General features: G+C 47.2%; 5 protein-coding genes across 8 annotated transcripts in view; 3 read left to right on the forward strand and 2 right to left on the reverse strand.

The window, feature by feature from the left end:
- Positions 1–9939, reverse strand: part of LOC140715555 (EEF1A lysine methyltransferase 3-like) — a 13452-nt gene extending 3513 nt beyond the window's left edge. Inside the window, exons 1-3 of the mRNA XM_073027911.1 lie at positions 9855–9939; positions 7887–8021; positions 4980–5038 (exon numbers count right to left, since the gene is read on the reverse strand). Of these exons, the coding sequence (XP_072884012.1) occupies positions 4980–5038; positions 7887–8021; positions 9855–9939 (279 nt within the window). The remainder of the gene's footprint in view (positions 1–4979; positions 5039–7886; positions 8022–9854) is intronic.
- A 5277-nt stretch (positions 9940–15216) lies between these two features.
- On the forward strand, positions 15217–27209 carry LOC140715556 (EEF1A lysine methyltransferase 3-like). The gene is made up of 3 exons (XM_073027912.1): positions 15217–15372; positions 23576–23687; positions 26794–27209. The coding sequence occupies exons 1-3, from the start codon at positions 15217–15219 to the stop codon at positions 27207–27209; spliced, it is 684 nt and encodes a 227-aa protein (XP_072884013.1).
- A 10630-nt stretch (positions 27210–37839) lies between these two features.
- Positions 37840–64264, forward strand: ttyh1 (tweety family member 1). The gene is made up of 10 exons (XM_073027945.1): positions 37840–38014; positions 40344–40516; positions 45394–45505; positions 46799–47019; positions 53659–53754; positions 54869–54941; positions 57670–57762; positions 58905–58997; positions 60744–60889; positions 62446–64264. The coding sequence occupies exons 1-10, from the start codon at positions 37889–37891 to the stop codon at positions 62639–62641; spliced, it is 1329 nt and encodes a 442-aa protein (XP_072884046.1). The 5' UTR covers positions 37840–37888; the 3' UTR covers positions 62642–64264.
- A 5024-nt stretch (positions 64265–69288) lies between these two features.
- On the forward strand, positions 69289–104876 carry leng8 (leukocyte receptor cluster (LRC) member 8). Of its 4 annotated transcripts, XM_073028520.1 has the most exons (15): positions 69292–70060; positions 70823–70974; positions 73163–73304; positions 73997–74110; positions 79941–80036; positions 80355–80580; positions 81089–81212; positions 83258–83443; positions 85194–85340; positions 90397–90703; positions 93237–93338; positions 95549–95617; positions 99481–99610; positions 100044–100251; positions 103159–104876. In XM_073028520.1, exons 2-15 carry the CDS (start codon positions 70880–70882, stop codon positions 103319–103321), a joined length of 2109 nt encoding a protein of 702 aa, XP_072884621.1. In that variant the 5' UTR covers positions 69292–70060; positions 70823–70879; the 3' UTR covers positions 103322–104876. The 4 variants fall into 4 exon arrangements, with proteins under 4 accessions (XP_072884622.1, XP_072884619.1, XP_072884620.1 ...); XM_073028521.1 differs by lacking the exon at positions 103159–104876 and having other exon boundaries at positions 69289–70060; positions 81089–81197; positions 100044–102186; XM_073028518.1 differs by lacking the exon at positions 103159–104876 and having other exon boundaries at positions 69290–70060; positions 100044–102185.
- A 13998-nt stretch (positions 104877–118874) lies between these two features.
- Positions 118875–121595, reverse strand: cdc42ep5 (CDC42 effector protein (Rho GTPase binding) 5). Its single transcript, XM_073028522.1, has one exon. It carries the CDS (start codon positions 120428–120430, stop codon positions 119690–119692), a length of 741 nt encoding a protein of 246 aa, XP_072884623.1. The 5' UTR covers positions 120431–121595; the 3' UTR covers positions 118875–119689.
- Between the last annotated feature and the right edge of the window lie 8617 nt (positions 121596–130212).

Here is a 130212-nt window from a genome sequence, read left to right on the forward strand (position 1 = left end):
CAACGCACTTCTCGAACTTTTGCTGATCGGAGCATTAACAGTGCTCTTTCTGGGTCCCACCCTATCGCCCGTTTGAATCGGAGCCCACTACCACCGCAAACTGGAGTGAAAGAATGTGAGAGCTCCAAATTGCGCCCGCCCGTCTCGTTGCCAGGATGACGGCAGGCAGAGATCCCACGCTGCAAACGGGAATACTATGCCATTCATAAGAACATTAAGAAATGGGAGCAGGAGTAGGCCAATTAGTCCCTCGAGTCTGCTCCGCCATACAATAATTTCATTGCTGACAAGACTGTGGACCTAGCTTCACCAGTCGGCCTTTTCCCGATCATTCTTAATTCCCCTGCTGTGGAAATGTCTCTTCGTTATAGTAAATGAGACGGGGTCTACAGCTGCCGTGGGTAAATATTTCTACACGTTTACAAGATGTTGTCTGGTAAAAATGTTTCTCCTTAGCTGCGTCCTAAACCTTTCTTATTTAAAAAAACACTAAATTCTGGCAGAACTCAGCAGGCCAGACAGCATCCACGGGAGGAGGTAGTGACGACGTTTCGGGTCGAAACCCTTCATCAGGAATGAAGTAGCATGCGATGGTCGAGGGGGGATAAGAAGTGGGGGGAGGGATGAAGTAGCGAGCTGGGAAGTGATAGGCTGAAGGGAAATGGGCTAGGGGAAGGTGGGAATTATGGGAAATAAAAGAAAAAGAAAAGTAGGGCTGAGCGGGAGATTATAGTGAGGGGGGGGAAGAGAGAGAAGGAGAAGCAGACTAAAATTATAGATAGGGATGGGTTAAGGGGGGGCAGGGGTATCAACGGAGGTCTGTGAGTTGAATGTTCATGCCAGCAGGTAGGAGGCTACCTAGGCGAGAGGTAAAGTATTGCTCCATCAACCTGCGTGTAGCCTCATCTTGACAGTAGAGGAGGCCATGGACAGACATGTCGGAGTGGGAGTAGTCTGTGGAATTGAAGTGTGTGGCCACAGGGAGATCCCGCCACTGCTGGAGGACTGAGCGCCGGTGTTCGGCGAAACGGTCTCCCAGTCTGCGGCGGGTCTCCCCAATGTATAAATGGCCACATCGGGAGCACCGGATACAGTATATCACCTCAGTTGACTCGCAGGTGAAGTGGTGCCTCACCTGAAAGGACTGTCTGGGGCCTGGGATGGTGGTGAGGGAAGAAGTGTGGGGGCAGGTGTAGCACTTCTTCCGTTTGCAGGGATAAGTGCCTGGAGGGAGGTCGGTGGGGAGGGATGGGGGGGGAATAAATGGACAAGGTAGTCGCGTATGGAGTGATCCCTGCGGAGAGTGGGGGGGAGGGGAAGATGTGTCTGGTTGTGGGATCCCGTAGGAGGTGGCGGAAGTTACGGAGGATTATACATTGGATCTGTAGGCTGGTAGGGTAATAGGTGAGGACCAGGGGGACTCTATCCCTAGTGGGTTGGCGGGGGGATGGGGTGAGAGCAGAGGTGCGTGAAATACGGGAGACGCGATGGAGGGCAGAGTTAATAGTGGACGAAGGGAAGCCCCTTTCTTTAAAAAAGGAAGACATCTCCTTTGTCCTGGAATGAAAGGCCTCATCCTGAGAGCAGATGAGGCGGAGGCGGAGGAATTGAGAGAAAGGGATAGCATTTTTGCAGGAGACAGGGTGGGAGGAGGAATAGTCTAGTTAGCTGTGATAGTCTGTAGGTTTGTAGTAGATATCGGTGGATAGGCTGTCTCCAGAGATCGAAACAGAAAGATCTAGAAAGGGGAGGGAGGTGTCGGAAATAGACCAGGTGAATTTGAGGGCGGGGTGAAAGTTGGAGGCATAGTTAATGAAGTCGATGAACTCAGCATGTGTGCAGGAAGCAGCGCCGATGCAGTCGCCCGAAACGTCGTCACTACCTCCTCCCGTGGATGCTGTCTGGCCTGCTGAGTTCTGCCAGCATTTTGTGTTTTTGCTTATTTCCAGCATCTGCAGATTTGCTCGTGCTACCTTTCTTATTTATGTGTTTTATGACGTAATAGTCCTTTCAGTCCATCGATACAATAACTATCTCAGAACAATCGCCCATCACTCCCGCTGTCTCGGTTATATTGCCCGTAGCCCATTATATCCGCTGTCGTGCAGATGCTGTTCCGCGTCAGGGACAGCTGTCAGGTTCCATTTCACGTCACGAAGTGCATGACTTTGGGTTATGGGTGAAACCGGATGAAGCCCGCCCGGTACAGGGGCAACTTATTTCCGGGTACGCTATCTTCTGGCAACTATCAGAGTACTGGAGGTACAGAAACCTGAAGTCCCACACTACCAGGTTCAAAAGCATCTACTTGCCTTCAACCTTTTGGTTCTTGGACCAAGCGGAACAACAACATTCGTGACAGTTTAACAACACTCCGGCCACTTTGCATTAAGATTGAATTTCTTTTGTTTTGCTCCAATTCTGTTATTTCTTCTTTAAGGTGTGCATCATTTGTTTAATTTGTGCTTTTGTTGTGAATTTTTTATACCATGATATGTTGCTGAGAAGCCGCTGCGAGTATATTTTTCATTGCACTTTTGGATATGACAATAAATTCGAATTTGACTTTGACTTTGAATATGGGCAGGTGAAAGACGAGGTGCTGTTCCAAAAACTCATGCAGAGTCTAGTTATAGTAATAGACACAGATTGTACCCATCGTGTTCGCTATAGTACAGGAGCAATGTGGTCGCAATAAGTTTTAGAGGACATAGTTATGCTGCGAGTTTGGAGGGACTGGGTTTATTCTTAACAGAACGTCGGGAAATAATTGAATTGATTGAATTGAATTGAACTTCGGTTTATTGTCATTTAGAAACCACAACTGCAATGCAGTTAAAAAATGAAACAACGTTCCTCCAGAATGATATCACAAAAGCACGCGACAAAACAGACACCACCAGAAAATCCACATAACGTTTGTCAATCCCCAAATCCAGAGTCCGGAGAGGCTGCTGCATATTAAAATCACGCTACCATCTTAGCGCGTTCCCCAGAAAGGAGCTTCAAATCCACCAAACAAAACAAGACTACCCAGACACACCAAGTCAGGAGATCAACTCTACCACCCAACAAATCAAAAACTAAAGCTACAAGACCTACACAAAACCACATAGTTACAACATATAGTTACAACAATGCAAACAATACCATAAAGTGAATATACAAGGGTTTATAAAAATCTGAGGGGCATAATAAGGGCAGATAAGCAGAATCGTTTATTCGTTTCACAGATCTTTGAGTTGCAGTGCGCCGGGTTCAGAGGACGCGGAGAAATGCACAGGAGATCTGAAATTTTTTTGTACACAGGATGGAGGTTACTTGGAGCCGGAGGTGGCAGAGGTGTATACAATAACGTTTAAAATTCGGTTGAACAATTACTTAGTCAGGAAAGGAGTAGATGGGTGTGGACCTAATTCTGACAATTGAGATTCGAATGTATCGAAGAAGTGGTTGGCATGGATTGCGTGGCTGATGAAGCTAATTTCTGTGCTGTGCGAGTCCATCATAGATTCAAAGAGGAGACGGATCCATCATCATAGTGACGGGCGACAGGATGTGAGCACGCGTGCTCGGTGAAGGAATCAACCAAACGACGAGATGTAGAGGAGGCCGAAGCCGTGCACGATATAGAAAGAATTGCAAGTGAGTTCCTGCTTTATCCGAAAACACTGTTCGTGCCCCTGGATAATGATGACTAGGATGTCGAAGGTATTTGAATATGAGGCGCGATGAACACTGAGAGGCGGAATGGGGAAGAAAGCTTGTCTTCAAAGGCGAGGCATTGAATTTCGGCAGTGTGGCTTTATGATGCAGTTGGGCAAGCCATTGGTTAGTGAGCACTTGGAGTATTGTTTCAAGAAAACATATGATTAAACTGGAGAAGTGTAGCAAGATTTACAGATATGTTACCTGGACTGAGAGTCTTGCTGTCTAAGGAAAGGCCAGGAGTTTTATCCCAAGTGGAGTCAAAGAGGTTGAGGGGTGATATGGAGGTTTATAAAGACTGGAGAGTCGGTGTTTATTTTTAATAGAACGTGGAAATATGGAGGGTAAATTGGCAAGGGTTTATGAGACACATAACAAGGGCAGATAGGCGAATCGTTTATTCCGGACAGTACTCTTTCAGTTGGAATGCATTGGGTTTAGAAGTGAGGGGAGATATGCAACGGAGATTTCTTAACTTTTTCATACAGAGGGTGGACATTATCTGGAACAAGTTACCAGAGGAGGTGGTACAATTACGCTTCACACGTAACTGAACAAGTGGAATAATCGGTATGGGCGGGATTGGGAGGACCCGTAAGCATACTTGGCATGGATGACGTGGGTGGTGGGAGTTAATTTCTGTTCTTTGCGATAATATGATAGATTCAAAGTGGGAGACACAGTGACGGGCGACAGGGTGTGAGCACGCGTGCTTGGTGAACCGATTGGCCAGTTGGCGAGGTGGAGCCTGAAGACGGAATAGGCTGTGCGTGAGATAAAAAGCATTGCTAGTGAAACCCTACTTCGGCCGAAAAGACGGTTTGTGTCCCTACTTGGTGACATAGGAACAGTAGACAGAAAAGGTACGATTGTAAGAGAAAGCGCTGTAAAGCGGAAGTTATGGCAGCAGGTATCGGATGGGTGCTGGCGATAGAAGAGAAGACGGCAAGCGGATAGAACACGGATCAACGGGGCCGACTGCTACGCCATTTCCCCGTCGGCCAGTGGTTCCACGCGCGACACCCCGCTATCGAATGCAAGCGTCAGAACTCACGGTCGGCCAGACCACGGCTGGGATGTCGAGGTTTTTCAAGTGCTGAATGATTTTTAGGTCGTGGCCACAAAACGTGAAATGCCTTTCTTGATTTTGGAAGACCTCTTTGGTTTCAGGTCCTTTGGTCCCCTCGGTCGTTTGTTCCTCCTGCATTTTGGCCCGAGTTGCACGCGGTTCGATACCTTTCGCACTTCCAGTCGGTCCCCTGGCGACTTACTTCAACGGCCGCTGATACGAGTCTCAGACTCGGCGTTGCATGCAGGTTATCGCTCTGACCTACAGTGCACAGAAAACAATGAGAACATATGAGGGAGAAACACTCCGAAGAGGCTTTGGGTTCCTGCCTTTTTCTCCTTCCTTCAGTATGTCATTTTGAATACTAGGCGCGATGCACACAGAGAGACAGGGTAGGGAAGAAAGTTTGTCTTCAAAGTCAAGGGCAGTAAGATTCGGATTTAGGATACCGTGTTCCAGTGTGCAAGCCATTGGTTAGTGCGTACCTGGAGTATTGTTTGAGTCTCCTTGTCGCCAGTCTACAGAAGAGATACGATTAAACTGGCCAGGCTGCAGGAGAGATTTACAGAAATGTTGTCTAGCGCAGGCGCCTTGCGTTCTAAGGGTAGTCCAGGAGGGTTCCCTCACCCCACCTTGGAATCTATAAAGTTGATGGGTTATAGTATGGAGGTTTAGACAATTATGTTGGGCATGAATAGGGGTGATAGTCACAGTCTTTATCCCTGGGTGGGTAAGGATAAGGGGGAATTGATGGGCAATTTTCCCAGACAGGGACCGATGGGTCTATGGAATGTGCGGCCAGATTATGTTGTAGACTTTGGGGGAAATGCAACATTTAAAAGACATTTAGACGTGGATAGAAAAACAGTGCTCACAAACTGCTGGAGGAACTCATCAGTTCAGGCAGCATCTTTGGAGAGAAATAAAGATCCTGCGTTTCTTACCGAGACCCTTCATCAGGACAGGAAAGGAATGAATAAGAGGCCAAACTAAGAAGTTGGGGCGAGGATAGGAAAGGAGTACAAGCTAGTAGGCGACAGGTGAAAGGAGTTGAGGTGGAAGGTAGGTGGATGGGAGCGAGAGGATTAAGAGAGAAGCTGAGAAAGGATAGGTGAAAAGGGTAAAGGATGGAAGAAGAGTGAATCGGATAAGTAAGGTGGGCAGAAGGAACCCATATTGGGGAATGGAAAAAGAGAGGAGGGTGGGGGGGGGGAAGAAATTGCCGGAAGTTAAATAAATTGTTGCTCATCCCTTCAGGTTGGGTGCCACGCAGACAGAATATGCCATATTGTTCCTCCATCATTAAAGTGGCTGTGGAGACCATGGACCAACAAGTCGGAATAGGAATGGCAGTGGAATAAAATGGTAGGCTACCAGGAAATCCTACGTCTTGGAGAACTGTTCATGGATATGGAGGAATATGGGCCAAATTGTAAGTGGGTAGAGACGAGTTGAATCTCAACCCTTTTTTTTTGTGCTGCGCAACTCTATGAATCCCTGACTCTATTAGATAGTCTGGCTAACTGTAAAATGGAGAAAAATACCACAGTAGGTCGAGCGGCATCTGTGAAGAGGTAAGAATAATTAATTTAATCTTTAAAAAACTTCTTTTTGAATCTGGGGTCCAATTGTAAACCAGAATAGAACTCTGGCGATGAAGGAGGTGAATGGGCAGGTGTAGTACATTATTGTAAATCGTCTCTGCGCCATCTATACTTATAATCCTTCGTATAGTTTACCGACCAGAACAGCGTAAAAATAAGTGTAAGCGGGGCAATTAGAGGTAGTTGTTGCCCAGAGAACTCACCAGAATCCGGCGCTGCTCCCTAAGCTTCCGGTGGAGTGCTCCTGAGCTATCGACTTCCAGGGCGCTCTCTCCCATTAGAGCCCCGTCTCCAGTTATAACCAGCAGCAATCTCCTCACATTGCAACATCCTAACATTTTGTCCTACCAGTACACAGTTGTACGTTCTGCTGCCTGTGCGCTGCTACATGGACATCCTGTACCTTCTGTATCGAAAGGAGTGAAGATAACAAGGTTAGATACAGTGCGTGACGTACCCGAGCCCTTCTCAGTTTTATGCCCATTTTGAAATCTATTGTGCGCAGAGCAAATACACTGACAGATTTCTTCTATGGAATAAGTTTCATCAGAGCGCATTTTGTTCTGACAGTGATTCCTCCTGCTGCCTCAAATTTCTAACGATCGGAGTTCAATTCCAACCTCCGGCGCCACCCACTTGGAAGTTGTATGGTTTTCCGCAAAAAAAGGAACAATAGGTATTCAACTGGACCATAACCCCATAAGACATAGAAGCAGGATTAGACCATTCAGCTCTACTCCACTATTCAATCATGACGGATTTAATTTCTCTCGCAACCCCTTTCTCCTGCCTTCTTACCATAACCTTTGACCCCCTTACTAATTAAGAACCTTTCAATCTCTGCTTCAAATATACCCAATGCCTTAACCTCCAAAACCGTCTATGGCAATGGATTCAATAGATTCATCACCAGCTGGGAAAAAAATTCTCCTCATCTCTGTTCTGAAGGAACGTGTTTCCATTCTGGGGCTGTGCCCTCTGGTCCTAGACTCCACCATTGTAGGAAACATCTTCACGTCCACTCTATCTAGGCCTTCCAGTACTTCATAGGTTGCAATGACATCACCCTAGCCCTCTTATTCTTCTAAGCTCCAACAAGTATAGGCCCAAAGCCATCAAAAGCTTTTCATGAGTTAACCCTTTAATTCCCAGAATCATTCTTCTAAACCCTCTGTCGACCCTCTCCAATGCCAGCTCGTTCTTCCTTAGATAAATGGCTCCAAATTACTCACAATACTTCGAGTACTGTCTCACCAATGCTTTACAAAGCCTCAGCATTACTGGAGAAACAGCCCCTGAAAGGTGGAAGGAAGTTGTTAACTTTTCTTACAAAACCCCTGCATAAGGATTCCTTGCTCCCTCATCCCGCCTATAAATCTGCTCGACACACTAAGTGTGTGCTCCAGATTTCAACAGCTGAAGCTTCTTGCTTCTCAACCCACGATAAATTGTCTAACACAGTTCCCCTTTCGGTTAAATTCGTCTTACTCACAGTAATTACCTACTTAAGTCCATCACCCCTACAGGGTCATAGGCCGCCGGCAGTAATTCGCCGGAATCCTCTGTCCTGGACCAAACATTCACGTTGCCTCCAGGTGTGGTCGCTTCTAGGCGAAGATCCTTCCTCGTCCAGGAAGGCCCTGTAAGAGTTTACGTAGCACTGAGTTTTTACGTGATGGATTTGTTAGCCTCATGCCTAACCTTCCTCCTTTCGAATCCAATATTGAGACTGTCCATGGCGGAGTTGATTAAACTTATCAAGAGTGATTAAAATTTTATCGAATATTATCAGAGAGATTTATTAATTTATGAATGACAGATGTCGTGTTCTTGAGTCAGAACATTCGGTTATTTTTTTTCCGTAACCTTAAAGCGTATTAACGAGTACTGCCGTTGACATTCATGTCGGCAAACTGCCGCTAAGGGCGGATAATCACATTCAACATTCATGTTTTTGTTTTATCTAGACACTACCTTCTTACTTTAAAGACATTGTCACACCGCGGAGATAAAGGCGGAAAACACGTCCTTTAATTATACTCCATCCTGCAGTATTTCTAACAGTTTCAGCTCTGACACAGGAGCCCAATAGCGCCATACGATAATAATTTCAATCAAAAATATCTTGAATTTTTGGTCATTGTTGTCAGCATCTGCAGTCCCAAAGTGTCCCCCAGGGTGCTCGTGTTTCCACTCACATCCCAAAATTTGCAAATCGGCGATGAATTGGCCGCAGTAAGCTTTGTTCGAAGCTTAGAGATATGGATCTGCACCAAATATTCTAACTTCTACAGGTACACTACCGAAAGCACGCTGTCTGGATGCATCGCGACAGGGTGCGGCAATTTCAACGCACAAGAAAGCAAAAGGTTGTAGAGATACTGGACGCAGCCCTGTCCACCGAAGCCCTTGTACGGAAGAGCCTACAAAATGTAATGGGTATGGCCCAGTCCATCATGGGCAAAGCTCGCCCCACCATTGAGAAGATGTACACAGGACGTTATCGCAGGAGAAAAGCATCGATCATCAAAGACCACCAACATTAAGGCAGCGCTCTCTTCTTGTTGACACCATCGGGAAGAAGGATAAGGAGCCTTAGGAACTAGACCACTAGGTTCAGCAGCAGTTATTACCCTCACCTATCAGACTCTTTAACCAGTGGGGATAACTTCACTCAATTCACTCACTCCATCATTGAACTGGACACACGTTCAAGGACTCTTCATCTCAGGATCTCCAGAATCATTATTTGTTTATTGATTATTGATGTGCTTTCAGAGAGTTGTAAAGTTAGTTAGCTCCATCGTGAGCACGCGCCTCCATAATATCCAGGACATCTTCAAGAAGCGATGCCTCAAAAAGGCTGCATCCATCATTAAGTACACTCACCAGCCAGCTCATGCCCTGTTCTCCTTGTTACCATCAGGAAGGAGGTACAGAAGCGTGAAGGCACACATTTAACGATTCAGGAACGGTCTCCTCCCCATTAGGGTTATGTTGGCGCCGGAAAGGTAACGACACTTGCGGGCTACCCGCAGCACAATTATTTGATGCAAACAATGCATTTCTCTGTAGGTTTCAATATTTCGACATTTATGAGACAAATAAGGCGAATCTCGCTAATCTATTCTCCATTCTAAGAGCGATCCCTTCTAGCGAATCCCTTCTGTTCTCTCTTTAATGCTGCCATCCTGCCTGAAATTTGAGGCCAGAACTGTACACAATATTTCAACTCCAAAAAAACTTTAATGTCTGAGCCTCAAGGATTCGATGCACAATCAGATACATAAACTAAAGCTTTTTGCACGAGTTACTACATAGACCTTTTGAGCAAAATTGGAAATGCATGTTGTTTTGCTCTGGAAACTCGGGTGCACATTCTGTGCATTATTTGTTATTCAACTGCATGTAACTTCCCAGGCAAGTTGCACAATCAAATAACTTTTTGCAAAGTATTCAGGGCGAAGACCTACCTGAAAGAAAGTTGTTCAGAATAGGTTGGTTGCTGCAGGGGTAGTAACGTGGGACAAAGAAATGGTAGACGATCTGAATGAGCATTTTACATCAGTTCTCACTGTGGAAGACACCAGCAGTAGGTTGGAATTTCCTGAGTGTCAGGGGTCAGAAGTGTGTGAACTTGTCATTACTAGGGAGAAGGGTCTTGGGAAACTGAAAGGTCTGAATGTGGATAAGTCAACTGGATCAAATGGTGTCGGGTCCAGGGTTCTGAAGAAGATGTGGAGGTATTAGTAGTGGTCTTTCAAGAATCAGTAGATTCTAGAGAATTCATAGGAGGTTCATGAAGATGATTCTAGGATTGAACGGCTTATCACATGAAGAACGTGTGATGGTTCTGCCTCTATTCACTAGAATTCAGAAGAATGATGGGTAACCTAATTGAAACCTATCCAATGGTGAAAGGCCTTGCCGGAGTCGATGTGGAGAAAATGTTCCCTGTACTGGGAGAGTCAGACCAGAGGGCACAGCCTCATAATAGAGGGCTGTCTATTTAGAACGGAGGTGAGGAGGAATTCCTTCTGCCAGAGAGTGGTGAATCTGCGGAATTCGTTAACACAGACGGCTGTGGAGGCCATGTCTTAACGTATATTTAAGATTGATAGAATCTTCTTGACTGGTCACGGCATGAAGGGATACAAAGAGAATGCAGGAGATTGGGACTGAGAAAGAAAATGGATCAACCATAGAACATAGAATAGTCCGGCACATTACAGGCCCTTCGGCCCACAATGTTGTGCTGACCCTCAAACCCTGCCTCACATATAACCCCCCCTCCCACCTTAAATTCCTCCATATACTTGTCTAGTGGTCCCTTAAATTTCACTAGTGTATCTGCCTCCACCACTGACTCAGGCAGTGCATTCCACGCACCAACCACTTTCTGAGTGAAAAACCTTCCTCTAATATCCCCCTTGAACTTCCCTCCCCTTAACTTAAAGCCATGTCCTCATGTACTGAGCTGTGGTGCCCTGGGGAAGAGGCGCTGGTTGTCCACTCTGTCTATTCCTCTTAATATCTTGTACACCTCAATCATGTCTCCTCTCATCCTCCTTCTCTCCAAAGAGTAAAGCACTAGCTCCCTTAATCTCTGATCATAATCCATACTCTCTAAACCAGGCAGCTTCCTGGTAAATCTCCTCTGTACCCTTTTCAATGCTTCCACATCCTTCCTATAGTGAGGCGACCAGAATTGGACACAGTTCTCCAAGTGTGGCCTAACTAGAGTTTTATAGAGCTGCATCATTACATTGCGTCTCTTAAACTCTATCCCTCGACTTATGAAAGCTGACACCACAGAAGCTTCCTTAACTACCCTATCTACCTGTGAGGCAACTTTCAGGGATCTGTGGACATGTACCCCCAGATCCCTCTGCTCCTCCACACTACCAAGTATCCTGCCATTTACTTTGTACTCTGCCTTGGAGTTTGTCCTTCCAAAGTGTACCACCTCACACTTCTCCGGGTTGAACTCCATCTGCCACTGCTCAGCCCACTTCTGCATCCTATCAATGTCTCTCTGCAATCTTCGACAATCCTCTACACTATCTACAACACCACCAACCTTTGTTTCCTCTGCAAACTTGCCAACCCACCCTTCTACCCCCACATCCAGGTCGTTAATAAAAATCACGAACAGTAGAGGTCCCAGAACAGATCCTTGTGGAACAGCACTAGTCACAACCCTCCAATCTGAATGTACTCCCTCCACCACAACCCTCTGACTTCTGCAGGCAAGCCAATTCTGAATCCACCTGGCCAAACTTCCCTGGATCCCATGCCTTCTGACTTTCTGAATAAGCCTACCGTGTGGAATCTTGTCAAATGCCTTACTAAAATCCATGTAGATCACATCCACTGCACTTCCCCCATCTATATGCCTGGTCACCTCCTCAAAGAACTCTATCAGGCTTGTTAGGCACGATCTGCCCTTCACAAAGCCATGCTGACTGTCCCTGATCAGACCATGATTCTCTAAATGCCCATAGATCCTATCTCTAAGAATCTTTTCCAACAGCTTTCTCACCACAGACTTAAGGCTCACTGGTCTATAATTATCCGGACTATCCCTACTACCTTTTTTGAACAAGGGAACAACATTCGCCTCCCTCCAATCCTCCGGTACCATTCCTGTGGACAACGAGGACATAAAGATCTCAGCCAGAGGCTCAGCAATCTCTTCCTTCGCCTCGTGGAGCAGCCTGGGGAATATTCCATCAGGTCCCGGGGACATATCCGTCCTAATGTATTTTAACAACTCCAACACCTCCTCTTCCTTAATATCAACATGTTCCAAAACATCAACCTTACTCATATTGTCCTCACTGTCATCGTTCCCTCTCATTGGTGAATACCGAAGAGAAGTATTCATTGAGGACCTCGCTCACTTCCACAGCCTCCAGGCACGCACATCTTCCCACTTTTATCTCTAATCGGTCCTACCTTTACTCCTGTCATCCTTTTGTTCTTCACATAATTGAAGAATGCTTTGGGGTTTTCCTTTATCCTACTCGCCAAGGCCTTCACATGACCCCTTCTTGCTCTTCTCAGCCCCTTCTTAAGTTCCTTTCTTGCTATCCTATATTCCTCAATAGACCCATCTGATCGTTGCTTCCTAAACCTCATATATGCTGCCTTCTTCCACCTGACTAGATTTTCCACTTCACTTGTCACCCATGGTTCCTTCACTCTACCATTCTTTATCTTCCTCACCGGGACAAATTTATCCTGAACATCCTGCAAGATATCCCTAAACATCGACCACATGTCCATAGTACATTTCCCTGCAAAAACATCATCCCAATTCACACCCGCAAGTTCTACCCTTATAGCTTCATAATTTGCCCTTCCCCAATTTAAAATTTTCCTGTCCTCTCTGATTCTATCCTTTTCCATGATAATGCTAAAGGTCAGGTAGCTGTGATCACTGTCCCCCAGATGCTCACCCACTGAGAGGTCTGTGACATGACCCGGTTCGTTACCTAATACTAGATCTAGTATGGCATTCCCCCTAGTCGGCCTTTCAACATACTGTGACAGGAATTCATCCTGGACACACTTAACAAACTCTGCCCCATCTAAATCCTTGGAACTAATCAAGTGCCATTCAATATTATGGAAGTTAAATCACCCATGATAACAACCCTGTTATTTTTGCACCTTTCCAAAATCTGCCTCCCAATCTGCTCCTCGGTATCTCTGCTGCTACCAGGAGGCCTATAGAATATCCCCAGTAGAGTGACTGCTCCCTTCCTGTTCCTGACTTCCACCCATAATGACTCAAAAGAGCATCCTGCTACATTACCCACCCTTTCTGCAGCTGTAATAGTATCCCTGACCAGTAATGCCACCCCTCCTCCCCTCCCCCCCCCCCCCCCCATCCCCTTTAAAGCACTGAAATCCAGGATGAAATGCGGAGCATTTGACCTAATCCTACGCCATATCCTACGGTCTTAAGTTACCACGTAGAAGTTTTGAGGTAAGTTGCAATATATTAATTTTGATCCGGAAGCACTACATGCTCTTTTTGTTTTACACCTGCAGGTAACTTCGAAGATTTGAGCTGCACTTTCAAGTAATTGATTCCAAAAAACTCTACAGCATAACAAACCTAAAATAAAACTGTTTCACACAAATGGCCACCTTGTGTTTTGAGGACAGTGGAAATGTATGATCTTTGTTTTGCTCAGTGACTTAGATCGCCGTGCTGATACAGTGACAATCGTTACTGGATCCTGTCGCTGTCGAAATGCCATCTCCTCTGCATCTGACCTTGATAGCAAGCAAGTCATAGATAATACGTCAAAATAGATCTCGACTGACGCAAGTACTCTCCAAAAATGTAACACTCCTTGAACATCCAGATCCTGAGAGTGCAAAAAGTACAGGGAGTTGTTTCAAGACTTCAGAAGCCCGGAAATAAATGTCATGATGTTGCAATGTGAAGGAGTTGCGGCCGGTTAAAAGAGGAGACGACACTGATTGGCAGAACGCTGAAGACTCTGGAGTATCAGTTTCACCGGGTTACGGCGGGAGAGTAAGTTTCCGAACCGCTGTCTAATGTTGGCGGGTTCCTTCGGTCCACGTCCCTTGCCAACGCCTCATCCCGAGTGGCGACCCAGCATCAACGCTTCTACTTTCCTGCCTTCTGTATCCTCCCTCCCTTCGTCTGATCAGAAGGCAAGATCGGAAAGGCAAAAAGAGAGTGAGTGAGAGAGGGGGCCAACGTATTTATTTTATTTATTTATACTGAGCAGAACGCCCTTTCGGTTCAACCAGCCGCATCGCCCAGTAAGTCACCTATTTAACCCTAGACAAATCACAAGATAATTTTATAATTACCAATTAACCGGTAACTGGTATGCCTTTTAATTGTGGGGAGAAACCGGAATACGCGGAGAAAACTCGCGCGGTTCACGAGGAGAACGCACAAAACCCCTACCGAAGGCGCTGGAATTGAACTCCAACTCAGGAACGCCCCGAGCTGTAAAAGCTTCGCGCTGACTGCTGCACTGCCATGGCGCCCTTATAGGTGCAAACAGGACTAGGGTAGATCTTCATTGCAGGGGAAATGGCCAAAGAGCTTGTTTCTGCGCTGCACAGTTCCATGGTTCTCTGACTCAGGGCAGAGACATAGTTGTACACTATGAAGCAAAGGGTGAAAATGGAGTTAGTATCTCTCTCTCTCTCTCTCTCTCTCTCTCTCTCTCTCTCTCTCTCTCTCTCTCTCTCTCTCTCTCTCTCACTCTCACCCCCTCTTTCTCTCTGTGACACACACGCATGTGCACACACACACTACCGCTTTCTCACATACACATGCACACGTTCACTCCCTCTCTCACACACACACGCGTGCAGTCTTTATTTCTCTCTTGCACACACGTTGAACAGTTCCAACTCCCTCGATCACCTATTCTCTCCCCGTCTCACTCTATCCTTCCTTCTCTTTGCATCGTTCGCCCTCTTTCACGCTCGCACACACCGAATTTTCTCTCTACTAACTTACGCTGTCTGTCATTAGCTGTTTCTCACAGTCTCTCTCGCCCGCGCACAAAGTACTCACTCACTGTATTTCTCGTACGCACAGTCTCCATTTTGCGGCCGTTTCCTGCCACTTCCTCCTGTTGCGCCCCGATTCCTCCCAACCTAAGCAACCCCGCCAGAATCATCTCAGCACGGACTGCACAATGCCTATTCCTCTCCCCCTCCAGGACAAAGAAAATCGCGCTCCAATACCGACGAAAAGAGGGGTTGAAAAGGTGCGAGGAGAGACGCCTAGATATTGGAGAATTTTCATCGGGTCAGGAGAAGAATAAAGAAATGGAAAAGGGACAGGAGACGGGCGGCCCAACCGGATCCAACCCCAAGCAAAAAAGCAAAAACCGGACAGAGCATTACCAGTTCTGCGGACACGATTTGGCGATTACCCGGGACCTGACAAACGACATTGGTCTCTCTTCCTACATATGGGAATGTGTAAGTCCCGGCTTTTTCTGGTTGTTTGACAGAGCGAGCCCAAATCCCGAGACCCACGCTTCGACGGATAGCCGGCGCGGTTAGTGCAACGCTTTACATCGCCAGCAATCACAAGTCGGTGTTCAATTCCCGCGGCTGTCTGTAAGGAGACATTCCAAAGCATTGCGCTTAGGCATAGGGTTGGTGAGTTGTGCGTATGCTACGCTGTTGTCTGATGCGTTCCGACACTTGTGGGGTGTTCTCCGTTAGACATTGATCTACAAATGTGTTGATTGTTGACGCAAACGACGCATTTCATAGCAGTTGCAACTTGATGAAATTCTGGGTCGGGTACATCTGGCGTATTGCGTACTGTTCTGGTCGCAAATATAGGAAGTATGTTGAGGCTTTGGGGAAGGCGGGGAAGAGGTTTACCAAGATGCTGTCAGATTTAGAGGGCATGAAGTTGCATAAATTTGGAGTGTTTTCTCTGTAGTGCAGGAGGCTGAGGGAGTTCTCATAGAGGTTTAAAAGATCATGAATAACTGTTTCCCAGGGTTGAAATGTCTAATACCAGTGGCCATGCATTGAAGGTGATACGGTGTTAGGTTGAAGGGGATTGTAAAGGGTGTTTTCTTTACTCAGAGAGTCATGGATGCCTGGAATGCGCTTGCTGCTGTGGTAGTAGAGGCATATATATTAGAGGCTTTTGAAAGACGTTTCGATAGGCACATGGACGATAGGAAGATGGAGGGATAGGGACATGGTATAGATAGGAAGGACTAATCTTTGGGTGTTTTTGAATTAGCTTTGTAACTGGTTCAGCACAAAATTGTGGGCCAAATGGCCTGTCCCTGTGCTGAACTATTCTATGTTCTATGCTCTACATTGTACAACAAGAAGACCGCATAGGATAGATCTCTAGTTCCGGGGGGTATACATGACAACTTCTTCAAGGATATTATGTGGAAACATGCCGTGAACAGTATTATTTGATGTATTTCATGTTGTTGAGTGTTTCAAATCAATCACTTGATTGTGCAACTCGAACCTAACGTTACATGCAGCTGTATAGCAAAAATGGCACGTAAGCTAAGTCAGTGTTTCCAGAGTAAAAAGCATGCATCGCCACTTTCATAAAAAAAACACCATGTGAAAACTTGTTTTAAAAATCAGGAAGGGCACCATAAGGTTATTTTATTTTATTTTATTTTATTTAAAAATGCAGCATGGAACAGACCCTCTTCCAGCCCAAAGATCGACACTGCACAATAACCTACATATTTAAACCTAGCCTATTCACGGGCCAATTTACAATGACCAATTAACCTACTAACCGATACGTCTTTGGAATGTGCTGAACCCCGGAGGAAAGCCACGCATTCGCGGGGAGGACCGTAGAAGCTCCTTACAGAGGATGTTTCGACGCCCCAGTCTGTAATAGAGCCGCGCTAACCGCTACACTACCGTGGCACAGTAGTCATGGTTTATGCGAGTATGGAATTAGAAGGCACAACATCCAAAGCGCAAACGAGGGGAATATCTTAAAGGGCAACTGAGGGACAGAGACGAAGGAGCTGACTGAGGTAGATGGCAGAGACGGATAATTTTACGAATTTTGAAGGACACTTTAAAGGTATTTGTCATGAGGGATCCCAATCACCCAGGATATACCTTCATCTCATTGCTACAAGGAGGAGGTACGGGAACTGAAGAACACACCCTCGACGTTTAAACCTTACCAGTGTGTAGTAATGTATTTTGTGAAGTCAAATAGAGTGTAACATATTGAGTAAATGATGGTACACTAATGAATATTGATGAACAGTGAACCTTCGGCTGATTTGGAGCGGCAGAGCCTGAGGGATGACCTCGAGGAAGTTTATAAGATTATGACAGGCATGGTGGAAGAGGCGACTGGTATCCTTTCCCGCAGGGTCGAAACGGCTAACAGTAGAATTTAGGCACGAGAAGGGGTAGGTTCAAACGAGATGCGTGGGTAAAGTTACTTTACGCAAGGGGTAGTGGATGCCTGGAATACGTTGTCAAAGGTGGTGGTGGAAGCAGATACGATAAACGCATTTAGTATGCTCCGAGATGGACACCAGTGAATGGAGGGATGTGTACACTGTAAAGAGAGGGTTTAGACTAGTTAGGAGTTTAAATATTAGTTTAATTAGTTCAGCACAACATAATAGGCCGAAGGGCATATTCCTGTGTTGTACCTTTCTATGAAAGAAAGGGTGTAGAGGTAACCCAGGAAATTATAAACCAGTGAGTCTTAATTCAGTGGTGGGCAAGTTGTTGGAGAAGATCCTGAGAGGCAGGATTTTTTACTATTTGAATAGGCATAATCTGATTAAGGATAGTAGCATGGTTTTGTCCGGGGCAGGTTGTGCCTTGCGAGCCTGATTAAATTCTTTGAGGATGTAATAAAACACATTGATGAAGGCGGAGCAGTGGGTGTAGAGTATATGGATTTCAGTAAGGCATTTGATAAGTTTCCCTATGCAAGGCTTATTCAGAAAGTAACGAGGCATGGGATCCAAGGAGACCTTGCTTTGTGGATCCAGAATAGGCTTGCCTACAGAAGGCAAAAAGCGGTTGTAAACGGCTCATATTCTGCATAGAGGTCGGTGATCAGTGCGGTTCTGCAGGCATCTGTTCTGGGACCCCTCCTTTTTTTGATTTTTATAAATGACCTGAAGAAAAAGCAGAAGAGTGTGTTCGTAAGAATATAATATTAATGGTAAGACTCTTGGCAGTGTGAAGGATCAGAGAAATCTAGGGTCCATGTCCATAACACACAACGCTGCTGCGTAGGTTAACAATGCTGTACGGTGTGTTGGCTTTGATTAGCCGTAGGACTGAGTTCAGGAGCTAGGAGATAATGTTACAGCTATATAAGACCCTAGTCAGACCCCACTTGAAGTATTGTGTTCAGTGCTGTTCACCTCACTACAGGAAGGATGTGGAAAGGATGCAGAGGAGACTTACAAAGATGTTGCCTGGATTGGAGAGCGTGCCGTATGATGATAGGTTGAGTGAAGTTGCCTTTTCTCCTCGGAGCGACAGAGGATGAGAGGTGACCAGATATAGGTGTATAATATGATGAAAGTCATTGATTGTGTTGATAGCCAGAGACTTTTTCCTAGGGCTGAAATGGCTAAAACGAGGGGGCACAGTTTTAAGGTTCTTGGAAGTAGGTAAAGAGGGGCTGTCAGGGATACGTTTTTTCACACAGAGAGTGGTGGATGCGTGGAATGCACTGCCGGAGGATACAATAGAGTATTTTAAGAGACTCTTAGATAGGTACGCGGAGCTTAGAAAAATCGAGAGCTATGGGGCTGGGTAATTCTAGGAAGTTTCTAGAGTAGGTTGCACGGCCGGCAAAACATTGTGAACTGAAGGGCCTGTAATGTTCTGTAAATTTCCATGTTCTATGTTCAAATCCCCAGATCCCTGAAAATGCGAAGTAGATGGGGCGATGAATAAGGCACGTGCCACGCTTGCCTTCATAGTCGGAAGGTACAATATCAAAGCTGGGAAGTTATGTTGCAAATCTACAAAACACTGGCTGGACGGCACTTGAAGTATTGTGTGCATTTCTGAAATCCACACAGAGAGAGCTGAGGATGTTGCCTGGATTGGAGTGCTTCAGTGATGGGGAAGGATTGGACTGCTGGACTTGCTTCCGCCTGAAACGGGGTGAACTATGTACGATTATGAGGGGGATAGATAAATGCCTAGTCAGGAGTATTTTCCTGTGATAAAGTAATCAAATACAAAGGGGGCAGAGATTGAGGATGAGAGGCAGGAGCTTTAAAAATGAACTGCGGTGTGGTGGTAAGTTTCTTTTAGCACAGGCAGTCGTTGATATCTGGAATGTGCTGCCTCAGAAGGCGGTGGAATCAGATACTAACCTAAACACAAGAGATTCTTCAGATGTTGGAAATCCTGAAATGCAACTTTTATGAGACTTGTTTTTGAGATGACATTTTTTAAATGTTGCGATCTCAAGGTCGTAAGGTCGAGCACCAGTGTGTAGTGTCCTTGAGCAAGGCACTTAACCAGACATTGCTCCAGTCCACCCAGCTGAAAATGGGTAGCGGTAAAATGCTGGGGGTTAACCTTGCGATAGACTGGCGTCCTATCCGGGGGGGAGTCTCGTACCCTCAGTCGCTTCACGCCACGGAAACCGGCATGAGCACCTGCCTGATGAGCCTATAAAGCTCGGGACAGACTTTGACCTTAACTTTAAAAAAATACCTTCAGAGATTTACTGTTTGAAACAATGCCCGGTTTTCACCTCCTCAATCAAATGAGAGTATCTATTTCTGTTCTGCTTTAAGATGGCATTCCCTTTGTCCGTGATTTTAACTCTATCCAATAGATTGAGCAACCTGATAGTTTTGCTTCTCCATTTCAGCAGGTCAGGCAGCATCTATGGAAAGAAATAAACAGTCGACGTTTCGGACCGAAACACGTCATCAGTATAGGAAGGGAGGGGGAAAGAAGCCAGAGGAAGAAAAAAAGGGGAAGGGAAAGGAGTACAAGTTGGGAGGCGATTGGTGAAGCCAGGAGAGTGGGGGAGGGTGGGTGAAGTGAGAAACTAGGAGGTGACGGGTAAAAAAAGATAAAGAGCTGATAGGTGAGGAAAGTGTAGCATGGGAGAAAGAGAAAGAGGAGGAGAACTACGGTAGATGATCGACAGAGGAAGAAAGGGAAAAGGTAAACGGTGGGAAATATTACCGGAAGTTAGAAAAATCATTTTTCATGCTATCAGGTTGGAAGCTACCTAGAGGGAATACGAGGTGGCTAAAGAGATTGTGGAGGCGTTAGTAATGATCTTTCAAGAAGCAATAGATTTTGGCATGATTCCAGAGGACTGGAAAATTGAAAATGCCACTTTACTCTTTAAGAAGAGAGGGAGGCCAAGGAAATGAAGTTATAGGCGACTTATTCTGACAATGGTTGGGAAGATGTTGGACTTGAGTGTTAAGGATGTGGTACATGGAGGCACGTGATAAAGTAGGCCGTAGTCAGCATGGTTTCCTTATTGGAAAATATTGCCTGACAAATCAGTTGAGATTCTTTGAAGAGGGGTGGCATGGTGGCGTAGTGGTTAGCACAACACTTTCCAGTACAGGTGCTGGGTTCAATTCCTCCATTGCCTGTAAAGAGTATATATGTTCTCCACCAGATGTTCTGGTTTCCTCCCACAGTCCAAAGGGTCTTTAAATTGTTCCATGATTACGCTAGGAATCAATATGGAGATTGCTGGGCGGCATGGCTCAAAGGACAGGAATAGTCTATTATGCACTGCATCTGAACAAATTAAATAACCAAACAAACAAACAAACAAATAAAAGCAGGATAGACAAAGAAGAATCGCTGGATGTTGTGTACTTGGATTTTCACAAAGGTCTTTGACAAGTTGTCGGACATGAGGCTACATAACAAGATAAGAGCCCATGGTACTGTATTACAGGAAAGATACTCGCATGGATACAGTATTGGCTGACTGGCAAGAAGCAAGGAGTGGGAAGAAACAGAGCCTTTTCTGGTTAGCTGCCGGTGACTAGTACCGTTACACAGTACTGTGTTGAGACCACTTCTTACTACGTTATATGTTAATGATTTGAATGATGCAATTGATGGCTTTGTGGTCAAGTTTGTGGACGATATGAAGATAGGTGGAGGAACAGGTAACGTTGAAGAAGCAAAAGAGCATCAGGAGAACTTAGACAGCTTAGGAGAATGAGCAAATTAGGAGCAGATGTAATACAGTTTCGGGAAGTGTATCGTCATGCATTCCAAAAGAACAAATAAAAGTGTAGAGTATTTTCTAAAAGGAGAGAAAATTAAAAATCGGAGGTGCACAGGGACTCGTTTGCAGGTGAGCGCCTGGGTTGCGGCATAGCTCTTTCCAGTCCACTCTACCTCTGTGTGGATTCTGCAGGATTCTGTAACGGTTTAGTTACAGGTTGAGTCAGTGGTGACTTAGCCAACTTGATACTTTCCAAAAGCTCTAGCCCATTCTTTCTTTAATATCTACATGAACAAGATTTTCAGTCCGCTGTAGGTCATCTCTAAAATCGCCAAGATCCTTTTTCGTAGTGAATGCCTTGGGATTTTCTTTAATCCCGTCCGACCAAGCCTTTTCATGGCCCCTTCTGGCTCTCCCAATTTCATTCTTTAAAAAGTTCCTTCCTGCCAGCCTTATACTCTTCTAGACCTCCACCCTTACCTAGTTTTTTGAAATTTTAGTAAGCTTTTCTTTTCTTGACTAGATTTACAACAACCTATGTACACCATCGTACCCTACCATCCTTTCCCTGTCTCATTGGAACGTACTTATGCAGAACTCCACGCAAATATCCTCTGAACATTCGCCACATGTCTTCCGTACATTTCCCCGAGAACATTTGTTTCCAATTTATGCTTCCAAGTTCCTGTCTGATAGCCTCATATTTCCCCTTACCCCAATTAAACGCTTTCCTAACTTGTCTGTTCCTATCCCTCTCCGATGCCATAGTAAAGGAGGTAGAATTGTGATACCTATCTCCAAAATGCTCTCCCACTGAGAGATCTGACACCTGACCAGGTTCATTTCCCAATATCAGATCAAGTACAGCGTCTCCTCTTGTAGACTTATCTACATATTGTGTCAAGAAACCTTCCTGAACGCACCTAACAAAGTCCACCCCATCTAATCCCTTTGCTTTAAGGAGATGCCAATCGATATTTGGGAAATTAAAATCTCCCTCCGCGACAACACTGTTATTATCACATCTTTCCAGAATATGTCTCCCTATCTTCTCCACGATGTCCCTGTTACCACCGGGTGGTCTATAAAAACACCCAGTGGAGTTATTGACCCCTTCCTGCTCCTAACTTCCACCCACAGAGACGCAATAGAAAATCCCTCCATGACTTCCTCCTTTTCTGCTGCCGTGACATTATCTCTGATCAGCAGTGCCACGCCTCTTTTGCCTCCCTCCCTGTCCTTTCTGAAACATCTAAAGCCTGACACTCGAAGTAACCATTCATGCCCCTGAGCCATCCAGGTCTCCAACATCATAGCTCCAAGTACTGATCCACGCTCTAAGCTCATCTGCCTTGTTCATAATACTCCTTGCATTAAAATAGACACATCTCAAACAATCAGTCTGAGCGCATCCCTTCTCTTTCATCTGCCTATCCTCTCTCCCGCACTCTCTCCAAGTTTTCTCTATTTGTGAGGCAACCGCCTCTTCCTCCGTCTCTTCAGTTCGGTTCCCACTCCCCAGCAATTCTAGTTTAAACTCTCCCCAATAAGGAAGAAGTTTAAAGATTCGTGATTAGTCAGGGCATGAAGGGTTACATGGAAAAGGCAGGAGATTGGGCTGAGAGAGAAATAACTCACCTATGACGAAATGGTAGCGCAGACTCAATGGGCCAGATAATATAATTCCGCTCCTATGTGTTATGGTCTTATGGAGATTCGACATAGACTGTGGGTCGCTTCGTCGAGTACATTTGCTCCTTCCGTCGCACAAAAAAATCGGCTTTCCCGGTGGCCGTGCATTTTAATTCTATATCCCATTTCCATTCTGACATGTTGGTCCATAGCTTCTTCAAATGCCAGGATGAAGACTCTCTCAGATTGGTTGAGAAGTGCCTCATATTCCGTTTGTGTAGCCTCCAACATGATGGCATCAACATCCGTTTCGCTGATTTCCAGTAATTACTACCCCACCCCCATCTCATTTTCCATTCTGTGATCTAGCTCCATTCCTACCTCTTTTCCTCACCTGCCTATCGCTTCCCTCTTCCTTCCCTTTCCTTCATTTTCTGCCATGATACACTCTCCTCTCCTATTAGATTCCTTCTTCTTCAGCACTTTAAGTTGTCCCCTATCACCTTCCAGCGTCTTACCGCATCCCTCTCCCTCAGCTGTCCAGCCACCCCATCTCCTGTTTTCACCTTTCACATGCCATGTTGTGCTCCTCCCCCTCCCACCAACAGCCACACCCTACTATATTCAGGCTTCTTCCTTCTTTGAAGTACACCTGAAGGGAAGGCCTGATACGTTGACTGGTAATTTCCCTCCATAGATGCTGTCTGACCCGTCATGTCCCTCCAGCGTTTAGTGTCTGCCATTACTTTTCTCTCCTGCGCCTGTTCCGGAGATGCGTCGAAACCATGCAGCCAAGCTAATGCTCTGAATTTGATTTAACAGGCCGTCGTCTTCTGCCAGTATTTTGAGAAGGAGAAGACTAATTTCACTGGAAAGAAGATAATAGAACTGGGCTCCGGCACTGGGATAGTAGGAATTCTCGCCATCTTGCTGGGTAGGTATATTCTCAAAAAGAACAAACTCGCAGAATGTGTGGATCGCGAAATTCCGGCACTCGCGGGACTTTAGCAATTGGATACACTTTCTTCCGACGCACTTTCCCTTCTCTTGTCTTTGAAGTCACTTCTACATTTTTCCTGCCATCAGCGGTTCGTTTCCAGGTCAGGGGGCATTGGCCGTTCTAATGAAGGTTTTTTCTACCTGAAAACATCTTCTTTTTCTCTCTCTGTCTGTCTATCTATCTATCTATCTATCTCTATCTCTGGCTCTCTTTCATTCTCTCACATTCTCTCTCTCACATTCTTTCTCTCACTCTCACACACTCACACTCTCACACACTCACACACTCACACACTCACACTCACAGTGACAACCCACAGGGGGCGGTGAAGAAGGAATATGTAACGTAAATGCCCTGATAGATCGAGGCATGGAATATAAAACCCGAGCCAAGCAGAGATTGCAGATACTGACGTCTGTCTACAGCCTCCTCTACTGCCAAGTTGAAGCCAAGTGCAAATTATAGAAGCAACACCCTATATTCCTCCTTCGAAGTCTCTGGTTTCCCCTCCTCCTTCGCTTTACTCCATGGCCCTTTCCTATCAGCTTCATCCTTCAGACATCTGCCTTTTCCATCTTCCGTTTCCCAGCTAACATTTCCTTTTCAGACCCTCCACCCTCCTGCCTGCTGCCTCAGCTGGACTCACCAAACGTCTCCCAGCTCATGCTCCTCCCTTCTCACTCCCATCCTAAGCCTTTTTTCATTCTGACTTCTGCTTCCTTCCTTTTCAGTCCTGATGAAGAGTCTCATCCAGAGATATCGACGATTCATTTCCCTGCATAGACGCTGCCTGACCTGCTGGGTTCGGCCAACATCTTCTATGTGTTGCACCATTATATTGCATGTTTACGAAGAACTGATCGGGAGGCACTTCCAGGACATTCTGTAGTTATGATTGTCACGCTGTAGAAAGACTGGGGAGAGTGCAGAACAGGTCCTTCAAGGTGTTATCTGGTTTGTAGGGCCTTATTTATGGGGAGAGATTGAATACACTGGCCTTGTCTCAATGGTCCAAGATTTCGGATTGTCTAATGCCCTTTCCGGTACACAAGTGTGAAGGAGAACGAAATAGGTGTTGCTCTGGCTCCAATGCAGAATAAAAGGAAAAAGAAAACTCAAGAAAATGAAGAGTACAATAATAGAATAACACTATTAACATAAATACACTAGATAGCTTATATACATAGATTGGTTGTGTGTCCATAAGGTGACGATAGGAACCGTCTGGTAATCCTAATGCGGATCCTACATAGCCTCCTCCCTGATGGGAGTTGAGCAAACCGTCCATAGGCAGGGTGGGTGGGATCCTTCATGATGCCTTTTCCCGGTACCTCTCTGTATTTATATCCATGATGGTGCCAGTGATGCATCGGGTAGCTTTGACTACCTGTTGTAGGGCCTTCCTGTCTGGAACATGAGGATGAGGGTAACCGTAAGACCAGAAGACATTGGAGTAGAATTACGCCATTCGAGGCATCGAGTCTGCTCCACAATTTTATCATGGCTGATCCATTTCCTTATCAGACCCATTCTCCTGCCTTTTCAATATGAACGTATATAAAATTGTGCGAGGCATTATTTGAGGGTGCTGTCAAGGTTGGACATCTTGAATTATATGGAAAGACCGGACAGTCTGGGGCTGGTAGTTGTTTTCCAGTCCGAAAGGGGCTGGGGCGTGATCTTAAAGGGGTTTAAAACTCATGAGAAGCAAACATAAGGTAGATTATCACTGTCTATATTTTCTACTCGGGGTGAGAGGACCTAAAATTAAAGGTCGTGAGTTCGAGATGAGAAAGAAAATATTTCAAGCAGACCTGACGGTCAACTGTTTCATACAGAGTGTGGTAGGTATAAGCAGTATGTTCACGGGGTTGGAGCGTCTAAAATTAGAGGGCAGAAATTAAGACGAGGAGGGAATAATTGAAAGGGGACCCGAGGTGACAGGTTTTTCCAAACCGCTGTTGGTGGGTATGTGGAGAGAGCAGAGGAAGCGGTAGAAGTGGATACAATTACAAAGTTAAAATACATTTGGACGGGTATATGGATAGTACATGGACAAGGAAATGGGCTAAAGGGAAAACATGGGAGCTAGGGTAGTTTGGCACGGTAGTTCAGTGGTTAGAACAACGCTTTACACTACCAGCGACCCGGGTTCAATTCCTGCAGCCTCCTGTAAGGAATTAGTACGTTTTCCCCGTGGCTTTCTCCCGGATGCTCCGGTTTCCTCCTGCAGTGCAATGACATACTGGTTGGTGAGTTAATTGGTCATTGTAAATTGTCCGCTGATTAGGCTAAGATTAAATCAGGGAATTGCTCAGCTCGAAATGACCTGTTCCGCAGTACATCTCAATAAACAACAATTAACAAATAAATATTGGTCTCCCTGTCCAATACATGAGGGCACAGATTTTAAGGTGAGGGGAAGTGGGGAAGTGTGTGATTAACATCTGAAATTCCTTATTGGAGGAGGTGACGGTAAAGGATACAAATTCTGCGTAGAGACACGTGAGTAGTCGAGAAAGACTAACACATACAAAATGCTGGAGGAACTCAGCAGGTCAGGCAGCATCTATGGAGGGGAAGAAACAGTCAATATTTCGGGCTGAGACTTCCTCAGGAAGGAGAAGAAGCCCTCACCTGACTAAAACTTCCCTCTGCTGCCTCTCCTCCTCCCCTTTCTCCCATGGTCCACATCTCTCTCCTATCAGATTCCTTCTTCAGTCCTTTGCCTTTTCCACCTATCACCTCGTAGTTTCTCATTTCATGCCCACCCAGCTACCTTCTCTCTCATCTGATTTTACCTATCGTCTAGGTAAAATCCTCTACCCCCACCCGCCCACTTTCTCATTCTGACTTATTCGCCATTCTTTTCCAGTCCTGGTGTTAAGCTGAATGTCCAGAATCTGTTGTATTTAATGTTTAGAACATTACGGTCCTCGATGCAGGCAAACAGGGTGCCCGTAGATGTGCAACGTGGTCGATATGTTCATGGCGGAGTCGTTTCACTGCATCACCATCCCATCTGCCTTCTGCTTGTCAGGCGGAGATGTCACCCTGACCGACCTCCCTCCTGCACTGAGTCAGATCGAGCACAACGTCGTCAGCAACGTGCCCACGCCCGCGCAACCCCGCTCGAGGGTCGCCGCACTCTCGTGGGGCAAGGACCAGCTCCTGTTCCCCTCCGACTACGACGTCATCCTGGGCTCAGACATCACCTACGCGCACCGTGAATACCAGCTGCTGATCGACACACTCCTCCACCTGAGCAACCCGGGCACCATCATATACCTCAGCAGCAAGATGCGCGAGCATATGGCGGCGATAGACTTCCACAATAAGCTTGTCCTGGAACATTTCAACTCAGAAGTTGTTCATCGAGTGCCCGAGAAAAGCATCAACGTGTTCAAACTTACCAAGAAATATTCTATGGAAGGTTATGTAGGAGGGAAGGGTTAATTTGATCTTAGTGTAGGTTAAAGGTCGGCACAATATCGTGGGCTGAAGGGTCTGTACTGTGCTGTAATGTTTCATCTTCTGTGTACTATGATCTATGTTCTATATTCTATGGAGTGACGGTTGGCGTGTTGTGATAGGCGGGGATGAAAATGGTGTGTGGGGGTGGTAGACTGAATTTAGTGTGCATGGTATTATGAACATTATCATTGTATGAAAAAGAGACCATAGGCTACTATACAAAAAAAAAAGCAAGATAAATACAGGGTCACTTTCTGGACGAGAGGCCAGGCCAGATGTGTGCTACGGGGATTGGTGCCAGAGTACCAGGTGTTGAAATTATGCATCACTCTTTTGGATGAAGCGATTCTGTGCAATGCATAATGTTCATGAATGATAGAGCTAGACGCCCGTGGAGTGTGAGGAGGATACTGAGAGCTAAAGGGGAATATGGGAAGGGTGTATGCAAGGGCATATGGCAGAAGGAATATAATCTGAAAACGAGGTCGTTAACGTTGGTTTCAAAGATAAAGACATTTTATTCTTTAAAATGGTGAGGGGTTCAAAGATAGTATATATTATACATGTATTTGGTATAAGTATATATACCAAATATACATACACTAATATATATTGTATATGCACTAAATACAGTCATAGAAACGTACAGCAGAGAAGAGGGCCCTTTGGCCCATCTAGCCCGAGCCGACACACTTTAACTGCCTACTCCCATCAACCTGCACCCCGACCATAGCCGTCCATACTCCACGTACCTATCCAAACCTCTCTTAAACGTTGAAATCGAGCTCCCATGCACCTATTGTGCTGGCAAATCGTTCCAGACCCTCACGACCCTCTGAGTCTCAGCCAACCTGATTGCAAAAAGCCTGCTTGCACTTACACAAGCTATACCCCTCATAGTATATAGTGTGTGCATTTCTAACTGTATATATATATATATATATATATATATACACACACATATACATATATATACACATATACACAGAGAGAGAGAGAGAGAGAGAGAGAGAGAGAGAGAGAGAGAGAGAGAGAGAGAGAGAGAGAGAGAGAGAGAGAGAGAGAGAGAGAGAGAGAGGGAGGGAAATTAACTTGTATTTCTGTATTTACACAGTTTTGTCTTCCTTTGGTTGTTTGTCGGTGTCCGTGGGTAGGTTTTCATTGATTTGATTGTAGTTCTTTGTTCTGCCGTGAATGCCTACAAAATGAATCTAAATGTAACACATCGCAAAACACTGCATACGTACTTCGATAATAAAGTTACTTTGAACTTTAAAAAATAGGTTATATTGGCACCATAGAATCACACATGACGAAGACCTGTGTGTGATAAACATCAACGCAATCAACAGAAATGACGGGGGGGGGGGTGTATTTCGGCTCAACGTGTCTCTCCCAACCAACAAGCAGAAACAGTGTCCTTGGAAATGGGCAGAAACCTGGAGAAGATAGAGTCAGAGATCCATAGGGCACAGAAGCAGGTCTTTCGGCCCAAATGATCCATGTCATTCAAAGTGTCTATCCAAGCTTGTCCTACATAGATAGACAGTGCGAAAGTAGAATAGCGAGATGGTGTTCATAGTTCCACGGACAATTTACAAATCTGATGGCGGATGGGAAGAAGCTGTTCCTAAAACTTTGATCCTTAGTCTTCCGCCTTTTATGCCTCCTCCCCGATGGTAGTATTGATGTGAGGGCACTCCCCAGGCGGCACCTTCCTGAGACATCGCCTTTCGAAGATTAAAGTACAAACTTTATATTGAATGAATGAGCCTGATGCAAGCTTCGACGAGCTTTTTACCTCCACAATCCTGCTTGAGCCGCTGAGTTATTGCATTGTCAATGTGATCATAAAAGAGACTGCAGATACAGATGCTCAGCACCCCGTACTACCATCGGGAAAGAGGTACAGGAGCCTGAAGACCCACACTAAAAGTTTTAAGAGCAGCCTCTGTCTATCTGTCTGTCTACCAAGCTAGCTATCTGTCTACTTTTGTGGGGTTTTGTGGAGCCGACTCGATGGCCGAATGGCCTACTTCTGCTCCTATATCTGATGGTTTACTTGGATGGTCGGTGAGCAACGATGGGCCACTTTGAACTATTTATTTGTTTATTCTAGATCCTAGTCTCGGATACTCCAGCACTTGGGTACTAACCATCCTCGCCTAGGTCTCTCGTAACAGACTTAATGAGTTCGTCTAGTGTTGTGTCCGTGTCATATCGTCCGCTCTCCGTGCAACTGTGTATTCCAAGTTACCGTTCATTCCTTTGTCGTAGCTTGGCGTAGATCCTATTCAGATCCCCGAGCATCCGCTATAATCCAATATGCATTCGTTTATCTCTACTCCAGTTAACTGTAGAGTCTGAACGCAATACAGCACAGATGTATTTAGTGCATGGAACGAACTGGTGAAAATATGGAACAGACTTGTGAGAGCTCGCTTCATATACACATCAGCTTCAGCGTTACCCCTCAAATCCCGTTTATATCTTGCTCCTCTCACTGTGCACCCAAGTTCTGGACTACCAGATGCTGGAGAAAATACTGTTGCCACACGCCTTATCTAAACATTTAAACACTTCTGTAAGGTTGCCCTTCGTCTTCCTACGCTCCCAGGAAACAGATCTATCCTTGCTAATGTCGCCTTATACGTTATCTACTTCTCTGCTATAATAGGATGACCAAAATTGTACAAAGTGCTCTAGGAGCATCTTTGCTAACGACTTGTGCAAATGCAACTTAATGTCTCAGCTCCCATACTCAACGCTCTAATCTAGGTAGATGTTTCTACTATAAGTGACTTTTAAGCAACCTCTACTATTCGCCAACTTCCAAATCGTCCCTTTCTAATTTGCGTGACACAGATTACAAATTTTCCCCGTTTTCCAGTAATTCCCAGAGATTCCTTCTTCATTATTTGGTGGCGACGGGACGACGTGAATTACCACTGTCAGCAGTGAAACATCGTTCGATCAGCAATTAACATTCTGATCTCAGGCAGTATCTATGGACACGGTCAAAAAGAATTAGAAATTACATCTTGCGTCAAGTATCGCATGTTCTCGTTACTGTATAGCGTTCCTTTGAATGGGAAGCAAAATTTTAAAGTACAAGCTTCATATAGGATGAGTGAGCCTGATGCAAGGCCTCGACAAGCTTTTTACCTCCACGATCCTGCTTGAGCCGATGAGATATTTCATTGTCAATGTAAACATGAAAGAGACTGCAAATGCAGATGCTCGGCCCCCCGTGCTTTTCTCATTACTACTGTCATGGAGGAGGTACAGGAGCCTGAAGACCCACACTGAAAGTTTTAGGAACAGTCTTTGTCTATCTGTCTGTCTACCAAGCTAGCTATCTGTCTACTTTTGTGGGATTTTGCGGAGCAGATTCGATGGGCCGAATGGCCTACTTCTGCTCCTATATCTTATGGTTTACTTGGATGGTCGCTGAGCAACAATGGTCCACTTTGAACTATTTATTTGTTTATTCACTTACTTACTTGTCCTCACCAACCACCTCATGAGCCTTTGCATCCAACACATGATTCTCTCCACTTTCCACAGGGATCACTCCCTCCATGATTCTCTTGTCCATTCAACCCTCCTCACTAATCTCCCTCCCGGCACTTATCCCAGCAAGTGGACAAAAGTGCTATACCGGCTCATTCACCTCTTCCCTCGCCTTTGATTCAGGGCCCCATACACTCCTTCCAGATGAGGCATGCTTCACCTGCAAATCTGCCCGGCTCGTCTCTTATGGCGGGTGCTTACGATGCGAACTCCTGCACAATGGTGAGACTCGTCATAAATTAGGAGACCCCTTCGTCGAGCACCTCTGCTCCATCTGCCAGAGGCGGAACTTCCCAATTCCCAAACATTTTAATTCTGATTCCCATTCCAACATGTCAGTCCATGGCCTCCTCTAATGCCGCGATGAGGCCACGTGTGGAGGTGCAAACACCTTATTTCCCATTTAGGTAGCCTCCAACTTGATGGCATGAATATCGACCTTTCCTTCCCTACCTCTCCCCTCTTCTTCTATTCCCTGCTCTGACCTCTTACCTCTTCTCTACAGCCTATCTCTTCCCCACTGGTGCCCCTCCACCTTCCTCTTCCCCTTTGGTCCACTGTCCTCTCTTAACAGATTTCTTCCTCTCCAGTACTTTACCTCTCCTCCCCACCTAGCTTCACCTATCACGTTTCTGTCTCCTTCCTCTGCCCCCCCCCCTCCCACGGTATTATGGATGCTGCCTGATCTGAGGCACTGATGAAATGTCTCGGCCCAAAACGTTGATTACTTTTTCATTACCATTGATGCTGCCCGACCCGCGTGTGTCACTTTGGATTTCCAGCATCTGCAGAACTCCTCGTTTTTATTACTTACTTATTTGTCTCTTTGCGAATGTGTTCATTTATCCATCTATTTGTTTACTTACTTTCTTATTTATTCCTTTACTTGTTTATATATTTATTTACCTACTTCTTGCGTATTTATACAAACATTTGTTTATCTGTTTGCTGATCTATCTACATTTATACCTAGCAAGATAGATAGATGAATAGATTGATAGATAGGTAGATGAATAGATGGACAAATAGATAGATGTATTCATGGTAGATGCTTAGGTGGACAGACAGACAGGCAAGGTAGATATTTCGACAGATAGATAGATATGTGCGTAAGTATGTTTACCAACTTTTTATGAGCAAAGATTCAGAGATTCCAAGATTCAAAGTGCATGTATTATTAAAGAATAAATGCAGTATACAACCCTGATATTCGTCTTCCCATAGACAGCCACGAAACGACACAAAAAAATATGGAACCCGTTCAAAGAAAAACATCAAATCTCCATTGCGCAATAAAAGACCATAACACGCAAACGGCAAAAAAACGAGCGAAAAACATAATATAAAAGATCAAACCACAAAGACACTGAAATAGTCCAGATGTGCTTAGTTTAAGTTAGTTCCGTTCAATTTAGCGCTGTGTCGACACAGCGCTAAATTGAACGTTCGTTGACTGCAGTCTGCAGAGTCAGTTCGTCCCGATCAAAATCGCACAAAGTAGCAATAAAAAGGTGTGACCAGAAACACATCATAGCATGAATTACAGCGTTCATTTCTTACTTGCTTTTTGTAACATAGTAGTTTCTGTCTTGCTTTGTGACGCTGCCACAAAACTGCAGATTTCACGCTATATGGCTGTGATAATAGTCCTGATTCCGATTCCGATTCTGAACTCTAGATTCTGGAGCAACATTCCGGAGGTATTTGGCAGGTTACGTACCCGGGTGACGGCAGGAGGCGCCGCACTGTAGTATATCCAGCTGCCAGGAGCTGGAGCTGCAGTCGGACGCCCGCAAGGGCCGCTGCACTGGAAGTACAAGGCAACACACACAAACTGCTGGAGGAACTCAGCAGTTCAGACAGCATATATGGAGCAGAATAAACAGTCGACTATTCGGGCCGAGACCCTTCATCAGGACATCTTGGAAGTACATCTTGGATACCGACAGTGCAATGTGTTGGCGACTGGTGACGCCACGGTGTAGTTATACCTGGCTGCCAGCAGGTGGTGATAAAGTCGAATTCGTAGTCATCAGCACAAATACATGTATATATAGGAGCAATAAAAAACTGTCAGTAGTATCACAGACACATAGCATCAGAGACACCGCATTCACAAGAAGAACAAAATTTTTTTAAATATGGACATAATTTTCACAGTAAAATACAAATGCGATTTCTAACTAGACACTGAACCCATGAACGCCACCTCACTATTTCATTTATTTTTGCACTACTTATTTTAATTAAATTAACTATTTAATAGACTATATATAATATATATATATTCAAGGTTATTTCTCTATATTTCTTTATTATGTGCATCATTGCACTTCGGCTGCAAAATTCACGTCACAACATATGCCAGTAATATTAAATCAGAATTAGGACAAAACCAGCGTCCATTTCTAGGCAAAGGGGTCATAGATTTCCAAAACTTTAGAGATAAGTGTTTGGTGAGTTGAAAGGTCTTCGGCTAAATCGTCGACTGCTATTTTCCCTCCGTAGATACTGCCGTAATAAGTTGGGCAGAGCCCACTGTTCTCTGTAACTTCTTAATGTCATACACATTTGAATTGCGGCACAGACCACGGTGCAAATACTCAAGATAGATTTCAACACTGGATCCTTGGAGTGTTATTGCAGAAAGTGCGTCGAGGTTGTTATCTAATGGAGGATCGGAGAGGGGACTAGGACAGAGCGAGTATGATAGAGGGAGATAGGGTTGAGAGCGGTGGAAAAGAATAGAGAAAAATGGGAGACGGTGCTAATAGAGGGGCGATGACAGAGGATCGGGGGGGGGGGAGGTAAAGCCAACAAAGGAAGGTAACGCTGAGAGGAAGCAGTGCACAAGAGAGATGAGGCACGGCGGAAAAGAGCCCAGGCTGAGACAGGATTCGGAAGATATAACATGGTAGATGGAGTTCGCAAAAAGAGTCAGGCACGGAAGGCGAGTAGGCGCGCCTTCTTGGGGTTTCAGGAAAGCAGATTCCATTATCAAGGACCTCCACCATCCAGAAAATGCTCTCTTCTCGTTGCTGCTTCATCGGGAAGGGTGTATAGGAGCCTTAGATCTCACAACACTAGGGTCCGGAAGTAATTCCCCTTCAACCATTAGGCTCCTGAACCAACATGGACAATTTCACTTAACTCAACATTGATCTGATGCCACAACCTATGAACACGCTTTCACGGACTCTACAATTCTTGTTCACAGTATGTTACCACGGTTCTAATATGGCCCAAGTGCAGAGTGAGAGACACTGAAACAGGTGTTCAAATGAACGGTGTTAAAGAGAAAATAAAACAATAAACGCTGAACTGCGGCTGAAAAGAACATCTAAACATTAAATGAATACCGCTAGTCTTCAGAGGCAGTTGATTTGGAAGTCCAGTATCTCAAGGAAAGACCGAACGCAAAACAGCAGTGAAGCATTGCTATACTCTGTCCAAATCTCGACAAGCACTACGACGACAAGTATGGAGTTAAATACTGTCACAATTAATTAATAATTACCTGACACGTGCAAATTCACAAGCGCAATTTCCGTGTCTACTGCGCTGCCGAATCCGTGGTTGTGACACGGTATTTATTTTATTTGTTTGTTTTGAACAGTTTGTCTTCGTTTGTATATTCGTCGTTTGTCGTTTGTGTATTTTTTTCATTGTTTCCATTGTATTTCTTTGACCTACTGTGAATGCAAGAAAATGAATCTCTGGGTAATTTATGTTACCATCTGTGTACTTTGATAATATTCTTTTGAACTTTGAACTTCAGAATCCTGGGTCAGATAAGGCAAGGTGAGGAAAGGTTCAGAGCTGGTGAGGGACTGAGTATAAGGGGTAAGACAAGGCCCAGGAGCGAGAGCGAGCAGCCAAGAGGGGAGAAGGGAGAGGCAGGAGGCAGAGAGGTGTCGGGACACCACGGTAGCGTAGTGGTTAGCACAACTCTATTAAAGCTCAGGGCGTCGAAGTTCAGAGTGGAATTCCGTTCTCCTCTGAAAGAATGTTAGTACGTTCTTCCCGTGTGCGTGTGGATTACATCCGGGTGACCCGGTTTCCTCCCACAGCCCTCCCAAGGGCGTTCCATTTAGTTAGCTAATTGGTCGTTGTAAATTGTCCTTTGATTGGGCTAGGGTAAAATCGGTGAGTTGCTGGGCTGCGACGACGATGGAAATAGCCTGTTCCGCGCTGTATCTCTAAATAAAGAAAATAATAGAGAGGCGGTGAAGTGAGAGACGAGGGGGAGAGTTCAGAGGTGATGTAGGGAATTGAAGCATATGAGAGGGAAAGAAGGAAAAATGTGAGAGAGGGCTCAAAAGAGAGGAAGACCAGGGCCAGACAGTGGAATCAAGGATGAGTGCCGACACGGATGAGAGAGAAGGGAAGATAGGGTGCAAGAGGCGAGAGAGGGACATGGTGCAAGAGGGGATTCGATATTCAGAGAGTGGTCGGGATAAGAGAAGATCAGGAAAAGAGAGGGCTCGGGTGAGCGACACTGTATGAGGGAGGGATCGGATTGGGAGAATGAGAGGGAATTCGGGGTTGCACAAGGTGGTCGGGGTGCAAGAGTTGTCGAGGGATAAAGGGAATATGCGGCTGAAAGGCGGGTCAGGGGGGGCAGGGTCCAGAAAGCGCGTCAGAGTTAGGACAGAGGCTCAGGGGTAAAAGGGGAGGTGAAAGGTGAGAGAGGGTTAAAGTCTGAGAAGGATATTTGGACAAGTATATGGATTGGAATAATTTAGAACACAGAACAAGTGTTACGACACAAAAAAAAACTGTAATATCCAGGGCTTTAATTTCTTTGGAGCCAACAGAATTAAAACCTGACTTGAGAGAGAGAGACAGAGACACAGAGAGAGAGAGAAGATGATAAGAAGTATGGTTAGAGTTGACGTCCCGTTCCTTTTTTCCAGGGCAGCAATGGCTGATATAGGAGGGCATAATTTTAAAGTAATTCGACGAAAATATAGGGGATAGGAGATGTCAGAGGTACGGTATTGTACAAAAGTCTTTGTCATATATATTTAGCTACGGTGCCACAGTATTATATTTGTCAACGTGGAGCGGAGAGCGAGATTGTAAATCTGGATGGTGGAAATAGCGAGAGGTATGGGACAGTGGACAGAGAAGAGATGCTAGGGGGAGAGGGTGGCGCGGGTGCTGACACACGCGGGCCTAAGACACCGGGCAAGGCCACTTGATTCAAAACAATTGGTTTATTGATCATTACAGATGTTGCTGTGGTGCTTCCCACTCCCTCCCCTCTCCCTTCCCTTTTTACAAAACATGATTCCCCCACCCCCACCCCCACCCCATGCCTCCTTCACACTCTCGGTCCACAATAGACACCCATATCTGGTTTATCATCGCTCACATATTTCCTGAAATGTGTTTCTTTCTTTTTTAGCAGCAGCAGCATAACAGTGCGTCACAGAAAATTACGACAGTACTGTGCAAAAGGCTTAGGCTCCCTAGCTATACATATGCGCTTATGACCTGTGAACAGTACTGTGGGTGTTTTACACAGAGAGTTGTAGGTGCGTAGAACTCGTTGCCAGAGGTGCTCGTGGAAGCAAATATATTAGGGACACACGCAAAATGTCGGAACAAGTCATCAGGTCAGGAAAATCTATGGAAATGAATAGACAGTCGAGCCGAGACCCTTCTTCAGCACTGGAAAGGAATGGGGAAGACGCCGGAATAAAAAGGTGGGGAGAAGTAGAAGGATAGCTAGAAGGTGATAGGTAAAGTCAGGTGGGTGGGAAAGTTAAAGGGCTGGAGAAGAAGGAATCTGATAGGAGGGGAGAGTGGACCTTAGGAGAAGAGGAAGGAGGAGAGACGCCGGGGGATGTGATTGGCAAGTGAAAAGTGATCAGAGGCCAGAGTGGAGAACAGAAGAGCATAGGAGCAGGGGATTTTTTTTTACCGGAAGGAATAATCGCTATTCATGCCCTCAGTCTGGGGGCTTCCCAGGCGGAATATAAGGCGTGCTCCTCCGCCTTAAGGGCGACCTCGTGGTGACACATGAGAAGGCTATGGGGCAACATGTCGGGACGGGAATAGGAATCAAAAATAAGATGTCGGGCTACCACTTTTGGCAGATGAAGCGAAGGCGCTCGATATTTAAGAGACCTCTTAGATGGGCACGTGGATGAAAGAAAAATGGAGGTTTATGTGGGAAGAAGTCATCTGATTGATTGGTGTAGGGATAAAGGTCGCCACAACATCGTGAGGGAAAGGGCCTGTACTGTACTGTGCTGTATTGTTCTATGTTCCACGTACAAGGATTGGAAGGGTTTAGAGGTATATGGGCCAAGTGTAGCTTAGATGGGAATTATGGTCAGCAAGGACAAATTGGTGGCATGTTAGCATAGCGATTAGCGCACCGATTTACAGCATCAGCTACCTGGGTTTGTTTGCCGCCGCTATCTGTAAGGGGTTTGGATATTTGCCCTGTGATCTCGTGCGTTTCCTCAGGGTGCACCAACAATCATGTCTGCGTGCTTTTTGAGTTGCTGCCGCATTATTGTCTGATAAGATATTTGCATTAACAAGCAGGTGTACAGGTGTACCTAATAAATTGGCGACTGAGTACATGTCAGCCATGATGAAATGGCGGTGCAGGCTCGATGGACAGAGTGGCCGAATTCCGCTCCTGTGTCTTATGGTCTTATTTTTGTGCTTTGATCTCTTTTTTCTGAAGGTGCGATTGCATGAAGGCGATGGGTAGAATGGACACAAGGGCAAAACGAGAGGAAGAAGGGAATGCCCTCACAATTCGGGTCCTTCGTTAGGTGTTGTGCTCCCTTCAGCAGCACCCCCTCCCACCATCCCACTCCTCTGGAGCAGTTCCAGCCTCCTTTCTGTGTGGAGCAATTCGCCAAGACTCGAAAACAACTGGGGCTTTGTCAAAAACGGTGACAGCCGGCGCGCTGTCTCGGGGGGGAAGAGACAGAGAGAGGGAGGTTGGCGGGGGTGGGGTGGAGTTGGTGTGGTAGAATGCGTATCAATAGGATACAGGGAGGTACTGAGATTTTGGTCGCCCCCATCCTCAGGCGGTGTCTCCTCTGCGCTCCGCTGGAGCCATGGACGGGGAGCTGGTTTATTCGCCCTCTCACTGGGCTCTCGCCCTCCACCAGCTGCCGCGTTATAACCTGCGGCTGCAGCGAGTCGACGGGCTCTTCGCTCCTCGTGACTGGGAATACCAGCAGGTAGGAAAATGGAAAGGAGGAAGCGATGGGGTGAGGGGTGAATGACATCCCCTCATCCCGAGATGGAGGAGGAGGAGGGGGCTGGGAGGGAGGTGCTCCGACTGAGTCCTTCACTCTATTCGACATTCCACCACACTCCTCATCGCCTCTAATCCTGCCCCTCCTCTCTCCCCCGTTAACCTACTCCCACCCTCTCCTACAAACTCCTTCAGCTCCACTCGATACACATCCCCAACCCCTCCATTCCTCTCCGCTCCCGGAGCACTCCCTTCCCCATCCTTCCACACTCCTCCACCCTCCAGTCCGCCCCTTCCTCACACCCACTGACTTACCACCCGCTCCATCCACAGCTCCTCCACACTACTCTCCCTTCTAACCGCCTCACCCTCCCCTGCCCTCCCCAACCCCTCTGTTTCCCCTCCCATCCGGATTCCCCTAATCACTTCACTCCTCTCTCCGACAACTCCTTTTCATACCCCTCCATCTTGCTCCTCAACTCCGCTCCCCTCCAGCCTCCTCACCCACTGATCCTTCCACAAACTTCCCTCCTTCTTTGACCCTTCTAGCCCCGGCCCCCACTTTCTCCTCCCAGCAAACGAGGGAGCAGCATCTAAACCAACAACAGCCAGAAACCACGGGGGAGAAATGAAATGCGGATCGGTGGCGCCGTTAGCTACGGGGTCAAATAGGGGGAATCCTAGGCCATTGGAATCTCCGTGAATAATACCACCAGGGTAGAGGGGGTACTGGGACGACCAGGGGAAATCCCAGCAGGGTACAGGGCTGTTGGGACTCTTGGGGATAATCCCAGCAGGCTGGATACTCGAGATGATTTCAGCAGGATACAGGGAGACTGGAATGTCCGGAAAAAATCCCAGCAGGCGATAGGGCTACTGAGATTTCTGGAAGTAATCCCCGCAGGGTACATGGAGACTGGAAACTCTTAGAATGTTCCCATGAAGACGAGATATAATCCCAGCAGTATATATGGGGACTGGAATCTTCAGCAATAATCCCAACGGTGTACCAGTAAATTGGGATCTCCGGGAATAATCCCACAGATTATAAAGAGAATGGGGTCTTCGGGAATAGGTCTGGCAGAGAACGGGGAAACGGGGTTCTTCGGAAATAATCCCGTCAAGGTACGAGCATCTCTAGAAATAACACTAACAGCTACAAGGACACAGATATCTCCGGATAGACCGTTCCCTGGGCTAGGTCATTCCCCTCCGCCTGTTGCAGCCCCGGACGCTCATCCCGGAACGAAGGGGTCACAGGGCGAATTTCCAAACTCCTTACAGTATCGGACAGTAGTGTACTCTCCAGAGAAGTCCGCACTCTCCCACACGGATCCCTATCTGGCGGAGATCAGAATGAGCCGTTGGGTTTGGAAGGTGCAGCGTGAGCGGCCGGCAGGGGGTGCACTTTCTACGTCTTTCACTCTCTCCCACGCTCCACCACTCCCGTCGCATGCCACACTCTCCCGTCTTCCGTTGCTCATCCCCTACACTCCCTGTCCACTCCACACAACTCACCCTCCTTATTCTGCCCTCCTCATGTCTACAACCTCCTTCATCTGTGTCCCTCTACAATTCATCACACCCGCCTTTACACAACCCTGTCCTTCATCCGTCCAACTCCAGACGCCTCCTTCCTTCCCTCCCCTCCACACTCCCTCGTCCCTTCCACCTTCGTCATCTCTTCCCCTCGACCTCTACCCTCCATAACGCTCCCTATTCCCCTCCCCCCTGCATCTACTTTCTCCAGACCCCTCCCTCCACACTCCCAAATTCCGTCATCCTCCAGGACCGTCTCCTGCGCTCGTCTCCACATTTCTCAGTCCTCCACTACCACTCCACTGCCCACTCTCTCCAAATATGCCTCCATGCACTCTGCCCCTCCACACTCACCCTTCCTCCTTGTCCACCACCTACCCTCCCACTCCCTCCCCTTCCCCGTTTACTCCTCTCTCTGTCTCTCCCTCACGCTCTCTTGTGTTTCCCAATTCCTTCCCTCCCTCTCGCTCTGTGTCTCACAATCTGACTCACTCCCTCTCACAGGCGCTCGTCTCTAATCCTCTCGCATTCTCTGCTTTCCTCTCCTTTCTTGCGCTCCCTCGCTCTCCATTGCTTTACTTTCCCTCCCTTGCTCTATTCTTGTCTCCCGCTCCCACTCTCTCTCCTTCCCTGTCCCTCACATTCTTTCACACCCTTGTTTTCCCTCCCTCTCTCTCTTTCCCTCAACTCACCGCTTTGATCTCGCACCTTCTCTCGTTAATTCAGTTCATCTCTACATCCTTCCCTGCTCTTCCCACCTCTGAACCCCGCAGACCTTCGTGGTGCTGGCCGCGGTGACTGCCCTGGGCCTGGCCCTGAACCTACTGTGGCTACTGCTTGTCGTTTCACGCCGCTGCCGTCGAGTCCCGAGAGAGGAGGAGGACTCTCGCCCTGGCGAGCTCTGTTGTCCGTCATGGGGATGCGTCACAGCCGTCGTCGTCTGCTGGTGAGTGAGACGGACCCGGCCCCGGCCTGTGTTTCCTCCAACCCCTCCTCTCCCCCCACCCACCACTCACAATCACCCACATACCTACACACTGATGCACACAATCACACACAAAGACACCCACAGACAGTCACTGTCTCACACAGTCCCACTTATAGTCACACTGCACCCTGAGACACAAGTACACATCTGGCATACACAGAGTGACACCTATACACCCACAGACAGACGCAGAGACAGGCACACACCTAATCACATATGTACGTACACACACACACACACACACACACACACACACACACACACACACACACACACACACACACACACACACACACACACACACACACACACACACACACACACACACACACACACCAGATGCATACCACTAGTCAAGTCAAGTCACTATTGTCATTTCGACCATAACTTCTGGTACAGTACACAGTAAAAACGAGACATCATTTTTCAGGACCAAGGTGCTACAAGAAACAATACAAAAACTACAATGAACTACATAAAACAACACAAAAAACTACACTAGACTACAGACCTACCCAGGACTGCATAAAGTGCACAAAACAGTGCAGACATTACAATAAATAATAAACAAGACAATAGGCACAGTAGAGGCAGTAAGTTGGTGTCAGTCCAGACTCTGGGTATTGAGGAGTCTGATAGCTTGGGGGAAGAAACTGTTACATAGTCTGGTCGTGAGAGCCCGAATGCTTCGATGCCTTTTCCCAGATGGCAGGAGGGAGAAGAGTCTGTATGAGGGGTGCGTGGAGTCCTTCATAATGCTGTTTGCTTTGCAGATGCAGCGTGAGGTGTAAATAACCAGCATAACCAAATACCCATTGTAAATCACTTGCAAATAACCAGAAAAGGTCACTTTTATCCCTATTCTTTGCCTCCTGCCAATCAGCTATTGTATCTTTCCTGTAATACCACGTGCTCTTATCTTGTCAAGCAGCCTCGTGTGTGACATTTTGTCAAGGGCTTTCTGAAAATCCAAGTAAAACAGTATCCACAAAATCTGCTCTATCTATCCTGTCTGGTATTCCCTCAAAGAATTCCTCTTAAGGAAACCATGCTGATTTCCGCTATTTTATCATGTACCCTGAAAGCTCATCCTGAAGTATAGGTTCCAGCACCTTACCAACTACTGACATCAGGCTAACTGCTCTATAATTTCCTGTCTTTTGCCTCCCTCCGTTCTTAAGAGTGGAGGCACATTTGCGATATTCCAGTCTTCGGGAATCATTCTAGAATTTCTCGATTCTTGAAAGACCACAATCTCTTCAGCTACCTCTTTTAAAACCTTGGGGTGTGGTCCATCTGATCCAGTCTACCTTCAGACCTTTCAGCTTCCCAAGCACCTTCTCCTTAGTTCACACATTTCTGCCCCTGACATTCTCGAATTTTGATGTATTGCTAGTGTCCTCCACATTGAAGACACTGGGGCAAATGTTTATTAAGTTCGTCCATCATTTATTTGACCCATTACTACATTTCCAGCATCATTTTCCAATGGCCTCTTGTCCACTTCTGCCTCTTTTTCACACTTTGCATATCTGAGTGTGTGAGTGTTGGTTGTCTATCATTTTCCGACAATGACGTAAACCTGTGTAGGAGGAGTTTTATGGTGAAATAGCCACAGCACTGAGACAGTCCCCCCTCTTGGCCTCAAAAATCTTTGTCCAATGGTACGAAAAATTGTCACGACTGGAGACTTCCACTTCTGCGATGGATAGCCATGACGCCTTCATGCCCTTCACTGTCCACGAAGCGTTGCAGCACCGCCTTCTTGGCTGTTGGATGTTGCAGTTAATCTCATCCGCCAGTCTGCTGAAACAGGCTTTGCATGCTGGGGTAGGCATAGCCCTATCTCACCAGGGCTGAAGGTTCACGGCTACTCTCACCTGGTTTAGCCTGCCTGTTGGAGCGGTGTGCCAAGGTGTGGCCACTGTCGCATGCAAACAGTTACTCAGAGCCTCAAGTGAGAGCTGGGTAGCAGGTGGGGGGCAAAGGTGGACAAGGTGGACGGAGCAAGACAAGCCAGCCCTCCCTGGATACCCAATTTCCGAATAAATGTGTAATATCCTCTATTATATTATTGCCTAGCTTACATTCATAATTCATATTTTATCTCCTTTTTATTCAAAGTTCAAAGTAAATGTATTACGAATATACATATATGTCACCATATACGACCCTGAGCTTCATTTTCTGGCAGACATATGCAATAAATCCAATAACTATAATAGTATCACTGAAAGACCATGACAACAGGGCGGGTTACAAAAGACAGCAGACTGCAGAAAAACAAAAAGAAAGATTAAAATAAATAATAATTAATAAATAGCAATAAAATTCGAGCACATGAGGTGAAGAGTCCTTGAAAGTGAGTCCACTGGTTGAGAACAGCTCAATGATGGGACAAGTGAAGTTGAGTGAAGTTATCCCATTTGGTTCAAGAGCCTGGTCGTTGAGGGGTAGTGACTGTTCCTGAACCTACTGGTGTGAGGGCTGAAGCTGCTGTACCTTCTTCCTGATGGCAGCAGCTAGAAGAGAGGATGACCTGGGTGGCAGTGGGGGTGTGCAAGGTCCATGATGATGAATGCTGCTTTCCTGCGACAATGTTCTGTGTAAATATGCTCAATGGTGTTGAGGGTTTACCCATGACGGACAGGAAAATCCTTGTAGGATGATCCATTCAAGGGCATTGGTGTTTCCATGCCAGGCTCTGATGGAGCCAGTCAATATACTCCCCACTATACATCTATAGAAGATTGCAAAGTTTAAGATGCAAAGCTGAATCTTCACAAACTCCTATGGAAGTAGCTTTCTTCGAAATTGCACTAACGTGGTGAGCCTAGGATAGATGCTCTGAAATGATGACACTGAGGAATTTTAAGTTGCAGACCCTCCCTGCCTCCGATCCTCTGATGCAGACTGGCTCATGGAACTCTGGGTTCCTCCTCCTGAGCTGACGCTGAGTAAGATGTTGCTTTGTGGCACCATTTGGCTGGATTTTCAATCTCCCTATGTACTGATACATTACCATCTTTCAGCCTGCATCAGTGGTGTAGTCAGCAAACTTAGGCATGACATTAGAACTGTGCTTAGCCACACATTCCTAAGTGTAGCGAGTAGAGCACATAGCCTTGTGGTGCATCTGTGCTGATGGAGATTGTGGAGGAGATATCGTTGCCAATCCAAAATGACTGGGGTCTGCAAGTGAGGAGATCAAGGATCCATTTACACAAGGAGGTATTGAGACCAAGGTCCTGAAGTTAATTGATTAATCTTCAGGTTGATAGTATTAAATGCAGAAATATATTTTGATAAACAGCATCCTGATGTATGCACCTTTGTTGTCCAGATGTTCCAGGGTTAAGTGAAGAGCCAATGAAATGGCTTCTGCTGTGGACCTGGTGTGCCAGTAGTCAAACTGGAGCAATTCCAAGTTGCTTCTCAAGCAGATATGCTTCATTACTAACTTCTCAAAACACTTCATCACTGTGGATGTAAGTGCTACTGGATGATAGTCATTGAGGCAGGTGAATACTCCAGCCAATTGGCAAGCACAGGTCTTTCGTAGTCAACCAGGTACCCCATCCAAACAGAATGCTTTTTGTGGGTTCATCCTCGTGAAGGCTGCTCACACGTCTGCCTCAGAGACAGAGATCACAGGATCATTGGGGGCTGTGAGAGTTTGTGATGGTTCATCCATGTTTTGATAAGTCAAAGTGGGCACAGAAGGCATTGAGCTAATCTGGAAAAGAAAGACTGTTGTCGCCTATTTTGCATCATTTAACTTTATAAGAGGGGACATGATTCAGGCCCTGCCACAGCTGTTGACCATCCTTCGTTGATTCAAGTTTAGTCTGGAATTTCCACTTTGCCCATGAGATGGTTTTCCGGAGATCATACCTGAGCCTTATGTAACTTTCTTGGTCATCAGACCTGAACATTTCTCATTACATCAGATTGTGGAACTCATGGTTCACCCAGGGCTTCCGGATGGGGAAGACTGAATAATTTTCTCTTTTGTTTGTTTTTAAAGCCTTCCCAAACCTCTGGCTTCCTGTTCGATTTTTGTTGTGCTCTATGCCCTCTCCCGTGTTGTATGCTGTCTTTCACTTCCCTTGTCAACCATGGTTGTCTCATTCTCCCTTTAGAATACTCCTTCAGTGAGATGAACCGATCCTGCATCTTTTGACTTACTCCCAGAAACTTCAGCCATTGCGAGGAAGAACACAATGAAAACAAAAGCCCACTGTAGTGCAAAGTGGCCTCAGGGTTGTTATACTGAGGTAGAGATTGGAGTTGTGCCGGTTGGTTCAAGAGCTGAATGGTTGATGTTCCTGAAGCTGTTGGCATGGGAACACGGGCTTCTGTACGTCCTGCTTCTGAACATGCCTTCAAAACCATGACATGGCCCTGATGGCGCAGGTCTCTGATGGTGGATGTTGCATGTTTGGGACAATGTCTCCAGTATGTACTCTCTGTAATGTCCACGGGAGGCAGCGTCTGTGGTAGTATTTACAGAAGATGTAACCTCAGGGTGGTGGGAAGAGATGTAGTTGCAGTGTAGTGGGCAGAGTCTGCTACTCTCTGCAGTTTCTTATGATCAGACTATGATAGAACTGGACAGGGTACTTTCAATCATACTTCAGTATCATTGCCCGAAGACTCATCTGGACCAAACTCCTAAACATTGTAGTTAGAACACAAGAGTTGGCATGAAGGTTGGGATTACGTAGCAACATCCACTGTGCGACCCAAACCACACTTCCACTACCCGCAAAGTGCAAAAATCAGATCCCCAAACTGCGTGCTCCTCTGAAGAAAATCCCCATTGTGCCTTCCAGCACCGGCATTGGGATTGGCTTCTATGGGAATGGCGAGATCAACGATGGGATGGGCCAGGCCACGCGATCACTGGTGGCGGTGAACCACACCTTGGCAAACATGGAGCTCCTGGTGAGAGTGACAAACAACCCACTGCGGGTGACATCTCTGCGTGAGGGAAGAAGAGTTTTATTTATGGGGGTAGATGGGAAGAAGGGTGTGGACAGTAGGGTCAGAGATAGGAAAAGGGTGGGTGGGTAGGGTTGGTGACAGGGAGGTGAGGTGGTCAGAGACACAGATGGAGAGTGGGGTCATAGATGGGACGTCACAAACAAAAGAGCGTCGGGCCACAGGGAGAGGGCAGGGTCACATAGATCAGGGAGGGACACAGTGAGTGCTGGGACAGTCAGGGTCACCAGGAGGACAGAGGAGGCTGGATCAGAATAAAGTGCATCAGAGAGAGAGAGAAGGGTGGGATTACATAGGGAGGGGTCGCAGAGAGAGCGATATGGGCTATAAAGTTGCTGAATGGGGGTGTGGGCAAAAGTGTAGAGGGGGGGCTCAGAGAGATGGCAGGGTCACGTAGATACGGAAGAGCCACATAGACAGTGAGAGAAGGTCACAAAGTAAGAGACCGAGGTCAGAGAGGGCAGGGGTCGGGGGTCACACAGAGAGGGTGCAGTCAAAGAGAACGGGGTCGGAATTCAAGAGATTGATGTCACAGAGTGCAGACGGGCCCACAGAGCGTAATATCACAGAGGGATAGATTCAGTTCAAAGTGAGGGCGGGGTCAGGAGGAGATTGATGTCACAGCAAAAGAGGCTGGAGTCACACAGGAGGGGGTCCCGGGAAGAGAGAGCAGTCTGCTTACAGGAGTTTTTGTCACACAGAGAGGGCATGGCACAGAAGAGAAAGTGGCGTGGTTAACAGTGCATAGTCAGAGGGGAAATGTGCAAGGTCTCAGATAGAGGGAGCGAGACGAAAGAGAGTGGGGTCGGAATTAAAGAAATTGATATCACAGTGGGTGGAGTCACAGAAAGATTAATATCATACTGAGAGGGCAGGTTCACAGGGAGAGATTGCTGTCGCAAAGTGGGCACTGTGACGGAGATGGGAGGGAACGAGAAGTGAGTGAAGTCGTGGCCAGAGAGAGAGTTTGAGTCCCGTGTTGGAGTGCAGCGAGAGGGCAATAAACAGATGGGTCGGGAGGACAGATAAGGGTGTGGGACATGTAAATGCTGAGGGTCCTGGAAAAGGTGGCGGGAATGGGGCTGTGGATACAGGGAAAGGCTGACTGGAATCCTGGGAGAGATATCCATTCGTCCAGGAATCGCAGTACCATCACTAACTCTAACTCTCCCTATCTCTGTCTCCCTTCCTCTCCCCGATATCCAATACCCCATCCCACCCATTCGCCTTCACTAGGTGTCCAACTCTTCGGCCACCCTCAGCCAAGTGGTGCGGGAGGACCTGACCCATCTGGAAGAGATATTTTCCGAGAAGCCGGAGTTCCTCCTGCCGACCCGCAACAGCCGGAGGCAGGTCGAGGCCCTGCTCGCCCACCTCCATAGCCTGGTCTTCTGGAAAGATCTGGGCTTCCGTCTCCTGGAACTGGCCGAGTGGGGTGACCGTGTCGAGAGAGCCAGGTAGGGGAGTCTGGTGGTCATGCACACCAAAGTGGGCCCTTCGACCCAACTCATCCATACCGACTGAGAATCCCGCCTGATCTAGTCCTATTTGCCTGCTCTTTGGACAATATCCCTCTAAGCTCATCTTCTCCATGCATCTGTCCAAATGCTGCTAATGTGCCTGCCTCAACAATTTCCTCTGGAAACTCATTCCACATACCTACTACCCTCCAAGAGGGAAAAACTTAATCCCCGTTTAACTCTTTGCCTTCTCATCTTTAACGTGATCCCTCCAGTTTTCTACTCCCCTACCCTGGGGAGAATGTCTGTGACCATCCACTTCATCAAATCCCTTTGTGGCTTTGTAAACTTCTTTCATGTCACTCTTTAGGCTTCAGAAAAAAAGTTCCGTCCCAATCCATTGTGAACTAACATCTCCAGTTCTCCATACATTGCCCATAAATCTTTTCTGCTCCATCTCCAAGTATCATGACTTTGTGACATCCTGGCTGCAGCTGGGCAGCCTCACCAATGTCTTGTACATCTGTGGCATCATGTCCCACCCACGGCACTCAAGGTCATGTTCACGTTCAAGTGTACTGCCGTTCTGCCGTACACATGTATATAGCTAAATCGAACAACGTTCTTCTGGGACCAATGTGCTAGACAAGGTAAATATATCACATACAGCACATAAGGTAATATTAACACAATAATATTGAAAATTTTATTGTCAATACCAATGGCAGACAAAAAATATTCTGTAGATGTGCAAGTTGACATAATAATGACATATAGTTAAATATACAACCATATAGGAAGGCTGACACCTCAAGTCAATAATTGGCTGTATATCTGCACCTAAAGGACAAGGGACACTTCTTTGATGATAACAATGAGCACATTTTGGACAGGGAGGACAGGTGGTTTGAAGGAAGGGTTAAAGGAGCCATCCTTATCAAACTGCAAAACCCATCCCTGAACAGAGAAGGTAGGGTATGACACCACCCGTCAGCTACTTACAATGTAGTCCTAACCTCTCTACCCTGGTGTCTCCACCCCTCCATCCATGCAAAGGTTAGACTAATGAACCTGTCATTACCTCTACAACTCTTATCGGCCTTCGACTGATTGTTATACCATTAAACAACTCAAGAGTTTATAAGCAGGAAAACAACCCACCATGCATTTGAACTGAAGTAGCCGCTCTTTTGAGTGGGCAAACATCTTCCAGACAACACAGCAAGTCCATTTGCCTTGATTTACTATTGCTTCATATACAATGACCTAGATGACTGGGAACGTTCATGGACATAGAAACTTATAACTACTACCAGCATTGTTATAAATAATGTGTACTGGTTGGAGGCTGGGTGTTCAAAAGTCTCATAGCTCAGCAATCTCAGAAGCTCAGTGCCATGAAGCATGAAGGCAAGGATGCCAAAGGCCTTCTTCCCCACCTTGTCTACCCATGTCACCACTTTCAGGGATCGCCCTCCAGCCCAACACTCTTTCTGCTGAGAGAAAACAAGTGCGTCTGTTGGAGGGTATTTCCGTGTGTCGGCCGGTTATAAGACAACGCACTTCACACAAAACATGCAACAGCTGTGGCAGCATCTAAGAAGAGAGAGAGATAGAGGGAGCGAGAGAGAGAGAGAGAAAGGGAGGGAGGGAGAGGGAGAGAGAAAAACAATTGATGCTTCAAGTGGATGGGCCTTCGCCAGAACATCAAACCAGAAAGCAAATTAATCTTGTCAGCAGGGTTGCATTGAAGCATGTGACCCTGATATACAACACAGAAAATAGAACAATACAGCCCAATAGTCATCCCTCACTGTCAACATTCAAGCTACATTTATTATCAAAGTATGTATACTATATGCAACCTTGAGATTCGTCTCCTTGTAGACAGCCCAAAACAAAGGAACACAATACATCCCATTAAAAATAAGACCATCAAACACCCAATGTGTGGGTGGGGGGGGGGGGGGGGGATGGGGAAGAAATCGTGCAAACAATAAAAGTAAGCAAATGACATTCAGAACTGAAATTCACGAAAGTGAGCCCACAACCACGAAGCCAATTATCACTGAAGCGGATCCAGGAGTCCGTTAATTACAGAGACAGGTAAAGCTCCTGGAGGAGTGGGCCGAACACTCGCCTCCGTCCATTGCCTCCAATATTACTTGTTATTGTCAGGTAACATCCCAGTGAATCTCCTCTGCGCTCTATGGTGTAACGTCAGGAACCGCACACAATACTCCAAATACCATCTACCTAATGTCAGAATCAGGTTTTATTAATACAGATATATGGCATAAAGCAAATTAATCTGAAGTCACGGAGTTGTAGCGTATAATCTTTATATATACTCAGTGGGCACTTCATTAGGTACACATGTACATCAGCTTGTTAAAAGAAATATCTCATCAGCCAGTCATGCGGCAGCAACTCAGTGCATTAAGTCACGCAGACGTGGTCTGGCGGTTCTGCTGTTGAAACACGAATATGCGGAAGAAATGTGATTTGAGTGACTTTGATTGTGAAACGATGCTTGATGCTAGACAGGGTGGTTTGAATATCTCAGAAACTGCTGATTTCCTGCTGTTTTCATGCACTACAGTCTCTGGAGACCACAAGGAGTGGTGCGGGGAAAACAAAAACAAAATCCAGTGAGAGACGTCAGAGACCAGACTGATTCAAGCTCACAGGGGAGAGTAATTCAAATAATCGTGCACTACAACAACGGTGTGCAAAAGAGCATCTGAAAATGCACAACACGTTGAACCTTGAAGTGGGGGGGCAGAAGACCACAAGTATACACTTAATGACCACTTGATTAGATACAGGGCATACCTAATAATCTGGCTGCTGCAGAACACAGAACATAGAACAGTACAGCTCACGATTGAGCCCTTCATCCCCCTCCAGCACTAAAGGCCTCCAAAGCAGATAACATCTCAGTGAATCTCTTCTGCATTCCATCCACAATACTTGAAGTGCCGTCTAGCCAATGTCAGGATCTGATCCGATTATCACTGGCATTTGCCGCAAAATGGGTTGCTTTGCAGCGGCAGTACCGTGTAATATATAAAGTACTATAAATTGTAATTGGAAGTACATTAAAAATAAGTTAGTGCAAAATAGAGAGCAAAATTTGTGAGGCAATGTTCATGAGTTCATTGTCCGTTCACAGAAATGTAATGGCGGAGGGAAAGAAGCTGTACCTAAAGCATTATGTGCATGCCTTCACGCCCCTCTACCTCCTCACTGATGGTAGTCAAGAGAAGAGGACATGTCCTGATCAGTGGGGGGACTTAATGAAGGACGCCACCTTTTTGAGGCATTGCATTGTGATGGTGTGCTCCATGCAGGAGAGGCTAATGCACGTCACAAACAAGAGAAAATCCACAGGTGCTGGAAATCCGAGCAGCTCACTCAAAATGCTGGAAGAACTCAGCAGGCCAGGCGGCATCTATGGGAAAAAGTACAGTCGACGTTTCGGGCCAAAACCCCGAGTGTACATTTTTTCCATAGGTGCCGCCCAGCCTGAGTTTTTCCAGCATTTTGTGTGTGTTGCTAGGTGAATCCACTTGATGGAGCTGGCTGAGTTCACAACCCTCTGCTGTTTGTTCTTGATCCTGTGCAGTGGACCCTCCATATAAAACGGAGATGGAACCAGTTAGAATGCTCTCCACAGCACGTCTGTAAAAAATTGTCTTTGTAAGTTTCTCAGCTCTGATATTTTCTGTTCCAATGTAGGGTGGCAAGCATGCAATGTGCCTTCCTCACTACCCCATCTACTCGTGTTCATTTTTTCAGGGAACTATGGACTTGAACACAGAATATACAGCGCAAGAACAGGCCCTTCAGCCCACAATGTTGTCCCAAGCTAAATTAGTAACAAAATATCCAACTCAACGAATCTCCTTCCATCTCCTGCATATCCAGAGCTGTTTCAATGCCTCCATCATCTACCTCCACTGCCACCCAAGGCATCAATCCAAGCAGCAACCCCAAACCCTGCCAACTCTCCATGAAAAAGAGTTCCTTTCATCAGGCCTTCATTCATGAAACGCCAACTGTTTATTTCTGACTATAGATGCTGCCTGGCTTGCTGAGTTCCTCCAACTCCATGTGTGTGTGTGTGTGTGTGTGTGTGTGTGTGTGTGTGTGTGTGTGTGTGTGTGTGTGTGTGTGTGTGTGTGTGTGTGTGTGTGTGTGTGTGTGTGTGTGTGTGTGTGTGTGTGTGTGTGTGTGTGTGTGTGTGTGTGTGTGTGTGTGTGTGTGTTCTAGATGCTCAAAATCTGCAGAAGCTCTTGTGTTTAGAATTTGCTGCACATTTCCTTTGATATTACCCCCTTTGGTAATGGGCTTTTCAACCCTGATAGGATAAGATACCGACTGTCTACTCTATCCATGTCTCGTGTAATCTTATAATCCTCTATCGTGTCTCCCCTCAGCCTCTGCCTCTAAAGAGAAAGCTGCTCACGTGTGTCAAATCTTTTCTTATAGAGATTCATAAAGATACAACATAATAAATTTCCCAACCCCTGAACACGGTTGGTGCATGGTGTGCACCTTCTTTGTCACCCTGTCGACCTGGGCAGCCACGTCCAGTTAGATCAATAGAGTTGTAGAAAAGTACAGCAGAGAAACAGGCTCTTCAGCCCATCTTGTCTGTGCAACCTTTTAAAATGCCTAGTCTCATCGATATGCACCCGGACCATAGCCCTCCATAGTTGTAAGAGCAACTCTTCTGCGGAGTGTGGACTGGTTTCCTCGTGAGTTCCTGGTGTTGATGGAGTCGACTAGTTAATAATAAATGGGGCCAGTGGGAAAGAGAGAGATGCCTTGAAAGAGACAGGCACATAGAGAGAGCAGTGAGAGACAAAGAGCGGGACAGATGGAAAGGGAGAGATGGGTGTGGAGGGGGAGAAAAGTACAGAGAGGGAAAGGGACAGACAGGGAGTGGGGAAGGGTGAAAGAGAGATAGTGAAAGAGAGCTAGAGGGAGAATAGAGATGCAGGCAGAGAAAGACATAGAGGGAGAGCAAAGAGAGCAGGGTGAGGAAGAGGGAAGTAGGGAGAGGAAGGGGAGAAAAACAAAAAGAGGGAAAGGACAGGGAGAAGCAAGGAGTGAGGGGGAGAATTGAGAGGTAGAGCAAGAGAGGCAGAGAGAAAGAGAGAGAGTGCCAGAGAAAGTCGAGGAGGGAGAAAGAGACAGACAAATGGACAGCAGAGAGGGCCAGAGGGGAAAGCCAAACAGAGTGAAAGAGAGAGAAAGAGAAAACGAGGGACACAGAGAGAGAACAGCAAAGGGAAAGAGAGAGGAGAGGGAGGAAAAGAGAGAGACAGACAGAGACAGAGAATGAGAGAATTTCAGATGGTCAAGTATCACAGAAAGAGCCACAGAAAGATGGAAACAGGAGTTATCTGACATTGGACAATTGGATCAATTCTAACACCGTGCCCAGTGGGGAGATGTTATATTCTATATTCTTTATTGGGCCTTTTTATACTGAAGGCCATGGGCATTGAGATCATTGGGGGAAGGGAATCAGGATTAAAGTGACAGGAAACAGTATGTACGGAACACGGATACACTGCAAAGTGAGCAGAGACTGACAAGATTCTGCAGATACTGTACACCTAGAGCAATACACAAAATCACATGGAAAATGCTGGAGGAACACAGCAGGTCAGGCAGGAAGGAAAATGGTTGGCATTTCAGCTGAAGGCAAGATAAGAAGGTGAGTGAGGGAGGAGTATAACCAGACAGGAGATAGGATTGACTGGATGGGTAGAGGGCCCCTTATTTTGGCCTCCGGTCTTTGTCCCGTCCTTTCCAGCCCTGATGAAGGGTCCCGGCGTGAAACACCGACAGTTTATTTCCCTCCTGGCCTGCTGCATTCCACCAGCATTTTGTGTGCACTGGAAAGAGTGATCACCCAGCCCCGTGTCTGGTTTTCCCCGGTGTCGGGGAGGCCACACAGTGAACACTGAATCTGGACGCAGTAGAGGGGAATCACTGGGTCACCTGGAAAAGCTGTTCAGGTTCCGGGATGGTGGGAAGGGAGGAGGTGAAGAGACAGGTGATGCATCACCCTCTCTGCCCAATACTGACTCCCTCCTAATCTTATTTCCCCTCCCCGCATGTCTCACCGCAACCCACCCTCCTCTCTATCCCCACTCTCCTCCTCAACCTCTCCTCTCTGCTCTGTCTCTCTCTCTCTCCTTCTCCCTTACCTCATCTTATACCTCTTCCCGTTCACCATTCACTCTCTCCTTTCCATCCACTCTGCCCTCTGCTGCCTCACTCTCTACACCTCTCTCTTTGCCCCCCTCCCTCTTTCTCTCTCTCTCTCTGTTGGTCTTGCCCTCCCCGATCCACTCACCTCTCTCCCTCCACACTCTCACCTCTCCCGAGCCCCTCTCTCTCTCCGATCCTTTCTCACTCAGCCCTTCTCTCCTCCATTCCCCTCCGTCTCTGCCCTTCTCTCCTCCACTCCCCACCTTTCCCCTCTCTCATCCATCTTTCTCTCCTCCTCTTTCTCCGCCCTGTCACTCCCTTCCCGTCCTTCTCCCCTGACATCACTGCCTCAGGTTCTCACCGTCCCTTGTTCTCTCTCTCTCCCCCACCCCCCCTCCCACTCAGATGGGCCTCCTACCTCGTGATCCTGCTCTACGAAGCCCTCCTATGCCTTGGAATACTGTTGGCCCTCGCCAGTCTCACCCGCTGCCCGCTGATCTGGTGAGTGTAAACCCGGGGGCATCGTCTGAGCAGGCTGGGGGCTTGAGAGAAGCTTGGCCTCAGAAGTGAGTGGGGGTGGTGAATCATGGAGCAATGGACAGCCAGGGCCCAAATGAAGTCACAACCATCGCCTCTCTCCCACACATCCCTCCCTCTTTATCTTCCTCTCTACCTTCTCTCCCGCTGTCCCCGTCTCACCTTCCTGTATCCCACTATTCATCCCTCTCTCTGTCCCTTTCTGTCCTTGCCTTCCCACCATTTTTCTTTCTCTCACACACATTCCCATCCTCTCTTATTTTTGTCCTTCTCCCGCTCACACACACACATTTCCCTCTCTCTCTTTATCTCTCCCCTATTTCTCTGCCCTCCCTCTCCCACTCACTCCATCTCACTCTCTCTGACTTGCCTATCTCATTCCTTTCTCTTTCTCTGTCCTCCTTCTCCCTGTCTCGATCTGTCCATCTTTCTGTCTCTCTCTGCCTCGCTGCATTTCCCGCTCTCTGTCTATCACTCGCTCTTTCTCTCCCGATCTATATTTATCCCTCTCTGTTGCCATCTCTCTCCTGTCCTCTTTCTCCTTCTCTCTCTATTTCTCTCCCTCACTCTCTTCATTCCTCTCTCCCTCTCTTTCTCCATCCTTTTATTCCTCTCTATCTCCCACACTCTCCTCTCTCTTTCTCCATCCCTCTATCCCACTCTCTATCTCTCACTCTTTTCTCTCCCTTTCTGCCTCCCTCTCTCTTTTTTCTCAAGTCAAGTCGTCACTTTCTATTGTCATTTCGACCATAACTACTGGTACAGTACATAGTAAAAATGAGACGTTTTTCAGGACCATGGTGTTACATGACACAGTACAAAAAACTAGACTGAACTACGTAAAAAAAAACACAGAAAAAAACTACACTAGACTACGCTTACCCAGATCCGAACTCTGACTCTATCTCCTCTCCCTTGTTCTCTCTCTCACGTCCCGATGTCCGATTCTCTCTCTCTCTCTCTCTCTCACCCTCACCCTCATTCTAATCTTCTCTCTCACCTGTCATACTCTATCCACCCTCCAAGACTCTCGGACTGACGGCGGACATGACCCGCTGACTCGATCTTTTCTCCCCAGGCTCACCGTTCTGGCCGTGATGGCCCTGCTCCTGAGCTGGCTGGGCCTCGGTGTGGACTTCGCCGCTGCTCTGGTGAGTGTCTCTGAGCCCAGCACACATCGCAGGACAACGGGCTCTGGTCTCCAACCCCACCACCCACCCACCCACCTTACCCATCCTGTCGCCGCCAGGCCCTCTTGTGCCCAGTAATGGAGCGGGCACAGACATGATCCCGACGGGTTCCAGAGTTGACGGGATGGTGTGGATCGTAGACGGGACAATCCGCCTCTGCCCCCTCACCCCCCCCCCCATGCGTGCTCCCACTCATTGCTAATCGCCTTCCTCGGCACCATCTTCTTACACTGCCAACTCTTCTGATTCAGTCGCGTAAACCTCCAATAATTCCCTAACCGGTACACTAGCCCGTTTCCAGTTCCATTTAAACCTACCGGGGTCCATTTTCTCGCTGTCTATAAACTTGTCGAGGCGAATGTTCTCACTGCCTTGGCACTTCCATTTCCAACTCCCTTTAAACTCACCGCCCACACACACACACACACACACACACACACACACACACACACACACACACACACACACACACACACACACACACACACACACACACACACACACACACACACACACACACACACACACACACACACCCTTACCTCACTTACATGCAGACAGAACGAGAGTTTTTCAGCTTCAGTCCCGGCCTGTGTTTCTCCAAAAGTGTGTATTCCTGGCTAGGTAACGAGCCGCCTCGTGGGAGGTGGGTAGTTTAGTCTCGTTCCTCAGGCTGAAGAGGGTTTGGTCTCCGTTCACCCTTCACTCCGAGACCTCACTTCACTCTGTCCCACAGGCACTGAGTGACCTCTGCGTTCAACCCGAGGTATACATCCTCAACACCAGTCAGTGGGAGCAGGTCCTGAGCTCAGGTGAGGGGAGGGGAGGGGTCGGGTGGAGCAGGGTCGGGGGAGGATGGTGAGAGAGCGGAGGAGGGAGAGTAGTGGGAAGGGGAAATGGTAGAACAGGAGAGAGAGGGACGGAGGAGGCGCGGAAGTGCAACTGAGTGGGATGGCCGTAGAGGGAGGACTGGTGTTAATGGGGAAGAAAGTGGAAGGGGAGGGAGGAGATTAAGGAATGAAAGTGAAGCATGGCACGGCATGGTTATTGGGAAGATGGAGGGGAATAAAGGGGAAGGGTGTGGAAGCAAAAGGAGCAAAAGAGAGTGGGAGAGGAGGGATGCGATGTATTCAATGCCCTCCCCTACCCAGCCAAGCACCTTACCATATAAATACCAGAGATTCTGTAGATGCTGGGAATGTTGAGTAACACACACAAAATGCTGGAGGAACTCAGCAGGTCAAGCTGTATCGATGGAAGTGAATAAGCAGTCGACGTTTTGGCCTGAGATCTTTCATTGGGACCTTATCTTGTTGTGTCTTTCCTCACCCACCACCCACCCACTGTCATATGTTCCCAACCCTATGCCTTCCTCTCTGCATCCCCTTGTCTGATCAAATCTCGGAGAGCCTGCATACCTACCACCTCTGCCACCTCTCTCTCTCTCTCTCTCTCTCTCTGCATCTCCCCCTCTCTTTCTCCCTCCCTATCTCTCTTCCTACCCCTCTCCATCTCTTTGGCTATCCCTCCCTCCCTACCTCTCTCACTATCTGCCCACGCTCTCTCTGTCAATGCTGACTGACCTGTTGAGTGGCTCCGTTTACTTTTTTATTGTTTGAGTTTCCTGGTATTGGGGGAACAGGAAAAACCACTTCTGTGTTTATTTGCAGATATCCTGGAATATTATGTCAGCTGTGATGGAAAAACTCTGAACCCCTTTCAGCAGGTCTGTCGCCTGAACTCCCCCACCCCCCACTCATCCCATCTATCGGGTCACCTAAATCCTGACCCTCCCAGGCTACTGAATCGCATGAGCCCCTTCTCACCCAACCTATTGGGCCTCCTTCCAAAGCCGCCTCCTCCGCCCCTCTGCATCCTCACCTAACCTTGCTTCTCACACTACCATAAAACTCAGACACAGGAGCATAATTTGGCCATTCGGTTCATCGACTCTGCTCCAATTTTCGATCATGGCTAATTTATTTTCCTTCTCATTGCTCTTCCCTACCTTCACCCCATAACACTTGGCACCCTTACTAACCAAGAACTTATCAACCTCCATTTTAAATATACCCAATGACTTGGTTGTCTGTGGCAATGAATTTCCCAACCCATCCCTCGCACCCCAATAATTTCTCATTTAACCTGTCTGCTCGCACCCTACTAAGTCAATTCATCCACCCTCCCCACTCCATTAAATCTCTGCTTAATTCCACCCCTACCATCCTATTGGGTCCATGGGATTCCCACTTAACTACACCTCTTTCACCCCACTGGATTCCTGTCTCTCCCATCGGATTGGGGCTCCACCTCTCCAGCTCCATTCAGTCCCCATCTCACCCCACCTCTCCCGTATCGTCAGATCTGCACCTACACCTACTTCTTCAACCCTTTTGGATACTCTCCTCTTCCACTACATTGGACGCTCTTCCAACCCCACATCTCTAATCGGGTCCCCATCTCACTGCCTGTATCTCATCTCATTGGCTCTCCACCTACCCATTCCCCTGGAGGATCTAGGATCCCAGCTCCCCCACCTAAGCCATACCCCCATCCATGGGCAATCCCTTATACCTATCTCTTCTGGCTCATCCCCTCAACCTGATCCTTTGTCTGGCTAACTGATCCCACCCCTCGCACCCCATTGTTTTGGCCATCGACCACATATATTCTTGTCCAACCAATGCAGAGCCTGACACTGTCTCAGAGGGCAATGAGTGACATTCACCAGAAGCTCCTGTCCCTACTGCGAGGGTCTGCGACTGAGCTGCCGTCCGCACAGGTAAGAGCTTGTGGGATCTGGACCAAGGACACTTGAGATGGTACACTGTGCAATGGACCAACCATAGAGGACACTGGATCACAGAAGCTGGACACAGGAGCAAGGGTAACAGAGACTGGACCAATTACATTGGGCACTGAGCAGAAAAAGGATACTAGAGACTGGATAATGAGTCTAGGAACCTAACCAAGGATATGCAGCACTGGACACTAGGCAATGGACCGAGGACATTTGACTTCAGAAAATGGGCATTGGTCAAATCAGTCAGGACACTAGATCCTGGATACTGCACCATGGATACTGGGCACTGGACCAAGGGTACTGGACACTAAATGACAAAGAGTACAAATATGCACTGGACACTGGGCACTGGGTACTGGGTACCGGACCAAGGACAATGGACACTGGACCATGGAGGCTGGACGCTGAGCTGGACTGATTTCACTGGGCACTGAACACCGAATAAGGTGTCCTGGGACCAGACCAAGGACATGGATACTAGGGATTGGATCAGACACCGGACCAAGGACATTGTACCATGGATGCTGGGCACTGGGTACTAGGACAATAACATTGGACCAATTACACGAGACCAAGGACACCAGGGTGAGGACACTGGACACTGGGTCAAGATCATGGAACCAAGAACACTGGATACTGGATCATTGGACTATGGACACTGGGCAGTAGGCTAATGGTACACCACCAAGGACACTGGACACCAGAACAAAGACACTGGGCCAACAACACTGGATAATAGATGCTAGGCATTGGACACTGGAGCAAGGAGAATGCACACTTGCCCAAGGACACTGGAGCAAAAAACATTGTACACCAGACTACAGACTTAAGGCAAAAGACAAAGGACACAGGGTCTGGAAGGGGGACGGTTGGAGGTTTCAAGTGTCAGGTGTCATTCACTCCCTCACTTCTTCAGCCATTCCTTCCTTCACTCCTCCCTCCCCCTCCCTCTCCCTCTCCCTCTCTCACTCAAATACTTGGTCCTTTGCTCCGTCCCTCCCTCAGTCACAGTGTTGGGGTGTTGGTGAGCCAGTGGTCGGGTCATGCCTTTGATTCTGGAGCTTTGACGGTCAGGACAGTCACCACGCCCCTCACCCTATGCTGACCCTCTCCACCCACAGCCCAGGCTGCTCTCCGTCCTCCAGGCCCTTAACGCCAGCGAGGGGATGTTCCACCACCTCACCGTCCGCCTCCACTGCCTCGGCCTGCACAAGGTGAGAGGAGACGGGGGAAGGGTGGGATCAGGGTCTGGCCGGGGTCGGGGTTGCAAAGGTGGCAGAAAATGTCAGGGGTCAGAGAGGTGAAAGACAGTGCCATTTATAGTGTGGTGTCTGGAGCCAGAGAGGTTGGAGACAGACTCAGGGGTCAGAGAGGTGGGAGATGGGGTCAGGATTCATGGAGATGGCGGGTGGTATCAGGGGTCAGGAAGCTGGTAGACAGGTCAGGGTTGTGAAAGGAGGAGTCAGGTTTCTGATTTGTGGGTTGAGAGATAAGGGCAAGAGTCATGGGATGGAGGGGAGACGGAGTTAGGGGTCATGTAGGGGTAGGGACAAGGATCAGGGATTGAGGAGCTGGGAAAGGTCAGGGAGGTTGGAGATGGGGTGAGGTCAGATGTCCGAGTGTGGGAGTCAAGGTAAAGAGTCAGGAGGTGGGAGGGAGTGTCATGTTCCATGTGATGCCAAGCGCTGGGGGGGTGGAAGACAGTGTCATGGAGCTGGCGGGCTCAGACATCAAGGGTTGGGATGGTGGGGGATGGAGTCATGTACCGAGTGGGATCAAGATTCAGGGGTTGGGTTTAGAGGTCAGGGAGGAAGGTAATGGGGTCAGGGTTCACGGATCACGTGGTGGGCGACAGGGGTCATGTATCTGGCAGAGTTAGGGATCAGGGGACAGGAATGTGGGAGATGGGGCTAGGTACAGGGTGGGGCCAGGAATCGGCAGGTTTATGTCAGAGTCAGGTGTCAGGGAGGTGGGACCAGGTACAAAGTAGGTGAGGGGTCATGAGGTCAGATATGGGGTCAAGGGTCAGGAGGTGGGAGTTGAGTTCAGGGATCCAGGTCAAGTCAGAGTGGGTTTGGGGGTGTGGATGGGCCAGGGTTGGTGGTGTGATACCAAGGAACGATACCTGCTGTGTGTCTGTCAGGCACTGGGGCAGGTTGGGATTGAGAGGAGTGGGAAGATTCAGTTGGGTTGGGAGAAAGTAGGGGGTTGTGGGAAGTGTGTGGGGTAACGAAACCCAATTTCCCTCGGGATCAATAACGTATGTCTGATGGTCTGTCTGGAGGTGGTGTGCCTGGGATCAAGACTCATGTAGAGTGGTGGGGATATGATTCAGAGGGAGTCAGGGGTCAGGGGAGTGGGAAACAAGATTCAAGGATATGTCCTTACCAAATCATCCCCCTTTTCTCGTGACTCTCTCTCTTTCCTCCCATCCAACTCTCTTGCCCCTCCTCTCACCACTTCTCTCTCTCCTCCTCTTCTCTCTGACCCCTCCTCTCCTACCCTTCCACTTGTATCCTCTGCTTCTCCCTCTCCTTCCCTCTGCTCTCACTTCTCTTACCTCCCATTCTCTCTCATCCTCATTTCTCTCCCCCCTTGCTCCATCTCTCCACCCCTCTCCCTCTCTCAACTTCTTTCCACCCCTGTGCTCTGCCCTCCTCTCTCTGCTCCCCCTCTTACCCCGATTTCTTCCCCTCCTCCCATCTCTCTCTATCCTCTCCCTCTCTCCTTCTGATCTCTTCCCCATCTCTACTCACTTGCTCCTTCACCTCCATTCTCTGCCTCTCTCACCACCCTCATTCCAAACCCTCTCTTACCCCCTTCCCCAATCTCATCCCTTCCTGCCGCCCCTCTCTCTGTTTCCTCACACTTCCCCTCTTCCCTCTCCTTCCCGTCTCTTCCTCGTCCCTCTTCCCCCCCAAAACCTTTCTCTCTCCCCCCCTTCACCCCCTACCCTGCAGCATCTCCAGGACCTGTGGACTGGTTTGTGCTGGGATGGACTGGAGGGGGCCCTGGGGCTCTCTGTCCTCTCCCTCCTCAGCGTCGCCACCTTCTCCTCCCTGGCTGCCTGCCTGCCTCAAGTCTGGGCACTTTCCGTGGGCACCCGGTGAGTCCAGAGTCTGCTGAAGGTGCAGATGAGGTGGGGGGAGGTGGTAAGAGAGATAAGGAGGGGATAGGGAAAGATGGGACGATGGGAAGTACTGGTGGGGGCGAGGGAGTCGGTGCAGGGAAGTTAGAGAGAAAGGAGACTCGGAGGAGAGAGAACAGAGGGGCAGGGAGAACGGGGGAGAAGTTGGGGAGATAGGCAGTGGGGTGGGGAGGGAAGGCTTTGCTAGGTGAGGAGTGCAGAAAAAGGTGGAGGGAAGTGAGGGAGACAGGATAGAGGGGTGGCCAGGGCTGAGGAGAGAGAGAGAGAGGGAGGCAACAGAAACATCGGAGTGGAGATTTGAGGGTGGGAGGGTTAGGAAGGAGGAACAATGGAATGGGAGAGGAGAGGGAGGACACAGGGCAACAATGGTTGAGGGAGGACATTGAGTTTAGAGGCAGATAAGTTGGAGGGATGGAGAGAAAGGGATGAGCAAAGAAGGGGTAGAGGGTAGGGATGGAGGGAGAAGGTAGGAGAGTGGGGAGGAAGTGAGGAAGATTGAAGGGAGTTGAGGGTTGGGGAGGGAGGGAGTGGTTAAGGTTTGAAGTATGGAGGGGAGGGTTGGAGAGGAGTAGAGAAGGGGAGAGAGTTTGGAAGGATGGAGTAGGGGAGGGAAGGGGAGGCAGAGGAGAGGAAGGGATGGGTGAGAGCTTGGAGGGATGGAGGGAAGGTTCAGGGAGGGACGGGTGGGTGTGATGAGAGAATATGGAGGGAGAGTCACAGAGGGAGGGAAGGGTTGGGTTGAAGTGGACGGTCATGGAGGGACGGGAGGGTGTGTGGAGAGAATTTGAAGAGAGGGTCAGGGAGTGAGGAGAGAGGTAGGGGAGGGGATGTTTGGGGAAGAAGGGGAAGCTGAGGTAGAAGGAACGGAGCAGTCGTGGAACGGTGGATAGGGTGGGAAGGGGTGTGAAGATTGAAGAGCAGAGCTGAGGGGAGGGTCAGTGAGGTAGCAGGAGGGTATGAGGAAAGAGGCTGGAGGGAGGGAGGGGAGAATCTAGGAGAGTCGGGTGTGGTCAGGAGAGAGGCGAGGTTTGGACAGGAGGAGGAAGCTCTTGGGATGGTGGAGGATTGTGTAGAGGGAAATGGAGATGATCCAGTGTGGATCATGTCTCTAGTGGGTGGGGAGCGGGAATGTGCCAGTATGGAGCAGCTAACCCTCCCTCCCCCACAAACTTTCCACCTTTCCCTTCCTCCCTATTTTTCCCTCCTCCTCTTTCCCTCCCCTTTCCACCCCCACTTTTTGTCCCCCATTGCCTTCCTCTTTCTTTTCCTCCCCACCTTTTCTCTTTTTCCCTTCCTCCCCCTTTTTTTCCTCCTTTTCCTTCCCTTCTTCCCCCTTTTCCTTCCCTTCTTCCCTCCCCAATTCCCTTCCTCCAACTTTCCCTCCCCTATCTTTCCCATCCTCTCTCCCTTCAACTGCTTTCCCCCTTTGCTCCCCCTTTCCTGCCCCATCTTTCTCACCCTCCCCACCCACCCCCAACCATCTTGCCTTTCCCTCCCCTCTTCCTGTCCCCCAGGGACTCTGCGACGGAGGAGGAGCCGGAGGAGCCCGAGGAGCTGGAGGGCGAGGACGTATTCAGGCCTCCGGAGTGGAAACAGTTACCGCGCTACCTCAGCCGGCCCCGCCTCCACACCTTCTCCAGTTATGGCCGGCCTAGCCTCAGGGCCCCGACGCCCACCCGTCCATGGACACCGACCCTCTACTACATGTAGCTCCTGGCCCGGAGAAGGGGAGAGGGGGGTGCCATTGCTGGGAAGAAGCGATGGGGCCTTCCCCACTCATCCCAGGACCAGGAGACAGGCCGACTTTTGTAAGCGGGACCTTCCAAATCCCCAAATCAGGCTCAAGGCAACACTGCAGGAACATGATCATCCCCGGCTGTTCCTGTTCCTTTGTCGGGCTTTTCTACGCGTGCACACACGCGCACGCGCACATGCACATGAACACAGATGGACATAGTCACACGTACACAGTCAGAATGACACGGATGCAACACACACATAGTAGAACTACACTAACATGGTTAATGTGATGCTTTTACAGCTCAGGGTATCAGAGAATGGAGTTCAATTCTGGCGCCCTCTGTAAAAAAGTTTGTACGTTCTTCGTGTGACCCCATGAGTTTCCTCTGGGTGCTCTGGCTTCCTGCCACAGTTCGAAGAGTTATCTGTTAGTAGGTTAATTGGCCATTTTAAATTGTCCTGTGTCTGCATAACTAAATAAACACAATCATAATTGTGCACGCACAGGGACATACACTGATACGGTCATGCACAGACATTCACACATTCAAACACACACACACACACACACACACACACACACACACACACACACACACACACACACACACACACACACACACACACACACACACACACACACACACACACACACACACACACACACACACACACCCCTCGAGACAGACGTGAACCGGTTTGGGTCCCACCGAGCAGCAAGACTCACTGCCCAGATGTCTGGGCAACGTGCCATTGATCTGCCGGTAGCTCCTGCGAAGCATCCCCACGACAAAATGGTGAGGTGGGCTCGTTGTCCAACCTCCTGTACTTGCAATTTTCCTGAGCCCAAAACCGTGGACAGCCAATGGAATGCAGAGCTGGGTGCAGGATAGTAGGGTGGGCAGTCAGTGATGGATGAAGGAAGTCACTGAGGCAGTTGCTTTTGGCTTTTGTTAGTGACTGAGCATCAGTTCGCCATCCCGGAGCGGAGCACCACGTTAGTCTAGGCCAGCACCACAGCCCATCCCATAACACAGTGCTCTCTTTTCACTAAACTTCCCGCCTCACTGCCCCTCCTCTCCACCACCACAGCACTCCTTCCTCACTGCCCCTCCCATAGCACTCTCCCCTCTGTATTCTCCCACAATGCTCTCTCCTCACCGCCCTTTCCACTGCACTCTCTCCTCATCGCCCCTCCCACAGCACTACCTCCTCTCCACCCCTCACACAGAACTACTTCCTCACTGCCCCTCCCACAGCTTGCCCTCCAGACAGATCTTACCGTCCATCAGGGTATTGAAACTCCAAGAGAACGCTGAGCTGTATTTGCAGGGAAAGTGCCATTGAAGTCATCAATAAGCTGCAAGGGCCATAGGTTGAGAGATCAAGTGTCCATCTTTGATGTACAAGAGATCTGTTCGAGGGCTTGGTAACAGCAGGATAGAAGCTGTCTCTGAGCCTGGTGGTACATGGTCCCAACCTTTGACCTGCAGAATCAGAATCAGCTTTAATATCACCATCAAATGTTGTGAAATTTGCTTGCTTTGCAGCAGCAATACATTGCATATGTAATAATAAAATACTATAAATCACAATAAGACATAAGTTGTGCAAAGGAATATTGAGGTAGTGTTCACAAGTTTATTGTCCATTCAGAAATCTAATGGCGATGGGGAAGAAGCTGTTCCTAAAGTGTTGAATGTATGTGTTCAGGTTTCTGTACCTCCTCCCTGATGGTAGCAATGAGAAGAGAGCATGTCCTGGGTGCTGGGGGTCCTAAATGCCACTGTTTTTGAACCATCACTTTTTGAAATCTCCTCGACGCTGGGGAGGCAAGTGCCCATGATGGGGCTGGCTGAGTTTGCAAGTTGCTGCAGCCTTTACCAGTCCTGAGCAGTGGCCCCTCCACACCCTCCATCTCCTGGGATTACCCCACCCCTCCACCCCCTTCACCACCCATGGTTGCTCTAGTTTCTTCCCACGTTCACGATGACGCACGGGATCAGTGGGTTTACTCACTGTTGCGAGTTGTATGGGCACGTGGGTGTAATCTGGGGGGAAGATGGGTAAAAAAGCCCTGCGGCGCTGTCACTCTAAACTGAGTCACACAGAGACAGTAGCTGGGAGAGATGAAAGGTTTTGGGCCCCTTATCTAAGAAAAGATGTGCTGTCTTGCAGGGGGTCCAGATGTGGTTCACGTGAACTATTCCAAGAATTAACGGGTTAATGTATGAGGACCATTTGATGGCCCTGTACTTGCTGGAGTTTAGAAGAATGAAGGGCAGTGGTCTCATTGAAAACTTTGGATATTGAAAGGCCTGGATGAGTGAATGTGGAGGCGATGCTTCCTATCATGGATGAGTCCAGGCCTTGGAATAGAGGGTTTCTCATTAGGAGAGAGTTGAGGACGAATGTCTTTACCCAGATGGTGGTGAATCAGTAGAATTCACTGCCACAGATGGTTGCGGAGGCTAAATCATGGGGTATTCAAAGTGGAGGTTGAGAGGTTCTGGTTTAGTAAGGGAGTCAAAGGTTACGGGGAGAAGACACAACAATGGGGTTGAAAGGATAATAAATCTGCCATGATGGAGTGGCAGAGAAGACTCAAATGGCCTAATTATGCTCCTGTATCTTATGATTTTATGGTCTAATTCAACACAACAGATCGCCTGGAGAATGGATTTCTCTTCTCCCCTCACTCTATAGGGGTGGTTTGTACTTGTTAAACACAAAGGCAACAATAAACTGTTGACTAGAGTTTCACTTTCTGTAATTACCTGCTTTGGGAAGATGGGGCTCATCAGCCGTGGTTGGCAACTCCCCTGGGAAAATGAAAGCTCTGATCTCAAACCTCCGCTGCCTTGTGGCTGTACCGTCACATGGGTGGGGGCGGGGGGGCAGTTTCAAGGGTAAACCCTGAGGGAAAAATCCAGAGCTGAATTTCCTAAGGCGGTGCTACATTGAGTTTAACGCTGACTAGCATAACCCGCGACGCCAAACTGTATCAGTCTCTGCTCTTCCTTTGGACTCCTCAGCTGCATGGAGAGGGGGAGCCGGCTACATGGGCAACAGCCTGGCCTCCATATCGTACTGCCCAGGCTTGCCCATGGACAGCTGGAATACAACATTACTGGTCGACCCTGACCAACAGACAGCCTCATCTCAATTACCTGCTTCAACACTGTCAGATGACAATGCAAAATTATATCCTTGTTATGTATCCCGTAATGGGTTAAAAAGGACCAGCAGAAATGACACACCTGGGGTCCGAGTCTTCCGTTATGAACACTTTTTGATTAGTAACTACATGATAAAGTAATATAAAACCAGATAAGGCAAACGAGTTAACAGAGTATATGCATATATAAGTGAGTAAATAAAGTTCCCAAACTTCTGGCAGCTCAGGTGATAAATGATAGAGTCTCACGATGGTATAGGTATGAAGTCAGTTCAGTTCTGGATATTGAATTGAGTAGATTGAAGAGAGAGGGAGAGAGTGAGAGATGTTTTGTCTTCCCAGTGCCGATGCCGTCGAATCTTCCCCATCGTCCTCCTGCTCCCAAAACTTACTAAAATCACCGACTGTGACCACACAAAAGAGGATGCCATTTTCACGTGGTACAGCTATCAACCCCGGCGAGGGTTACAGACACCGATAGCTTTCCACCCGTCACTCCTTTGTCCACACTGTGAGCAAAAACCCCACCTTTGTCGTGGGCACACAGATCTCAACCAGTGTCAGAGTCTTCCATGTCTCTGGCGTGTCTGATTACAAACCCAGTTGACCTTGTATGGATTCCACAAGTGCTGAACTCCAGCTGTCCATCATATAGCTCCGCCTTGCCGTTTCCAAGGCAACTCACATGTTTTTGTTGCTCCTCTTTTTAAAGGAACAGTCCAAGTCAAGTCAAGTCACTTTTATTGTCATTTCGACCATAACTGCTGGTACAGTACATAGTAAAAATGAGAGAACGTTTTTCAGGACCATGGTGTTACATGACACAGTACTGAACTACCCAGGACAGCATAAAGTGCACAAAATAGTGCAGGCATTACAATAAATAATAAACAGGACAATAGGGCAGTCAGGTGTCAGTTCAGGCTCTGGGTATTGAGGAGTCTGATAGCTTGGGGGAAGGAACCGTTACATAGTCTGGTCATGAGAGCCCGAATGCTTCGGTGCCTTTTCCCAGACGGCAGGAGGGAGAAGAGATTGTATGAGGGGTGCGTGGGGTCCTTCATAATGCTGTTTGCTTTGCGAATGCAGCGTGAAGTGTAAATGTCCGTGATGGCGGGAAGAGAGGCCCCGATGATCTTTTCAGCTGATGTTCTCAGTCAATATGTAATAATCCTTCAGATCTTGTCACATCCTTATAATGCAGAAATATTCCTATAAATGTTCAATTCATAGATTCATACAGCACAGAAACAGGCCCTTTGGCACATTTGCTTCATAGGATTTATACACAGTTTTTCATAAATTCTAGTAAATTTCACTATTTTCCTGTATATGCATGCAAGAAAATGATTCTCATGTTGGTGTATGGTAACATATTTGATGATAAATTTTACTTTCCTTTTATTTTCTAGGCCATGCCCAACTGATCTGCCTTGACCCATTAGCCTGTACCTGAACCATAGCCCTCCAAACCTCTGTCACCCATGTACCTCTGCAAACTTCTCTTAAAGGTTACTATTAAGAGAATTGTCCACCACTTCTGCTGGCAGTTCTTTCCACACGTATCACCCTTTGAGTGAAGAAGCTCCCTCTCAGGGTCCTCTTGAATATTTCTTCTTTAACCCACAAACTCTAGTTCTGTTCTCACCCAATATCAGCAGAAAAAAGCCCACCGACATTTACACTATTAATACACCTCATAATCTTGCGTGGCTTATCAAATCTCCCCTCATCTAAAGCTTTGACAAACTTCTAGAGATGTGTGGTGGAGAGTATATTGACTGGTTGCATCACAGCCCGGTGTGGAAACACCAATCCCCTTAAATAGAAAATCCTACAAAAAGTAGTGGATACGGCTCAGTCCTTCCCACCAGTGAGCGCATTTACCTGGAAAGTTGTAGCAGGAAAAGCAGCATCCATCATCAGGATCATCTCTTTTCTCGCTGCTGCCATCAGGAAGAATGCACAGGAGCCCCTGGACTCACACCACCAGTTTCAGACACAGTTACTACCCTTCAACATCAGGCTCTTGAACTAGAGGGGATAACTTCACGTGCCACATCCTTGAAATTTTCCCACAAATTATGGACTCACTTTCAAGCACTTTTCATTTCAGGTTTCCGATAATTATTGCTTATTTATTTATTACTATTATTTCTTCTTGTATTTGCACATTGGTTGAACACTCAAGTTGGTGGGGCCTTTCAATGACTTTATTATAGTGATGGTCCTGTGATAGATTGAGTGAGTAAGCCGACAAGAAACTGAATCTCAGGATTATGTATGGTGACATACAGTATGTGTACTTTGATAATAAATTAACTTTGAATTTTGAAAACACGCACAACATGCTGGAAGAACTTGGTGGTGGTGGGGGGGGGGGGGGGTGTCTGGCAGCATCTGTGGAGGGAAATGAACAGGCAACATCTCAGACTGAAATCCCTTTGCCAGGACAATGATTCATGAGTCCTCCTGCAGCGTCTTGACCCGAAATGTCGACTGTTCATTTTTCTCCGTAGATTCTGCCCGATCTGCTGAATTCCGCCAGCATTTTGTGCATCACCCCTGCCCCAAATGCCTCGTTGATCCTCACTAGAGATCTCATCGCTGGGAGTTCGCGGATTGCTGTTCATCTGTGCTGTTGTCTACAGGTATTTCTGAATCACATTTTAATAATTTATTTATGTTAGTATTTGTTTTATATGCAGTGTGTGATATATAGCTTATGAGTGCACCGTGGTCCGGAGGAACATTGTTTCGTTTGTTTGTTTATATGTACGCTCAGACAACGATAAACTTGAACTTCAACATGCAGCCTCTTGGTTTGGTGCCGGTGGATAAGTCCACGTTTCTCCGTACAACACTTTGTCCTCATGGCCCCTCACAACTGTCCTCTAGCCCAGCTACGTTTCGTCCCGCCTAACATCCTGCCCATCAGTGCCCTGGCCCTCCCGATCTTCCCACGGCCATTCCCTCCGGGGGTTAGTCCCTCCATCGACTCAGCCCTGACTCCCATTGGTGGAGCACTGAGGACGCAGAGCGCCATTGGTGGTAGAGGAGGATTGGTCCAATGGATCACCAAAGTACGGGGTTAGGGACTCTCATTGGTCGGAGGAAGGACGCGCGGACGTGAAATTCTGTCTCTTATTGGTTCGATGTTTGGAGGAATGCGCCTCTCATTGGACTGCTGGTGACTGGTGCTGGTGAGAAAGGAGACATTCCGAATTCAGGGTTGGTGCCGGTTTTCCATTGGACGGTGGTGAGCTCGCGCATGCGCCAGACCGGGGGCAATCGTTCATTGGATGAGTTAAGTACCTCGTCGCGACTCTGCTCCAATTAGAGGCATCATCATGTGAAGCGTCCTCATGATTGACGGAGTGTGGCGAGCTTCCATTGGTTGTTGATGGGTACTTCCGCCGTTAGGGGACGGGACGGGAGGAGGGGGCGGTGCTTCCTCTTTGGCTGCTGCGCCGCCATTTTGTCAATCGCCAGGAGAGTAAACGGCCGGAGAGAGGGAAGGAAAAAAGGGAAAAGGAAAAAAGGAGAGGGAAAACAGAACAGGGAGATAAGGAAGGAAGACCGGCAGTTATAGAAAGAGAGAAGTGAAAAGGGAAGGAGGGCAAATCAAGAACGGAAAGAGAGTGGAAAAAGGAAGGAAAAGTGGGGGAGGGTAAAGGGGATTGGAAGAGAAAGGGGTGAAGATTGAAAAGGGGAGAGGGTTAGAGAGAGTAAGGAGGGTGATAGGTGGTGAGGACGAGGGGGAAGCGAAAGAGGGGTAGTGAAAAGAATAGGGAGAAAAAGAGCGAGAAGAGAGGGGGAAAAGCTGAGGCACAGAGAGGGAGAAGGTTGGGAGGGGTGGAGCCCCGCGTAAAAGAGGGAAAAGGAAAGAAGCGTCCGGGGAGGTAGTGGAAGGGGTGGTGCAAGATCAGGGAGAGTTAGGGCAGAGACAGTGGGAGAGAAAAGAGGGGCCCGCAAGGAAATAGAGAGAACAGGGAGAGGGAGAAAAGAGAGGCTAGCTGGGAGAGGGAGGAAGGAGGGGCTACCAGGGAGAGAGCAGAGAGAGAGAAAAGGGGCTAACAGGGAGGTTAGCAAGGCTCACGGGGCTGGAAGGCTGTGAGTGATACTGGTCAGAGGGAGGAGGAGTTATCTAGAAGTAAAATCTCAAGGGTAGGGTGGTGAGACACGGCGACGGTTTGAGTTTCTCGTCACAGGTGAGCAAAAGGGTCGGGAGAGAGGAAGTGTAGGGGTTTACAACAGTGGGGTTGGAGGTTAATTGCACCTACATGTTGGTGAGAGAGTGCTATCCTGGGGATTTGGATTGCCTTTGGGGCAGGGAAGTGAGTTATTGCAATCCAGGTTATCATTGACATGAAATTTGTTGTATGACAGCAGTACAGTTCAAAAACTAAGTTGAAATGAATAATAGATAGATAGATAGATACTTTATTCATCCCCATGGGGAAATTCAACATTTTTAATATTTTTAATATGCATAAGAAGTGGAAATAAACTGCAAAATAGTTAGGTAGTGTTCATGGATTCATGGACCGTTCAGAAATCTGATGGCAGAAGAGAAGAAGCTGTACCTGGAATATTGAATATGGGTCCTGTGCCTCCTCTGAGATGGTAGTAATAAGAAGAGAGCGTAAACTGGATGATGAGGTTCTGATCGATGGCTTGGAGGGGGGTGTAGATGATGTGTTGGTGCTGAGAAAGGATCAGGACTCCCTGGAACTGGGGTTTGTTTCGGGAAGGGTGTCTGTGACAGCACGGTGGGGGATATTTTGCCTACTTGATTGTAAGGGAGGGTCAACACTGCCTTGGGAGTGGAGTTGGCATTGGGGCAATGGGAGAGGTTGGGATGGGGAAGACTTGGAGGTGTGGGATCGGGCTGGAAGTGCATACGTACCAATGAGACTAGTGTTAACGTTGATTCCTCTTTTCCTTCTCGCATATGCCCCCCCACCCTTCAGGTGTCAGTGGGGGTGCTGCCTCCAGAGGCTGCGGACGGGAGCCCACAGCCCGGAGATATGGCGGCTCTCCCGCAGCAACAGCAGCAGCAGCAGCAGCAATCTGGTCAGAGCCAAGCATGGATTGGGACCCAGGCAGCACAGGCTGCCCAGTGGTAAGAACCCTGCACCCTTCTCCCACAGTAGCGTAGTATTAGCACAATGCCAGCAACCTGGGTTCAGTTCCTGCTGCTGCCTGTAAGGAGTTTGTACTTTCTCCCCGTGGGTTTCCTCCAGGTATCCCGGTTTCTCCCCACAATCCACAGATGTATTGGTTGGGGCGGCACAGTACCGTAGTGATTAGCACGACGCTTTCCAGTACCAGGGATCTGGGTTCAATTCCTGCCGCTGCCTGTAAGGAGTTTGTACGAAGCTCTTACCCAGTCTGGTAGTCCTCATCTTGATGCTTCTGTAACTCTTTCCTGACAATAGTGGGTCAAGGAGATTGTGGAAGGGACCCTCAGCAATGCAGTTTTTACTATCCTCTGTACAGTCTTGTATTCTGATGCCTTGCAGGTCCTCTGCCACACAATGATGTGCCAGGCACGGTGCTCCTGTGGAATGTTGTTAGAATGAGGCAGTGAATCTTGCATGCCTCAGTCTCCTCAGAAAGTGTAGACGCTGCTGTGTCTTGCCTGGTAAGGAGATGTGGGTCCAGGTTAGATCGTCTCTTATATGTACAGGTGAATTGGGTCAAAGGTAGAAAAACCTGAAAGCATGGGCCACTGGGCTCTATCTAACAGCTTCTATCCCGCTGTTAAAAGTATGAGCGATCAGTATCCAGTTTACTATCACTAGCGTTTATTTATTTATTGAGGTATGACACAGAACAGGCTCTTTGAGCTGTGCTGCAATCCCCCAATTTACTCGTGGCCTAATCACAGGGCATTTTACAATGACCAATTAACATACCAACTAAATAAATGTATTTGGACTGTGGGAGGAAGCCCACAGGAAGATCGTACAAACTCCTTACAGACAGTGGCGGGAATTGAACTCAGGTCACCAGTACTGTAAAGGTGTTGTGCTAACCGCTACATTACCGTGCCGACGTGTGTTGTGAAATTTGTTGTTTATCTGTGGCAGTGCAGTATTTAAATTATATGAAAAAAATATATAGTGGAAAAGACAAATACTGAGGTAATATTCATGGATTATTGAAAGATCTGATGGCAGAGGGCTACAAGCTGATCCTCAGTCTTTGAGTGTGAGTCTTCAGGCTCCTGTACCTTCCCCACCCTGATAGTATTAACAAGAAGCGGGCATCTTACATGAAGCAAAGCAAATTGGATCTGCTCAGAATGGGTCCCAGATGCCCTCCCCACCTCAGCAGGAAGATTTGGGAGGTTTGGTAACATCATTTGGAAGCTAGGGTGCAGAGTTGGCGTTTTAATCCAGAGATGTGTAATGATTTGGAGATGAAAGTCAACAAGCCATCTTGCGGTCCTGAGGGAAGATCTCAGCCCAGAACATCAAATGTTCATTCTCCTCCATCGATGCTGTCTGACCTACTGAGTTTCTTCAGCATCTTATTTCTGGTGCTCAAGATATCCAGCAGCCGCAGACTCACTTGTCACAGCACGGATATTGTCCTGGATATATTCATAAATCAATCCAGCACAGATTCATGCCCGTCAGTCCAACCAGTCCTTAACATCGCATTTGCCGTCCTCACCATTGACTCAACAAACCAATCCTGCACCAGGACTCCTCTAAGTCCCTTTGCACCTCAGATTTTTGAACTTCCTCTCTGTTTAGAAAATATGTCTTTCCATATTAGCCACTTCCCAGAACAGAAATACACGAGGAAACTATGGGAGGGGGCGAGGGGGTGATGTCAGTGGTAGTTATTTTACACAGTTGTGGGTGGTAGAGGCAGATATAACATCCGTTAGTCTCATGAGACCATGGATTTGCTCCGTGGAAGGTCGCAGAGCGATATATTGTTAAGTGCCTTGTTCAAGGACACAACATGCTGCGTCAGCTGAGGCTCGAACCAGTGACCTTCAGATCACTAGACCGATGCCTTATCTACTAGGCCACACGCCAACACAGATAGAGGCAGATACATTCGGAACATCTAAGATTCTTTGATGGACATGTGAATGTAAGAAAAATAGAGAGCTATGTAGGAGGGAAGGGTTGGATTGATCTTGGAGTAGGTTAAAATGTAAAATGCCTCTACTGTGCATATCCAACCTGAGCCTTCCGGGGTGGGGGGGGGGGGGGTGTTGTAAAAGACAGTGACTGTGTTGTTCCCTTTGCTTTGTCGCCCTCTCCCTGACACTGCTCCCGTTTCACCAGGGCTCAGCAGTACAGCACCGGTGGTGCTGCCGAGGGTTCAGTCAAGCAGGAGAATCCGGAGTGGGAGAAGGCCAGGCAGGCCCTGGCCAACATTCACAAAGCCAGCACTTCCTCAACCTCCGGGGCGCAGGCCACCAGCCAGGTAATGGACCGGGTGTGGGGGCGAAGGGGTGGTAAGAGTAGTGGCGTCAGGGGAGGAAGATGAGGGTTGGGGACAGCTTCAGCGTAACAGTTAGCTGCAGAAGACCTGTGATGTGGGGCAAGAGCCAAGTGCGGAGGGTGGCGTGAGTGTTTAAGGTGGGGATTAGGAAGGGGTATCAAAGTAATAGGGGTGGGGGAGTAAGAAAAGAGGGTGGCTCGAGTTGGAGGGACGGGGTGGCAGCAGTGGTAGGAATGGGGTGTTGGGGAAAGGATTAGAGAGGCAGATGGACAGTTGGAGAGCGGGAGGGTGGGGTGGTTACAGATGGGTGAAGGATATGGGGGCTTGGAGACGGACAGAGAGGGTGACGGGTTGGAGGGGGGACAGGGGCGCAGGAGTTTGGAGAAGGCAATGGACTATGGGGTGTGTTTTGGAGAGGAGGCTGATGGGCAGGAGGAATGGTGAGGTGGGGTTGCAAGGGGTAGGGAAGGAGCTGTTAGATGTAGGAAAACAGACATTACAGGGAGAGCAGAAGAGACACAGATTGCAGGAAGAGAGGAAGAGGTTAAGTGCTGAGTGGCTGACAGGTATCAACTCTTCACCCGACCCTCCCTCACTGTTACTACACTCTCCTTTCTCCCTCCTGTCTGTGACCTTGACGAACCTACTGATCTGTTCCTCTCCTCTGGTCCTAGAGCTCTCAGTATCTCCAGCAGAGCGACAGCGCCGCAGTGCAGCAGTATTATCAGCAATGGTACCAACAGTACAACTACAATTACTCCTACCCTTACTACAGCCCCTACCAAATGGTGAGTTCCTTTGCACCTGGCCCCCGCTGGTGCTCTGTCAGTCGGGTCACTTACCGATTTATTGTTCTCAACTGTACCGAGGTACAGGCGAGCTTTCATTAATCAGTTTACTTTTATCAAATGTACCAAGGTACAGTGAAAAGTTCGTTTTGTACCTATGAAGGTTGGGGTTGAACAGAAGGAAACGGGTATTCTATGTGGGTATAATGGTTGGCAGAGAAAGTGCAGTGTCGGCTTCTGGGAAAAGGCCACAACGAGATGGGTGGTGAGATCAGAAGGTCACCTTTAACATGCAAGGGTTTGATTCCAGAGTCATGAAATAGTGAGGTAAATGCGGACCTTGAGCCGGTGATGTGTGTTGTCTGGTTTCTGTATCTTCTTGCCCAGTGGCCAGGAGGAGAGAGAATTGGTATTTCTATTGGTTTACAGTATAAAGCTTGCCTTGCATACTATTTATGCAGTTCAAATCATTACACGATGCTTGAGCTGGAACGTAGAATAATAACAATGCGGACTAAAGCAAATAAGTACAGTGCAAGATCATAACAAGGTAGATTGTGAGGGCAAGAGTCCATCTTATTGTACAAGAGGTATTTTGAAGAATCTGCTGGCTGGGATAGAAACTGGGGTATCTCACTTTACTGAGAACTGGGGGGGTGAACAGAGAAGCAGATCAGTATATTTATCGAGGTCACGAGCAGGAGGGGGGAAGTGGTGGGGGCAAGTGAGGGTCTGAAATATGCCATTTGATTTTTTGTGTTGTATATTCTGCATTTTCATTTGTTTTAATTTGTTGCAGTTTTTTTTTTAGAGTGGCAGGAGGTTTTGATATTTTGCGTTAAAGGGGTTGATTCCATAGTCTTTGGTGACTGTCTGTGGGAAGATAAATTTCAGGATTGTATGCTGCATAGGTGTTTCAAGTTGATGCTTACAAAAGCCTGAAAGCACATTACACCAGGCTCAAGGACTATCCCACTTGACTATCCTCAAGTGTGACAGTCATTGAGGCTGGTGGGACGTGCTTTCAGGCTTTTGTATCTTCTGCTTAATGGGAGAGAGGAGAAGAGAGAATGTCTGGGATGGATAGGGTCTTTGATTATGCTGGCTGCTTTACAGAGGCAATGAGAAGTATAGTCAGTCCACACAGGAGAGGCAGGTCCCTGTGATGTACTGAGCTGTGTTTCTTGCATTCACGAGCAAAGCAGTTGCCATACCAAGCTGTTATGCATTCAGAGAGAATGCTTTCACTGGTTTCATCACTAAAAATTGGTAAGATTCAACGGGGATGTGGAAAATTTATTTAGCCTCCAGAGGAAGAAGAGGCATTGATGCCCGTATGCACAAGTATAAATCAGCCTTAAGGAAAATACAGGGAGTTAGAGTAGGGCTAAATGTCTGGGGTACAAGTGGTCCTCAGTTACATTGTCTGCTTTCCTGTGGTAGCAGGAAGATCCGACAGAACCAATTGGGGGGGGGGGGGGTTCTTTTTGCAATATTTTTATTCAGAAGAAAAAAAACAAGTGTTAACACTTACCCAACAGGCTGGTATATGTCTAGGGGAAAAGGAGATCCAGCCACACACCAACCCCGCCTCCCATACACGCAGGTGCTGTGAGAATCGAGTTTATGCCTCGCGCCCGCCCACAATATCAAGCCCACAATATCAAACCCACAACAAATACCATTATGAAATGCACTTTAAAGAGTTTACTAAAATTAAAAGAGTATTAGGCAATACAATATATTTGCAAGGAAAAAAAACAAACGGCGCCAACTTAACAAAGTTTAGTCAGTTTAGTGCACATCGTTGGAGCTCAACCATCGAACCATCCGACTCCTCGTCGCTTGCCTCCGACCTCCACGTCTTCCACCTAGGACTCCCCGGTGGTCTTCCGAGCAGTGCAGCGCACGTCCACCTTTCTCGGCGTCTTCCTCCCGACTCCCCACCAAAAGCCCGCGAAAACCCCTTCCCCACATGCCCAGCCTCACAAGACAAAATAACATTCCCCATTGATTAACAAATGAATACAATTACCATATCAGCAAGTATAAAGCAAAACAACTGCGAGAGAAACACTTATCAGACAAAGAAGCATTCCTACTCTTAACAAACCAAAACCATTTTGAGTAACATACACAGGACATTGTACACAAGATTTATAGAGTGCAACACATAGATACATCTGAACATAAATTGTGTACATATATTGTAATAAAATTGATCAGAATGTTATAGTATAACACATAAAGGTATACCTCTCTGTAATCAAAAATTTAAAGATAGGTCATACATCATAAAAGCAATTTTTTATATAAAAAGTCAACCCCCTACCAACTACCAAAGAAAAAAGCTGATGGATGATAATGGATAATTAGGGGGAAAAAACATATTCGCTTAAGAAGAGAAGATAAAAATATACATAAAAGTCTGTGCACTGTTCAACTTTATAAATTGGATAAGTAGTTTAGGAAAGGTCCCCAGATATCATAAAAAGATTGTTTCGAATTTAAGACTGAGCAGCAGATCTTTTCTAAATTTAAATAAGACATAATATCACGTAGCTATTGAAGATGTGTAGGAGGGGTAGACTCCTTCCATTTAAGCAAGATTGCTCTTCTTGCTAAGAGAGAGGTAAAAACTAAAACCTGTAGGTTAGAAGTATTTAAAGTTATATCTTCATTTGCAATAATACCAAACAAGGCAGTAAGGGGATTTGGGTCAAATTGGACCCTAAAAAGTTGTGAGAAGGTATGGAATACTTCCCGCCAAAACTTTTCAATTTTAGGGCAAAACCAAAACATATGAATTAAAGAGGCATCAGCAGAGTTGCATTTATTACAAAGTGGAGAAACATTCGGATAAAAACTGGACAGCTTCTGTTTAGAAATGTAAGCTATATGAACCACTTTAAATTGTAGAAGAGAATGAGGAGCACAGAAAGATGATTTATTAACCCATTTAAGAATTTTATTCTATCTATCATCAGAAATCTGACAATTTAGGTCATCCTCCCAAGCTTTTTTTATTTTATATAAAAAGTCTTGTCTAGAATCAATCAACAAGTTATAGATACCGGTAATAGAACCATTAACAAAAGGTTTTAAATTTAAAAGATCGTCCAGTAAATTTTTATCAGGACCTACAGGAAAAGTAGTTAATTGGAAACGTAAGAAATCTCTAATTTGAAGGTATCTGTAAAAATGTGTTTTTGGGAGTGCAAATTTAGTTGACAGTTGGTCAAATGAAGCAAGAGATCCTGAGATAAACAGGTCCCAAAAACACTTAATACCTAGTTCATCCCAATCTTTAAAGACTTTATCAGTCATGGAAGGGATAAAAAAATAATTAAAGAGAATGGGAGATGATAATGAAAAATTCGCTAAACCAAAAAATTTCCTAAATTGAGACCAAATCCTTAAAGTTTGCTTAACAATTAAGTTATCTGTTACTTGCTGAAAAAGAAGAGTATGATCCAAGAAGAGAGACAATAGAGGAATTTTTTACAGAATTAACTTCTAAGGAGACCCATGATGAGCAATCTTTATGATAAATATGATAGGACCAGAAAGTAATATTCCTTATATTGGCAGCCGAAGTAGTAAAACCTAAAATTGGGTAGGGCTAATCCACCCATCTCTTTATTTCTTTGTAGGTAAACTTTACTTAAACGAGCTTGTTTAATCCAAATATAAGATGTTAAAATTGAATCTAAAGAATCAAAGTAGGTCTTAGGAATAAAAATAGGTAAGTCCTGAAAAAGATACAAAAATTTAGGAAGAATCTTCATTTTAATCGAATTAAACCCCCTTATTGAATTATGTGGAAAAAGATCCTTTCTAAATGGTCTCCTCTTTCTTTATCCCTAATTGGGGGGGGGGGGGGCGGGATTGGTTTAGATGCACGAATCAGTGATGCCTTGCTCAGATCCGCACATCATTCCCCACCCCAAGTGCAGGCTGCGGTTCCAGAGCGGACTGTTTTCCGCCTCCAGTTTGGTCCTCTACAATAGCTCCCAGTGCAGGCCTAGAATTCTCCAGCTGAAATCTGGTGCAGGCCGGCCCAGCTCCACCCCATTCAGTCAGAATCTGAATCACGTTTATTGTCGCTGACATATTGAACTCGAAAGCACAGTACAGGCCCTTTTGGCCCACGATGTTGTGCCGACCTTATAACCTGCTTCAATATCAATATAACCCTTCACTCCCTCATAGGCAGATAGATGAAAGAAAAACTGAGCTATCTAAGAGTCTCTTAAATGTTTACGACCAGCCCCTGCAGTGCTTTCCATGCACTTACCAGCCTCTACAAAAAAAAAATTCTACCTCTGTATCCTTCACTTCAATCACCTTAAAAAGTACGTTCTTTCATATTAGCCATTGCCGCTCTGGAAAAAAAAGGAGCTATGTCGTGAAATTTGTTGTTCTGTGACAGCAGTACTGTTAAGATAATACTGTGTGTTACAAAAAGTAAATGAGTAAATGGTGTAAAAGAAGAATAGCTGGGTAGTGGACTCTTAAGAAATACAATAGAGAATTTCTGATGGCGTCACATTTCTGAGGGGTACATGAAGTGAGGAATGCTTCATCTTCTCTCTTTGATTTCTCCTGTGTTCCACTCTTGTCAGATTCCTGCTTCTCAAGCACTTTACCTTTCCCACCCACCTGGCTCCACCTATCATCATCTAGCCAGCAACCTTCCCCTCACACCCACCTCTTTATTCTGGCATCATCCCCCTTCCTTCTCAGTCCTGAAGAAAGGTCTTAGCCCAAAATGTCAGCATTCATGTCCATAGATTCTTCCTGACCTGCAAAGTTCCTCCAGCATTTTGTGTATGTTACCTTGTTAAAGAGTCCTAGAAAAGTACAGCACAGAAACAGGTCCTTTGGCCCATCTAGTCCATGCCAAGCTATTTAAAAGGCCGCCTCCCATCAACCTGCTTCGTACCCCTATCATCCATTACTTACTGCCCATTCTGCCGCTGCTATTAAGGGTAGCAGCGAAGGTCCTGATTCTCTGTGTCTCCATGGCCACTGAGATGCAGAAGGATTCTTCATTGCTGTTTCCATAACAGTTTTGTTTTAACTGTCAGGGTTGTTAGCCCTGAGCTAAACAGATGAACCTAGAGGGTTGGTGGACCATGTCTAGCCTATCCTCTACCCTTTGACAGGTTTGGCATGGGTGTCTCTACCAAGAGCCAAAGCACAAAGCCCTGACTCCAGCCAACACAGCTATCCGGATCATTGGGGCAAGCAGGCTTCCAAACCCTACAAAGAGGTTGTGGCCCTCTTGGAAGCCTACTACCCATATACCTCTTCAAACTACTCAAATGTTGAAATTGAGCTGACTTGCACCTGCAGCTTGTTGCACACTCACAACTTGTGAGAGTTGCCCCTTAAATTTTTCAGCTTTCACCATGACCTCTAATTGCAGTCTCACCCAACCTCTGGAAAAAAAGCCTGCTTGCATTTACCCTATCTAAACACTTCATAATTTTGTATACCTCTACCAAATCTCCCCTCAATCTTCTATGTTCTAAGGAACAAAGTCCTCCATTACTTTGTTCATTTGTGCTATTTATTTAGCTTTGTAATTCAAAGTAAATACACACTTCTATGACTGCTTGTTCATGCAGGTATCTAATCAGACAATCATTCGGCAGCCACAGAGGCCTCTTGTGCTAAGGCTGCCATAATGGATGGGCAGTGGACAAATGCTGGTCTTGGTCGCAAACAGCAGCCTGTGATGGCGAAGTTTGGGGGCTCGGAGGGGGCAGTTGGGTGGGGAGGGTTATGTGGAATATTTCACCTTTTGCTGTCCTTTTTCTCCCAGAATGTTTACCAGGGGTACCAGGGTCAGTATAGTGTGCCAGGCTACCAGGTGGCCCAAGGGCAGCAGAGCTCCCAGCACGGCGGCAATCATGCCCAGGTGAGACTACTGGTTGGGTGGGGAGACTCGGAGTGAACTGGTGTCTGAGGGAACAGTGAGGTTCCCCTTGTTATCTCTCCCTTCTGTGGTTCCCACTGCCAGTCAGTTCCTTCCCTCCCAATGCCCTCCACAGTCACCTCCCTCTCCTTCCCCTCTCACCTCTGTTCTCCCCCCCCCCCCCCCCCGCCCCTCTCCACCACGGTCTCCTCAATCTCCCTGTCGCCCCCATCAACTTTCCCCACAGTGCCTTCGGTCTCCTCCCTCTCCTCTGGTGTCCCCAGTCTGACTGACACCCTTTCCCCTCCCATCTCCCTGCAGCCTCCTGTGCCTGGCCTGGAGGACAGTGGCTCCTACACCAGCGCCCCAGCTCAGGAACCGTCGGGCCCCCAGAGCCAACAGGGACCCAAGCACGGCAGCTCCACGCAGGCCCAGGTCCCAGCCTCACAGCAGCAGAGTCAGGCCCAGGCGGGGGGCCAGGGCACCTGCTACACTGACAGTGGCAGCAAGGCCAAGAAAGGACAGCCGCTGTGGCACCGCATGAAGCGTGAGTCCATTGTACTGGTGGCGTGGGGGGGGGGGGGGGGTGGGCATGAGGGTGTAAGGCTGATGCATCAGGTGGAACAGGAAAGGAAGGGGAGGCAAGACGTGGGTTACGAGAGGTAGTTTGGGTGAGCAATGAGACTGGGTAGTAGGGAGTTGAGATAGCAGGGGAGGTGTGGGTGGAAGAGGGACAACAGTGGCTGTGGTACAGGTAATTCTGGTGCATGGGTGGGGGTGGTGAAGCAGAAGGGGGAGTTAGGGGTAGCTAGGGTGAGAGATGAAACAGGGAGGGTGACAGCTGCTGTGGCACCAGAGGTAGTTCGTTTGGCAGGTTAGGAGGTTGGTGGGATGGGTTGGTGGGTTCTCTGACCCTATGTGATATGTCTGACATATTCTGTCTGTCTCTCTGCTGCTCTCTTGCTTTCTCTTTTTCTCTCTCTTCCTATCTCACTCTCTTTATTTCTCTCTTTCCCTGTCTGGTTGTTCTTCCTTCTGCCTCTTTCTCATTGCAGAAGCCCCTGGCTCCGGGGCGGTGAAGTTCAACCTGTCGCCTCGTCCGTACGTGGTGAGTGGGCAGAGCCTGTCCGGTGCTGAGCAGAAGAGCCACAAGTTCCCCGAGAGGTACCAGAGTCCCAGGTACCAAGGGAGGATGGCGAATGGTTGTGGAGGGAGGCTGGAGTGGCAGAATCCTGTGTCAGGAGGGGAGGTGGGTTGTGGAACTTTGGGTCCCTGGATGGAAAGGGGTGATGTGGAGGCCAAGGAGTAGATCCCCTGAAGGAGGGAGCAGCAGGTGTCTATGGGTCACTGCTTCCTGCCATTCGTATCCAACCCCATGTCCCTGAACGTCTACCCACAGCGCCATGCACCAGCTGCCTACCCTACTGACATCACATATCCATTTATTCTGTCTAACCGCTGACACTCCTCCCTCTAACCCATCCCCTCTCTCCCTTACTGTTGACCCCTATCACGACTTCCCCTCTCACGCTCACCTCTGACCCATGTTCCTGGCACCCATTGGTCATCCCTCTCCCTGTCTTCCCCCCCATCCCAGCACTAATCCCTCCCTCCTTCTGTGCTAATTGCCCTCTTTGATGACACAAAGCTGGGTGGCAGTGTGAAATGTCAGAAAGATGTTATGAGAATGCAGGGTGACTTGAACAGGTTGGGTGAGTGGGCAAATGTATGGCAGATGCAGTTTAATGTGAATAAATGTGAGGTTATTCACTTTGGTGGCAAGAACAGCTTACTAAATTAGCAGATTACTATCTAAATGGAGTCAAGTTAGGAAAAGGGGAAGCACAACAAGATCTAGGTGTTCTTGTATATCAGTCAATGAAAGCAAGCATGCAGGTACAGCAGGCAGTGAAGAAAGCTAATGGCATGCTGGCCTTTATAACAAGAGGAATTGAGTATAGGAGTAAAGAGGTCCTTCTGCAGCTGTACAGGGCCCTGGTGAGACCCCACCTGGAGTATTGTGTGCAGTTTTGGTCTCCAAATTTGAGGAAGGACATTCTTGCTATTGAGGGAGTGCAGCGTAGGTTCACAAGATTAATTCCCGGAATGGCGGGACTGTCATATGTTGAAAGATTGAAGCAACTGGGCTTGTATACACTGGAATTTAGAAGGATGAGAGGGTATCTGATTGAGACATATAAGATTATTAAGGGATTGGACACGCTGGAGGCAGGAAGCATGTGATGGGACTGATGGGTGAGTCCAGAACTAGAGGCCACAGTTTAAGAATAAGGGGTAGGCCATTTAGAACTGAGATGCGGAAAAACTTTTTCACGCAGAGTGGTGGATATGTGAAATGCTCTGCCCCAGAAGGCAGTGCAGGCCAAGTCTCTGGATGCATTCAAGAGAGAGTTAGATAGAGCTCTTACAGATAGTGTCGTGGTTTCTCGTGCCCCACAAACGACCAGGAGACACAGAAGATTCTTCAAGAAGTATTAAACTTTAATTTGCAAATCAAAGCTGAGACAGTCATTGAGCTAGTCGCTGATTGCCCACTGATCCTTGTACATAGCATTTTTTATAGCACTCTCCTGGTTTAGTTGCATTAGCATAGCATATTAATAGTGGATGTATCACAAGTACATCCGCCACTATTGTTTCTACCCATTGACTTAATCATGTTCTAATCTACATCTCTTAGCTACCTCATTAACACACCATTGCCTTCTACATTCTTAAGATTTCATTCTCCTAAATTGGATATATGCATAGCAAATAGCAAGTTCAAAGCTGACTACATAGTTTTGGTTACACAGCAAACTAAATTGGATACATGCATAGCAAATAGCAAACTCAGACTACATAATCTGCATCTCTTAGCTACCTCTCATTAACACACCATTGTCTTCTACATTCTTAAGATTTCATTCTCCTACTAAATTGGATACATGCATAGCAAATAGCAAGTTCAAAGCTGACTACATAGTTTTGGTTACACAGCAAACAATGCAACTTTTATACTCCAATAATAGCGGGGTCAAGGGATATGGGAAGAGGGCAGGAACGGGGTACTGATTGTGTATGATCAGCCATGATCACACTGAATGGCGGTGCTGGCTAGAAGGGCCGAATGGCCTACTCCTGCACCTATTGTCTATTGTCTCTCCCTTCCCCCGAGCTGACTGCCCCTTCCTCCCAGCACTGACTCTCCTCTCTCCACCCAGTGCCTCCCCCACAAAGCCAGATGACTGGCCCCAGGCCATGAAGGAGTACGTGCAGCGCTGCTTCACGGCCTGTGAGACCGAGGCTGACAAAGACCGCACTGAGAAGCTGCTCAAGGATGTACTGCAGGCCCGGCTCCAGGACGGCTCCGCCTACACCATCGACTGGAGCAGCGAGCCCCTCCCTGAGTGAGTCCTAGCCTGGGGTGGGGAAAGGGAGGGGTTGGGTGAAGGTATTCAAGCCCCCAGCGTGGGGAATGAAAGGGAGATGGACCTTCGCAGGGGGGAATTGAGCCTTTCATGTCAGGGAACAGAGCAGATTGCACCTTTTGAATGGGGGAAGTTTACGGCAATGGATCTTCACGGGAGGGAAATGGGGTCCTTTGAATCACGTGACTGGAGGAAATAGAACTTTGAGGGGGAACGGAGGGGGTGCGGGCCCTTTGGAGAGGGCGGGAGGGAGGTGTGCCCTTTGTGAGGGAGACAAGCCCTTTGTGTGAAGGGAATTATGAAGGAGATGGATGCTTTGAATCGGGTAAATGGGAGGGGATCAACGCTTTGAGTCAGGAAGAATGGGAGGGATTAATGCTTGAGACACAATTGGGATCAAGTCGGGAACGGGAAGGTGGACACTTCAAGACAGAGGAATGAGAGGCAGATGGGCACTTTGTCGCATGTTTGGTGGGGAGTGTTGACCTTTGTCATGGAAGGGGTGGGGGTAACCTTTTAGCCTGTGTCGAGGAAGTGAGAGGCGAAGGACCACTAGCCGATGGGGGCTGGTATGGGACAGAAGCTTCCGGTCTGTGTTAAGGGAACAGGAGTTAGATGGTACTTCGAACCAGTGCTGGGGAGGCAGTGAGGGGGGATAGGGACCTTTCAGTCAGTGTCGTGGTCAAATAAAGGGGTGGACCTTCGTGTCCATGTCAAAAGAGTGAGGGGTTCACCTGGGAATGGGGACACTAGTGGGGGAATAGGTGCAAGAGGCAGGAACTGGTGGAGAGGGCAGAATTGGAAAAGGTTGGGGTGTTGGAAGAGAGGGGGAAGAAAGGTGGAGGTAAGATGTTAGCTAGGAAGACAAGGTGAGGAGGGGGGATGAGAACATCAATGGGGATTGTGGTGGGACTGGAGCGGGGGTTTGGCGGCGAATAAGGAAGAGTAGATAGGGAGATGGAAGGGAGGGAGGGTAGGTTTTGGGAGGAGGAGGGACAGGAATGGTCAAAAGAGAAAAACAAGGATTGTGGTGGTTGGGGTTGAAGAAGGGAGTGGATGGGGTGGGAGTGAGGGGGTAGAAGGAGGTGGAGAGCAGATTGGAGGAGGATTGGGGAGGGGTCAGGAAGGAGAAAAGATTGTCAAGTAGAGAGGGGGAAAGGGACAGGATAGGGCTGTCTCCAGTGGTGAAATATCAGGGGTCCTCTGTTGCCTGGGGAGGGGTGATCTTGTATGCTTTTCTGCTCACCCCGCCCCCTATTTCTCAGCCTCTCCAAGGAGGAGACCAAGAGCCCATCGAAGAAGAACAGGTGGGAGCTGGGAGGGTCCGCACCCCATCGGGGAGGCCTGTCCTCCAGCCCGTCCCAACGAGGTAACACCGGGGCCCCATCCCCCGTCCCTGGGAGTCAGCGCAGCGGAGGAGGTGGGGGAGGACAGAGGTCACGGGGGCAGCAGCCACCCCACCCGCTTCGGCTATCGCAACGTCTTCACACGGGACTCCAGCTCCTCATCCAGCGCCGGCTCCCGCTCTGGCTCCTCCAGCCGCTCTCGATCTGTATCCCGGTCTCCGCATCGGAGGCATCGTAGGAGGTGAGGCTCGCCAGACATCCTCCCTCCCTTGCTCCGTCCCACCTTCCCCCACACCCCTCCCTTGCCTAATGCATTTCTCTCTCTCACTCCCTTCCCGGTGCGTCCCTCATCCTCAACCTCTGTCTCTCTCTGCCTCCGCCAGCGGCAGTGGTTCCAGCTCAGACTCGGGGAGCAGCTCGTACTCAAGCAGTGAGAACCGGGTCGGGGGCCGCAGGCCCCTTTCCAAGGGCCGGGGACGGGGGCGGACGGACCGGGCTCGGGGACGTGGCCGGATGCAGCGGAACCGCAGGTGAGCGTCCTAGCTGGAGTTGTGGGCGGTGACTATCAGGGGAAACTCCTGGTCAGCGAGTGCAATCACAGGGCAAAACTTCGGATCCGATAGCTCCAACACCAAATTACGTGCCTCCCTTTCCCCCGTCAATTTCCCCTGAGCATCTCATCTGTTCCCCTCTAGGAGATAAAGGAGGTATATATATTTATTTATAAGATGCAGTGCAGAATCAGTGCTTCAGGCCATGCTGGCCAACAACCCTTGATTTATCCATAGCCTGAATCATAATCAGGTTTGATACCACCGGTATGCATCGTAAAATTTGTGGCAGCAGTACACCAGAATACAGAATAATAAAATGAACTACAGGAAATATATTTATATATTAAATAAGTGCAAAAATAGAAATTTAAAAAGTGTGAGATAGTGTTCTTGAGTTTAATCTCCATTCAGTAATCTGATGGCAAGGTGGAAGAAGCTGTTCCTGAATCATTGAGTGTATGCTTTTAGGGTTTCTGTGCCTCCTTCCTGATGGTAGCAATGAGAAGAGGGCATGACCTGGGCGATGGGGGGCCTTAATGATATATCCCACAGTTTTGAGGCATCGCTCCTTGAAGATGTCCTGGATACTGCAGAAGCTAGTGCCCATGATGGAGCCAAGTTAACTCCTCTGCTGCTTATTTCAATTCTGTGCAGTAGCCTCCCCCACCACACTGTGATGGCAACCAGTTAGATTGCTTTCCACAGGACACCAATTAACCTACTATGCAGTATGTCTTTAGACCATGGGAGGAAACCGGAGCACCCAGAGAAAACCTATGCATAGTCTCCTTACGGGTGATGTTGGAATTGAACTCTGGACACCTTGAACTGTAATAGTGTCAGGCTAATCGCTACACTAGCTTTTTAGTCAAGACACTGAATTCAGGAGTCAGAAAGTTATGTTGCAGCTTTATAAAAAGTTTGCTTTGGTGCATCTGGAGCATCGCTTCCGTTGTGGGAAGGATTTGGGGCTTTGGAAAGGATGCAGAAGAGACTCGCCAGGATGCTTCTTGGATTAGAGAGTATAAGCTCTAAGGAAAGATGGTAAAGCATGCTCTCCTTTATGAGGGATTGAGTTCAAGAGTCAGCAGGTTATGTTACAACTTAAACTGGTTAAGCTACATTTAGTGCGTTGCATTCCCTTCTGTTCACCTCATTTTCGGAAAGGTGTGAGGGCTTTGCAGAACTTTCAAAAAGTGAGGAATTGGGGATATAAAATTTTTTTTGAAACTATGTAACCTCTGGTTAAAAGAATAATTGGACTGGATAGGTATTTTTGAACTGAAGTAAACTCTGCCTTCAGCAGTCTGCTAAGACAGGCTCATACCAATTCTCCCCGGCATAGAGAGAGACATTGAGAGATTGCTAACATTGTACATTGTGATCTCGTTTGAGTAGGGGGAGGAGGGCTCACCGAAAAGGACAGGAATGAAATGTCCATCTGTAACTAAGTTGGGGCCTAGCAAAGGGAATAATTGATAAGGACTGGACAGCATATACATCTGTAATTAAGCCTTGATCTAGCGGACTCTCTTATCTGTAACTAAGTTTTGCACAAACAGACTTGGTGGGTGTACCAGTTCAAATAACATCTTACAACAGTAATGTATGGGGCTCACTATGTATAAATATACGGCTGTAACCTGAGGGAGAAGGTCCACTTGTCGGATGGTGGCAGTACTTACTTGCCTTCCCTTTGACAATTGGGTCTCAAGCTCCTACAGGAGGGTGCGCAATAAACTGTGGTAACTGTAAGAAGCTGGTCTCCCACATTTTATTCAGATTCAACTTTTAACATTTGGCATGAAAAACAGGATCCCAATAAAGGGAGTGCCAAGTATACGGGCTGAGTAAGCGACTGGACCACTCTGGGGATTGTTGAGACCAACTGGGCACCCAATAGGTATTTTACCTTTTGTCGCTCTCCGTTAGTTCCCTTAGAGGCACGGTCTCTCACCCAAGGCTGATTGCATAACCTTGATGGGATCGGGAAAGAATCTGCTGACAGACTCGTTTAAGATAGGCAACTTTTATTAATTGGGCAGGAGGCTTTGTGCCGGGTAAATTACTTAGAGAACATGGCTCAATTGCAGTAGATTGATACGAGTGGGCCAGGAACAGCCCTACACAATATGTGTGAGAGTGTCCCAGACAAAGAAACGGATTTGCGAATGTTGAGTGCAGCGCTGAATAAGAAATTGGGGAACAAAATGTGACCACTAGGGGGACCTTGGGATAGTTCTTCATGTGAACAAGCAGTAAATTTGATGTGGAAATTGTTGATAAAGGAATGGAAGGAAAAGGCAGATGTGAAGTGGAACATTATTAACAAGTTGGAAGCGTAATGCATGTGATAAAGGGATACTGCAGAAGCCAAAAATTTGGGAGACACTAAAGGCGGAGTGTGAGTGGGTGGATGGGCGCCAAAAGCGAGAGCAGGAAAAACAACATAAGCAAACCAAGGCTGACCTAGATAGGAGAGAGCGGGAGGGACGTCAGTTTAGAGATCAGGCTAATAAGGAAACAAGGGATCCCAAACCCTTACTGACCCTGTTTGAGGACAGTGACCGCGATGAGGATTGAACACCCGTTGTACCCCCTCCCCACCTTACCAGGGGCCAAGTACTCCCGAACCCCAATCCTCCCTGTATTTAGATACAGTGGCCGCTTGGGTAAAACAGCGGCGGCAGGGAAGGAGAGGCCCCCTATACCCTGAAATCCATAAAGGGAATACCTAGGATTTTTCTGGGACAGGGAGGGAAGAATCCAATAAAACCCCAGAGTTAACGGATCCACCAAGACAATTGCCCACCTGAATGCTGCCCTATCCATGAGCATCGGAGTAGTAAATGCCACCTGTTACTGTGACTTCAAGGAGGAGGAGATGCATTTATTCTGGGAAATAGCAGCTGTACCACCTGTACCACTGCAGACCCTCCCCGACCAGTAAATGGCACCCACTGGGTGTGTGGAAATTAGGCCTATATATATGGCTCCCAAGGGAAACTGGGAGATGGGACCTGCAAAGTCCCAGCAAAGGGTGGACTGGCAGTTGTTACCTGGCATATTTAGTACCCCACCTGAAAGTCACCCCCATTGGAAGAGGCAGTAGAGAGGTATAACTGAGACTGAGTGATTTTGGATGATCACTTGTCCCTCCTAAGGAGTAGCCAGTAATTCACAAGAGAGAATCAATTTGGCTGCAGCACTTGAGGAGCTGGCCAATACTGAAGGGGCTCTGACAGAAACAGAGACCCAAGTAACAGAAATATCCACTGAAATGATTGCAATCTGCCAAACTGTCCTACAGAACCGGATGGCCCTTGATTTCATTCTGGCAGAAAAAGGAGGAACGTGCGCCATTATAGGGAAAGAATGCTGTACCTACATACCCAATGAATCCAGTAACATACCGTCCCTGTCTGAGCATATAACCCAGGATATAACAAAAGATTCATAACGTAGGGCGGAGGTCGCATGGTTTTGGCAGTGGGACAGGATGGTGGTCGTTTGGAAGCTTTTCCGGGAATATCGGTGGCATTATGGAAGGATTGTACTTACTGTAATTGCTGTCATTCTTGTGTTGCGATGCTTGTGGTCACTGGTGGCTAGCTGCTTCAGCCATGGGATCGAATTGTAACGCTTGGGTCCTGAGAGTTACCATGAAATGATAAAAAGGAGGGAATGAGGAAGTGGGGATATAAAAATTATTTTGAACCCATGTAACCTCTGGCTAAAAGAACAATTGGACTGGATAGGTATTTTTGAACTGAAGTAAACTCTGCCTTCAGCAGTCTGCTAAGCCAGGCTCATACCAATTCTCCCTGGCATATAGAGAAGAGACATTGAGAGATTGCTAACATTGTACATTGTGATCTCGTTTGAGTAGGGGGAGGAGGGCTCACCGATAAGGACAGGAATGAACTGTCCATCTGTAACTAAGTTGTGGCCTAGCAAAGGGAATAACTGATAAGGACTGGATAGCATATCCATCTGTAATTAAGCCTTGATCTAGAGGACTCTCTTATCTGTAACTAAGTTTTGCACAAACAGACTTGGTGGGCGTACCAGTTCAAATAACATCTTGCAACAGTAATGTATGGGGTTTACTATGTATAAACCTGAGGGAGAAGGTCCACTTGTCGGATGGTGGCAGTACTTACTTGCCTTCCCTTTGACAATTGGGTCTCAAACTGCTGCAGGAGGGTGCGCAATAAACTCTGGTAGTTGTAAGAAGCAGGTCTCCCGCGTTTTATTCAGATTTGACTTTAACAAAAGGGTTTACCAGGGTACTGCCTGGATTAGAGGTTCATTCATTATGTGTTGTAGACGATTATAGTCTTTCCACGACCGTGATCGTTCTTGCCAAATTTTTCTACAAAGTGGTTTGCCGTTGTCGTCTCCTGGGCAGTGCCTTTACAAGATGGGCGACCCTGGCCATTATCGATACTCATCAGAGATTGCCTGACCTCAGTGGTCGCATAACCAGGACTTGCGATGTGCACCAACGAAATAAGCGTTTCGCAGCAACAGTGCTGTGCAATATGTAATAAAAGAAATCACTGAATTTCAATATAAGTATTACAAAAAGTAAAATAAATAGGTAGTGTACGTGGATCATTGTCCATTTAGAAATCTACTGGCAGAGGGGAAGAAGCTGTTCCTAAAATGTTGAGCATTTGTCTTCAGACTCCTGTCTCCCCCCCCCCCCCCCCCCCCCGCCCCCGTATAGTAGCAGTTGGAAGAGGTCACTTACTTACTATTGGAAACATCCCTAACATCCCTTCCAAATCCAGTCAGTCTAGGCTTTTCAATATTCGACTGGTTTCAATGATGTCCCCCTCCATTCTTCTAAACTCCAGTGAGTACAGGCTCAGAGCTATCTAACACTACTCATACTTTTCAATCCCCGGATCATCGCTATGAACCTTCTCTGGACCCTCTCCAATGTCAGCACAACTTTTCTTCGATAAAGGCTCAAAACTGCTCTCAATACCAATTGTGGTCTGACCAGTGGCTTATAAACCCCCAGGGACTTCGAGGTGACGCCAGCAGGAGGTAGAAAGGGGCGGCGGATGAAGCGGCAAGGTCAGTTGCCCCTGGAGGACCCGGATAAGGAATTCAAGAAGCAGAAGCGGGCAGCACGCTTCCAGCAGGGGCAGCCAGCCAGGCGACTGAGGACTGCGCCCCTGGTGCTGCAGGTTAACAACACCATTGATGGCAGCGCCGAGCCCCTGGACTGGGAGCACATCAAGATTGTGGGCACCAGCCAGGAGATCTCCAAGCACTATCTGCGGCTCACCTGCGCCCCGGACCCCTCCACTGTCCGGCCTGTCTCCGTGAGTTTTCTGCGCTGTCCCTCCATCCCCTGCCCTGCCCCAACCCACCCCACCATGCTTTTTTTTAAATAATTTTTTTTAATTGAATTTTCAAATGGTTACAGAAGGAAAAAAAATTATCAACCCTTCCCCTCTCCCCTTAACCTCTCCCCCCTAACATATCCCTGTAGAAAGAGGAAAAAAAAGAGTGCCTGGATATCGGAAGATCCCCACATGCTCCACGGAGTTCATAATAGCTTTAGTATATATATTTATTTTTTTCCCCAAATAACCAATAACTTTATCTTCAGAGCACCTATATATTTAATCCTATCTTTTGTAAATAAGGGCGCCAAATTTTCAAAAATATTTCATATTTATCTCTTAAATTATAAGTAATTTTTTCAAATGGAATGCAGCTAAAAGCTGTGTCTATTTTCATTTTCTTAATGTATGTTAAAATTCTTTTTCTTTTCATCAGTCCATTAAGCCCATTAACATTAAAACTTTAAAAATTCAGTAAGTTAGTCATTATTTTTAACAGAGTTACTTCAGTCTATAGTAATACCTAACTTTTCAACTTTCGTAGTACCTTGGGGAATCTTCTTAAAATTCTCTGTGTTGCTATGTGTCTCCCTCCTGATTGTCCAGGAAAAGAAAGAAAGATTAAAGAAAAATAGATTATAAAGAAAAAAACCCAAAATAACCCCCTACTAATGTTGTGAATAGAAGAAAACACAACATTACCCCCCCCCCCCCCTCTGTTGTACGGGTCATGGCAATTGCCATGATTACACACATGAATACCTGTAGCAATCGATCCGAAGTTCCCCCAGCTCCCCCGTAACATAAAAAAAGTATATATGAGAAGAAAAAAAATAACACTACTCTCGATTAATATTTCTCAAGTTTTTACCTTTCTCCCCCTGTATCATATAATTAAGAATATATTTAAATATTCTTTTGTCCTTAAACATCCTTCAACTCCATTCACTGTCCCTGTCTTCATCTTTAATCCGTTTCACTTTTAAATCTTTGGCTGTGGTTAGCGAATCTTTGGGAGTTCTTGTGCAAGTTCTTCCGCATCCCGATAATCAGTAAAAGATCTTCTTTTCCCGTCATCCAAAAAAATTATCAGGGTTGCCCGGTGGCACAATATAAATTTATAACCCTTTTCCCATAAAACTTTTTTCACTGGGTTAAATTCCTTCTTTCTCTTCAAAAGGTCATAACTTATATCAGGATAGAAAAGAACTGTTTTCCCTTCTATCATCAATGGCCCATTTCTCTTTCTGGCATATTGGGCAGCCGCTTTCAAGATCTTTTCTTTATCTTGATATCTTAAGCATTTTATCAAGATTGATCAACGAGGTCTTGATCTTAAGGCTCTGTGAGCCCTTTCAATTTCAATTAACTGGGTTCCTCCTTCCATTTCCAAAATTTCTGGAATCCATTTTTGAAAAAAATTTATTGGATCCTCTCCCTCTGTACATTCTTTAAGCCCAACAATCTTAATATTATTTCGTCTGCTAAAATTTTCAAGTACATCCACTTTTTCCAACAACCATTTTCTTTCTGATGTCCAGGCAGAAATATTATCTTCCATTTTATTCACTCTGATCAATGGTGTCTCCTGTTGTTTCTTCCAAGTTTTTAATTTTCTTGTCCATTTTGTCCTGTCTTTTCATCATTTTATCAAACATAATCTTCATATTTTTAATATCTTTTTTTATTACTTTTAATGCTTTTAATTCATGCATTATTTGCACCAAAGATTTTTTTATGTCTCCAATATCACCTCCAACCTCTTCCTGTTGCTCTTCTTTGTTTGTCTCTTCATCTGATTTATCCAGAGAATCTGATTCCACCTCATATTCACTTTCACTGTCCGTTCTGATCATAGCTGGGATTTGTAGTTTGGGTTGCTCATGTTTGCGCATGCCCCTTCCTTCACGCATGTGCAATTCCTGTTGCTCTTTTTTTTGGAAATGGTTGATGTTGCCGCAGTTTCCTGTTCTGTATCGCCGGAGGTAGAATGCACTTGAGCCCGAGGCTCTTTCATGGCGGCCGGCCTTGATTCTTTTCCAACTTGTGTTGTCTTCAAAGTAGCAGTTTTCTTCTGCTTCTGTTTAGGAGACATATCTTAAGACAAACCTGAGTAGTTTATAAGTAATTTTTAAAAAGTATTTACTAACTTTTCTTCACTTAAACATTATTTTACTGGTTTTTTACGGGAGAGCTGGATTTCCACGTTTCGATCCTACGTCATCACGTGACGTCTCCCCCACCCCACCATGCTTGTCTCATTCTCCCCCTCCCTTCTGCCCATCTCACGACCACTCCAAAGATCCTCCTGGTGTTCTGCTGGCTCAACTCCATCCATGCTCTTTTGCTCCCCCCGCCTGCCTCGCTCTCCTCACCTCCACTTCCCCCTTGCTCACCGGAACTACTTGTCCCTTCCACCCACTCATATTCCCTTCCCCTTCTGTCTGATACCCCATGCCAATCACAATGTCCTTCTCTTGCTCTCTCCCTCCTCCACCTCTCCACCCAGGTCCTAAAGAAGTCGCTGGCCATGGTGAAGAACCACTGGACAGCAAACCAGGACTATGCCTTCGCCTGCGAGCAGCTGAAATCCCTGAGGCAGGACTTGACGGTGAGTCACCTATGTGTGAGTGTGTCTGTCCGTAAGTAAGCCTGAGGTGAGCATGATGCAGGTATATGGGGAGGAGTAGTGTGTATGAGGGCAGCACTTGTATTTTCTCTTGCACTATCTCAAGCCCCTCTGCCTCTTTCCTTTACTCTTTGCCCTGTGGCTCGTCTGGAGAGGGTACAAGAAAGGTTCATACAGATATTGCGTGGATTGGATGGTTTGAGCTATATTATAGGAGATTGGGTGAGGTGGTTCTGTTCTCTCCGGAGTGCAGTAGGCTGAACAATGAATAGACAGAGGTTTACAAAACTATGAAAGAAATAGCATCTTGTTTCCCAACACCAGGTCACTCGGGTCTAAAGTCAGAGGGATGAGTTTAAAGGGGGTACATTTTTCATGCAGATGCGTTGGTATCTGGAATGAACAGCCAGGAGAAGTGGTGCAGGCAGGAACAGTAACAATATTTACATGACATCTGCATATCTGTTTGAATGAGAAGAATGTAGAGCAGGGTTCCCAACCATTTTTACACCATGGACCCCTACCATTAACCAAGGGGTCCATGGACCCCAGCTTGGGAACCCCTAGTTTAGCGGAGAATTTCTTTTAGCTTTATCTTTTTTTAAATGTTGTCACACGTGCACCAATGCATACAGTGAAAAGAGTTGTTGCTACGTCTACTTCCAGAACTCGGTGGCGGGGGGGGGGGGGGGGGGGGTTGTGAGGGACATTAGGTTGAGGGTGTTGAAAGTCCCCTAACCTGTTCCTCCTCAACTGACCGGCATTGCGAGAACTTTAGAAGAAGAATTGTGGAGATACATGAAGCTGGAAAAGACCACAGAAGCATTTCTAAAGATCTGAGTGTTCATCAGTCCACAGTAAGAGAAATTGTCTACAACTGGAGGAAATTCAGTACTGTCGCTACTCTCCGTAGGACTGGCTGTCTTGCACAGATCACACCAAGAGCACAATGTGCAATGCTGAAGGAGATGGAAAAAGAACCCACAGGTAACAGCAAAAGACCTGCAGAAATTTCTGGAACTTGCTAAAGTCTCTGTTCATGTGTCCACTATAAGAAAATCACTGAACAAGAATGGTGTTCATGGAAAGACTATAGAGGAAACCAGTAATCTCCAAAACAAACATTACTGCATTTCTCATATTTACAAAAGATTACCTGGATGTTCCACGATGCTTCAGGGACAATGTTCTGTGGACAGATGAGACAAAAGTTGAGCTTTTTGGCAGAAATACACACTGCTATGTTTGGAGGAAAAAGGGCACTGCACACCAACATCAAAACCTCATCCCAACTGTGAAGCATGGTGGAAGGAACATGATGTTTTGGGATTTCTTTGCTGTCTTGGAGCCTGGACAGCTTGCAATTGTTGAATAAATTCAAAATTGTATCAAGACATTTTACAAGGTATAATGTCAGGGTAGCTGTCCATCACCTGAATCTTAACAGAAGTTGGATGATGCAACAAGACAGTGATCTGAAACACAAGGGTAAATCAGCAGCACAATGGTTTAAAAAGAAGGAAATTTGGGTTTTGGAATGACCAAGTCAGAGTCCAGACCTTAACCCAATTGAGGTGGAGGGTGTCTCAAAAGAGACTTAAAGAGGCAAGTTTTGAATTTACACTAGGGTGGTAGGTGTGGAAAAATGAAATACTAGAGGGCAAAGTGGTGGGGGAGTATTCTTATTTTCACAGAGTGGTGACTGCCAGGGGAACTGGTGGAGGCAGATACAGTAGCAACATTCAAGCACCATTTATATAGAGGCATGAATGGCCAGGGAACGGGGAGATGCAGACAGTGAGCCGGGGGTTACCACAGCCCTCAAGGACAACTTGTACCCTGCTGTTGTAAGACTATTAACAGTTCTCTAGAATGATAAAATGTAGTCTTGGCCTCCCAGTCGACCTCACTATGACCTTGTACCTTATTGTTTACCTGCACTGTACTTTCTCTTTATTCTGCATTCTGTTATTGTTTTACCTTGTTACGCATTGTGTAATGATCTGATCTGTATGAAAAGTAAGATTACAGAAAAGTACAAACTTTTCTCTGTACCTCAGTACATAAACCATTAATAAACCAATATCAATACCATCGCAGTCGGCACAGGCAAGGTGGGCTGAAGGGCCTGTTCCTGCTGATCTACGTTCTCTGGTTTCTGGCCAGGAATGACTGTCCTCTTCCTCCCACAGGTACAGGGCGTGCGGACAGAGTTCACTGTGGAGGTGTACGAGACGCATGCACGGATAGCTCTGGAGAAGGTGAGCAGGGGTTGGCTCGTGGAGGAAGAGGTGCTGCTTTGAAGGCGATGTGGATTCTGATGTCCAGAGTGCAGTCCCCTCCTGGCAAATGGTAGGGGGGTGGTGGTTGAGGTTGTGGGGATTAGGAGGCGAGGACAGCATTGGTTGCCTCTTCCAGTAAGCAGGGAGGGATAAGCTGTCCTCTGCAACCTCCCTGTGCTCCCATCAGAGTGCTGTTGGGGAGGGAGCACTGAGGTTCAGACTGGCAAGATGTTGCCAAGTTGGGATGTGGGTCTCCCACCTCACTGCCCCTCCCACACAGAGAGGACATCTTCAAAAAGCAGTGCCTCAAGAAGTTGGCATCCCTCACCAGCCAGGGCATGGCCTCTTCTCATTACTACTATCAGGGAGGATGTACATGAGGCTGAAGACCCACACTTAACATTTTAGGAGCAACTTCTTCCCCTTTGCCATCAGATTTCTGAAAGGTCCATGACACTGCCTTACTATTCTGTTTTGGCACTATCTTACTTATTTGTTCTTTATTTATTGTGATTTATAACCATTTTTGTCTTGCACTGGACTTTTACCGCAAAACAGCATGTTTCATGTCATGTCAGTGATGATAACTCTGATTCTTACTCCAGATTCGTGGTCGCCAACCTTTTTAAGCCTGAGATACCCTACCTCGGCCTTAGTGAAAGGCAAGATCGACCTACTAAATCACTTAGACACACGCATGCGCACTGGGCAGAAAAGACCGGAAGTAAACCCCCACAACCCCGGAAACTACCTCTCTTTACAAACAGCTTTCCATAGCAGGAGTATTGCTATATTACCATTATCTTCATTGGTATTAACTTATCTTTATAATGCTCACATTACAACACCTTTAATTCTATGTTTCATTATTTAATTTTATTTCAACACAAAAAAATAAATTGACTGTTGCACTCAGTGTTATGACTGGGTCTGAATACTTTCTGCTAGTTCCCTGAAATTTGGCTCTTAACTACAGATGCCAGTCTGTGAGCTGTCTGTCAGTAAGACTGCTCCTGTACTTAGATTTAATAATTTTCATCTGTTGCAGCACAGCGCCCTCGCAAACCTCCTTACAGACTGAATATTTGGACAGTTTCCTTTGTTAGACTGAATGTTGAATCTGCCACGTTTTTCAGGTGTTTTGTATTGGTAAACTGTTACTGAGACACTAGTATGTTTCAGAGGTATGCAAGCTAATGACACCACTGGTTTTTGTTTCCCAGTTCTTTTACATTTAAGGAATGTTGGAATTTAAAGGGGGAGAAGTGTTGTAATGTGAGCATTATAAAGATAAGTTAATACCAATGAGGATAATGGTAATATAGCAATACTCCTGCTATGGAAAGCTGTTTGTGGGGAGAGGTTGTTTCCGGGGTTGCAGGGTTTTACTTCCGGTCTTTTCTGTCCGCTGCACATTTTTCATTTCTTTTTTCGGGATCTACTGGGAAGGTCTCAAAGATCGACTGGTTGGCGACCACTACTCTAGATCCTCACCACCACTCTGGCAGTCCTCCATCCTCGTCACTCCTCCTGCAGTGGCCCCTCTTTACTGCCCTTTCTATGTTGTAACCACCTCACCGCCCTTCGAGAGTAAGTGAGTAGATTGTGCAAAAGAGGAATATTCGGCCATAAGACATAGGAACAGGAATAGGCCATACAGCCTGTTGACTCTTTTCTCCCATTTCATCATGGCTGATCCATTTTCCTCTCAACCCCATTCTCCTGCCTTGTTCCGGTAACCTTTCACATCCTGACTAATAAGAAGCTATCAACCTCTGCCTTAAATACCACCCAATGACCTGGCCCCCATGGCTGCCTGTGGCAGCAAATTCCACAGACTCACCACCCTTTGGCTAACAAAATTCATCTTCATCTTCCTCAACTTTCGATAGGTTTCAAGTAGATTTACCCCCCTCCCCCAATCTCATTCCTCTAAGTTTCAGCAAGTACATGTCCAGAGCCATCAATTGCTCCTCGTATGATAAGCCTTTCATTGCCCTTTAGTGAATCCTGCATGAGGGCTCCCACGTCCCTTTGTCCCTTGGATTTTTAAAAAATTTTTCTCCCTTTAGAAAATAGTATATGCCCCTCCACCTATCTTGGTATTGTCTGCAAAGGTGACTACAAAACCATCAATTCTGTCATCCAAATCATTGATGTACAACTAAAAGGGAAGCAGTCCCAACACCAACCAGAAAAGGCTCCCTTTATTCTCTCTCTTTGCCTCCAGTCAATCAGCTAATGCTCTCTCCATCCTAGTATCTTTCCTCTAATATCATGGCCACCTGTTAAGCAATCTCATGTCAAAGTGTTGAAAATCCAAGTACATAACATACACCAATTTTCTTTTATCTATCCTACTTGTTATTTTCACAAAGAATTCAAACAGATTTGTCAGGCAAGATTTTCCCTTAAGGAAACCATGCTGACCTTGGCCTATTTTGTCCTGTACCACAAGTACCCCCAAAACCGCTGAGGCTAACTGGCCTATGATTTCCTTTGTTGCAATAAAAAGCTTCCTTGCAGCAGTGCCACAGGCACGTTGCTTCACAGTTGTGCTTGTGGGAGGAAATTAAACATAGATTATACACAAATTATTTTGAACAAGAAAGTGCACAAATATAGCAAATTATATCCATTTTAGTGCAGCAAAGTGGTCAAGGTATGTAGAGCGACAAACCCACCATCTGTTGAAAGTGGGTCGGTGGGTTGAACGGCAAGGAGCCAAGACCCTCCTTTGGGAGTCTCCTTAACTGCCTCCTGCAGTGAATGACAGTGACAACACTCTCGACCTGCTGGTCCAGGTGCTGACATACACCAGCCCCTTTCCCTCAGGCACGTCCTTAACCAGTCCATGGACCCAGACACTTGTTTTCGAGAGTGTTCCTTTGTTCCTCCCTTATCAGAGTCGGGCACTGCCAACTTGGTTTACCGCTGAGACTTTTCTGCACCCAGATTGCCCTTTGGATCTAGCAAATCAGCAGGCCATTCACTATGGAATTAGGCCCTAGCAGTCTCCCTGCCAAACATCTGCACCTATCTATTATGGCCCATTTATTTCTGAAACAAATCTTCTGGCCCACAGTTACATAATGACCTTCATGAATCATTGATTCTAACCCACTTACCTCTGAAACAGCTTCAGCTCATTGTCTCCCCCAATGACTGTCGATTAACGAATGAGGGGAGTTTGATGGTTCTGGGCCTGTATTTGCTGGAATTCAGAAGAATAAGTGCAGGGGTGGATCTCTTTGGATCCTTTTAAATATTGAAAGGCTGAGATAAAGTGGAGGTGGAGAGGATATTTCCAATAGTGGGAGAGACAGCCTCAGAATACAAAGGGAGCCTCTGCTCCCTTCAGAGCAGAGATTGCAGGGAATTTCTCTAGCCAAAGGGTGAGAATCTGTGGAATTCAATGCCACAGTTGGCTGTAGAGGCCAAGTCAATAGAAATATTTAAAGCAGAGGTTGATCGGTTCTTGATAAGTAAGGGTGTCAAAGGTTTCAGGGAGAAGTGGTCGAGAGGGTAAATCAATCAGTTATGATCAGATGGCAGAGCAGACTCGATGGACCAAATGGCATAATTCTGTTCATCACAAGACCATAAAACATTTACCGTAGCACCAGTCCCTTTGGCACACAGCCTATATGCTAACTCTGGGGAGCCATTTATCCCTCATTCATCTAATACCACAGTAGGCCCTTTAGCCACTTATGGCCATGCAGCCTCATCAGCATCCATCAGTCTGAACCCACAGCACCAGGTTGCACAGCGCTGATCCAGAGCAAGGTGCTTCTCTCCACTCTTTGACCACCCCGCCCTTCTTCTCTCCCTCCCTGCAGGGTGACCACGAGGAGTTCAACCAGTGTCAGGCACAGCTCAAGTCTCTGTATGCCGAGAGCCTGCCGGGGAATGTAGGCGAGTTCACCGCCTACCGAATACTCTACTACATCTTCACCCAGAACTCAGGAGGTACAGATGGGAAAGGGTATTCACACAGCTACTGCCTGTTCCTCCCAGACTGAGTGGAACCACTTCCCAAAACTCTCCATCGTTTCTTCCCTCGACTCAATGACTGGACCCTCTCCTTCTTCCCTCCTACACTCACTCATTCCTCTACCTCTCCTCCTTCACTCACTCCTCTTCCCTCTCGCTCACCTGTCTACTCCTTCCCCCATCATTAAACCACCTTAACCATCTTTTCCCTTTCTCAGTGACCCTTCACCACCTCCTCTCTTTAACCCCGCCCTGACCACCACCAACTACTTTCCTTCACTGGCCCCTCTCACTCACCTTCCCTCGCCAGACCCCTCTATCTCACTCGCCTTCTACCCCTCTCCATCTCCATCCCCTCTTCCCCCCGTTGCCTGTCATTAACACCTCTCTCTCTTTCTCACCCTTGCAGACATAACTACAGAGCTAGCCTTCCTGAGCCGGGAGCTGAAAGAGGATGCGTGCGTGGCCCATGCCCTGGGACTCCGGGCCGCCTGGGCCCTCTCCAACTACCACCGCTTCTTCCGCTTGTACCGGGAGTCCCCCCGCATGTCCGGCTACCTGATCGAGAAGTTTGTGGAACGCGAGAGGAAGCAGGCCCTCAAGGCTATGCTCAAAACGTACGTCCCCCTCCAGGCCACAGGGGTGGGGCCTCGGACCCCCATCTCCCAGACCCTTCCCCGTACCACTCAGTCAAGGCCCAGGGAGGATGGGAATCCCAGCCCCCACCCACAATCCCCCCCCCCCCTCCCCATGAGCAGAGTCTCACCCAGATTGAGGGGGTTTGGGATCCTTTAAGCCTTGCGTGCGTTTTGAAATGGGTGTTCCCCTCTCAGAGTGAGAGACATGGGTAGAGGAAGGGAGAACAGGACAAGTAGGCCCTTGTGTCTATCTGTAGTGCAGGAGATCCCAACCTTTGGTCCACAGGCCCATCAGTTAACAGTATAGATCCATGGCATAAAAAGAGTTGAGAACCCCTGCTGTAGTGGAAGAAAGTGTGATCTGACCCTTCCCTAGACCAGGGAACACAGGGATAGACCTTGCTGTCTGTTGTGGGAGAGTGTGGAGAGGACCCTGTTCCACAGAGTGAGGGGCACAGGGAGACCCTGGTGTCTAATCTGGGACAACCTACAGTAAGGGAGTGTTCGGAAGAACTCCTCGCCAGAGTGCGGAATGCAAGGTTAGGAGGGGATGGTGGAATAGGAAGCCATTGGTGTCTGGTATGGGGGAACAACTCCTCCCAAACTGAGAATATATTGGATTGGACTTCCCAGAGTCTGGAACAGTGGGGAGAGACCCTGGTGTCTTGTCTGGAACCCCCTGTCATGAGCGAGTTTTGGGGTGATCTCTTTTCTCACATTTAGGGACAAGGAAGGGAATCTAGTGCCTGAGTTGAGGGGAACGGGAGCTTTGTGCCCCCTGTAATGAGGGTGTGTGGAGATGGATTCCTCTTCACAGTGAGGGATGTGAACAGGGTCTCTGATTTCTATTCTGGTCACCAGATTGGGGAGGGAACGGTGAACCTGAGTGTGGAACATTATATACTCAGCCACCCTCCTTTCTCTGAATATGGATAGAGAAATGTCCCAGGTGTGGAGGGTCGTCCCAGAGCGTCTCCAGCTAGCACAGGGGAGAAGGGTAAATAGCCACTCCTGTCAGTTCTTCAGCCACCATATGAAGTTTTATTGGAGTTGCAGGATAGGGTAGGGACAGATAGCCCGTGGTGCCAAGTGGACGTGTTGGTGGGGGTTGAGGCAAGGCAGGGAGCTAGGGTCTCACAGGTTGTGTCTCATGCATAGGTAAGTATTGCCAGAAAGGGAGCCCACCTGCCCCATGCAGGGCTAGGTTGAAGCTGCCCATCTCTTCCCCCGCCACTTAGCCACAGGGCGCTGGCTGGTTAATGGGGCCCTGCCCCACCCCCTTAACAGGGAGAGTCCTCTATCCCCCTATTGTCGTGGCGGGTTAGGCTCGGGGCGCCGATTCCTGTAAAGTGAAGCATACCTTACTGCATTGTCAATGTTGCTGACTAACGTTTTGTTTTGCCCGCCTCTCTCTTCCTTTCTTTTTTTCTTTCTCTCTTCTTAATATCTTTCTCTTTCTTTCTGTCCCTCAATCTCCATCATCCTCCCCCTCACTTTCCCCCAACCTCTCTCTCTGCTTCTTCCCCTCTCTCTCTCTGCTTCTTCCCCCTCTCTCTCTGCCTCTTCCCCCCTCTCTCTCTGCCTCTTCCCCCCTCTCTCTCTGCCTCTTCCCCCTCTCTCTCTCTGCCTCTTCCCCCTCTCTCTCTCTGCCTCTTCCCCCTCTCTCTCTCTGCCTCTTCCCCCCTCTCTCTCTCTGCCTCTTCCCCCCTCTCTCTCTGCCTCTTCCCCCTCTCTCTCTCTGCCTCTTCCCCCTCTCTCTCTCTGCCTCTTCCCCCCTCTCTCTCTCTGCCTCTTCCCCCCTCTCTCTCTCTGCCTCTTCCCCCCTCTCTCTCTCTGCCTCTTCCCCCCTCTCTCTCTCTGCCTCTTCCCCCCTCTCTCTCTCTGCCTCTTCCCCCTCTCTGCCTCTTCCCCCTCTCTCTCTGCCCCTCTCTCTCTCTCTCTCTCTGCCTCTTTCCCCTCTCTCTCTGCCTCTTTCCCCTCTCTCTGCCTCTTTCCCCTCTCTCTCTGCCTCTTTCCCCTCTCTCTCTGCCTCTTTCCCCTCTCTCTCTGCCTCTTTCCCCTCTCTCTCTGCCTCTTTCCCCTCTCTCTCTGCCTCTTTCCCCTCTCTCTCTGCCTCTTTCCCCTCTCTCTCTCTGCCTCTTTCCCCTCTCTCTCTCTGCCTCTTTCCCCTCTCTCTCTCTGCCTCTTCCCCCTCTCTCTCTCTCTGCCTCTTCCCCCTCTCTCTCTCTCTCTCTGCCTCTTCCCCCCCTCTCTCTCTCTGCCTCTTCCCCCTCCCTCTCTCTGCCTCTTCCCCCTCCCTCTCTCTGCCTCTTCCCCCTCTCTCTCTCTGCCTCTTCCCCCTCTCTCTCTCTGCCTCTTCCCCCTCTCTCTCTCTGCCTCTTCCCCCTCTCTCTCTCTGCCTCTTCCCCCTGTCTCTCTCTCTGCCTCTTCCCCCCTCTCTCTCTGCCTCTTCCCCCCCTCTCTCTCTCTGCCTCTTCCCCCTCTCTCTCTCTCTCTGCCTCTTCCCCCTCTCTCTCTCTCTGCCTCTTCCCCCTCTCTCTCTCTCTGCCTCTTCCCCCTCTCTCTCTCTCTGCCTCTTCCCCCTCTCTCTCTCTCTGCCTCTTCCCCCTCTCTCTCTCTCTGCCTCTTCCCCCTCTCTCTCTCTCTGCCTCTTCCCCCTCTCTCTCTCTCTGCCTCTTCCCCCTCTCTCTCTCTCTGCCTCTTCCCCCCCTCTCTCTCTGCCTCTTCCTCTCTCTCTCTCTCTGCCTCTTCCTCTCTCTCTCTCTGCCTCTTCCTCTCTCTCTCTCTCTGCCTCTCTCTCTTCTCTCTCTCTTCTCTCTCCTCTCTTCTCTCTCTCTTCTCTCTTTTCTCTTTCTTTCTTTTCTGCCTGTCTCCCATCCCTTCCAGTTATCGGCCAGTGTTGCCTGTCTCCTATGTGCAGTCCGAGCTGGCCTTCGATAGCGAGAGTGATTGCCGACAGTTCCTGGGCTCTGTTGCCCTCACCTACCTGGGAGCCGACACCACCAAGATCGATTGCAAGCAGAGTGCACTTCAGCTGGCGAATTTCTGAAGCCCAATCCCAGCCTTGCCATTCTGCCCTTTTTGTTCCAGTCCTGATGCCCCTCGACACTGCCAGCGGGTTATAAAGTTGTGTGGCCGAGGCATTCGTCCCAGTCCATTGTGATTTTCTTCCTCTAGTTTTTAAAGGATCTTTTTATATGCACATGTGAGGATGCGTTGCACCACCTGTTTTCCACATGCACGTACCTAACCCTCTTCAACTCGCAGTGAGCGCACGAACTTCAATCTGCACTCCTCCCACCCCCACGCCCCCCCAAGGAACAGAGAGCCTACTCCAATCTGCTCTCTTCCCCCCACCAGTTTCTCAGTACTCCACACCCACTCCCTGCACACTGCTTCAGTTTTCTCAACCCTCTCCCCCACTCCCTCCAACGACTCCCCTAATCCGGGGTGTGACCGGTAACCCTGCTGACAGTGATGTGGGCGCAACTTTTCAGAGGTCAATCTTTGCGATTTAAGAAGTGTATATAAAGTGTATATTTAAGGTTTGCATTAACTTGCAAGGATTTGTACAGAACTGGACTGCCATGATTGTTTGGAAAGAGCACTAAGATACATATATTTTTCCTCTTTCAAACCCTCTTTTTTAAGTAATTGTGTCAAATTTGTTTAAAAAAAAAGTTTATGTGTATATATTTTTGTACCTGTTTACGCTGTGAGACTAACAATGTTTCAGTTTTCTCTCTCTCTTTCTCATCCCTAACCCCACACCCACTCCCCTCCCCTCTCCGGCCAGCCTGAGGGAGCCACTGCACTGCCGAGCAAACGCTAAGACTCAAACGCAAAACCTCTCAGTCCGCAGCACGGTGAGGGGAGAGAGAGAGAGAAGCAAGCAAGCAAGAAGGCGGCGCCTCACGCAGACCTCTGCAGCAAGTCTCCGAGGAATGGACTGTGTCACCTCCCCATCCCTAGCACCTCCCCTGGCCATCCCAACACTGTCTAGCTGCATGTTGTCCAGTTCAGCACAGAAGGGAGTACCTGTTCTCTTTTTAATTCAGCCAGCCAGCGGGAGAGCGTTTGTGGAGGATACGACAATGGAAGAAAAGCAAATACGTGCACGTGCAATGTGTGCCAAAGGACTTGTTGCCACGGCAGAGAAAAGAGAAAGAGAGAGAGAGGCAGGAGACCAGGAAATATGCGTGAGCAGTGGCGCCTCGGAGCCGCCATTTGTCAGACCCCGCCGTGCCCTGTGGTCGGCGGGCTTCGCTTCCTTTCCAGGTATCAGCGGGTCAAGGGTTTCGCCAGGCGCCGGGGAATCTTGCAGTTGTCTTTGCGGTTTTTGCTGTTTGCGTTTTCTCCCTCTTCCCTCCACCCTTTCTCCCCCTCCCTCCCTTTCTGTTCTCTGCTCTCCCTTCCCCCTTTAGTAATGTAATCTCCCTCCTTGCCGATGTGATTTTTATTTTTGTTCCCATTTTAAGTTAATTTCTCCTCTCCTCCTCCTCTACCCTCCCCCCCACCCCATCTACCTTTGTCTGTTTTACAGAACAAATAATGTTTTCACTTTCTGTCAGTGTTTAAATATAATAAAAAGAAATCCTTCTTGACACTGGTTCTCTCTGTTCCGAGCTCAGTGGGAGAAGGGAGGGTGTTTGCGTAACAAATAGAGCTGCCATCTTGGGGCTCTGGAGGTCAGGGTTCGATCCCAGCCTCCAGTGTTGGTGGGTTGGGTTGGTTAGTCGATCCCAGTGTGTGGGTGAGGTAGTTTGCCGAGCTTTAGGGGTTCTACTGGGATGATTCCAATCCCCGCCCAGGCACAGAGAGGCTGAAGGAATTACCAGTAGAAGTTTAACTGGCTGATGTTGAGATCACATCTATACAGAGGTTCAGCAGGATGCTGCCTGGATCGGAGGGTATTGGTTACAAGGGGGGTTGATTAAACAGTGTTGGAGACTGGGGGGAGACCTAAGAAGTGTACATCTTCATGCGGCGGGAGTGGTAAGGGAATCATGGTTTGTGAATTGTAGAAGTGGATGGCACTGTGTCTTAGTAGTTCACAGTACAGGCAACCCAGGTTCAATTCCCGCTACTGCTTGTAAGGAGTTTGTATGTTCTCCCCGTAACTGCATGGGTTTCTTTTGGGTGCTCCGGTTTCCTCCCACAGTCCAAAGACATGCCAGTTGGTAGATTAATTGGTCATTGTAAATTGTCCTGTGATTAGGCTCAGATTAAATCGGGGGGGGGGGGGGGGGGGGGAGGGGGAGGGAGTGTTGGGTAGCTTGGAGGTCCTATTCAGTGCTGCATTTCAGTATAGTAAATAGAAGTGCACTGTGACTCCAAAGGGAAACAACTGCTTCCTGCGTGGAAAATTGCGTCTTGTGATTTTTTTTAAGCAATGCTGAAGTAGATTGGCGGGGCAGTAGACATTATTGACATCATCTTTTAACAAGGACACTGACAAAGATTTGATCCAAAATGACTTGGTAGAAGGAGACAAAGGAGTGTAAGATGGACAGACTAAAGTGTTGGATGCTGAGGGGAGACCTGATGAAGTGTAGTTTGGTGCGGGAAATTGTGTCTCATGAATGAATTGTAAGGGTGACCAAGAAGATTAACAGAGACACTATATACATGAACTATAGCAAGGACATGACAGGATTCCTCAATCAGTCAGATTTCATATATCTGCCATATGTTGTGAAATTTATTATTTTGCAGTTGTACAGTGCAATACATAAACAACTATAAATTACAGTAAGAGGATATATAAACTTTTTTTTAAATAAAATACGTCATGCAAAAAGGCAAAAAAAAGTAAGTTACTCTACATAAGTTCATTGTCCATTCAGAAATCTGATGGCAAAGAGGAAGAAACTGTTCCTGGAACATTGAGTGTGTGTTTTTAGGTACCACCTCCTTCACGATAGTAATGAGAAGATGGCATATCCTGGGTGATGAGTGTTCTTAATGATGAAATGAATGCAGCCTTTTTAAGAGGCATCACCTTTGAAGATGTCCTCAATGCTGGGGAGGCTAGTGCTGATGATGGAGCTGGTTAAGTTTGGAACTGTCTGCAGCTTGTTCTGGTCCTGTGCTGCCTCTCTCCCCACTCCCAGAACCAGAGATCTATCTTATGTGGTCTTTTTGCTGTACACTCTAGAACACAGAACAGTACAGCAGGAACAGGCCATTTGGCCCACAATGTGCCATGCAGCTAAAAGCAAATCAAAAACATCCAAACACTAATCCCTCCTACCTACACAATGTCCATACCCCTCCATCTTCCATACATCCATGTGCCTATCCAAATGTCTGTTAAAAGCCAGTAATGTATTTCCCTCTTCCACCGTACCAGGCAGCACATTCCAGATACCCACAACTCTGAGTAAAAAAAACTGACCTTCTGGCTCTTAATAATTAGCCCATGGATTTCCAAATGTTCATTATCCTATCCCAAAGAATTTTCTGCAGCAATTTCCTTCAACTGATGTGAGATTCGCTGGTCTATAGTTCCAAAGATTTTCCCTTGTTCCCTTCTTAATGGTAAAAAGTTAACTTCTCGCCAGTCCTCCAGGACTTCGGCTGTGGCTAAAGACACAAAGATACTGGTCAAGGGCCTAACAATCTCGTCTCCTGCCTATTTCAATAACCTGGAGTAAATCCCATTAGGCTGTAGTGACTTATCCTAAATACTCATTAGGAGGCCCATCACTTCCTCTGAGCGCCTTAATGTATTAGTATACTCACTGATCTCCAGGACCTCCACATCCTTTCCCTTGGTAAATACTGAAGCAAAGTACTCATTAAGTACCTCATTCACGTTCTCTGTGTCCAACCAAGTGTTCTCTATCTTTAAGTGGTCCCACCATCTCCCTAGTTATCCTTTTACTTGATGTATGTATAGAATGCCTTGGAATGCTCTTTAACCCTATTTGCCAAGGACTTCTAATGGCCCCTCCTGACTCCAAATACCCTTCTTCATTTCTGGCCTTGTTAAACACCTCGTGCTTCATTTGATCCTGACTTCTAAAGCTTTACAAATTTTACCTTTTTCCTCTTGACTAAATTCATCACCTCTCTGGACATCCAAAGTTCTCCTATCTCTTCATCCCCATCCTTCCATTTAACAGAAACATACCTTTCCTGTACTCTGTGCAATTGATCTTTAAACACCTTCCACATGTCTAATGTGGACATGCCAAAGAAAAGGTGTTCCCAATTAACTCTTCCTAGTTCCTGTCTAAGGCCCTCGTAATTTGCCCTATTCCAATTTAAAACTCTCCTGCAAGGACAATGCCTATCCTTGTCTATAGCTATCCTGGAGGTTAAGGAGTTGTGGTCACTGTTCACCCACTGAATATTTGGGTTCATTACCCAACACCAGGTCCAGTATAGCCCTTCCCCTAATTGGACTATCCACATATTGACTTAAGAAACCTACCAGGATAACAAATTCTGACTCACCTAAACCCCTTGCACTGAGGTCCCAGTTTGTATTAGGAAAGTTGGAATCCCCCATGACAACAACCCAATTCTTAAACATTTCCTTAATCGGATGAATGTATTCCTTGTTCCAGTGGCTATAGTGAGATTGCACCTTTCCCAAATATTCTACCCAAATGGACTCAGTGTCTGACCTCTCCATTATGTCTCCCAAGTGCAGTTATGATATTGTCCCTGATTAGTGCAACTCTTCACACCTCTTTTACCTCTTCTATCTTTTCTAAAATGTCAAAAACCTGGTACCCCCTGCCCCTCTCAACCAAGTTTCAGTAATGGCTACATCATAGTTCCAAGTATTGATCCATGCTCTGTGTTTATCAGCCTTATCCATAATACTCCTAGTATTAAACTATACACATTTCAAAACATCTGGCCCATCATAACTGGTGTTTTGATTTTGCCTTTCACCACTTTTCCTAACATTTAATCTTTCCCTTACTGACAATAGACAATAGGTGCAGGAGTGGGCCATTCGGCATTTCGAGCCAGCACTGCTGTTCACTGTGATCATGGCTGATCATCCTCAGTCAGTACCCTGTTCCTGCCTTCTCCCCATATCCCTTGACTCCGCTATCTTTAAGAGCTCTGTCTAACTCTTTCTTGAAAGGATCCAGAGAATTGGCCTCCACTGCCTTCCGAGGCAGAGCATTCCACAGATCCACAACTCTCTGGGTGAAAAATTTTGTCCTCAACTCTACTAAATGGCCTACCCCTTATTCTTAAACTGTGTCCTCTGGTTCTGGACTCCCCCAACATCGGGAATGTGTTTCCTGCCTCTAGCATGTCCAATCCCTTAATAATCTTACCTGTTTCAATCAGATCCCCTCTCATCCTTCTTAGTTCCATTGTATACAAGCCCAGTCGCTCCAATCTTTCAACATATGACAGTCCAGCCATCCCGGGAATTAACCTCGTGAACTTGCGCTGCACTCCCTCAATAGCAAGAATGTCCTTCCTCAAACTTGGAGACCAAAACTGCGCACAAACTGACCTGGTGCTCTGCTTCCTAGTCCTCTGCAAAATTAGTTTAAATTCTCCTGAGTAGCATTAGCAAACCTCCTGGCCAGGATATTGGTTCCCCTCTAGTTCAGGTGCAACCTGTCCCTCTTGTAGAGGTCATCCCTTCACCAGAATAGGTTCCAATGATCAACAAACTTGAAACCCTGTCCTTGCACCATCTCCTCAGCCATTCATTCATCCGTTCTATCACTCCATTCCTACCTGCACTAGCTCGTGGCACCAGGAGTAATCCAGCTTTTACTAACTTGTCCTTCTCTTCAGCCTCTTTCCTAACTCTTATATACAATGTGTAGGACCTCTTCCCCTTTTCTGCTTATGTCATTCATGCCAATGTACACCACGACCTCTAGCTGTTCACTGTACCCCTTGAAAATATCCTGCAGCTAGCTGCTCCAGTCCATCCTGGACCCTGGCACCCGGGAGACTACAAGCCATCCCAGTGTCTCTTTTAGAGCCACAGAATCTCCTTTCTGTCCCCCTACCTATCAAGTCCCCTGTACCTACCACGCTGCCTGACTTTACCCTTCTCTGGTGAGCTACAGTACCATCAGCCTGGCTGCAGCTGCCGTACCCTAATAAGTCATTCTCTTCACACACCACCCCACCCCAAGGGAAGGGAATGGCCATAGGGGTACCCTGCGCTGATTTCTAATCCCTTTGCTTCTCCTGATGGTCACCCATCTACTTTTAAAGCCTGTACTCTGGGTGTGACCACCTCTTCAAGTGTCTCATCTGTAATATCTTCAGCCTCCCAAATGATCCTGAGTGCAACCAACTCCTTGACCTGGTCAGTCAGGCACTGAAGTTGGGTGCACTTTCTTACTATAAATTACGAAATATGCAGTATAGTGCAATAGAAAGGAATAATGAAGCAATGGATTATTCAGAAATCTGATGGCAGAGGGATGGAAGCTGTTCCTGAATGGTTGAGTGTGGGTCTTCAGGCTTCTGTACCTCCTCCCCGGATGGTAGTAATGAGAAGAGGGGCATATCCCAAGTGGTGAAAGCCCTTAATGATGGATGCCACCTTTTGAAGATGTCCTCGATGGAGGGAAAGTTTGTCTCGTAATGGAGCTGTCCAAGTCAACAACCCTCTGCAACGTCTTACAATCCTGTGTGTTGGAGTCCCTGTACCAGACGGTGATGCAACCAGTCTGTAGAAATATGCTACAGCCTTTGGTGACTACCCAAATCTCCTCAAAGTGCAAACGTAGTAGAGCTGCTGGTGCACCCTCTTCATGACTACATAAGTGTGTTGAGCACAGGATAAATCCTCTTTGAGTTGTTGACACCCAGGAAACTGCTCCCCCTTATAACGTTGTTCCCTCATTGAAGACCAATGTGTGGTCTCCTGAAGTCTTGAGTGGAAGGTTTTTGTTGAGATACAACTGAAGTAGTCAGTCTGTCTCGCCTTTTCCTTGAGATATAGAAGTTGAATGAGACCAATCGACCCATCACGCCTGCCCCCGTCACTCGATCATGGTTCATTTTATTGTCCCTCTCGAGCTATATCTTGTCACCATCTGAGATTCAGCCACAACATTAATTGTCATCGGCAAATTTATAAATGGCGTTTGAGCTGTGCCTAGTCAAGGAGTCGACCCGCCATGTCTCTGCTGACTACGATGCCAATTTAAACTTCATCCTGTCCATCTGCACATGGCCTCTATCCCTGCATTCCCTGCCTCTTAAGCGCTTCAATCATATTTGTTTCCATCGTCACCCACAGCACCACCAACTTTGGGGGAGCAAGACTGTACGCCTCACCCTCACGATACAACATCTCTATCCCTCACTACTCGCTGCCTACCTCGCCTCTGGTACATTGCTATTGTTATCTGTTCCCACTGCCTTCTCTAGTAGCCTGTTCCAGACACCTACCACTCCCAGTGTAAACAAAAATAATTCCCGTAAATCTTTAAAACCTCCCCACCCCCGCCTCGAAGCTATGCCTGCCTGTATTGACGCAAGAAACAGAGGTTAGATAAACTTGGATTGTTTACCATTCAAGCTGAGGGAGGACCTGAAAGTTATAAAATTTCGAGAAGCATAGAGAAGATAGTGAGAATCGTTTTCTTCCCTCTCTTCCCAACCCACCAGGGTGGAAATGTCAAATTCTAGACTAGAGGGGGTAAATTTAAGGTGAGCGGTGGGGGAGGGGAGGTGTTAAATTCAAAGAAAATTTACAAGGAAAGTTTTTATTTTGTTTACACCAGGAGCGGTAGGTGTCTGAAACAGGCTGCAAGAGGAGATACTGGGAACAGATAAGGATCGCAATGTACAAGAGATGAGTTAGACAAGGAGTGTGGGGGATACATATGTTGTGTCGTGAGAGGGCACCGATAGGGTGAGGACATATTGTCATTTTCCCAGACCTAGAGAAATGAAGAACTACTGGGCACAGGTCTGGGGGAGATATTTAATAGGGACCAAAGGAGCAACTTTTTTTCCATCCCTCTGGTGCATCTCTGTGACAAACTGGGCAGAGGAAGTGAGGCAGGTACATTAACAATGTTGAAGAGGCACTTGGACAAGGATGAAGATAGGAAAAGTTTGGAAAGATATGGGCCAAACACGGGCATCTTGATTGGCACAGAGCAGCTGACCAGAAGTTGTTCTTGAAACATTGAGTGTGGGTCTTCAGACTCCTGTCCCTTCACAATGGTAATAATGAGAAGGGGGCATGGCCTGGATGTTGATGGTCCTCAGTGATGGATCTTGAGGATGTCTTCGACGGTGGGGAGGAGTGTGCCCGTGATGGAGCTTGCTGAGTCTCTGCAGCCTCATTTGCTCCCATGCTGTATGGTTGGTACAATACAGGAGTCCGCAGTCAATATTGAACCAAAGATATGAGAGGTTCTGCAGATGCTGGAAATCTTGAGCAGCGCACACAATATGCCGGAGGAATTCGGCAGGCCAGATGTCATCTATGGTGGGAAATAAATGGTCAATGTTTCAGGTCAAGATCCTTCATTGGGACTGTGTTAATTGATCAGTGCAGTTCATTTCCCCTTCATAGATGCTGCCTCACCTTCTGAGTTGTTCCAGCATTTTGTGTGCTTTGCTCAACGCTGAATTATTTCAGCTTAACCAGTCAAACTAGTCTGCATCAAATATGTTACCATTGTTCTGTTCACCACTCCCTTGTCTCTGCAGCTTCCAACTTGTTTTGTGTCACTAAGTTCATCATTAACTTGGCTGGCAATACAACGGTGGTTGGCCTCGTCAGCAACGGTGATGAAACAGGAGGCTTGTGGACTGGAGTGAAAAAAACAACTGGAGTCTCAACATGAACGGGACTAAAGAGATGATTATAAACACAAGATATTCTGCAGATACTGGAAATCCAGAGTAACACATACAAAATGCTGGAGGAACTCAGCAGGTCAGACATCATCTATGGTAAGGAATAAACATTCAACGTTTTGGGCCAAGACCCTTCTTCAGGAATCCCTTCCATCAATGAGTTCCTCCAGCATTTTCTGTGTGTGTTACTGAAGAGATGATTGGGGACTTCAGGTAGGTGCATGCTGACCACTCCCTATTGCACCTCATGACTTCTCCATGGAGAGAGTCAAGAGCACCAAGTTTATTGATGTGCACGTTACTGACAACCTCAACTGGTCCCTCAAAACCATCTTTTTTAGCCAAGAGAGCACAGCAAAACCTTCGCTTCTTGAGAAGACTGAGGCAAATGAGGCCCCACGCCCCATTCTCGGCACATTTCAACCGGAGCGCCACCCAGAGTATCCTGGCCAGCTGTATCGGCATCTGGTATGGGAATTGCAATGCATCAGATTGCTAGTCCTTCCAGCGGATAGGGAGGACTGCTGGAAACATCATCAGAGTCTCTTTCCCATCATTGGACCCTCTTTCCCCTCACCTCAGCATATGTCAAAAGTGCCTCCAGTATTGTTAAAGATTCCTTCCATCCTACCCACAAACTCCTTGACCTCCTGCCGTCAGGCAGAAGATACTACAGTACAACAACCAGAATTATCAGATTGGGTAACAGCTTCTTCCTCTGGGCCATTAGATTTTTTAATATCTTGCTGCAACCCAGCACACACGTACACCTTGTCTGAGTACCCTGCTGGCTCCCACTCCCCAGCTCACAGACATGCTGTGATCCTGCATTGGTGACCTTTCATCTTTTATTGATGCTCTTTCAAATATTTATATGACTACTTGTTTTATTATAAGACAGCCAGTAACATTATACTGCCTTACATAAACATGCACCTCGCCCTTCATGTCAACCTGTTAATCTTAAGGCAATGCCACTCAGGGACTTGTGCTAATATTGTATTGTGACTATGTGTGTTGTGTGTGACAGAGGCAGAGCAGTTACAGCAACGTTATTACAACCCGGGGCATCTTCCAGTGTCTTCTATAAGGAGTTTGTACATCTTCCTCATGAGTGCATGGGTTTCCTCTGGGTACTCCTGTTTCTTCCCACAGTCCAAAGATGTACTGTTAGTAGATTGATTGGTTATAGTAAATTGTCCTGTAATTAGGTTAGGATTAAATAAGTGGGTTGATGGGCGGTGTAGCTTGTTGGGCAAGAATGGCCTGTTCAGTGCTGTATCTCTTTATAAAGTAACATTTTAAAAGTTATATTAACAATATAGAACATGGAATACAGAACAGTACAGTGCAGGAACAGGACCTCTAGCCCTCAATGTTGTTCCAAATTAGTTCAATTAGTAACTACATGGCCAACTAATCAAATCCTTTATGCGTACACAATGTTCGTAATCTTCCATTTTCCTCATGTTCAAAGTAAATGTTTTTATTAAAGTACATATATGCCGCCATATATAACCTTGAGGTTCATTTTCTTGTGGGCATTCTCAACAAATCTACCGAACAATAACCATAACAGAATCAATGAAAGACCACCCAACTACAGGTTTCAATCAGTGTGCAGAAGGCAACAAACTGCAAATACAAAACAAAACAAAGAAACAATAATAATAAATAAATAATCAATAATGAGAACACGAGATGCAGAGCTCTTGAAAGTGGATCCATTAGTTGGGGGAACATTTCAATAATGAGGCAAGTGAAGCTGAATGAAGTTACCTCCTTTGCTGATGGTTGAGGGGTAATAACTGTTTCTGAACCTGGTGGTGTGAGTACTGAGGCTCCTGTACCTTTCTCCTGATGGCAGCAGTGAGAAGAGAGCATGTCCTGGGTGGTGTGGTTCCTGATGATGGATGCTGCTTTAATGCAACACCGCTCCATGTAGATGTGCTCAATTGCTGGGAGGGCTTTACTTGTGATGGACTGGGCTGTATCCATTACATTTTCGTAAGATTTTCCATTCAAGGGCATTGGTGTTTCTATACCAAGGTGTGATGTAGCCAGACAATATATTCTCAACTGCACATCTATAGAAGTTTGTCAAAACTTTAGATGTTATTCCGTATCTCTGCAAACTCCTAAGGAAGTAGAGGCATTCATGTGCCTATCCAAAGGTCTTTTAAGAGTCAGAATCAGAAACAGATTAATATCACTGTCATAGGTCATGAAATCTTTTAACTTTACAGCAGCCATAAAATACATGATAAATAAATCTAGAAATATAGAAAAAAACTGAGTTACATTAAGTATATATGTGTGTCTATTAAATAGTTAAATTAACATAAGTAGTGCAAAATAACAAATTGTTAAAAAGTATCTGCCTCTAAAAGTATCAGGCAGCACATTCCTGGCACCCACCATACAGTGTAAAAAAAAATGCCCCTCACATCTTCTTTGAAATTACCCCACTCACCTAAAACGAATGCCCTCTAGTTTTAGCCATTTCAATCCCTGGGAGAAAGATGTTTGTCTGTCTATGCCTCTCAAAATCTTATAAATATCTATCAGATCTCCCCTTAGCCTCTACCGCTCCAGAGGAAGCAACTCAAGTTTGTCCATCCTCTCATTATCGCTCATCGGGGGGGGGGGGGGGGGGGGGGGGGGGGGGGATTGATAAGTTTGTGGCCTAAGGTAGAAGATGAATTATTAACCTTAAACTTCCTGCATAATTACACAAAAAGAGCTGAACTGCATGTGCATGTAACGAGAACTGTATAACTCATCTCCTTCTACCTTAGGCCACGAACTTATCAATTACACCCCCCCCCCCCCCCCGATGAGTGATAATGAGAGGATGGACAAACTTGAGTTGCTTCCTCTGGAGCGGAACCTATCAATCACCCATGCCGTGGACACTTTCTGGAGGTCCAAGATCCGTATGCTCCACAACCGCTGGACTAAGTGTGGGAACTATGTTGAAGAATAAATGTGCTAGCTTTTCTAAAATTGACTCTTTCTACCTTGGGCCACGAACTTATCAATCACCCCTCGTAGCACATACCCTCAAATACAGGCAGTATCCTGGTAAACTTCTTATGCACCCTCTGCAAAGCTTTGACATCCTTCCTATAACTGGGTGACTAGAACTGTATATAATACTCCAAATGCAGCCTAACTAGAGTTTTATCAAGCTGCAACATAGTTTCCTGACTTAAATGAAGTTTAAGACATACGCACTGTGTTTGCACCTCGGCCCCAGAGGAACAATGTTTCCGTTAGATGTGTAGGTGTGTGGTTGAATGACAATAACCTGAACTAAGTCGTGCAGTACAGAAACAGGCCCTTTAGCCCAACCAGTCCATGCAGGCTTGTTTCGGACCCATATCTAAAAAAGAATACTGGATGAAGTGCTCCCCACCATTGAGCACAACTACACAGAGAGTTTTCGCAGGAAAGTACAATTTATCATTAGGGACTCCCACCACACAGAGGGGTGTCTAGGACCAGAGGGCAGAGGCTCAGAATAGAGGGTTGTCCATTTAGAATGGAGATGAGCAGGAATTTCTTTCACCAAAGAGTGGTGAATCTGAAAATCTGTTGCCAGGTCATTGGGTGTATTTAAAACAGAGGTTGATAGGTTCTTGACTATTCAGGACATGAAATGTTACGGGGAGAAGACAGGAAATTGGGATTGGGAGGGAAAATGGATCAGCAATAATGAAATGGAGGAGCAGAGACAGTGGGCCGAATGGCCTAATTCTGCTTTTATGTCTTATGGCCACGTTCTCTCCTCACTGCTGCCATCAGGAAGAGTCTCAGGACTCACGTGTCTTGGTTCAGGGAGAGTTATTACCCCTCAGCCATCATGCTCTTGAGCCAGCGGGGATAACATCACTTGCCCCTTCACTAAAACATTCCCACAACCTGCAGATATTTCCTATGGAATCTTCATGTCATGTTCACGATAGTTATTGTCTATTATTATTTATTTTTGTACTTGCATCGTTGGTGTGGTCTTTCATTGATTCTATTATGGTTATTGTTTTGTTAAGGGTTTACTCAGTATGCCTGCAAGAAAATGAATCTCAGGGTTGAATGTGGTGAGATACTGAATATGTGCTTTGATAATAAATTTACTTTGAACTTCGGCATTCAAGAAAGTCCAGAGGTTTACAAGCACTATCCTGGGAATGAAAGGGTTAATGTATGAGTTCCTCCAGAATTTTGTATGTGGATTTCTAGCATCTGTAGAATCTCGTGTTTATAAAATGCACCAATTCACACTTGTCAAGAATTAAAGTCCTGAGTGTTATCAAGCTGCAACATAACTTCCTGTCTGAACTTGTCTGAATTTAACATAGCAACACACACAAAATGCTGGAGGAACTCAACATGTCAGGCAGCATCCACGGAGAGGAATAAACAGTCAACATTTCAGGCTGAGACCCTTCTTCAGGATGGAAAAGAAGGTGGGGTAGAATAAGAAGGTGGGGTTGAGGAAAAGGAAGTATAAGCTGGCAAGTGATAGGTGAAAATAGGTGAGGAGGAAGGTAGGGGAGTGGGCATGAAGTGAGAAACTGGGAGGTGATAGATGGAAAAGGTAAAAGTCTTAAGAAGGAATCTGATAGGAGAGCAGAGTGAACATGGGAAAAAGAGGAGAAGGGGCAACAGAGGAGGTGGTGGCAGGTGAGAAGAGAAGGGGTAAGAGGGGAGTCAGAAGGTAAAAAAAGAGAGGGGAAGGGAAAGAAATCACCAGAAGATAGATAAATTGATGTTCGTGCCATCAGGATGGAGGCTACCTAGACGGAATCTGAGGTGCTGCTTATCCAACATGGGACTGGCCTCACCGTGGCAATAGAGGAAGCTGTGCATTGGGAATGGGTAGTTGAATTAAAATGGATGGCTACCAGATCCTGCCTGGATTTCCAGCATTTGCAGAATCTCTTGTATTTATGTCATCTTAATTTAATCCCATCTGCCTTGCCTTGGCCCACCTTCCCAGCTGATCTGAACCCTGTTGTAAACTTCATTATTGTGGCTGGCGTTGCATCTCAGATGATCTGTCCTGGGGTCAGCACATTGATGCAATCACGAAAAAGGCATGCTAGTGCCTCTAGAGTCATAGAGCAGGACACCACAGACACAGGCTGCTCGGCTCATCTAGTCTGTGCCAAACTGTTATTCTGTTTAATCTCATCGACCTGTACCCGGACCACTGCCGTCCCATCCATGTGCTTGTCCAACCTTCTCTCAAATGTTGCAATTGAACCCACATGCACCACTTTCACGTAGCTCGCTTCACACTTGCCCACTCCCTCTGACTAAAGAACTCCCCCCTCATCTTCTCCTTAAACCTTTCACCCTTAACCCATGGCCTTCAGTTGTGGCCCCACCCAACCTCATTGGGAAAAAGCCTACTTGCATTTACTCTATTTATACCCCTGATAGATTTATATGCGTCTCTTCTCATCCTCCTGCACTGCAGGGAATAAAGTGCTAACCTATTCATCATCATCATTATGTGCCTCATCGTATGCCATTAGCAATCATGATTTCATGAGCATGATTGCTCTTGACAACCTTCCATATAACTCAGGTCCCAAAGTCCTGACAACATCCTTGTAAATTTTGTCTGTACTCTTTCAATCTTATTGCTATCATTACTGTAGGTAGGTGACCAGAACTCCGCAACGTACTCCAAATTAGGCCTCACCAATGCCTTATACAATTTCAACAGAACATCTCTATTCCTGTAACCAGTACTCTGTCTCGTGAAGGATAATGTGCCAAAACTCTGTTTATGACGCTATCTACCTGTGACACCACTTTCAAAGAAGTTCTTTGGCTCTACTTGGGGTAATTTGGTTTGTCTCCGAAGGCTGTAGCATTTGGGCTGGTCACATCACTGCCTGATATAGAGGCTCCGATGGACAGGATCGAAAGATGCTGCGGAGGGCTGTAGACTCAACTAGCACCATCATGGGCACTTACGCTCCCCACTATTGAGGACATCTTCAAAAAGCAGTGCTTCAAAAAGGCAGCATCTATCACGTAGGACCCTCACCTCCTGGGACAGCCCCATCTTTCCCATTCTGTTTACACACATAGGACTCTGTTTCATGGTCTCTTTACACTCACTGGAACCCCATTTATCAGTCCCTGTGGCCCATTTCCCATTTGCTATAAACCTACTGGGTCTCTGTCACCAGCTCCCTTTAACTCCACTGGGACCTTGTTTCCTCGCTCCCTTCAAACCTACTGGGACGCTGCTTCCCACTCCCTTTAAACCCACTGGAGCCTTGTTTCCTGGTTTGTTCAACCCACCAGAGACCCTGTTTCCTGCTCCCTTTAAAGCCACCAGGAACTGTTCCCACTCCTTTAAACCCACCAGGTCCCCTTCTCCTACTTGCTTTAAACTCGCCAGAATCCCATTTTCTGCTCCTTTTATACCCACCGAGGATCCCTTTTCCCACTCCCTTTAAACCCTCCGGGACCCATCTCCTGCTCCCTTTGAACAGGAAAACTTATCATACTGCAAATAAACTAAAATAAAAGTTAATCAAAGGGTTTTAGAGTATTAATGAGGAACATTAATAGTCTGGATATAAAATGCATTTTGGGGAAAACCATTGTGAATTATTCGCTTTCTACAGCATCTGTTTACGTACGTATGTGGTCAATTCCGCTGAGAGATATTTTTCTACAGTTGGATAAAGAGATCATCTCTGCCCCACAGAACTAAACAGAAGTCTGTCATATACAACCAGACAGCCATCTCAGTGTTTAGCAAGAATATATTTCAACAAAATCTCTTTTTAAAATGTCACAGGCAATAAAATGACTCAAAATGTCTGAGGTTATAAACATAACAGCAGGTAATGGAAACAAACAGACATATGGTGGAAGACTGTCAAAGTTACAGATAGATACTGTTCCCAAATCGATCAGAGACAGAATATAGATCCCTCCGACTGTCCTATCACCCAGTCCCAGGGTCAGGCATAGAGTGAAGTTCCCTTCGCACTGTCCTATCACCCAATCTATGGTCGGCCACAGTGAAGTGCCTTCTGTGCTGTCCAGTCACCCAATCCCAGGGTTGGACACAGAGACAACCTCCCTCCACACCATTTATCACTCACTCACAGGGTCAGACACAGAGCACAGCTCCCTCCGCACTGTCCCATCACCCAATCCAGTGAAGCTCCCTCTGCACCATCCTATCATTCACTCCCATGTTTGGACACAGAGTGGTCTTCCCTCTACACCATCCTGTAACCCTCGCCCAAACTTTGACACAGACTGAAGCTCCCCCGACACCGTCCTACCACACAATACCAGTGTCTGACACAGTGAGAAGCTCCCTCCGCACCTCCCATCGCACACTCCCAGAGGACAGACCCAACACGAGGCTTCCTCCAAGCACAGTCCCGGGACTGGGGGCTCCCCAACGATAGATAGGACGACGATAAATAAAGACCCACACCCCACTAGACCCCCCCCCCACACCAACCCTTTAGAGAGTGAGTGGTCAGCTTGCTAAGCCCATAATGGTTTTGGGGGGGGGGGGGGGGGAGTGGAGTCGGGACTTGTCCTACACGTGTATTTCATCATCCTGTTCCTCCTCCTCAAAGGTGTAACACTCACCACCCTCATCTTCCTCCTCCTCCTCCTCCTCCTCCTCAACCTCCTTGGGGATAGAGCCGCTCCTCTCCTCCCTCTCCCCATTTCTCCGCTCCTCCTCACCCTCCCCCAACTCCCCCTCCCTCTTCTCTACCTCACCTTTCCCCTTCACACTCTCCTCCTCCTCTTCCCTCAAACCCTCCCTCCCACTCCACTCACCCTCCTCCCCTTCCCCCACTCTGGGAGGGGTCCCGGGACCCTGCTCCCCTGGTGACTGGGGTCCCTGGGGAGGCTCCCCTATCTCCATCACTCCCAGCACATCTCCCAGCATTGAGGGTCCCAGGTCAACATGGAAGGAGAGCACAGAGTCAGCGCGCCTCAGAGGCAACCCCCCAGGTGAGGTTCCGGGCCGGACCCTTCCCTCCTCATCCGCACCCACCCCTCCCTTTGGTGTGAGCGGGGGCGGTGGAGCTCCCTCCTCTCCTCCCACCTCTTCCTCAGGAAGGGAGTGCAGAGTGGAGGGGGAGGTGGCAGCAGGGGAGGTCTGCGGGCGACTTCCGAGGAAGGAAGTGTCGCCGAAGGCATCCCCGCCTCGGCCCACGTGCATGGTGTGGCGGAAATCCCCCAGCGGGGCACTGATCATCTCCCGGGTCAGGTCCGGCCGGGAACGCCGCTTTGACTGCTGGGGGGCCAGCTGCTTCAGGATAGGCATCGCTGCGGTACCTGTGGCGTCCGCCTGTTTACGTGTGTGTGTGTGTGTCTATGTGTCTTCGCCTATGACTGCTTAAGATTGTGTTCACCTATGTATGTCTCCCTATCTGCATCTATGTGTGTGTCTGCCTGTGAGTGCCTCTCTCCCTGTCTTCCTGAGTCCTTTTGCCTGTATCTTTTCCCCTCTCCCTGTGAATGCGCTTGCACGTAAGCTTCTCGTTTGCCTATGTGTCTATCTGCCTGGGTTTGTGTGTGTGTGTGTGAGCCTTTATACCTGAGTCTATCTGTATACCTGTGTGCCTATACACTTGCGTCTGTCTGCCTACTCGTGTTTGTGCGTGTGAGTGAGAGTATCTGTATGTATGACTGCGTCTGTGAGATCGGAAGTCCCCCAGGAGAACCGCTCACAGGGATGGTGACAGGTCGACGGCCGAGACTCCTCGCAAACGTGACAGAGTTGTTCTGTGTGTCCCTTGGGCCCCAGGTGGGGGGCTGTCCGTCACAGGCAGCGTCCTGGTGACAGGGTGTCAAGCCCCTTCCTCCAGGAGGTCCCAGTACAGTTGGGGCGTCCCACTTGCCCTCCGCAGCTGTAGATCAGTGACGGGTAAGTTAATCCCACACGCTCCCCACCAGTCTCACAGATTCTGATGCTGAGGTAGGGCAAGAGGCACTGGAAGGGGTGCGGGGGATTCTGCCCTCGCCTCCCCTGGTTCTCTGATCGATCCTCTGCTTCTTCCTCCACTCGACCCGCCAACTGCTGCAGGAATGTCCTCTCACCTCGTCCTCTTCCCCCTCTTCCTTGCCGTGTCGCCTTACGGCACCTCCCGGGCCAGCAGGGGTCACATGGCGCGAAGCTGGAACAGCAGAGGAAGAGGCTCAGAGGGGGGAGAGAGGGAGAGACAGAGAGGGGGGAGGCAGTGGGGTTGTGGGAAGACAGAGGAGAGAAAGGTAGGAGAGGAAAGAAGAGAGACAGGAGGAGGGGAGAGAGAGAGAGAGGAGGGGAGGGGAGATGGGATAAAGACTCAGGGAGAAAGATGGGGGTAGGTGGAGAAGTGAGGGTGAGGGGAGACTGAGGAAGAAATGAGAACCAGGAGGGGTAGCAGAGTGAAAGACGGGGACAGAGGGAGAGGAGACAGAGAGGGGGAAGAACGGTGGGACTGTGAGGAGAGAGAGAAGGTCGAAGAAGGAGGAGGAGGGGAGGTGGGATAAAGATGAGGGAGATGCAGGTAGAGAGATGTGGTGAGAGTGAGGGGAGAGGAGAGAGAGAAGAGGGGAAGTGGGGAGCAAGAGGGGAAGGGGAGAGATGGAAAGGGAGAGTTTAGAGCAGAAACATTAGGGGCATTGGTGTAGGAGAGAGGGGAAGATGGATGAGAGAGAAATGTGTGGGAAGAGAGGGGATTGGATGAGAGAGCTTGAGGGGAGGAAGGGAAAAGGTCGGGAAGAGAAGGGAGAGAGGCATATAGTGAGGCAGAAAATAAGAGCGGCAGAAAACGGAGGGAGAAAAGAGAAAAATGCTGGATGCTGAGATAAATATGGAGGAAACGAAGACGGAGAGTAAGAGAGACAACAGGGAGAGATACAGAGCGTGATAGAGAGGGAGAAGAGAGAGAGAGAGAGAGAAAGGTAGAGAGACAGAGAGGGAGGGAAATGGTTCCCAGGCGGACGAAGGTGCTTCCCCTTCTCCCCACCCACGCCTGTCCCATTCCCCTACTTCCGCCCACAGAAACAACTGCGTTCCCCCTTCCCCTGCCCCCGTCTCCCCATCCCTCCGCATCCCCTCCTCGCCCCCCTCTCCTCCTTACTCTCCCTCACAGGAAGGGTCTCGGACCCGGAACGCCGGGAGCCCCACACCCTACAACACATGTTCCCGATCGGTTTCGTCGTCCTCCCTCCTCGCCTCCTGGAACTTGTGGGAAGTTTGTGGAGAGTGTGTCCCCGTCGTCCTCCCTCTCTCCGTCCGTCACTCACTCACCCAGAGGCCGCTCCAGCCTCGGACATTCCCACATTTTGTCCTTCCCTTATGGCGCTTCTCTCTCGCGCTCGCTCTCTCTCCCCCACTTCCTTATGGATCCCACACAGGAAAAGAACTGGACACACGCCTCCCCTTCCTGGCCTGGCGGGGCACGTCAGCGTATCCTGTGCGGATCCGCTCCAACCTGGCAGCTCGGCGTCTGGAATGCGGTAGTGTTTCGGGGAAGGGATTCTCTCTCACTCACACACAGAATCTCACTCGTGCACACACACACAATCTCACTCGTGCACAGTCTCTCGCACACACATACAATCTCTCAGACAGTGTCTCTCTTTCTCACTCACATATTCTGTCTCAATCTCTCTCACAGTCGCTCTCTCACTCACACATAGTTTCTCTCATTCATAATGCAGTCTCACTCCCATTGAGTGACACAGTACACAGTCCCTCTCTCTTACACACAGTCGTCACTTTCTAACAACAGTCTCATCCATGTTCATAGTCTTTCTACCTCATGCACCTACACACAGTCTCTCTCACATACATACAGACTCATACACAGTCGCTCTATCTTAACTACAGCCTCCTCATCTCTCTCATACACACATACTCAGTCTATCTCACACACATGTCTCTTTCTAACGCACACTCACAAATACACTCTCTCTCACACAGTCTCCCTCTCACATTCCAGTCTACCTCAACACAGTCACATTCTCCCTCCCACACACACTCTCTTTATCTCAGTGTCTCTCACAGTCTCTCATGCACACACACATTGTCTCACCTCACACACTCACTCTCTCTCTCAATTACAATCTTAGTTTATCCTTACACATACACCCAGTCTCTCTCTCTCACACGTACAGTTTCTCTCTCACACACTCGGTTTTCTCTCAAACACACACAGTCTCTCTCTCACACACATTCAGTCTCTCTGTCTCACATATTCACACACTCAGTCTCTCTATAACACATACTCAGTTTCTCTTGCACACATAGTGTTTCTCTTACACACACTCAGTCTCTCTCACATGCACAGTCACTCACACACTCGGTCTCTCACAAACACTCAGTCTCTCTCATACACTCAGAATCTCTCATGCACTCAATTTCTCAAACTCAGTCTCTCTCTCACACACTCAATTACTCACACACACACTCACAATCTCTTTCTCTCTTACACAACTCAATCTCTTACACATACAGTCTCTCACTCTCTCACATACACACTCAGTCTCTCTCTCTCACTCTCTCACATACACTCTCAGTCTCTCTCTCACTCTCTCACATACACTCAGTCTTGATCTCGCACCCACCAGTCTCTCACTCTCACACATACTCAGTTTCTCATGCACACACAGAGTCTATTTCACACACTCTCAGTCTCTTTTGCACAGTCTCCCTTACACACATCGAGTCTCTCTCAGTCTCTCATTCTCTCACATGAACTCAGTCTCTCACTGACACTCAGTCTCCCTCTCACACACACATAGTGACAGTTTATCTGACACATGCATCCAGTCTCTCTCTCACACACTCAGTCTCTCACACATACAGTCTATCTCTCACACACGCTCAGCTCTCTCTATCACACACACAGACTCTCTTGCTCACACTTGCTGTATGCCTCTCACACACATAGTGTCTGTATCTCTCACGTACACTCATAGTCTCTCTCATATGCCCAGTTTCTCTCACAGACTCAGTCTCTCTCACACACACAGTCTCACTCTTACACACTCTATTTCTCACCCATAGTCCTCTCTCTCACACACACACTCTTTCCCTAGTCTCTCTCTCTCGCACACACATTCTTTCCCTAGTCTCTCTCTCTCGTACACACATTCTTTCCCTAGTCTCTCTCTCTCGCACACACCACTCTTTCCCTAGTCTCTCTCTCTTGCACACACACTCTTTCCCTAGTCTCTCTCTCTCAAGGACTCTCAGTCAGATTTTCTCACCGAAATTCTCTCACATACACCCTTTCCGATACAAACTCTGAATTTCTCCTCTCCCTCCCTCTCTCTCTCAGACACTCACACTAGACTCTCTCTTTTCCTCACAGTCTCTCTGTCTTATATACACACAATTTCACAGATATACTGACTTCCTCCCTTGTTCTCCCTCTCCTTTCTCTCACGCACACACACATGCACACTCACACAGAAACACTCTTAGACATATACTCACACACAGGCAGAGGCAGAAATAATAAGTCAAACTATCTCATATGCTCAGTCACATAGGCATAAACCCACTCAGAACCACACACTGATACACAGCACCCTCGCACACACATAGTGAATAATATAAATATTTCAGTAATTTACGTTGGTCCTCGTCTCGTAATGAAATGTGGTGCTGAAGCCAGAAGTTGATTGTCAGAGCATTTTTACCCCATGTATCTTATGCCTATGTACAGTGATAAACTTGAACAAAGGGAGAGCCACAGTGACTAGGTCTCTGGCACGGATTCTGGCGCAGTGGCTCAGAAGGGAAGCAGGAGAAGAAAATTGCAGTAATGATTGGAGATTCCATGGTTTGCGGAGCAGACACGAGATTTTGTGGGCGCATAGAGGACACCGGTTGTTACATTGCCTCCAAGTTGTCAGGGTCAGGGATGTCTTGGATCAAGTCCAAGGCATTCTAAAGGGGAGGGTGAGCAGCCAGAGGTATTGGTACATATTGGTACCCAATGACATGGGTAGGAAAAGGGAGGAGGTCCTGAAAGAGAGAATTTAGAGAGTTGAGTAGAATGCTGAAAGAGCAGGAGCTTCAGAGTAGTAATCTCTGGATTGCTGCCTGTGCCACGTGCCAGTGAGAGTAAAAATAGGATGATTTGGCAGATGAATGCATGGTTTTAGGAACTGGTACAGGGGGCAAGTCTTCAGGTTTCTGGATCATTGCGATCTCTTCTGGGGAAGTTATGACCTGTACAAAGGGACGGTTACAACTGAACCGGAGTGTGACTAATATCCTTGCAGACAGGATTGCTGGAGTGGTTGGGGAGGGTTTTAAACTAAATTGGCAGGGGGATGGGATTCAGAGAGATGGGGCTGAGGAAGGGGTAGTTGGTTTCAAACAGAGGCAATATGTAATGAGACTATGAGGAAGGACAGAGAGATGACAGGGCAAAATTACAGTCAGTGGGATGAGTTAAAGTGTAACATGGGACAAAATTAACAACATGATGAGTACAGAACCGGTTTTATCTTTGAATGCACACAGTACACAGAATAAGGTAAATAATCTAGAAACCTGAAGCCCTGCCCCTTGCAGCAGTTCCTCTGCCATGCATTCATAAGGTCTTGTAGCACAGTTATAGATTGGCAGGGATGACATTGTAGGCATCACTGAGTCGTGGCTGAAGGAAAATCAGTTGAGCGCTTAACATCCAAAGCTACACATTGGACAGGCAGGTAGGTAGAAGGATGTGGGTGGCTCTTCTGGTAAAATGTGAAATGAAATCCTTCAAGACAGGTGACATAAGATCAGAAGATGTAGAATGCTTCTGGATAGAGCTAAGAATTGTACGGGGTGAAAAGACACTGATGGGAGTTATATACAGACCAGGATGTGGGCTACAAATTACAACGGGAGATAGAAAAGACAAGTAAAAAGGGCAATGCTACAATCATCATGGGGGGTTTCAATATGCAGGTAGATTGCAAAAATCAGGTTGGTATTAGATTCCAGGGAGAGAATTTGTAGAATGTCTATGAGAATGGTTTCTTTAGAGCAGTTTGTGGTTGAGCCCACTAGGGGTGTTGGCAATTCTGGATGGGAGTTATGTAATGAACCAGATTTGATTAAGGAGGTTAAGGTAAAGGAACCGTTAGGAGTTTGATCATAATACAAAAGACTTCACCCTGCAATTTGAAAGGGAGAAGCCAAAGTCAGTTGTATCAGTTTACAGTGGGAGTAACGGAAATTATAGAGGTGTGAGGGAGGAGTTGGCCAAAGTTAATCAGAAGGGGACAATAGCATGGATATGGCACAACAGCAAAGGCTGGAACTTCTGAGATAAAATTGGAAGGCACAGTATATATTCACCACAAAGAAGAAGCACTCTAAAGCCAGGGTGATGCAATTAATAAGGGAGGTAAAAAAAAAACATAATAGCACAGTTCCAATGCCATGTTCATTTTGCTGACAACACACTTCATAGGCCAAATCAAAGGTGGTGATGAACACAGGAGGGAGACTGAACATCAGGCTGAGTGGTGCCATAACAACAACCTCTATCTCAATGTCAGCAAGACCAAGGAGCTGATTATTTATTTCGGGAGGAGAGAAACCAGAGGTCCATGAGCTAGTCCACCTTGGAAGATCAAAGGCAGAGAGGGTGAGCAACTTAAATTCCTTGATGTTGTAATTTGGAGGACTTGTCCTAGGCCAGCAGGTAAGTGCAATTACAAAGAAAGCACTGCAGTGCACTACTTCCTTAGGAGTTTGTGAAAATTTGGCATGACATCTAAAACTTTGATAAACTTTTATAGATGTATACTGGAGAGTATTTTGACTGACTAAATCATAGCCTGGTGTAGAAACACCAAAGCCCTTGAATGGAAAATCCTATAAAAAAAGTAGTGGATACAACCCAGTCCATCACGGGTAAAAGGCTTCCCTGCCATTGAGCACATCTGCATGAAGCACTGTCACAGGAAAGCAGTAATGAATATGGACAAGTCCATTGTAAGTAAAAGCCAGCTTGGTGGCATACTGGTATCAGCGCTGGACTTCAGAGCAAAGGCTCCCGAGTTCTATCCAGCCAGCTCCCTTGCATGCTTTCCATCCGTGCTGGGTTGAGCATTGAGCTAGCAACTTGGCCTCATAACAGCAAGAAAGCCTGCTAATAAACAAAACGCTGTCAGGACGGCGTCCCGATGACTCCACTCTGAGTTAAGAGTCTTCTTCTTCTTCTTCTTCTTCTTCTTCTTCTTCTTCTTCTTCTTCTTCTTCTCTTCTTCTTCTTCTTCTTCTTCTTCTTCTTCTTCTTCTTCTTCTTCTTCTTCTTCTTCTTCTTCTTCTTCTTCTTCTTCTTCTTCTTCTTCTTCTTCTTCTTCTTCTTCTTCTTCTTCTTCTTCTTCTTCTTCTTCTTCTTCTTCTTCTTCTTCTTCTTCTTCTTCTTCTTCTTCTTCTTCTTCTTCTTCTTCTTCTTCTTCTTCTTCTTCTTCTTCTTCTCCTCCTCCTCCTCCTCCCTCCCAAAAATGAAAAGTGGTCACAGGACATGCTCTCTTCTCACTGCTGTCATCAGGAAGAAGGTACAGGAGGCTCAGGACTTCCACCAGCAGATTGAGGAACAGTTATTACCCCTCAACCATCAGGCTCTTGACCCAACGAGGATAACTTCAGTCAACTTCACTTGTTTGATTATTGAGATGTTCCCACAGCATATGGAATCACTTACAGGGACTCTTTATCTCATGTTCTTGATATTTATTGCTTATTTATCATTATATTTCTTTCTTTTTGGATTTTGCCAGTTTGTTGTCTTATAGACACTGATTGAACGCCCAAGTTGATGTGACCTTTCATTAATCCTATTATGATTAGTTTTCTATTATCCACTTATTGCAAGAAAATGAATCTCAGGGTAGTATATGATGCCATATATGTAGTTCAATAATAAATTTACTTTGAACTTAGAAAAAAGAGGGCATATAATAGAACTAAAAATTAATGAGAGGGTAAAGATTGGGAAAAGATGAAATATGAATGTAAGCTAGCCGATAATGTGTGTGTGTAGTGTAGGCCTCTGTTAGTCTCAAAAGACCATGGATTTGCGCCTTGGAAAGCCTGGGCAAGGTTTTTTTTGTGGAGGACCAGCAGTTGCCCAAGCTGCAAGTCTCCCCTCTCCGTGCCACTGATGTTGTCCAAGGGAAAGGCATTAGGACCCATACAGCTTGGCACCGGTGTCGTCGCAGAGCAATATGTGGTTAAGTGCCTTGCTGAAGGGCACACATGCAGCCTCAGCCAAGGCTTGAACTAGCGACCTTCAGATCACTAGACGAACACCTTAACCACTTGGCCACGCACCAACACGATAGCCAATAATATCAAAGAGGATAACAAAGTGTTTTTAGATATTTAAGAGTAAAAGAGAGCTGAGAGTAGATATTAGACTGCTGTAAAATGGTGCTGGAGAGGTAGCAATGGGGGACAAGGAAATGGTGGAGGAACTGAATGAGTATTTTGCATCCAACCTCACTGTGGAAGGCTCCTGGCAGTATGCCAGACGTTTGAGAGTGTCAGGGAGCAGAAGTGAGTGCAATTGCTCTTACTAATGAGAAGGTGCTTGGGAAGCTGAAAGGTCTGAAGGTGGAATACACTGCAGGGTTCTGAAATTAAAAAATGTCATTCCACTGTTATGAGTGATGGACAGACCTGATGGACAACGGGGTGCAGAGTTAACCATTCCCAACCCCCCTCCTGAGAACTACGAAACTATTGCTGTTGTTACGCTGCTCATGAGAGAGAGATAAAGCCCAGGCAAGAACATTTGCTACAGATAAGAGGGGGGAGAAAGACTGTTGATTCACTGTATTATGACTTCTACAAGGATTATTTACCTTCTACCTACTTTGCTCGTTAACATTCCTCGGGAGATAGCAGGAGTGGCCTGATTTGATGGACACAGTCATTCAGAGTTAATGGATAGCTGAGAGCCCATGAGTGGGGATAAAAAGACAGGTCTGGAGAGACAATCTTCAGACACACCAGTGGACACTGATTGAGTGTTGGAACTCACGGGAAAGGTGGGGGCTTCGGGAGACCGAACCAGGAGATCGGTCAGTAAAGCTCACAGTGTTACAGCAGGGCCGGTGGGGAGGTGTGTGTGTGTCCACTCATGCCAGAGTGACGAGTCCACCACAGAAGAACGGTCTAACTGAAGACCAGAGGGGTCAGAGCTGAATGACCACCACAATAACGGTGCAACGGAATCAAAAGGCAACAGGAAGGTTTGGCTGCTGTAGCTGTCTACATCTCACTCGCTCTCTCTCTTCTCTCTCCAACGATTTCAACACAAACAACCATAACTACTTCAGCATTTATGAACTGAACTTTATACTTTTCTATGACAATTCATTTACCCCTAGACATCGATAGAGCTTGTTTATTATTGATTATTATTATTCCTACACTTTTAGGTTTATTACTGCTAACTTGTTTTATATGTATATTTGCATTTTTGATATTGTATTGTGTAGTTTACTAATAAACACCTTTAGTTTGGTACCACCAGACTCCAACAGATTCTTCTTTCTCTGCTGGTCAAACACCCAGTTACAGGGTACGTAACACCACTATCTTCAAGAAGGAGGGGAGGCAGAAGAAAGAAGGAATTATAGGCCAGTTAGCCTGACCTCAGACGTTGGGAAGATGTTGGAGTCAATTGTTAATGATGTGGCGTTGAGATATTTGTGGGCCCATGATAAAATAGGCCAAAGTCAGCATTGTTTCCTTAAGGGAATATCTTGCCTGACAAATTTATTGGAATCTTTGAGTAAATACCAAGCAGGATAGACAAAGGAGAATTCATGACATTGAATTCTTGGATTTTCAGAAGGCCTTTAACAAGCTGCTGCACATGAGGTTACTTAAGAAGATAAAAGTTCATTGTATTACAGGAAGGATACTAGTATGGATAGAGCATTGGTTGATAGGCAGGAGGCAAATAGTGGGAATGCCAGCCAGTGTTGTAGTGGTATCAGCACTGGACTTTGAGGCAAATAGTCCTGAGTTTGAATGGGCCAGGTGCTTTTTATTCTTTCCATCCGTGCTGGGTGAGTGTTGAGCTAGGAACT

Source organism: Hemitrygon akajei, chromosome 24 (genome assembly GCF_048418815.1).
Source record: "Hemitrygon akajei chromosome 24, sHemAka1.3, whole genome shotgun sequence".
Lineage (NCBI taxonomy): Eukaryota > Metazoa > Chordata > Chondrichthyes > Myliobatiformes > Dasyatidae > Hemitrygon > Hemitrygon akajei.

Excerpts from the sequence above, each read along its gene's own strand:
- cdc42ep5 (XM_073028522.1), bottom strand. The coding sequence starts at position 120,430 with ATGCCTATCCTGAAGCAGCTGGCCCCCCAGCAGTCAAAGCGGCGTTCC.
- leng8 (XM_073028518.1), top strand. The coding sequence starts at position 70,880 with ATGGCGGCTCTCCCGCAGCAACAGCAGCAGCAGCAGCAGCAATCTGGT. Across the intron at positions 73,305-73,996 it reads GGGCGCAGGCCACCAGCCAG|AGCTCTCAGTATCTCCAGCA; the intron begins GTAATGGACCGG and ends CTCTGGTCCTAG. Across the intron at positions 80,581-81,088 it reads GCTGTGGCACCGCATGAAGC|AAGCCCCTGGCTCCGGGGCG; the intron begins GTGAGTCCATTG and ends TTCTCATTGCAG.
- ttyh1 (XM_073027945.1), top strand. The coding sequence starts at position 37,889 with ATGGACGGGGAGCTGGTTTATTCGCCCTCTCACTGGGCTCTCGCCCTC. Across the intron at positions 47,020-53,658 it reads GACCGTGTCGAGAGAGCCAG|ATGGGCCTCCTACCTCGTGA; the intron begins GTAGGGGAGTCT and ends CCTCCCACTCAG. Across the intron at positions 54,942-57,669 it reads TGGACTTCGCCGCTGCTCTG|AGCCTGACACTGTCTCAGAG; the intron begins GTGAGTGTCTCT and ends CAACCAATGCAG.
- LOC140715556 (XM_073027912.1), top strand. The coding sequence starts at position 15,217 with ATGGAAAAGGGACAGGAGACGGGCGGCCCAACCGGATCCAACCCCAAG. Across the intron at positions 15,373-23,575 it reads CTTCCTACATATGGGAATGT|GCCGTCGTCTTCTGCCAGTA; the intron begins GTAAGTCCCGGC and ends TTGATTTAACAG. Across the intron at positions 23,688-26,793 it reads AATTCTCGCCATCTTGCTGG|GCGGAGATGTCACCCTGACC; the intron begins GTAGGTATATTC and ends TCTGCTTGTCAG.